General features: G+C 42.1%; 1 protein-coding gene across 5 annotated transcripts; it reads right to left on the bottom strand.

Annotated features, from left to right (window-relative positions):
- Window positions 1-11,968: 11,968 nt before the first annotated feature.
- Ptp69D (Protein tyrosine phosphatase 69D) lies at window positions 11,969-119,745 on the bottom strand. 5 transcript variants are annotated; one of them, XR_011229127.1, is made up of 29 exons: window positions 119,255-119,745; window positions 99,220-99,321; window positions 95,009-95,135; window positions 93,967-94,136; window positions 93,167-93,305; window positions 91,489-91,643; window positions 90,889-90,998; window positions 88,620-88,794; window positions 77,622-77,842; window positions 76,732-77,082; window positions 75,566-75,744; window positions 74,410-74,547; window positions 69,196-69,455; window positions 68,550-68,802; window positions 65,909-66,061; window positions 57,618-57,762; window positions 57,072-57,276; window positions 56,455-56,643; window positions 54,151-54,343; window positions 51,772-51,907; window positions 46,716-46,865; window positions 43,753-43,923; window positions 42,120-42,236; window positions 28,354-28,491; window positions 27,389-27,552; window positions 22,808-22,943; window positions 16,104-19,754; window positions 15,989-16,012; window positions 11,969-15,898 (listed from the first exon to the last, which is right to left on the bottom strand). XR_011229127.1 is itself a non-coding variant. In XM_045741117.2 (27 exons), exons 2-27 carry the CDS (start codon window positions 99,305-99,307, stop codon window positions 19,686-19,688), a joined length of 4,332 nt encoding a protein of 1,443 aa, XP_045597073.1. In that variant the 5' UTR covers window positions 99,308-99,321; window positions 119,255-119,745; the 3' UTR covers window positions 11,969-19,685. The 5 variants fall into 5 exon arrangements, 2 of the variants coding, with proteins under 2 accessions (XP_045597073.1, XP_045597074.1); XR_011229126.1 differs by having other exon boundaries at window positions 11,969-16,012; XR_011229125.1 differs by having other exon boundaries at window positions 15,989-19,754.
- Between the last annotated feature and the right edge of the window lie 6,924 nt (window positions 119,746-126,669).

A 126,669-nucleotide genomic window follows, 5' to 3' on the forward strand; every position in this document is an offset into this window, starting at 1 on the left:
TCCAAGTGGAGGAGACAAACACCAACACCCTATCAAAATATGTGGTTATAACCAACAACATGTGATTAAAACCAACAACATGTGATTAAAACCAACAACATGGGGTTATAGCCAACAACATGTGGTTAAAACCTACAACATGGGGTTATAACCAACAACATGTGGTTAAAACCAACAACATGTGGTTATAACCAACATGGGGTTATAACCAACAACATGTGATTAAAACCTACAACATGGGGTTATAACCAACAACATGTGATTAAAACCTACAACATGGGGTTATAACCAACAACATGTGGTTAAAACCTACAACATGGGGTTATAACCAACAACATGGGGTTATAACCAACAACATGGGGTTATAACCAACAACATGTGGTTAAAACCTACAACATGGGGTTATAACCATGTGGTTATAACCAACATGATGTTATAACCAACAACATGGTGTTATAACCAACATGTGGTTATAACTAACATGGTGTTATAACCAACAACATGTGGTTATAACCAACATGGGGTTATAACCAACAACATGGGGTTATAACCAACATGTGGTTATAACCAACATGGGGTTATAACGATCAACATGTGGTTATAACCAACATGATGTTATAACCAACAACATGTGGTTATAACCAACATGATGTTATAACCAACAACATGTGGTTATAACCAACATGATGTTATAACCAACAACATGGTGTTATAACCAACATGTGGTTATAACTAACATGGTGTTATAACCAACAACATGTGGTTATAACCAACATGATGTTATAACCAACAACATGTGGTTATAACCAACAACATGGGGTTATAACCAACAACATGGGGTTATAACCAACAACATGAGGTTATAACCAATAACATGTGGTTATAACCAACAACATGGTGTTATAACCAACAACATGGGGTTATAACCAACAACATGGTGTTATAACCAACAACATGGTGTTATAACCAACAACATGGGGTTATAACCAACAACATGGGGTTATAACCAACAACATGGGGTTATAACCAACAACATGGGGTTATAACCAACAACATATGCTTATAACCAACAACATGTGGTTATAACCAACAACATGTGGTTATAACCAACATGTGGTTATAGCCAACATGGTGTTATAACCAACAACATGGGGTTATAACCAACATGGGGTTATAACCAACCACATGTGATTATAACCAACATGGTGTTATAACCAACAACATGGGGTTATAACCAACATGGGGTTATAACCAACATGGTGTTATAACCAACAACATGGGGTTATAACCAACATGGGGTTATAATCAACAACATGTGGTTATAACCAACATGGTGTTATAACCAACAACATGGGGTTATAACCAACATGGGGTTATAACCAACATGGTGCTATAACCAACAACATGTGGTTATAACCAACATGTGGTTATAGCCAACATGGTGTTATAACCAACAACATGGGGTTATAACCAACATGGGGTTATAACTAACCACATGTGGTTATAACCAACATGGTGTTATAACCAACAACATGGGGTTATAACCAACATGGTGTTATAACCAACAACATGTGGTTATAACCAACAACATGGGGTTATAACCAACAACATGTGGTTATAACCAACATGGTGCTATAACCAACAACATGGGGTTATAACCAACTATGTGGTTAAAACCAATAATGTGGATAAAATCTGCAATATGTTGTTAAAAGGAACAATGTGGTTAAACCTAATAATATTTAGTTGAAACTAACAACATGTGGTTGAAACCAACAATATGTGGTTGAAACCGACAATGTTTGATTAAAACGAACAGTGTTGAAACAAACAATACGCGAGCCAATACGCCCTCTGTACTTTTCGACATTCTTATATACGGTTATCATCAAATGTATTTGCCCCATAACAGGGGCTGGATCTGAAGCATGACAAAACATGCTTTGTATATTTGTATATATTTAGTAAAGTCTTCAATAACCACAGTACAAACTCAATTGTCATAGGTAAATTGAAGGAGAAGTATAAATGACTGCTGCTCTTAAGTACTGTACACAAATTAATACTGCAGATGCAATTGCGGTTTGAAGATAATCAAGTAAGGCCCTGACGAATTGCCTAGAAATAAATTCAGTATAGATGCATAATCCTGGCTCGTGAAAAAGCTATTTGCTCAATGAACGATAGAAGCTTTATATTTAAATTTAAACCAAATAAGCCTTTATCTACAATATTTACCTTAAACAAGAGTACCCAAAACAGTGCATAAAAAACCAGCGTTGAATGTAATGAAACGCCATTTTCTGGGTGAGTCCCGGAGGCTCCCCGGAGCTATCCCAGGCTGATATGCTAATGTCAGACTTTGGCATCAGTCATGTGTATGGAGTTCTTAGGCCTACCGGGGACCACGGCCAGAACCGGGCCCCCTCAGAGAGGCAAGGGGAGCAATGGCCTATAGAAGCCCCCGTGTAGTTGGAAGCATTCTATGTCTGCCATCGACCGGAACAGGCACCCAGAAAGGTAAGCGCCCCAAAACAAACCCCTATTCTGGTTAAAATTGCTACCTAATACCGAACTAGTGGATAGAACTCCCCAACCGAAAACAAGCAAATTAGTGTGACGTCACACACTGCCGCGCCGCTGTCTGCGCAGCTCCCCCCTCCCCGGGAGGGGGAAGGGGGAGCCCCAGACCCCCCGCGCCGGCTACCCACACCTCAGTTCTTGAGGCTGGATGTCAAAAACGCGAAAAACCGCCGACCGGAGGGAGGGAGGGATGCCGGGGAGCCTCCGGGACTCACCCAGAAAATGCCGTTTCATTACATTCAACGCTGGTTTTCTGGGGGGAGCCCCGTCGGCTCCCCGGAGCTAACTACCCACAGACAGAAAAAGAGGGACTTACCCGGGAGGCGGTCGTCGCTCACCCCTCAACTCGAAGCCGAGACAACTGGCCGCAACCGCCGACCCAAAGCAACACAGGCCCGACGAGGGCCAGGGACATTCACAAGGTAGCGAGCAGCCAGGACCCTGTTCGACCGCCAAAATCCCCGCGCCCGAATATCAGACCAAGACATATTCCCAAAGACGGCAGCAAGAGCCGCGAACTTACGAACGTCATGGGCACGGGGATAGACCGCAGGCTGGCTAGACCTAATAACCCTGCGGACGACCTGAGAGACCCGAACCCGCGAACAGGGAAGAAGGGAAACCGGATCAACCCACAGCGCGTCCCCGGACACAGAAGCTGTGGCGCGCAAATAACGGCGAAGCGCCGCAACCGGACACAAAACATGATGCACCCCCGGCCTGACCAACCAAGCATCAACCACCCATGGACCCCTCCGGAACGCAGCAGTCTCATTCTTCGCCAGAAAAGAAGGAGACGGCTGCAAACGAACAAAACTATCACCACGACCAAAAGAGCAGAAACCCCTGCGCCGGAGGAGAGCATGAAGCTCCCCTACCCGACCCCCAGAGGCCAAAGCCAACAAGAAAAGTGCCTTGGAAAAACAATCCTGGACCGAAGGGGCCACAACGAAACGAGGAGATGAAAGGAAAGCGAGCACTCTGTCCAAAGACCAGGACGGCTCAGGCGACGCATGAGCAGGCCGGAGGTGAAACAATGCACGAGACAGCTTGCGAAACGGCGCAGACGTAACATCGATACCGAAAGCAAGCTGAAGCGGCTCCGCCAGCGCCGCACGATACGAAGCGACAGTGTTAGGCATAAGATGACGGTCCTGAAACAACCACGAGAGGAAGGACAAGACCACCCGAACAGACAAGGAGCTAACACGACGAAGACGCAAAAAGAAACGGAAGGACCGCCAGGAAACTTCATACTGCCGCCGAGAAGAAGCCCTCAGGTGGGACACCAACAAGGAGGCCACCTGATCACCATAGAGATGATGATAGACTCGAGTCAAAAAAACCATACGCGAAGACTCGAGGAGAAGATCGAACCAGCTACGTGACGTACCGGCCCGATCTGCTGAAAGAGGCGGAGCCGCGGGAAAACCCTCGGGTTCGGACACCGAGCAACCAGCGCCTGAAACCAAGGCTGGGCCGGCCACCAAGGGGCCAGAAGGACAACTCTCCCCTGGTAAGTCTCTAAGCGAGTCAGGACCTGGAGCAACAGCCGAACTGGGGGAAAGAGGTACAGGAACCCCCACCTCGACCAGTCGAGCCGAAAGGCATCGACCCCGACGGCCTCGCAATCGGGGAAGGGCGCCGCATAAACGGGAAGACGCCGCGACCACGCCGACGCGAAGAGGTCCACCTCGGGGCGCCCGAACGTCTGGCAAAGCCAACGGAAGGACTCGTCGTCGACCGTCCACTCCGTGGAGAGGGGAACGAAGCGAGACAGGGCGTCGGCCAAGACGTTGGACACGCCCCGTACGTGAACCGCCAGGAGAGCCAAACCCCGAGAACTCAGCAGACGAGTCACCCGAAGCGACCAACCCCAAAGAGACAAGGACCGCATCGAACCCCCGCGGTTCAGGCAATGAACCACCGGAGAGCAGTCCGAATGGAGCCGAATCGTCGATCCGCGGGCCACCCGAATCCTCCCCAGAGCAAACCACACTGCCGCGAACTCCCGCACCGTACTGTGAGCTCGACGGAAGGACGGATCCCAACGCCCCTGGCCGGCCTGGTGAGCACTGGTCACAAAAACCCCAGCCGAGAGACGACGCATCCGTGTACACATCGAGCGAGGGCTCGGGTAGGCGCCAAGGCACTGAACCCCGAAAAACCCGAAGAGGAAGCCGGTGACGCAGCAACCGACGCAAGTCCCCCGGGGGTCGAACTCTGCGATCGCGAGAGAGGCGGAAGGGGGAACCCCGAAGGAACCAGAACAGCCGTCGAAGCCAAACCCGACCCGGCGGGTAGACCACCATCGCGAAGTTCAGGCTCCCGCACAGCCCCTCGAGCAACCGCCGGGTGACCCGAGGGCCCTCCAGAAACAGACGAAGGCGGGACCGCAGCCGCAGGAGAGACTCCGGAGGGAGAGACAAGGAGGCGGTCCGAGAGTCCCACACGAGACCCAGCCAAGTCCGAACCTGAGATGGAACCAGATGGGATTTCCTCCAGTTCACCAAGAACCCGAACCCGGCGAGCTGGGAAAGAACCAAATCCCTGGCTAGCAAGCAAGCTGACTGGCTGGGAGCCCAAACCAGCCAGTCGTCGAGGTAGGCCAACACCCGAACACCTAGGAGACGCAAACGAGCCACCACAACCCGTGTAAGGCGTGTGAACACGCGAGGTGCCAGGTTCAAACCGAACGGGAGACAACGAAAGCGGTAACTCAGACGCCCCACTACAAAACCGAGCCAGTCCCTGAACCGCGGATGAATCGGGACATGCCAATAAGCGTCCCGGAGGTCCAGGGACACCATCCAAGCACCCGGCTCCAAGAGGAGCCGAACCTGAGACAGCGTAGTCATCCGAAAGGAGGGGCAATGAACCCAGGGGTTCAGACGGGACAAGTCCAGAATGAACCGCAGGTCCGCGCAGTCCCGTTTCGGAACCGGAAACAGACGGGAAACCCATCTGAGGGACGACGTCGTTGCGACGACGCCCAAGCGTACCCACTCCAAGACGACTCGACAGAGCGCAGGGGAAGAAGCCTGCCCCGCCAGCCCCGACCCCCCAAAGGGGGGAGGGGCCACCCAACGCCACCGCAGGCCGTGAGACACGACCCGAAAGGCCCACGAATCGTGGGACCAGGCGCGGGCGAACAGCGCAAGCCGCCCCCCCATCGCCCCGTCAAAGGGGCAAACCGCGAAAGGGCCGGCGACCCTTACGAGACCCAGAACCCCGCACAGCGCGAACACCGCGCCGACCAGACGAGGGAGGGTCCGCAGGAGGAGCCAACCCCAAACCTGACACCAGAGGCCTACCACGACGAGAGGAACCCCGAGCCCTGGCACGACCTTTCCGGGAAGACCCACCCCGGGACCCCCGGAAAACCAACAAGTCCGACATCGGACGACAAGCCGCCGACGCAGCCTGAATAAACTGCGCCACGGCCGACTCCCCAAACAGGAGAGGACAAAAAGGTGAAGAACGCCTAAGAGCCAGAGCCCAAGCAGATTCCACGGAGGAACCCAGCACCGCCTGCCGACACGCGAGACGGGAAGCATAGAACAGGGAAACCGCATCCCGCAAAATCGGCGTGAACAGCTTCAACAAGGCAGCCGACGAACGCGCAGCCGAGGACAAGGTGCCGGACCCCGGGACGGACCCAAGCGTCCCCACATCCTCCACGAGCCAATCCGAAGACAGCTCCAGGAGGGAAAAGAACCGCAAGGCCGAACACAAAAAGCCCCGAGCGCGCAAGTCCTCCGCCACGAGCGCCGCCGAAAGGGAGGGAACCTGCACATGGAGCTGAATAACGCCCACATCGCGGGGAAGGGCAGGGGCAAACAAGCACTCATTCAGGTACTCAAGTTCACCCCCCAGGAAAACCTGAAGCACCGTGGAAGCTTCCCGCCACTCCAGCGTGCGGGAACGACAGAAGGAATGCCAGGAATCCAGACCAAACAAGGGGCAGTCTGCTAGCCAGGATGACTCCGGAACCTCGTAACGGAGCCAGAAAGGGAACGAAGTCCCAAACCTGAACGTGGACGGATCCATTTCCGAGGCATAATCCGGGTCACGCAGGAGGTAAGCTGCAAAGGCCGCGCGCACCACACCAGGTTGGATGCGATAAGCCGAAAACCTCCTGAAGGACGGAACCGACGTACCCGGGGGAACACGGAACCGTACCCGGGGAGGGGCCGACACCAAATCCAACTCGTACGCAGAGGGGGGGAAAGAAAACCCCACTCCTTGTAACAATAAGCCCCGCTCAGTGGGAAGAAAAACCCAGGCGGGGTCCAGCGGGGCCCAAGGCCCCCAAGTCAGCCCCTCCCCAGCCTCGAGGTCCGTCACCACAGGACCCGAGGCCGAGTCCTCTCCCCAAGCCCCGACCCCACAAGACAAGGACGGAGCAGCCGGAAAAGCTGGAGGAAGGGGGGCCCACTGGTCAGACCCTGAAGCTTCGGCCGGGAGACAAGACTCGAATGCCTCTGCCGCCCCCCCGGAAGGGGCAACCCCCGAAGCTGCCCGAGTCTCGAGATCAAGTAACCCCTGCTCCGACCCCGAAACCCTCAGACGCTTCGGGGCCGGAAGCAGGGGCGGGGGACCAGAACGAACAGAAGGGGAAGGACGAGGAGGTGCGGACTGAACCAGGATCGAAGCGACCCCCACCCCCAAGTCCGGGTCTCGAAAAGCAAAGCGGGGCAGCCCCGGGGCATCCGGGGAAGCAACCAACCGAGCGCGTTGCAACAGACGAAACCTAGACTGCAACGCACGTGCCGCCTGTACCCGAATAGAATCATCAGAGGATTGGGTAAATTGAGTCACAAGCAAGCAGCAACACTCACAGGACTCAGGGTCGAAAGTATCACCGACCCAACAGGCAGCGTGGCAGAGGCAAAAACAATGAGGGTCACCCTGAGACAAGGGGACCGAGCAACCCTCAAACTCGCACACAGCGAGTGGGGACTCCGGGGTCACATCCATCGGACCCACGCGCCCCCTAGGGGATTCCCAGGGTCCTGAGCGTTTACTTTAAGAGGACTCGCGCTCAGGTAGTCCCAGGCAGGGTGCTGCAAACCGGCGCCCAAAACTACCAAGCAAACTTCTAAAGCTGAACCCCAGGGACGTGTACACTCACGGGGACCTAGCAGGGGGCGCCACCGAGGAGAACAGTGGAAGGGCAAAAACAAACTGAATAAAATGACAGAACCCCCCACCAGGCAAAAAACAAAAAGAAAAACAAAACCCCGCAAGAGGACAGCGAACCCCAAGGAACAGAGCCGGCCGCGATGTCGGGAATTACAAGCTGAGCAGCACCCTGCGCCCCTACCAGTGCAAACTGCCTCTTACCTGCCGGTAACAAGGGAGAACAGAACACCCAAGAGCCCAACAGGCGGCCGAAAAACCGAAAGGTAAAACGGACCAGCAGAGGCAGACCCCGAGGAGCCTGTGGAAGGTGGCCCCAAGCCCCAAGGGCAGTACTTACAGGGCACCTAGGGAAGGCAGCCCTAGGCGCATGCAGCCCGAGTACTGAAGATAACTCCTGGCTCTCGCACCCACAAAACTAACACCACACTCAAAGCACAGTGCAGTAGCGACACCGGAGCCAGAGCACACGACCACCGCCAATAGCATCAGCCTCAAGAACTGAGGTGTGGGTAGCCGGCGCGGGGGGTCTGGGGCTCCCCCTTCCCCCTCCCGGGGAGGGGGGAGCTGCGCAGACAGCGGCGCGGCAGTGTGTGACGTCACACTAATTTGCTTGTTTTCGGTTGGGGAGTTCTATCCACTAGTTCGGTATTAGGTAGCAATTTTAACCAGAATAGGGGTTTGTTTTGGGGCGCTTACCTTTCTGGGTGCCTGTTCCGGTCGATGGCAGACATAGAATGCTTCCAACTACACGGGGGCTTCTATAGGCCATTGCTCCCCTTGCCTCTCTGAGGGGGCCCGGTTCTGGCCGTGGTCCCCGGTAGGCCTAAGAACTCCATACACATGACTGATGCCAAAGTCTGACATTAGCATATCAGCCTGGGATAGCTCCGGGGAGCCGACGGGGCTCCCCCCAGAAATCATTACTTATACAGCTTAATCTTATACCTCAAATTAGAAGCAAATTTGTTAATAAGAATTTACTCATCTACTGTATTATACAATGCATTCATCCATACTGAAACAATAATAAAACATTTATCCTAACAATTTAATGTTGTCCTTGTACAGAGATACAAAACCGAGTGCCACAGTGTTATAGACAAACGATGCATAACATGTTTCCCAGTAAACCTATTAGCACAGGTTTTGCTGGTCGAAAATTAGAAACCACAATTTTAAAAGACTAAGAAGAGAGGGGCTCCTGTGCATGTGAGAGAAATTATCATCATTAAAACAAATGATGAAATCATCAACATAGAGCATGGAAAAATCTCTGATAGGAAGAGGAAATAATGGCATTCTGGCTATCTATAGCCTTGATGTTATATGCCACCCCAAGAGATGGGGTATGTTGTGCCATTACGAGATGGCACAACATAAGTGTCTCTAGAAAACATTCACTATTTCAAACTATCTAGCTCATTCCTATTTCTTTTGTATATTGTTCCACTCTATCCTTCCAAGATAATTGTCATCTGCCTCTACTATACAATCCCCTTATTTCACCCCTTCTCACTGAATGGTTCTCAGGCATTGTATTAACATGTCCATACCATCTATGTCAACTGTGCTTCACCCACCCCATTTTTCATTCTCTCTTACCACATCTCTTATATTTCCTCACTGATATACCCATCCTACATACTTACACCTGCTACTGTCTTCAAGAAACTCACTTCCATAATTAGTACTCTTTATGCATACCCAAGGTTAACTTCTGTGTATCAGAATTTGGAATAGTATAGTACAGTATAGTATACTCACTCACTCACTCTCTCATTTCTTTTTATTATACTACTCACCTCTTCTGCAATGTCTCCCCCATTCATTATCTTCTCTTGTTTCACCTTCCATACTCTCATTTTTATCTACACTCCTAAGTGTTTAAAGCTTGCCTCTTCCAGTACTCCTTTCCCTAGTTTTATACCACAGTTCTTAATCACGATCTTGCCACAATAATGGTTGACAAACTCCCTGACATCCCATTCCTTGCAGACGAAGTGCCACAATAACGTGGCTGAAGATATGATGACCAAACCCCCATAACAGAAGATGAAGAAACAATGACATTTTGGTCCATCCTGGACCATTATCAAGCCATATGTGTTTGATAATGATCCAGGATGGACCGAAACGTCGTCTTTTCTCCATCTTCTGTTGTGTGGTTTGGTCACCATCCCATTCCTTCTTCTCAAACATTATGAGCTTACTTTTTCCTACCTTCACCTTGACTTTGTCCTCTTGTACATGCTATCAAATTCATACACAATTCCACCTCACTCTTGGTTAAGAACACAGCATTATCTGCCTAAAAAGTATCAAAAGCAACACTCACAGTTCACTTCCACTCCAGGTGTTCTTACCATCCATAAATGAGAACATTTTGGAGAAATGTAGTGGATTTCAACTCTTGTCTCTCATCACTTTCGCCTGGTGTGACTAGATGTGCGAATTCAATTCCACCGCAGTGCTCCAAAATGTTCTCGGAAATTCCATGCTCTTATGATTTCATTATCTATAAATAAATACGTTAAAAGACCAGGGAGACATTACACAATTACACTCACTCTGACATTAATTAAATGCCTAGACACCCAGTCCACAAGTGAAAAACATTATGACATTTCAAAACACCACTGGAATGGGTGTCTAATTTTCAGCATATTATTGTGACTTATTCTATGTTGAAAACCCTCTCCCAATTTCCTTCTTTATTCTCACACATCTTCTTATTCACATAAAAGAATTTCAATATACAGTAGTTAATAAACTCCATCCTACCCTATAGACATCTAAAAACATCCCACAATGCTTAATGATAAATTCAGTCACATACACATTCCTTAAACTAGCAGGAATGTTCTTCAAGAACAAGAAGACACAAATTTCACCCAAGGAAATAAAGGTGCCAAAAAAATATTAGAAAGTTTTCTTTTGCAAACAGAGTGATAGACGGTTGGAACAAGCTGAGTGAGAAGGTGGTGGAGGCCAAAACCGTCAGTAGTTTCAAAGTGTTATATGACAAAGTACAGAAAAGATGGGACACCACAAGCGTAGCTCTCACCCTGTAACTACACTTAGGTAATTACAGTACTTATTCTAAATCCATACAGGGACCATACAATTTTCTATTCATTGTTAAGACACTTCACAACAACCATTCTCACAGTAAAAATCTAACCTGTAGTCCTTTTACCATTTTAAACCTACCTTCCTCCTCCTACAATATTATTTTCTCTTACTCTCAACTTGTACCCTTGCATACACATTTTGTGGGATGGTAAGTAAACAACTGTATTTTCTGCTGGATACGACACATTGTTATAACAATAAGTTTAAGCTCAATGTTGTAGCTTATGCAAAAGAGCTTGTTAACAGGGAAGCTGCATTTTAAAATCCCTTTCAGTAATTGTACGATGAAACATACTAAAACATTTTTTTCCATAATATATCCTTTTAAATTTGGCAAGTCTTATACGCTGGAAAATATGGTAATGTCCCTACAGGTTTTGCAAACCTTTAATAAATCCTTTCTGACATATACAAATTTGAGCCACTTAATGTTAATTTGTTAATGGAAGTAACACTCACCAAATTAGCTGATAATCAAGGCTTCAAAACTTGAGACGTCAACCGCAGTAATGAAGGGCACATGGCTAACCTGGAAACATTGGTCACCTTCAGCACATTTACCTTCAGTGAATTGTCTTGATGCACATGTTAAGTTATTTTCAATTAATTTACTCTGCATTTTCTTTAAAGATTAGCTTGGTGAGGGAAGCTCAATTGTTTCATTAGTTTTCTGTTCAAATCACCAGTCATGCTCCTTCTCCTCCCATTGTGGATTCTTCACTGTGCTTAAACCTTATTTACCACCAATTCTGTACACACACACATATTGCCTTTTTTACGAGACTTTACTAAAGCTTAAATTAAAACTCATCTCACATGTTATTTTAGCAGCAGTTTTACAACTCATCAAAGCTTGCAACTTTCTCAAGTTCCTGAGGGATTATCTTATCGGCAGCAACTATTTCAAGTTAAAATATTTTATTAAGCTTCCACAATTATGGATTCATGAAATCAAATAGTATTAAAATAAAAGGTTAAAAAACAAACTGGAGTAGGAGGCCACACATCCATATACACCAAGACCTGGTAGGTGATACAACAGCTTAGCAGCCACATGCCACAGCAGCCGTGTATGTACATGAACTGTATGGGTATTAAAACAAACAAATTTACATTTCAAAGTGATTCTTGTATTAAAAACAATAGTATTACTTCATTAATTGTAAATAAGGCAGCTCTATGTAAAGATCATGAAGCCAATACCAGCAACAAAACCATCCCCCCCACCCCCAAAAAATACATAGTAAACAGTGGCAAGGTGTGTGTGTGTGTTGGTGAAATTTCAAGCAAACCTGTTTAGGCATTACTGAAATATTTTCAAACACATACATTCCCAGCACAATGGAATCACACAAACATGATCTAGCTTTGAAAAAATATTGCAATCCATACAATAGATCCCTTAGGAGTTCGGGGATGCAGGTTCGAACCCATTGTATGACTATTATTTTCTCACAAACACTCCCTCCTCTGAAAACTAATTTGTAATAACTGTTACTATGAGCAATCAACATTAAAACATACTACAAGTCATGCATCCCTAAACGCACATGTTTAAACATTTAAGGTTAGTGTTAAAACAATTTTAAGAAACATATTCTGTACTGTACTGTAATAGTTCAAATATTGGCAGCAAAGAAAAGCATCACTAATAGAGACATGTGTGTTTCAAAGCTTAAGGTAAACACTAACTACAATACAGACGATGAGTGACATTAATGTGGTTGATGATATGATGACCATACCAAACACCAGAAGATGAAGAAACGATGACGTTTCGGTCCTTCGTTTCTTCATCTTCTGGTGTGTGGTCTGGTAAACACTAACTACAATGTCAATGGACAGCCAGGAAACAAAAGTTTCATCATCTCTCAAAAACAAGATACACAATAGAGAGCCCAAACATGTCACAGTCGGACACCATACAATAATTTATTTCAAAACAATAGTCACGTTACCAAAGAATTTGTATATCTAACAGAACAATAGAAAAAAAAAGAGATGCAGGAAAACTCCGAGCACAATCTGGTACACAGTACGATATAGTAATGTTTATTGTATTCAAATTTTACGAAAACTGTCTCACAAACTCTTTAACTATACTTCAGATACAGTGTAATTCCCCCTCAACCTACTAAATATAAATTATAATTAGCTTCCAAAATTGCAAATAAAAAAAAAGAAATGCCACTACAGAGTACAAAAATATAAGCATTTCAGATCTGAAAAAGTTGAGTCAGGCATATAAAATATTCTTGAAATACCTCCATTAAAAAATTACTTCTAAAACTGTTATGAGGAGGCAACAAATTACAAAAAAAAATATTTTTTATAATACACAAAATCAAACACATAAGCATATTAACTGAGGACTCCACCTAGCAGGCCAGCCAGAGGCCTAGAGTCTGGACAGGAAAAATCCCTGGGAGAGAAAAAAAAATACTGAGGAATCGTTCATATATTTAAGGACGATGACCAGTCTTCAGAGATGAACACCACACAAATTATCATTCCAAAATGATACATCACAATGCATAATTTCCAAACTAAATGCATTTCAAAAGTGAGGAGGCAAGGTAATTATCTGGAGAAAGCACTAAGCCAAAGCAATCATGTTATACCCTTCATTAAAATAAACAAATACTGCTTCCAAAACTTTTACCAACATTTAATTTTACCTAACAATACAATATATTACAAAATGATAAGGAATACATATGAATTTAAAACCAAATGAAGGACTCATGATCAAAATTTCCATTAGCATAATTTTTGGGTGAAATTTATGAATATTGGTTTGCATCAGAATAAAACAGACTGCACCTTTGCAGTCGTCCTCTTAAATAATAGTTTATGTCCCTCCTGAGAACCAGTTTATGCCCGTCCTGAGAAACAACACGATGCATCTTACTACGGCATATGGGTACCAGATCAAAGTATAATACATATGCCCTTGAAAAGACATTGGGGGGTGATACTCTCCCACCAAATATTATGAAAAACAATTTTAGCATCAAACGAATACTCGTAACACACTGGTGCCAAACCAAGCATAAGAAACAAACTCAAGCTGCTTCAGAAGATATCAAACATACTTTATTGTGTTAAAATACTCCAAGGGTTAAAACCATATAAATTAAACTCCTCCTCACTCAAAATATAAATGAAATAACATACAACTTATCATATGGTAATTATGTATATGTATCTAACCTGGTACACAATTCGTCAAGCATTTACACATCCACTTAGGAAACCTGTTCATCTTTCAACAATCATGTTGACTTTAGTGACATTTAATTTATGGGCTTGGAAACTTCACAACGCAAGGTTATTATTATTATAAACAACCTAATAGAGCACAAAACATTGGGTATAATTTGGATAAGTTTAGATTTAGGAAAGACCTGGGTAAATACTGGTTCGGTAACAGGGTTGTTGATCTGTGGAACCAATTACCGCTTAACATAATAGAAATAGGATCCCTTGGCTGCTTCAAGAGCAGGTTAGACATATATATATATATATGAATGAGATTGGGTGGATATAAATAGCTGCTGCCTCTTATGGGCCAATAGGAGCTGCATCGTATGGGCTAATAGAAGCTGCCTCATATAGGCCATTAGGAGCTGCCTCATATGGGTCAATTAGAACTGCCTCGTATGGGCCAATAGGAGCTGCCTCGTATGAGCCAATAGGAGTTGCCTCGTTTGAGCCAATAGGAGATGCTTTGTATGGACCAATAGGAGATGCTTTGTTAGGGCCAATAGGAGATGCTTTGTAGGGCCAATAGGCCTCTGCAGTTACCTTCATTCTTATGTTCTTAACCTCACAGCACTTTGGAAGTCATAAACGGCTTAATACACGTAAACAAATCTGCCATAATTATTGAAAAAATGTACAGGTTTCCTAAGTTGATGACTCCCAGGCCAGGTCACTGGCTTGGAAATATCATCTAGAATGACAATCCACATAAAATGGAGTTCTGAAAACAGTTATTGAAATAGTATGTACTATGTTCATTGTGAAATGTTGATGCATATTGTTTCAAACTTTAAATGCTTTTAGAATATCATCAAAGGACATATATCAAAATAATGATTAACAAAAATATAAATTAATATATGATAATCCGTTGGAACATGAACCAAGGAGATAAAGGTGCTCACTCAATTTTACATCCGTGCTGCCCTACCCTTAATACACCCCCTTGATGCCTTACTGTTAATACACCCCTTGCTGCCCTACCCTTAATATGCCCCATGCTGCCCTACCTTTAATACACCCCTTGCTGTCTTACCTTTAATACACCCCCTTGCTGCCCTACCCTTAATACACCCCTTGCTGCCCTACCCTTAATACACCCCTTGCTGCCTTACCCTTAATACATACCTGTTTGCCCTTTCCTTAATATATCCCTGGCTGCTGCACCCTTTATACATGTATTGTTGCCCTATCCAAAGACATTTCCCTCTGCTGCCTTACCCTAAACATATCCAATGACTGCCTTACCTTAAACAAATCGCTGGTGGCCTTATGCTTAATTTATAGCCGGCTGCCTTACCCTAAACATATCATTGGCTACCTTATCCTAAACAAATTGCTGGCTGCATTACCCTTAACAAATTGCTGACTGCCCTATCCTAAACATTATCTTTGGCTATAGAAGAGTTTTCTCTCTCATCATTCTCCAAAGTGTACAAGCTTTAAGAGAACTACTAAAAAATTTCCTAATGCTTGAAAAGCAAGATAGCTTAAAATGTAAGCAAAATAGTTAATAGGCAGGTCAGTTTATTTGTTCTAATATGTTTAGAAAAATACCAAGCCATGAACAGGTTTTGCTCGCCAGTCATCACCTGCACTTCTGACTCCTCAACACACTTTTCACTTGCCGGACATCACTTTCCCTAATGTCCTGTGACACACCTATGGCTTGCCAGTCATCACCTGCACTTCTGATTCCTCAACACACTTCTCACTTGCCAGACATCACTTTCCCTAATGTCCCGAGACACACCTATAGCTTGCCAGTCATCACCTGCACTAATGTCCTGTGACACACCTGTGGCTTGCCAGTCATCACCTGCACTAATGTCCTGTGACACACCTGTGGCTTGCCAGTCATCACCTGCACTAATGTCCTATGACACACCTGTGGCTTGCCAGTCATCACCTGCACTACTGACCCCTCAACACACCTCTTACTTGCCGGACATCACTTTCCCTAATGTCCCATGACACACCTGTGGCTTATTAGCCATCACCTGCACTACCTTCTCCCGACACACCGGGCTTCTCGGACATCATCTCCACTACCATTTCCGGCTTGTCAATTCTTATTTACACTTCAACTACGCATACTGCATTTGGCTTTTGTGACATTTTACAGCTAAAATGTGTAATCCTCTCATAAGAGCATTATAGGTTTCACCACATTTTTACATTTCAATTGGCCATGAATTAAAAAAAAAAAAAAAAAATTGAAACATACACACTAACGTACATCATGTAATTTTGCAGTGTGGAATCTGAACTTTGTACAGCTCGTGCCTAACATCTGTGATGAACTATACCACTTATTTTTATCATAAAAAAAAATAATGGACTTGTTAAAAATAGCACCTGAATTATTCTTGTGAAATAAAAAATATTTTTACCAGAAAATTTAAACATTAAATTTAGCTTTCCATCTGAGTTTTATATCTTACACACTAAGCAACGCTGTATAAAAAGTCTTATCCTGAATTATCAGTATTGAAGCTAGCTAAAACTAAAACTTGTTATTTTCTTAAGCTGGTGTTTATAAAATTTCAATGTTTACAAGAATATCTTCCATGTAAAATCCTAACTGCATGTAAATGTAACCAACAACCCAAACTCACATACTGCGTCTAATTAACACATTTCAATTTCTACATAGGCTATGAATTGTTATTTATAGCAAAATTATACAAGTGCTGCAACTTATTTGGAAATCTTTAATGTTTAACATTTCAAAACATGGGGCTAGACAAGGAAAAAAACCAGAAACTGTTATTGGAACATATTAAGACTAAACATTTCAAAGCATGTTGACGGAGTGCGAGGACTACAAATACATAATGAGAAACAGAACCCGATAAAAGAACGTATTCTGAGTCAAGTTCTACATTTTTTCCCATCACGATCATCATCAAGACCAGAAGATGTCTTTCCCTAACGATTCACAAAACACTCACGACTAAAATCTCACTACTAAAATAATACCAATACTCTGCTGTAAATTCCTGGTACTGTAGAGAGTAAATAGGTATACTTCCATAACACTGAAAGTGCTACTTGCTTGCAATGACATTTTGAAGAATTATTAAAGGTTATTAAAATTATTCAACTGACAAGCACTTCAGGACACAAGCAAAATCCCTTGCATGTACATGACAAGTAATTATCAAAAGCGCTAGGTTCAGTCAGCTGTATAGCACAGTCTGTATTACAAAAAATTCAGGAGTTGCTACGTATCATTTAGGATGTCAATACAAAAGCAGAAAGACGTGAAATGAGCAATGTCAAAGGAGTCAGATTTACCAAGGATTTTATGGAAGGATTTAAGACTTAAAGGAACAGCAATGAATGACTGCTAGCATGTAGGCAAAAATAATAGTTGAAAAGATATAAAAGCCATACTGCATGCACATTTAGGTATATGCAATGTTTATTGTTCTGTCTTCAGGTTCAGCTTAACTACTCAGGTGACTAATTCATAAAGTACATTCCACCATAACAGCCTGTATAGCACAGTGTGATGTGCTGCACAATGTAGTACATACAGTATCATACTTTATGCCTGGGCTTACTACTGACCTCTGGTCACCTCTGTCACCATCCTACCAAAGCATGTGTTGAGATGTGGTGCGCCCCCTTGAGCTTAAACCCATCTTGTGCTACTATTGCTCATCATAATCATATCCCCCCCAAGAGTAGATAGCATAAAGCTACATTAATCTCAGAATTATCTCTTGAGTTTCTTTTCTTATGACACTAGCAACACCAAGTTGGGTTTACCTCATGTCAGTGTTAAACAACTGTACATAAATCACGTTAAATAGATCAACAAGCCACATTTTTAAGAGGCGTTAACAACCGAGGGTAGCCTGGTTGTGCGTAGACTGCACACACACACACACACACACACACACACACACACACATATTAGGTTGGTATATACAGTACAATATTAAAATACCATATTGTATATACATTACTGCATTATTCTGCTAAAATGTAATGTATTATACATATATTATCACATCCTGAAATTACTTTCACTTTTCCCTTAATTTTGCTTCCTTATTTGTTTGTCCTGTCTAATTTTTACAAAAATTTACAGTTTGTGCATTTGCCAAAATATGATCCTAACATTTGTTTCACAAGGTACAGTATTAATGATACACGTATTTTACCGATACATATTACTGGGATTTGACTATAATGCAATTAAATCTTCATTCATTATGATACAACAAATTAAAGAAACCAAATGAAAATTTTAGGTAGGAATCTGCCCCAAGAAGTGATATGGTTAGAATAAATTGCTCCCATACATGGAATAAGTATCATAATTAAATGCAAGAGTGTAGAAATCGCATGGTCCCAGGGTGTACAGTACTTCCACGTGGTCTGCTCGACCAACCATTAACCCTTACACTGCTATAGTCGCTATCTGTGAGTTCCTCCTGTGTGCAAATCCTTACATGTGACTGATCCTTATATATATCCTTTCAATACCTTTCAACATGTGCACCTTAAATGCAGGACTTAGCTTAGCAGTTTAAGGGTTAATATAAATTCAATCAGGAAAAATGAAAAAGCAGTACTGGCTTCACTAGCTTCTAAATAAGCAAATAGTAAACTAAGCCATGACATGTATAAAATGAATGACAGAAGCTCTGTCATATATGACAAGAAATTCACAATTTTTAACATTTCACTTTCTTCTGACAAAGCTGCCAAAATAAATTTTGAACTTAACTGAAAGTAAGTAAAGAATATAATATTTGACTAAAGAAAAATAATATTTAAAAGTAAAAAAAAAATTAATTTAATTGAGAAAATATATTACAGGAAAACATTTGAGCACAAACGGTCATCTCTATCATTACAGACGACCTTAATGGTCACTAGAATCTATAAGTAACAGCATTCAAACCAAGCATATACAACCTGAAGGCTAAACAGCACTCAGTTAGCATTAGCAGCATCAGCACATGTCACAATTACATTTCATTGGGATGGAATTCTTTAAAACATACTAAATCTTCTTGAATTTCTAAAACCCAAGTTCTTGTGTGTGTCTATTAATGCATTTGGGAGTTACATGCAACCAAATAATGCAATGCTTTGCATTATAATGTTCGTTTGGGTACAACAGTCTTCAGGTAACCTTATAAATATTCAAATATTTTTATTAGGAATTTAAGTAGTAGTACGATGGCTGACCATCACAGCTGACCTACTTATTTTGTGACATTATAGAATTGCTGGGAGATTCTTTACAGTTTCTCCACTACAAGAATTACATTAATAAGATTCACCACATTGTAGCCAAGTCCAATTTCTTTAAATGCTACAAATGAAGATAATTTTATTTAGCCACTTAAAAGTGTCTGGGCACATATCTTTGCACTATTGTTCAGAGAGAGTACAATTTATACTGGTATCAGAATGTTCAAGATATTTGTGATTTCTGTAACTCGTAAAGTCTCTAGTTGAATTTCATTCCAATCACAAAGGTCTCATATCCAAACATCCAATATTTTGTACATCTTTAATGATGTGCAGATAATTCCTCAAAGGTTTTCCAAACCTTTGTTGTCAATGAATTCCACAAGAGCTTTGTAGGTGAACTCATATTGTGCCTGAAAGATAAAATAATATTTGAGACAAATGAGGTAAAGTAAGTACAGTAATTATCACAAGAAGGCACCAAGCCAGGAAGACTGTCTGTGTTGAAGGCTATTCAAAAGGTACTAAGTATAATGCAGGATCCCAATACAAAAGAAAAAAGGCATAAGCTGAGTGATATTGGAGTCACTGAGAATTTTATCAATGAACATAAAGAAACATCACGAAAACAAAATTTTGAATCATCCTGAAAATCAAAGCTTAAGGGGCCAGGAATCGAAAAAATATTCGAGTACAGTACAGTAATATGAAAATTACTTGAAAATGTTAAACAAATCTCATCAGCGTCATGAAAATTTCAACCCAATATGTTAAGAAATGTATTTTACATGAATTTAAAAAAAGAAAGCAGTGTTGAATGTAATGAAACGCCATTTTCTGGGTGAGCCCCAGACGCTCCCTGGAGCTTATTGGGCTATTGTATGTTATATTAGACCGGGACATTAGCTATGGAGTTCAGACCTACCAGGGACCAGTGCCAGAACCTGGCCCCTTCCGAGAGGTTTCAAGGAGCAATAGCCGTGGAAAATTCCTTTGTGACTGGGGTTTTTCCTTATCTGCCATCGACTGGGGTTAGGCACCCAGAAAGGTAGGCATAACAAAACAATGCCCAAATGTAAGACCAAATTACAAGACAACCCGATGCGAACAAGAAGACAACCTACGAAGAGCAAGAAAATGGGGAATAGAATCGCCAGGAAACTTCATACTGTCACCGAGACGAAGCTCGCAGGTGGGACACCATCAACGAAGCCACCTGATCACCAGAGAGATGGTGATACACCCACGTCAAAAGACCAGACACAAAGAGCCGAGGAGAAGGCCGAACCAGCCACGTAGCGGACTGGTCCGACCTACCGAAACAGGCGGAGCCGCGGGAAATGCCCCGGGTTCGAACACCGATCAAGCAGCGTCTAAAAACAAAGCTGGACCAGCCACCAAGGGGCCACAAGGACTACTCTCCTTGAGAAGGACACCAACTGAGCCCGAATTCGAAGCAACAGCTGGACCGAAGGAGAGGAACAAGTAACTCCACCTCGACTAGTCCTGCCGAAAAGCATCCACTGCAAACGCCTTGCAGGCAGGAAAGAGCGCCACATAGAATGGAAGAAGTAGCGGACTGGTCCGACCTACCGAAACAGGCGGAGCCGCGGGAAATGCCCCGGGTTCGAACACCGATCAAGCAGCGTCTAAAAACAAAGCTGGACCAGCCACCAAGGGGCCACAAGGAATACTCTCCTTGAGAAGGACACCAACTGAGCCCGAATTCGAAGCAACAGGGGGGGGGGGGGAAGGGGATGGAAGGGGGGGGGGGGGGGCTGAAAAATTTAGATTTCAAACTCTATTCTCTTAGTGTCTTTAGGTTGTGTTGATGAATGGGGACCAGATCCAGGCCTTATCACTTATATAAAGTATACTTATAATACTTATTTACCCATTATCCTTATCCCTATATTTTTTTTATTGGGGGGGGGATTTTACCGGACTGCCTTTCAACACATATTGACCTACAACTTTCACATATTTGAGTACGAATGCCAAGCAATGTTTATTAAAACTTACAAGGAAATCGATAATGCAGAACAACCATATTCATTGTCGCGAACTTTTAAGTTAATTTTCTGTATGAACAGGATTTTTGGCTTTGAGACTAGATATCAAATTCTAGTTCTAAGGTGTCCACAATAGCATTTAAAACTCATAACTTTGGGAGTTATGCATTTTTCTGTCTAAATTTTGCGCATATTTTGAAGGCTACTTTTGAAGGGCGCCTGACAGCTAAGTGGATAGTGCTTCGGATTCGTAGTCCTGAGGTTTCGGGTTCAATTCCCGGTGGGGGCAGAGACAAATGGGCAAAATGTTTCTTTTACCCCTGATGCCCCTGTTACCTAGCAGTAAATAGGTACCTGGAAGTTAAACAGCTGCTACTTGCTGCTACCTGGGGGTGTGTAACAGAAAGGAGGCCTGGTTGAGGACCGGGCCGTGGGGACGCTAAGCCCCGAAATCATCGCAAGATTACCTCAAGATACATTGAATATTTTTTTACAGTAAACTATACTCTCAAACAAAATTTTTATATTGAGGAAAATGAACATTATATTCCATTCTGAGGCCATAATGAATCAAATAAAAATTGGTGAAATATTAAATTTGTTATCTAAATTTGAAATTATGAAATTTTTCAATTTTTTTAAATAAAGATTCTTGTTAGTTTTTCTGTTTATGTTATGATATTGATCCATTAGGAAAAGTTGAGAAAGTTTACACCCATCCCCTTAAATGAATTCAGTTATACAGTATATACTGTATAACTATATTTATACAGTATATACTGTATAAATATAGGAATTTCTTCATATTTAAAGTGGCTTGCACCTGACAACAGGATACAGATACAGAATACTTGGCCACAAAACAAATTATTTCCAGACAAATGTATTCATGCCACAGCCACTTATATATCATTCCTTTCTTTTAACTATTTATTCACTTAAATTTGCTAATTCTCTGGTTCATTATGTGTAATTTTAGAATACTAGTAGGAAGAACTATAAATGCTGGAAATTATTCTCTTGTATCTTGTTATATATAATTTATATTGCATAATATAATTACATGTAGGTAATTATTAGTGATGGCACGATTAATCGGAATTGGTATCGAGAACTGGAAGAATCGAGCAGTTTTTTAGGAATCAGAATTGTTATTGAAAATGAGAGAAATTTATCATGATAACCAATTCTTAAAGCAATTATTTACCATTTACTTACAAAATGAATTTTTCGTTTCAAGTAATAATTAAAAACTTTAAATACGATCATTGTTATTCTCTAAGGTTTCATTTTACGACCTGACAACTTACTTTATGTACACAAAATAAGTATTTGAATTAGTTATTAATAATCTAGTAAATAAACACTAACAATTAAACATTCCAAGGAATTCCTTAGAACATTATATAAAACATTTCTATAGTTAACAATCATTACCACAAGTGGTGACTTACAAATTCCTGAAGAAGAAATTGTCTAAGAGCTCTTATTCTTCTGGCAGTCTGGAACACATCTACACGACCTTCTCGTCGTAGCTGACGCAGGCAGTTGTTGAGACACACGTAAACACTGCTGCGGTCACCACCCCCACTGAAATACATCACAAGTTAGTCTCTAAACTAATGGACAATAAATTCAAAAGACAAAGATATATAAAAGATATTAACAAATTAACACTTTCGCCCGGGCATGACGCACCATTGCGTCATCCGTTTACTGTCGGTAATACCGGGGATGACGCAGCATTGCGTTATCCACTTTAAATAATCGCCAAAAATCAGGTTTTTATCTGATTTTTTTGGGACTGGTTTTAAAATGTGCACCGATGTCTTCCCATTTTCTTTGTTGAGCCTCGTGGCCCTCAGGCGGCTTGGCACACGCCGTGGGCCCATTGTTTTCGCTCCACTGTTGTGACCAATGTCGCCTCCCCTCGCATCTCAAACGTGTGAACATTTCGGCTATTTTCCGTGGCTATATTTCTTACTGCGGCTTTAGAAACTATCTACGCTTACTCCACGATGGATAGTGATCATGAACAAGGCCATTCCAGGAAGAAAATTGCGAAAGAAAGGCTTGAAAAGGGTGGGAATTGGGAGTGTAGCTGGAAGGCGTCTGAGCGCTCACACGCGGCTAACGCGTGGCCCGTCTTCAACTCGTTGGCGGTTGGAGCGTGACCAAGTTTTTTATTTTATATGCTAATGTTCCTCTAGAGAATTCTATTGCGAACCCATTGAGACCAAAATGAAAGACCTAGGACGAAAATTGAGATGACCAGAGTGAAAATAGTGAAAACATTTTATCGCATCTGCGCGCTCCTGGGTAACTCGTTCGCACTTTCTCTGTTTGCTGCGGGTAATTAGCTGGGCTTTTGGAGTTTATATGCATTTAGTGCTGTAGAGAATTCTATTGCGAACACAATGATACCAAATTTATTCTCGTAGGACGAGAATTAAGGTGACAAAGTTGAAGAGAGTATACACTTTTCAGAATTTACGCACGCTCCCGTGACACCCAGGGACCCAAATCGCACAGTTGAGGGGTGGCGTGCGGGGTACGCCAAAGTGTTAAGAGAATCTTTATTGTCTGTATAAGGTTATCACTAAATACTGATACTTATCACTGATTCGGGAAGAGTACAACCCAATTGTGTAACTAGGTTCACAAGATTATCTCTTGCTTAGCTAAACGACCAATGGGGTTCAGTTCGTAAACCCATTGTGTACCTCTGTAACCCTTTCCACCACCACCCACGGGAAGGGAATGGGGTGGGATCCATAATAAAGAACGAACTTGAATTGGAATTCAATTCAAATAAGTTCAAAGTGAAGACAACTGGTAAAGGAGAGAAGACCTGTACAGTATTTAACTATGCCATAAGGGGAAGGCAATTACAAGAAACAATAAAAGGAAAAGACCTGAGAGTAGACATAGTCCCAACACCAGAAGCTCATGTGAACAGGATAACATCACCAGCATATGGAAGGTTGGTAAACATAAGAATATAATTTCAGACTTTAAACACAGAGGCTTTCAAGTTCATACACACTGGCCATGTCCACTATCAAACACAGTGCAGGCTAGTAACTCTGCACTGTTAGATAATAGACAGTCCACTGGAACATTATTTAACACAGTGCTGGGTTACAAAAAAAAAAAATTTAAACTAGAATTCAACAGCACAGAAGAAGTTGTTAAAACACAATGAGTATAATATTACTGAAGCATAAATAATAAAAACTGCCACGTGAGACCATTATTTGAGTATGTAGTTCCAGCATGGAAGCGACACACTGTAAAGCACAAACAAACTTGAGAAAGTTCACAGGTTTACAACTACAGACTAGTACCAGAATTAAGAGGCCTCAGCTATGAGGACAAAGCACTCAGAACTTTGAGAGAAAAAACAAAGGGGGATATGATAACTATATACAAGGTCTTGAGGGGAATAGATAAAATGGATAGAGGAAGCCTACTTAAATGAAAAAGAGGTAGGATAAGTGGACATGGGTGGAACCTGGATGTACAATTCTAATTCCCTGTACTGTTGGTATGCAAGTTGAATGTACTGAAAGAAGAGGTTGTTGGAGCCATATACACCCACAACTTAAAAAGGAGACATGATTAAAACGTTAATGTTTGAGAGGGGTAATTAGCATGGCAGGTATGAATGGCTTGGAGGAAAGGCATAAAGACCTACATCTTACCCTCAACCCTCCCTGCCGGTACTCACTGATAGGTAAGCACTGTGTCTTTGGGTGATCGAGGGTGGTATTACCTCCCACCACCGTGTCTAGGATGGCTGTGGGTGATATTCCTCAGCTACCACCGTCAAGGTGGCAGCTTGATGGCCAAGGTGGTAGAGGGGGTATTGTCACCTGCCACTGTATCCAAGGTGCTCAAGGGGGTATTCTCACCTGCCACTGTATCCAAGGTGCTCGAGGGGGTATTCTCACCTGCCACTGTGACCAGGGTGCTCGAGGGGGTATTCTCACCTGCCACTGTGACCAGGGTGGTCGAGGGGGTATTCTCACCTGTCACTGTGACCAGGGTGGTCGAGGGGGTATTCTCACCTGCCACTGTGACCAGGGTGGTCGAGGGGGTATTCTCACCTGCCACTGTGACCAGGGTGGTCGAGGGGGTATTCTCACCTGTCACTGTGACCAGGGTGGTCGAGGGGGTATTCTCACCTGTCACTGTGACCAGGGTGGTCGAGGGGGTATTCTCACCTGTCACTGTGACCAGGGTGGTCAAGGGGGTATTCTCACCTGCCACTGTGACCAGGGTGGTCGAGGGGGTATTCTCACCTGTCACTGTGACCAGGGTGGTCGAGGGGGTATTCTCACCTGCCACTGTGACCAGGGTGGTTGAGGGGGTATTCTCACCTGTCACTGTGTCCAGGGTGGTCGAGGGGGTATTCCCTCCTGCCACTGTGTTTAACCCTTGTGTTGCTAAGGGCTATTTGGCCGTTGTCACCCACAGGTGCATAACAAAAAAATAACAAACAAAAATTCTTCTAAACCTGTTGATTTGTGTTCCCTGATCATGGGAAAAATAATAAAAAAAAATTTAAGTAGCAAATTTTGGCCGCTATAAGGCGGGGAAGTCCGGTAAAAAAGAGGCGCTGACTCAGCATGCATCGGAGGTGGTCTGCTCAGCCCCAGCTGTCAGGCAAGAGTGGCCACAAAGAGATAATTACCTAATTATTTCAATGTCTCTGATTGATTTTTCTTTGTTTTTTTTCTGTAATATTATTCAATAGTGTGTAGTGATATATTTATATAATAAAATGTGTGAATCATTGCTGTACTCAAAATTATGGTGTTCATATTATTGATTCAATTATTGTGTTCATCAAACAGTGAACAAATACTTTGTCGGTTACACCATATACACAGGTTATATATATACATATCTGCATGTTTTGTTCACCATTACGAACCACTAAGTTGATATTACGAGTCAAAAAGCAGCGAGGTGTGGCCACCACATCTGCCAGTCAGCCTCTCACTCCCTCAATGACTCCTCACTCGCCCACCTCCTCCTCCCACCATACTGTTTTTGCTTTTATTCACTATATACAGATGTTATATACAAGTATCTGCGTGTTTTGTTCACCATAGCGAACAACTAAGCTGGTATAGTGAGTCCAGACAGTAAAAAGTGGTCACACAGTCAGCAGACAACATTACCTCCCTCCCCACCAAGATTACTCCTCCCACTACAGCACTAATTATCACAACAATCTTGCTATTATCAGAATCCTGGTCATTTTTATCACAGTCAGGGGTCTTCTGTAATACTATTATCGCTAAATAATAGCATGAACATATATAGTATGGCATTTTTAGGCGATGCTGTGGTCACAAGCTGAACAACAGTGCTGTGAGCTCATGCTGCGTTCGCCAGCCTTGGTGGCTCACTCAATACTGAGGACCTCACACCCGAGAATGTGGCCCATGATTTAAAAAAAAAATACCGTCTGTTTACAAGAGCCCTGATGAAGGTGAGGTGAACCCCATGCATCCGCGGGCCATTTAAATCTTGCGCAGTACTCCAACACATTATATGACGTGATGCGCACTTTTGGGTAAGTTACTCAACACGTCATATGACGTGTTGCGCAGTTTAAGGGTAAAGGTGGTTGAGGGGGTATCCTCTCCTGCCACTGTGTTTAAGGGTGGTCTCACCACATCCTGCCACTTGGCCTGCAACCATCTACTCCAAACATTGTATTCATGCATGGGGACTTTATACTGCATGCAGTGCCTAAAAATCCTATTTTGCTGTATTGTACATTTACAAATTTACTATTTTACTGATAAATATTACAAGGTATGTACTGTAACCTATCATGAAACTTGTTCAGGACACATAAATAATAGTATATGTCACATATACAATGGTATCACAGTGGTAGTGCATGTGCATGAATTCAGGAATGCAGGTTTCGATCCCATCGTACAGCTTCAACATTTTTTCATACGACACTAAACCTGCAACCCAAAATGTTCTCCAGCACGATAAAGAAAACTTACGAGCAGTGGACGAGTGTAGGAGTTGCAGTAGACAAACTGACGTCAACGTGAGACTGTACCCTGGTGATAATCTCCATGATTCCATGAGTTACTAAGGGAACCTCTCCTAATAGTCCTGACCATCCGATATAATGGAAGTGAGTTACTGTTAACGCATCACCATTCTGTACAAAAATAAAAAAACATTAATAATAATAATGGAGAAACTTACTACAATATTGAAATGTTTGAATAAACACGAAGAAAAGATCAAATAAATGTTTAAGTGAATTATTAAACCTAATTTTAATAATACACAATTCTGAACTCGTAGTCTACTCAAGATGGTGAAGGGCTCAAAAAAGGGTTTCCAAATCATAATAACTTTTTTTTTACTAAAAAGATCCTTTTTTATTACCAATAAATTTGGTTTAAGCATGCAAATATAAACTACATTCCTCTAAGTAATATGGTGATCGAGAACTGCCACTCCATCAATACAGGAGACTAGTTACAAGAAGGTGGCACCTTAGTGCCTTTGTCAATTATGTGTACATAAATCAACTTCTTCAACATACCCATTACATCATGTAAACTAATAAATGAAACACCATCCATGTAGATGGTATGTGTACCATCCACTGCCTGAAATGCTGTGTGTATTAGTGGCTTTAGGCATAGTATTCACTAGCTCGATCTAGAAATCCAACATTCTGTTTGTAATTCATTTTGTATATATGTACTTTTACCTGAATAAACTATTATTATTATTATTATTAATTATTAATAATAATAATAATAATTATTATTATTATTATTATTATTATTATTATGTTGGATATTTGAGTCCTCTCCCCTAGCACCACTCTGTAAACAAATACAAATACTGTAGTTTATACAGTTAATCAAATGGGAAAATATAGTTTATGGCCCTTGGAGGACAGGAGGAAATCATCAATAACAACTGCGGTGAAAAGGTTAAATACCTTAGTATTAGTTAGCAAGAAGGACCTGCTGGAGTACTTGGGGTAGCTCTCGCTCGACACCAGCTTTACCGAGATGTGCTCGTACGTCTCCTCATCATCGGGCCAGTACTTGTTACAGCACTGCTCACCACTACCAAGCTGCGCGCACAAGGTAACACCCTCATTAACATTCAATTAATATATGCCAAAATATAACACAAAGAATACACTGTTTTCCATTAAATATGCAAATAAGGATAAATTTCTAAAATCTGACAGTGACATTTTTTAACTTTCTGGTCCGGGATAAAAGCTGAAATGGAAAGAAAACACTTTACAATTACTCTCGACCTCCTCCTTATTAGCCAGTATTATTACAGACCAGAAATATATCACATCTCTGCATGCATTTCACTATATTCATCATTAAGCAGGAGAACATCAGAGAAACGTGGCAGTAGCTGCACGTATCAGGGAAAAGTATACCTAAGAAGCTGCATACTCAAACACATGTATTCTTTTTTATTTTTGGCAAAGGAGAACAGGGAAATATAATGCATCTGTGTACATTGCTTCCAAAGATTTATCAACAGAAAAACTCATCTAGGCAAATTACAGACCATGATTTAATACTACATGCAACAATAACAAGTTGTTGTCCCAAGCAACTGCAAGAGAATATAAACAGTAAACAGTGACATTTTACGTTGTGCTCTAGAGGGAACGAGTCAATTAAATAGGGTGTCGGAAAGTCAAGGAAACAACAGGAGCAGTGAAACAAACACCAGATTCAACACGGACATTACGAAAGATCACGAGGTTGATGAGAAAATGGGAATGGTAAGTGAGAGTGGAGTGACAAGAGTGACTACAGACTCTAACTGGGGATAAAGACTTAGCAACAAGGCAATACAAACATAAGTTAGAGAGCAGGCAGATGGACACAGTATGAATTAGGAAGCAAGGACTTTAGAAAACAATTACAAACTGGTGATTTAGGTGATACAAGTCATGTAATACAATGTCTCAAAAGTATGGTCACCTCACAAATCAAAATAATACTCAAATACCCAACATTCATCAGCATTCATTCCATTAAATTCAAGACTGAAGTTTTATGCACCTATAAACATTGAACTAACTTGTATACACACACCACATTAATATTCATTACAATATGATGCTATATCTGGTAGGTCAAACTGACCCAGAATTCTATCTTTACCAGCTAAGCCTTCTTATGAATTTTTGTAGCGACTGGTCTCTCTAACCATCTTCCAACTTCCTTAAAACACAAGATTGTATGCACATCTACTGAGCATACACGACTTGATAATGGTCCAGGACGGCCCAAAACGTCGTAGCTTCTTCATCTTCTGATGTGTGGTTAGGCCATCATTTCTTATGAGAACTCTATTAAACTAGTACCATAGCAATTACTTTTCATAGATTTATCATATTAAAGAAATTACATTTGAACCAGCTTTCCTGAGTGTAAATATGGTCCAAAATATTTACCTCTTGCACCAGCTTTTTCTAGCCCTGGCCTGCACCAGTGACTAATATAAATTCAAAGTTAACATAAAGCTAACTCTCAAAAAAATGCAACTGATTGGAACTGTGCACAACAATGAACAAAGTTATGTGACAGGTCAACAGATGGCAGTGCTGTAGCAAATTTAATTTCAATTCAATATAGGAGGAGCCAAGCACCCCAAGACCAGGCCTAAGAAACCTTTTCCCAGGAGGGGAAATTTTAGCTACATGGTGGTAAGAGGGAGGGGAGGGGGTAAAGATAGGCTCCCTTTCCTCCTGAAACGGTTGGAAGCTGACCATCACCCCCTCACCTCACCCCTCAGACGCAGTGTCGCCTCCTAGTGAGACGCTGTGGAACTAAATGTGACGTCACGGGGCACCCACGTGCTGCTACCTATCAGGAAGAGTTTCCACAAAATGCGAGAAGCCCCATGCATGTGATTGGTCAAAAGGTAATGATGTCATGGGAGTCCTGTAAGGCACTTGAGATGACTGGGGCAAGCATTCGGTCTAGAACGCTCAAGGGAGGAAGAGGCAGCCTTACGAGCTCCAAGGCAGGTCTCTCTGTCTTAAGTCCTAAGAGTTTAGTTTACCTAAATGCCAGTACTATCCCAGATCTGAATCACTGGGTAATAGTTGTCAAGGGATTTATCTACATCGTAGTGTAAGATTAATTACGATGCCAACAACGGTTCGAGGACAAGCCTAAAACCACCAGTATCATACGTAAAATACTAGCAGTGTGAAATACCTGTAGAGAGAGACACGTGTGATTTCATAGAAAGCAGAGATAGTGGTGAAATCTCGAGTAACCAGCAAAGGTGAGCAGTGTAATTCACGTGTGCTCGTATCTTGATTCATTGTGGTAAGACTCAGTGTCACGTGGAGTCTCAGAGGAAGTGATTGTCCATTCAGCAGTTTATCATCTTTAGTGACAATCAACTGTGAAATATCTCGAGAAGAAGTGTGGAAAAGCTTTGAGGATAGTGAACGCGTGATGGTTCGAAATATTGGGGTCGAGAAGATGTGAGAAGGTACCTCACCCGGGAGACAGTGTGTGTGGGATACGTGTTTGGCGCGCTCCCACCTAGTGAGTGAAAACTGGGAAGTGGGTGTGTGTGGGCGAGCCACTTCTCTTCTCACTGAGTGGGGTTAATGTGCCAGCATTCTACAGTGTTGAGTGGGTGTGATTACTCTAGAGCTATTGCTGGTCGTGTCAAGGTGATTGACCAGCTCGCGTGGTGCAACCAAGTTACTCCTGGATTTACCTTGTCATCTGGAAAGCTGGAGGTGTGAGCCTGATTCAACATTTTGGATAAAGTGTTGGGCTCCCTCACTTATATTCAGTCATACTAAAGTATGGAGATGCCTGGAACATCATCGAGGATTATGAGTGGTGTAGTTGAATGTAAGTACAAGACCGGGCTTAAATTGTTGTTGTGGACATATTACTTTTGGTGATCAATAATCATCCAATCTCGATTCAGAGTATATCTCGCAACAAGAGTTCTCTGTGTTTAGATTCAAGGAGATTGTGAAGTGTTAAACTGTCAACTCAGTAGGAGTGACAGGTTTACCTTCGAGTGTCGCGTCGCTAGTGAGTGACCGATGAACGTATGTGTGGACGTTAATATAAACACATTTGAGACAAGATTTTTTATCATCTGTTACAGGAAGTGTGGGGATTGATTAATTACTACGGTCATCTCAAGCAACGAATATAAATTCAGTGTGAGGACTCATCCATTACCTGCTTATTTGCTTGCAAGTAAATTGCAGAGCGAACGACCTACATGTGAAAGGATCTTGGTATTGCAGGCGACATTAGAAGACCGTCCTGGCCTTCATCTCCATCAGGAATACCTAGGGCCAGATTCACGAAGCAGTTACGCAAACACTTACGAACCTGTACATCTTTTCTCAATCTTTGGCGGCTTTGTTTACAATTATTAAATAGTTAATGAACTCTGAAGCACCAGGAGGCTGTTTATAACAATAACAACAGTTGATTGGGAAGTTTTCATGCTAGTAAACTGTTTAATAAATGTAACCAAAGCCGCCAAAGATTGAAGAAAGATGTACACGTTCGTAAGTACTTACGTAACTGCTTCATGAATCTGGCCCCTGGATCTTGGCAATTTCCTCACACCTCCGAGGTGTATTCATTTGTTTGTCGCTCGGCTGTTGTGACTACTGCAAAGTGATCTCTTGCAGCGTGGCCCTCACTGGTGTTGGTGCTGCTGCATGCAATTGCAGGTTGTTGCGGGTGGCAACAATAGGCAAGGCAAACATTCGAATCCATGCCCACATAAAGTAAACCCACACATTCTGGCTCGGTAACGTGGGGCGTTACTGTGAGTGTCGTGTAGAGAGGTCAATCACATTCTTGATGCCCAGCGTGGGGCTAATAGATTGTTGATGTGATTGTTGGGTTCACTACACTACCCTAACACTCCTTATTGCAGTTAATGAAGCAAACAGTGGTTATGAAGAGGTTAACCATGTCACTGCAACAACTTATTTTACATCTACTGTATAGTAAGAAGATTATCTTCTCTTTTCATTGGCATCTTCTCCAGGCATCCCGAGCCTCCTCAGACATCCCCAGGCCTTCCTGGCCTCCACCAGGCATTCCTGGCCTTCCCAAGTATCCCCCAGCCTCCCCAGGCATTGCTGGTCTTTCCAAGCATCCTAGTCTCCTTCAGATATCTCCAGCCTCCCTGGGCCTTCACAGGCATCCACGGGCATGCCTGGCTTACTCCAGCATCCTCGGCATTCCCAGATGACAGCCCAAAGATGCCTTGTCTCCTCAGGCATTGCAAGGCTTCAACATTTTCTTTTACATACATCACATTCTTGTAATTTCAATCAAGTTTGTGATCATAAATGGATATTTCCTAAAATAACATTGAATGCTATCCACAGTCACTATTCTTTTTTTTTGTAAATAGTTGTAGTATAGTATATGGTAAATAACCAATGGCTTCTCTTTTCAAGTCATCTCTCCAATGTAAAATATTATACTCCTAAACAATCAAAATTAATTTTGTGTCACGGAGGAGCTGGCTGCCAGGCCAGAGAGTGGGAAGCCAGCCAGCCAGCCATAACAGTGTTATACACACTATCTCTCTGTTGTAAATATTACTACATCAGTGGAAGAATTGATCGAAGCAATCATACGCCGATTCATTCTGAATCACATACCACAACGCAAAATAATCTCGCATTGACACACAAAGGAAAAAGTATATGTAAATAATTCAGAAAAGCTAAAATATTAGCAGACAAGCATCTAAAAACTTGGCAACATAATTGCTTTCAACAAAGGCAGCCAAGAGTGCAACACGCAGCGCACATACTACCACAAGCTTGTAGTAAGACAGTCAACGCAAACACAGCTCTTAATGTAACAGTCATTCTCATTCAATAATATAAAAGGGGTAAACTTTACAAAAATCAATAAATTTATCATTGTAAAACAGGAAAACTGGGCGAGCTGCCAAGGTCCATCTAAAATCAACAGGTTTGAGTACACATAACTGATATTCCATTATTTACCTGACCATGTAGTACCTAATGGGAGCATTAATAGTAATTTGGATCAACACACATGAAGTCATTTTTCCATTCAAATTACACAAAAGTGATTTCAGCATGCTTTAAATGTTAGATTTAGAATAAGGAATGATTCTCAATTTGGTTTATTTCTTTAACAATACCTGTTTCCATCCAGAACTGTCTAAGGTCAGAAAGAGAAAGAAACAAAAGAATCAGAAAGAAAGAATGAAAAACAAAAATAAGACACAGGAAATAAGAAACAAATAATCTGAGATGATAACTAGTTACCAAATAAGTCTTAAGAAAATAGCATGCAACAAGCCATTGTTAAATATAGTAGAATAAATGGATAGTACTGGTATGTCGCTTGCTTTTCAGCTCGTATGGGCCAATAGCGTCCTTGTATGGGCTAATACCTGCCTTACATGGGCCATTAGCATCCTTGTATGGGCTAATACCTGCCTCACATGGGCCATGAGCATACTTGTATGGGCTAATACCTGCCTCACATGGGCCATTAGCATCCGTGTATGGGCTAATACCTGCCTCACATGGGCCATTAGCATCCTTGTATGGGCTAATACTTGCCTCACATGGGCCATTAGCATCCGTGTATGGGCTAATACCTGCCTCACATGGGCCATTAGCATCGTTGTATGTGCTAATACCTGCCTCACATGGGCCATGAGCATACTTGTATGGGCTAATAACTGCCTCACATGGGCCAATAGGCCTTCTGCAATTTTCTTTTTTATTATGTACATATGAACAAACAATGACTGAAGATCAAGTAAGGGAAGCTACTGTCAAAAAGGTTATCGCAAGTTGCAATAGCTAGTTGAATACGCTCCACCAGATGAAGTCATTATTGTAAGGTTCTCTCAAGTTGGAGTACACTGTTCTGCAGAGGAAGCTTTATAAAAGGAGACATGAAAGGACATGAGAATTATGTCTACTGCAGGAGGCTTACTGGCCCATACCAAGCCAGCCCATCCTAAGGTTTCCCAACGTCAAGAAACTGTTGTATTAAAGTGCCCTTATCCTAACCTACCAGAGGACCCAAAACAGAAAACGGAACATTATGTCAATTTTGTGAACCACTGCCATTTTCTAGCACAACAATTTTTGGCCTTAGCGAGAGTATAAGTCAAAATGTGATGCTCTATTAGGAGGACGGGTTGACCAGGCAGCTATTGGCCATACGAGGCAGATCTTATTGCCGCCCAACAGGCATCCTAAGCCCCCTTGTTGTCTCGGTGCCCATTCAGTCAAGAAAAGATATGAACACCACACAACCTCTTACAAGTTATCACACCCGCAAACGATCAGATATGGAGTCCATGCAAAATACATTCAACTTTATTCCCAGATGATAACAGTAATATTGATGAAAATATAGCATCAGAAATGAATCACGAAAGTGTAAATTAACTTTCCCCGTACATTACTGTTGAATTTGTGAGTAACAATGACACTAGCGAAGACGGTGGGTATACACAGAAAGATGTCTCCCTCACACCACTGCCTGGGTGCTTCCAAGTAAACACTCAAAATCAAGGGCACAAACACTTAACATGTGGAGTATAGCATGCCAGGGTAAAGACTTGTGGAAGTTAAAGATTGAGAGAAAAGTTCTCAAGGGCTCAAATTTATACAAGCCTGACTAGGTATGGAACAAATCCCTGTAGTTAGAATTATAGAAGTGCACTGTGTAGTAAACTGTAATCACCTAAGTGTAGTTACAGGATGAGAGCCATGCTTGTGCTGACTCCTCTTTCCTATAATCTGTCATGTGAAGTTTTGAAACCACAGGACTGAGGTAATGTTTATAGACAGTACACTACACCATTTTCTTTAAATGTAACACTGTATGTGTGGTTTTTTACTGTCAACTCTCTAAAATATGAAATACAGTTATGACAGAAATGCAGAAACATGATTATAAGTCATTTTTTAGTCGTGTCAGCAGTTCGGCCTTGTATTCTTGTATTCTGTTTTTTCCAACACCTTTGCATAAGGATGTATTTCCTAGTGTTGGAATTTTGTATATTTTGTGTTTTCTGGAGGAATAGCAGGGGTTGGGGTAATAGAGAGGGGGTGGGGGTGTCTACCTATTATTGGTTCCGAGGATCAATGTCAGCACAGCCCAGTCTCTGACCAGGCCTCCTGGTCGGCAGTCTGGTCAACCAGACTGTTCCTCTGTTTGGCACTGCTTGCAGCCTGCCATGAATCACAGCCTGGTTGATCTGGTATCTTTTGGAGGCATTTATCAAGTTCTCTTTTGAACACCATGAGAGGTCAGCTAGTTATGCCCCCTTATGTTTAGAGGGAGTGTGTTGAACAGTCTTGGGCCCTTGATGTTGACAGTTCTCTCTCAGCGAACCAACTGTATTGCACCTCTGCTTTGCAATAGGTGGGGAGGGTTTGGTGGAGAGGGTGGAAATGGGGGAATAGAGGAGGGGAGGGGGGATGGGATGGGGAAGGGGGTATGGAGAGTAGTTTGGGGGGGAAGGGGTATGGAAAGTGGTTGTGGGGGAAATAGGGTGGTTGGGGCGGGAAGTAGGGTGGTTGGAGGGGAAAGGAGGGTCGGTGTAGGGGGTGGCACATAGGAGGAACATTACTCTTGTCTAAAGGAATTCTGAACTTTGTTCCATTGCATGCCTTTGAATTTTTTATACACCAAGTACAATAGTTGTCAACATGTTTCTTTAGAAATGGGCGCCATACTACAACTGCATACTCCAATTTAGGTCTGGCATACATTATAAATATTTTCTGAGTTGAAGCAACCGAGGGAAACGGAATACAGTAGTACTGTATTGTAATATAATGGGGACTCATAATACAGTTGGTTTCATTCTTGATTCACAATCGAGGATCCCAGGGTTGATTCCTGGATGGGATTGAAACGATTGGGCAAGTTTCATTCACCGGATGCCACTGTTCAACTAGGCCCCTGACAGGCAGAGACAGGACTGTGTACAATGTTCAAATATCAGTGAATCAATGCTGTTAACGATGTTCACAGCGCTAGCCACAGCACCACAGCATTATTTCGTCCATCTAGAAATCTTCAAACGACTTCTTATGTTACTTTACAAAATAAACTTGTGGTCAATTATTCATTTACAGGATTTAGTGACCAGGATTGTGATAATAGCAGGATTGTGGTGATAATTAGTGCTGTGCGTAGTATCGTGGGAGGAGGAATTTTGGTGAGGGAGGGAGGGAGGGAGGGAGAAGATCGAGGTAGCTGCACTCTGTGTGGCAACCACTCTTCTTTTGCTCACCATACTAGCTCCCTCACCAACATGGGAGGAGCCATGTTGGTGAGGGAGGTGGCATCGTACTTGTAGCGTCGTCTGCTGGCTACTGTGTGATTTCTCATACAGTGTATGAGAAATTGTACTGTTTGGACACAATACCAGCTTACTTGAATAGTTATGGTGAATAAAACGTGTAGATATGTATACATAACGTGTGTAAATAGTGTAATAAAAATAATAACAGTATGGAGGGAGGAACAATGTTGGCAAGTAAGGTGCAAGGGGAAAGCTAGGTGTTGGAGGAGTGAGGGAGAGCTGGCTGGATGTGGCAGTTCACACTCGTGGAGTTCTGAGTGAGTTGATGGTGAATGTATATAGTGTGTGATAGTGTATAGAGTGTAAATATGTTGTAAATATACATAAATGAACATGAAACATTGGATATATGAGCAATACATGTGGACACATTTGAAACACACATAACACAGTGTCTTGGGACAGTACAGATGTTCTACTGCCATGATATTGTGTACGTGTTCATTATACATAGGATTGGCAAGAAAAAACAAAACAAATGTATTTGGAAATGTACTCAATAAATTAACAAAAAAAATATTTGTGGCAACTCGCGCTTGTTGAAGCTGGCGGACAACTGGCTCCGGGAGTCTACGTCACGGGAGACCACCAAATCGTGACGTCACACACCATTTTCCGAACCCCATTGCAGCCAAAGTAAGTACAGTACAATTTCGATTTTCTTTTTTTTTTTTTTGCATATTTGTGATCAGGGAAGGGTATTTAACATTTTCAAAAACAAAAAGAATTTTTTCCAGAGAATTGATTTCCTGCACACGGGGGGAGGGGGGGCGTATTTGTTGGAAGACGAGCAGCACAGTGGTTAAGAAAATTACCAACTATTTTCCCCTCATTCTTTGTTTATATTATAAAACACTTAAAATTTTCAAATCTGTTTCTGGTCACACTAAAAATTCTTTATAGTCCTTTATGTAATTTAAGAAAGTTTCATATTGATATTCCACTATCTTGTGATGTTATGCATTAATGTCTCATCATGATTCATGTTGCTGAAAGGGAATAACATTTTGATTTTCTTTGGGGTTTGGGGTGTTTAAACACTCCTCCATGCTACTGTGCTAACGTGGAGTCAATGTTGACCGTCTTCGTAATGATGAGCTCATTAAGGAAATTGCCAACTTAAGAAATATTCAAGTAATGTGGATGGTAAGTAGAAGGTATTCTTTTGCAAAATAGTGAACATTCAAGCAAAAACACAACACTGCCAAGCAGGAGACGTGATATATTGATATATTCAGAACAAACGTAATTACATATTAACCCTTAAATGGCGCATGGGTATATACCATTTGACACCCACAGGCGCATAAAAAAAAAAAAAAATCTTTTTTCTTCCTAACCTGTTATGCAGGCGATGAGTCACAATAACGTGGCTAAAGTATGTTGACCAGAACACACACTAGAAGGTGAAGGGACGACGACATTTCGGTCCGTCCTAGACCATTCTCAAGTCTCTCATTCTCAAATCGACTTGAGAATGGTCCAGGACGGACCGAAACGTCGTCGTCCCTTCACCTTCTAGTGTGTGTTCTGGTCAACTAACCTGTTAATTTGTGTTCACTGATCATGGGAAAAATAATAAAAAAATCGTAAGTGGCATATATTGCCCGCTATAGGGTGGGGAAGTCTGGTAAAAAACAGGCGCTGACTCAGCGTGCGTCCCAGGCGGTCTGTTGCTCGCAAGCTGTCAGGCCGGAGTTGCCACAAAGAGATAATTACCTAATTATTTCAATGTCTCTGATTGATTTTTCGTAGTTTTTTGCTATATTATTATTCAATAGTGTGTAGTGTGATATATTTATATAATAAAATGAGTGAATCATCGCTGTACTCAAAAATATGGTGTGCATATTGTTGATTCAATTATATTCATCAAACAGTGAACAAATACTTTGTCGGTTATTACACTATATACACAGGTTATATATAAGTATCTGCATGTTTTGTTCACCATAACGAACCACTAAGTTGCTATTATGAGTCAAAAAGTAACAAGGAGTGACCGCCACATTCCAGCCAGCCACTCACTCACTCCCTCAACACCTCACTCGCCCACATTCTTCTCCCACCATACTGTTTTTGCTTTTATTCACTATATACAGACGTTATATATAAGTATCTACATTCGTGTTCACCATAACAAACCACTAAGTTGGCATGCTGAGTGGCAGTGCCAGTGGCAGCCTGCCACTGGCTGCTACTTCCTCCTTCCCTCAAGTTACCTGACTCACCACATTCTCCTCCCACAATACTGTTTTTGCTTTTATTCACTATATACAGACACTATATATAAGTATCTACAATCGTGTTCACCATAACGAATCACTAAGTTGGTGTGCTGAGTGGCAGTGGCAGTGGCAGCCAGTGGCAGCCCGCCACTGGCTGCCACTCCCTCCCTCCCTCGCCTCACCTGACTTGCCACCATTCTCCTCCCACCATACTGTTTTTGCTTTTATATACAGACGTTATATATAAGTATTTACATGTTTTGTTCACCATAACTGTACATCTAAGCTTGTATGGTGAATAAAGGCACAAAGACGTAGGACCTCACACAGTCAGCTGGTGGCTGCTGCCCTCAAGGCCAGACACACTAATATTTCTCCTCCAACAATACTGTGTGGTGTTATTACGCTATATACACACATTATATATAAATATCTACCTGTTTTATTCACCATACTTGTACAAGTAAACTGGTATGGTGCCCAAAGACATCGTGGTCACCAGTAAACAACATGATAAGTCGTGCAGACGACACCACCGCCCTCACCAAAATGGCGGCTCCCAACCTACTCTTCTTGCTGTTTATGCCCTCTATACACACGTTATATATAAGTATCTACATTTATGTTCACCATAGCGAACCACTAAGCTGGTATGGTGAGTGCAGTCAATAAAAGGTGGCCACACACAGTCAGAAGACAACGCCACTACCCTTCCCTCCCACAGCATTACTCCTCCCAACATGGAGCACAGTGATATATATCACCACAATCCTGCTATTATCAGAACCCTGGTCAGTTTTATCACAGTCAGGGGGGTCTTCTGCAATAATATCATCGCTACATAATAGCATAAACAAGTATATTATGGCATTTTTAGGTGATGCTGTGGTCACAAGCTGAACAACAGTGTTGTGAGCTCATGCTGCGTGCGTCAGGCTTGGTAGCTCACTCAATACTGAAGCCCCTAACACCCGGGAATTTGGCCCACGATTTTTTTTTAAAATGGTGTCTGTTTACAAGAGCCCTGATGAAGGTGTGGTGAACCCCGTGTATCTGCGGGCCATTTAAATCTGGCATAGTACTCCAAAGCATCATATGATGCGATGCGCAATTTACTGCAAGTCGGTCAAAGCATCATATGATGCGATGCGCAATTTAAGGGTTAAACTGTTGAGGTTCAACATAAAAATAAATACAACATAAAAATACATTTTATACCGAATAACACTCATTTTGTATTAGCTACAATACAGTACTGTATGTATATCTTACCTTGAATGAGGACTCTTGTTGGCATATGGAAGATGGTGAGGAGGAGGGAAGGAGATGTGCTAGTGTTTGCAAGGGGAATCCCCTTCCATTATAACATCAGGCAGCGATGACTTTTCTGGGGTACTCTCTCTCTCTCTCTCTCTCTCCTATGTATTGCCTGCATACCACTAGGACCTGTTTATTTTTATCACTAAAAACCTGTCTAGCAACACCTGTTTATCAACTACCTCATGAATACAACGATACATAAGAGTCCAACCAAAATACAATACTGTATTGCACAAAAGCAGCGACTCGACTGAAATATAAAACAGTGGAACCTCGGTTGATGACCGCCCTAGAGTATGCTTTTTTTGGTAGATGATGTCAAATTCATTGTAAAATTTGAATTGGTGTACGACGGTTCACTTGGAAGACAACGTCTGTTCGTACACATATGGGTCGAACGAGCGTGTGGTGCTGGGGGCGTGGGGTGAGGCACTCTCAGTTTGTTTACAAATCTATCCCGCTTAGTGATGACTGCAGTCACGCTTGAATTCTTTGTGAAGAATTTCATTGTTTGCCTGCTTTTTTGCTTTTTTAACATAAAAGTTCTAATTATATATCCTGCCATGGGTCCCAAGAAAGTCTATGGCAACGTTCAACCTAAACTTTTGTTGAAAAGGCTCACCTAAATCAAGCTGCAGCAGGCTGTTGTGTTAACCTTTTTAATGACAATGAGATCTTTCACTTCAGACAAGTGTTACAACATAGGGAAAAACAAGTGTTGCTAGATAGGTTTTTAGTGAGAAAAATAAACAGGTCCTAGCGGTACGCAGGCAATACATAGGAGAGAGAGAGAGAGAGTACCCCAGAAAAGTCATCGCTGCCTGATGTTATAATGGAAGGGGATTCCCCTTCCAAACACTAGCACATCTCCTTCCCTCCTCCTCACCATCTTCCATATGCCAACAAGAGTCCTCATTCAAGGTAAGATATACATACAGTACTGTATTGTAGCTAATACAAAATGAGTGTTATTCGGTATAAAATGTATTTTTAAGTTAATATTTTTGGGGGTATGGAACGGATTAAATGAGTTTACATTATTTCGTATGGGAAAATTTGTTTTGGTTGATGCATGTTTGGTTGACGACGTGTGTCTGGTGACGGATTACGATCGTAAACAAAGGTACAGTACCACTGTATATATGAATTTAAAGAATTAATTCGTAGACCTTAAATTAGAATTGAATTCAGATTAATAAATAGATAGTAAGACAGATATACAAAGTGACAGAAAGGGAGAGACACAGACAGACAGACAGACAGACAGGTACAAATACAATTTTTGAGAATTTCATTACTGTACTAGTAAGGTAGTGACCGGTTTACATGGACCTAAAGAACAATACATAATATGAGGAGTATCAGCAATTGCTACATCATTTATACAAAAAGGAATAGATATGCAAGAGTAGTAAAGAAACACAAATTATATTAATATTAGTCTAATTCTTCATGAAAAACTTCAATCCTAAGCCACAAAATGTCTGAGATATTACACCTCAAGATTTGTATTAACTAGCATCAAACTATTTCCTTAGGAGGTAAAAATTATTTGCTAAATGCTTAAGAGAAACTGTAATAAACATCTAACCATTAGGGTCATGATCAGACTTTTATATACATTTGAAGCAGTGTCTATATAAAAATAAACACAAATTGTTACAAATTATTTGAAAATATTTAATGCCATATGATATTCAAATTTTATCTCGGTTTAAATCAACTACAGGAGGCACAGTTATTACAAATGTTGTGATACTCAAAATATGTGAAAAATTCCAACCTCTGAGAGCATGACGATGGTCGTCACTTCCTGGTCGAACACCATTCTCCAAAAGTCTGCTATGGTGTTTTCCATGGGATCTTGAGTGACAATAAATGACTCTGCTAAATCATATCCCTGGAATCAAAAAACATTAAACGTAAGACATTTCTCTCGTCTTTTATAATCTCACGAGTCTCCAAAGAAATCTCTATGCTTGAAGAGAGAAGAAAAACATCAAAATGTGAAAATATTAATCAAAGAAGAATTAATTATTACTACAAAATGCAGAACAATGTACTTTACTTAAAGAATATTGAAAAATACGATTCAGGATTTTGCTTAAATTACACGCCAGCCGTATGTGTGTTTTGTTTATGTTATGTTCTCCGTGTAGACGTGCCCGAATGGCCAGACAATAAACGTTACTCTCGTACAGGTCTCACTCTTTTGTCATTAATACAGTGAGTATTATTATTATTATTATTATTATTATTATTTCTGTAGGTGGATATAAATAGCATTTGACTCATATAGGCCAATAGGCTTTCTGCAATTTCACTTATTCTACTGTACATATTTATATTTTACCATTCATGTATTTTACCATTCCATTATTTACACATATTTACCAATCGTGTATTTTAGCCCTAAACAGGATCACTGCTATTTTAATGCACTGCAGTACAACCCAAAGTGCAAGTGTTATTTTTTCACCAACACCCTGTCTATTGAAGTGGTAATTGTCAAAATCGAGCCCTAAACCTGATGGCTATATACTACCATCTATGGCACACAATATTTAAGAGGTCTTAAAGATCATTCAAGATGCCAACATGAGATCAGAATGACATAAGATGAACAGTGTCAAAAGAGGCAGATTCCCTGAGGATTTCCATTAACACCAAAAGCTCTGAGTGAATACAAGTTCATAAGAATAAGAGCTTTGAGTGAATACAAGTACATAATAATTAAGTTAACTGCCCATAGCAACTACAGTATGTCAAAGTTTTGAACTTTAATAGCTGACATCACCATTACCATTCAAAAATATGCCAGTGATTCTCGGGGGAACAAAGTCAAAGGTCAAGGTCATCAAAGGGGCTAGTTAAATTGACTAAGGTATCTTCCATGCATTATGATTTGTGTTCTAATTGCAATATCCAAAAATAAACGATAAATGAAATAAAATTTAGAAAGAAAATGAAAGACATGCAAGAATTAAATATTGAAATAATGTCACCCCTCAACATAATGAGATTACTGCTTCAATATGGGGCATCTGGATGTTGCTAATGACAGAACAATACTTTACACAAGAGCAGCTCCAATGTCTACTGAAGACATACGCATAGCTACATTATATGAATCTGAACTGTTATGTTCCTCGTGCACAGAGATGCCTTGTGTAACTTCACAAACAGAAAAACCACATAGAAAACAATACATATATATGTAAGGTGCACTTAGCTAGTGATTATAGGGAGGCGAGCTCTAGTATTGTATATCGCACCTACTAGTTATTTCTAGCTATCATGCTAATTACATCTCTTGACGTTCAAGCTATTTATTGGTAAAGTTAACACCGAAACACAAATATTTTAATACACTGGTAGAGATATTTGACTACTTTCGGTGACGACATAATACTTACAGTGACAAATGAGGCATTAATGTACGTAGAAGATGGTCTGGTAGACAGTGGTGCCAGAATAACTCGATTGGAGTCATACGGTAAAACAAAATCATAGCGATTCTTAGGCTTATTTTCTTCACTTGTGGCAATGGCGAAGGCTTTTCTGTCCTCGACCACTTTGCTTAAACGCTGCAAGAAAAGACTACATTACAACACAAAATATCACGGGCTTTTAATGTAGAGTACAGTACATTGAGGTAAGACAAAGATTTAAAACTAGTGATGGAGGTTCTATACCTCTTGTCCAATGCAATCAGAGAGCGTATTGAGGTAATTAGCACTATTTCTCATATATGCACACAATTCTCTGTTGGCTAGAGTAAGATTAATCACTGCACTGCGCACCACAATCTGGGTTGTTTCATTAATGGTTCACACCACATCCACAATTGTTTTAGGCCTATCATAAAATTTCAGACATCCATGCATATAAGGGGCTCTTATTTACTTTATCAGGCTTCTAGTAACCATATCTACCCCTCCCCCCCTCCATCTTGAAAAAACACAAAATCATGAGACCCCCTCACTTTCCTTTTAGGGCCTTAGTAGGAAGGTGAGGACCATGTCTGGCACATCATACCTGCTTGATGGGGTTCCGGGAGTTCTTCTACTCCCCAAGCCTGGCCCAAGACCAGACTTGACTTGAGAGTTTGGTCCACCAGGCTGTTGCTTGGAGCGGCCCGCAGACCCACATATCAGCCACAACCCTGTTGGTCCGGCACTCCTTGGAGAAAATGATCTAGTTTTCTCTTGAAGATGTCTACGGTTGTTTCGGCAATATTTCTTATGCTCGCTGGGAAGATGTTGAACAACCGTGGGCCTTTGATGTTTATACAGTGTTCTCTGATTGTGCCTATGGTACCCCTGCTTTTCACTACCCAGTGTGTGAATCACTAGCACTACCCAGTGTCTGAACGCTCAGGGTGACCATACATGTGTGCGTACATACATACCATACAATCACAATCATTAACCGGTGGTAATGTATATTATATGGTGGTATGGCCACAGTACCAGTGGCCATACAATCACCATCATTCTCAGTGTCTGAACACTCAGGGTGGCCATACATGTGTGTGGTGCAGGGATTAAGCTACAGTACTGTATTTACATAAAAGTATAGCCATGATATCAGGAATACAAACAAATAATAACAATGCTTTATATATAACCTAAACTTATATACTGTATTTAAGTATTTAATGTAAAGACTTTAATTACACCTAGTCTTTCATACTATCCTGAGTGCATTATCAGGGGTCTGAGTACTATATGGTTAGGACAAGACCTACATCTCAATGACTAATACCTACTAATAAAGGTATCAGTCATTAAAATGTAGGTCTTGTTCTAACCATATACAGTACTCGGATCTCAACCCGTTCTCGCACTTGCGTATAGTCAATATTGGCTTATTTAATAAGTGCATATGTGATATACTAATTGATTGTGAATATTTTAGTTTACCTTGAAAAGCTTCATAGAAAACACCGACCTCACCTAACCTTCTTAGTATGTTAAGATAAGCATCTTATTGCTTCTTAATTACAATTATTACTTAACCTATACCGTTGATAGGTTAAGTAATAATTGTAAATAAGAAGCAATAAGATGCTTATCTTAACACTTTGGCGTACCCCGCGCGCCACCCCTCAACTGTGCGATTTGGGTCCCAGGGTGTCACGGGAGCGCGCGTAAATTCTGAAAAGTGTATACTCTCTTCAACTTTGTCACCTTAATTCTCGTCCTACGAGATTAAATTTTGTATCATTGTGTTCGCAATAGAATTCTCTACAGCACTAAATGCATATAAACTCCAAAAGCCTGGCTAATTACCCGCAGCAAACAGAGAAAGTGCGAACGAGTTACCCAGGAGCGCGCAAACGCTATAAAATGTTTTCACTATTTTCACTCTGGTCACCTCAATTTTCGTCCTAGGTCTTTCATTTTGGTCTCAATGGGTTCGCAATAGAATTCTCTAGAGGAACATTAGGATATAAAATAAAAAACCTGGTCACGCTCCAACCGCCGACGAGTTGAAGACGGGCCACGCGTTAGCCGCAAGTTGAGCGCTCAGACGCCTTCCAGCTACACTCACAATTCCCGCCCTTTTCAAGCCTTTCTTTCGCAATTTTCTAACTGGAAGGGCCTTGTTCATGATCACTATCCATTGTGGAGTAAGCGTAGATAGTTTCTAAAGCCGCAGTAAGAAATATAGCCACGGAAAATAGCCGAAATGTTCACACGTTTGAGATGCAAGGGGAGGCGACATTGGTCACAACAGTGGAGCGAAAACAATGGGCCCACGGCGTGTGCCAAGCCGCCTGAGGGCCATGAGGCTCAACAAAGAAAATGGGAAGACATCAGCGCGCATTTTAAAACCAGTCCCCAAAAAATCGGATAAAAACCTGATTTTTGGCGATTATTTAAAGTGGATGACGCAATGCTGCATCGTCCCCGGTATTACCGACAGTAAACAGATGACGCAATGCTGCGTCATGCCCGGGCGAAAGTGTTAACATACTAAGAAGGTTAGGTGAGGTCGGTGTTTTCTATGAAGCTTTTCAAGGTAAAATAAAATATTCACAATCAATTAGTATGTCACATATGCACTTATTAAATAAGCCAATATTGACAGTAAGCAAGTGCGAGAACGGGTTGCAGATCTTGATAATACACTCAATAGTGTGAAAGACTAGGTGTAGTTCAAATCTCGCCATAAAATACAAAATACACACATGTAGGTTCTTTATCCTCTGTTATTATGTCTGTGATAAGACATTTATATTATTTAATAACAATATTACAGGAGACAGGCAACTCTTGCACTAGCAGCCTGCAATTACCACAAATGTTGTAAAACCTTCCCCTCCCCTCCCCCCCTCCCACACCCAAACAATAACAATCAATAATGTACATACCTCAAACTCTTTCTCCAATGGGGAGGAGTCATCCAAACTGTCATGATGAGTATGATTGCTATAAGCTTCCTTAAGCTGAGGAATGCTCAGCTCTGTGTTTCCAAACTGAACATATTCCATTAATGCTCGGTGGATGAACACATACTGTTTCTGCAAGATAATAGCTTTCATGTAATCATTTTCAGCAATCAACAAATTGAAGAGAAATCTATCGTAAAACATAAAAACTAGATATTTATCAACTGCCGCCAATCACGGTGCCCCCAGTCTCTTATGCCTGAATTTCTCACAATGCAAACAGTATTATGAAATGTTATTAAACACACATAAGCCCCCCCCCCACCTTGCATGCCTCACTTCCTTTCTTTCTCAGTCTTATAAAACATACAAGGATGCAGACATAATGTACTGTAGATGTGAAGGTACAGAAATGTGGAGCCTCCTCACTTGCTTGCTGGCAATAAAGATAGTAATAGATTCATCCTACGACCTCCATCAACAACTGATCTTCTGTGTGACATGGAGGACACGGGAGATGTGATATGCATTTGAGAACATAAATAAGAATAAATTAGCCACAGGGATGTGAGTATAATTACACAACCTGCAATTTCCCAGCTTTTAGAGCAACCTGTCCTCTTACAAAGAATGTCGCATTTCGATCGTACGCTGGATAGTTTTCTCCTAGAAGTTCTAGACCAATCAAGCTGTAGTGGATGTGTGGATCTGCAGGCCGCTCCAAGCAACAGCCTGTTGGGCCAAGCTCTCACTAGTCACGCCTAGCCCCAGGCTGGCCTTGGGGAATAGGAGAACTCTCAGAACCCTATCCAGGTACAACCCATTGGTATATATGTAGCCTAAAGGGGAGCACCCAAAAGTGGTAAGAGGTGTGACTCACCCAAAACCTAAGCCAATGCCTGAATCTTAGATGGATACAAATACCAATAAGCATATTGAATATTCCAGAAACTGAGCCACAACAAACTCATTAGCACATGAACCCCTGACTCATGCCTGGATCACCACTCCTGGTCATCCAAGAGTCTGGACAAGTGATGCATTAATGTTTCTCCAACAAGTCAATGATCATTCACCTCCCAGGAGAATCCCTCATGACCACAGATCAACACTTCACAAATGTAGGTGTGCATTAGAGGAGAAGATGCATGCCTGCTAAGTAAGGAGGACCTCAGGATATAAAGGGACCAACTGCCAAGCCATGACCAAAACAAGACTACAGACAAGGAAACATTTACTCGAGGAATAGGTACAAAAGAGTGCCCTGCTAGGCGTCCAAACAAAATCACTCATGAAAATGGAGGTGGCAGGAAGTCACTTCTTAAGATAAAATAGGAATGTACTCCTATTATATCACTTCTACTATTAAAAAATTTTCCCAATCAATGGCACATTAAAGTGAGGAGTGAATCTTCCATGCAGGCACAGGGGTCCTGCAGTATAACTGCTGCCTACCAACAAAGAATAAGGAATTTCCTGCCAGCCAAGGAAAAGGAACCTAGATCACAGCTAGAAAGTAGAAGGGACACCAAACCCACAGTGAATAGGGTCCAGTTCCAATTCATATTTTCCAATCCTCGTCAGGAAAAAATAAACCCTGTCAAGTCTGTACCACAGAAAGGTAAGACTGAGGGAACCTATAAAGCAATGGAACATAACCACCTTCAATAGCCTACACATGAACTGAATGTAATGTGGAGAAGAGAGGTATCATCTTCAAACTGGGCAGGAACATACAGAATAACTCCAGTTATGGCTTTTTTTAAACCATCTTGAAAAAAATTCCCAATTTCCCTAGGGTTGCTGGCAGGATCAGTTTTGAATGAGCAACCAAGGGTGGCACATGCACTTCTGGCTCCCAATCCCGTCGGATGCGATGTTGAAAGATCGCTCTCCTTCAGTGAAATTCAGACCTTATTGTTTGAAGAACATAAGGATCATAACATTGATGAAGCTAGGCACAATAAGGACCTAACACAAGGGGGTCGGATGCAAGTGATACAGCACCGATGAGGAAGATACAGCGGGTGTATCCAGCTGTAGCCGAGTGCCTCCTATGCTCACCCGTGTTATCTCCAATTTTTATAGATGATACATAGATGAATCGTTTTCTGGATTCAATGATGATGCATCTGATACAGGTAGCATAGATGAACAGTGTTAGCGGCTTCAATGGTGATGTTTTCCGTAGATCTTTTCAAGAATAGCTGAATCTCTTCCAGAGTGGCTGAATCTCTTCCAGAATACCTTACAAAGCGATCTTTTCAAGACCACCTTACAAATTGATCTTTTCCTATAATCTTTTCAAGACTACCTTACACTTCACAAGCTTGGCTACATACCACTTACAGGTACTAAAGCCAAGGGTGTACGTGAGTGTGTTATTTGCAGGCACACAGAATGAAGACGCAGGAAGTGAAAATCTATCTCTGTACCTAGAACATCGAGAGCGAAGTCGCGCTGTGTACCATGGACTGCTTCGTTGATTATCACTCACTTCAGAAGAACTGAGTGTGTAATAGTGTGTTACTGTGTAAATAGTGTGTGAAACTATACATATTGTAATTTTAGTGAATTTTGAACAAGTGATACTGTGACAAACATTTATTGTGGACACATTACTGGCACATGTATCACAGTGCCATAGAACATTATGAACATTCTACTGTATACATCTTGTAAAGGACACAATTATACATCATATACAATAAAAAAACCAGCGTTGAATGTAATGAAACACCATTTTCTGGGTGAGACCCGGAGGCTCCACGGAGCTTACTAGGCTGATATGCTAATATCAGACTTTGGCATCATATCCAAAACCAAATGAAATAAGTACTAGTAATTATGTAATAACAAATAAATAAGTTTCCTAAAAGCAATGTGCACAGGCTGAAGTTTCCTTAAAAAATATTGTGAGTTTTTTCCTCCTGGCGGCCTACGTAACGTGCTATAGCTGCCCCACCCCAAGTGGACCTGTCCAACACTGGTCAACCCATGTGCGTCCATCCCTCGTGTTATACACAGTGCTACGCCATTAGTGAAATATTTTTTTAAATAACTTTTTTATTTTCATAGTAACTTTGAACATTTTTGGCCAAGACTATGTCTGGTAGCAGCATCAATCGTTCTGGAGGTGTTAAGAGGAAGAAAGTTTGTCCTAACAATTAAAAACAAGTTACTGTTATACACCTCAACCAGTGCGGAGTCACAGTGCTGTGCAATTAGTGAAATATTTTTTTAAATAACTTTTTTATTTTCATAGTAACTTTAAACATTTTTGGCCAAGACTATGTCTGGTAGCAGCATCAATCGTTCTGGAGGTGATAAGAGGAAGAAGGTTGTCCTAGCAATTAAAGACAAGTTACGTGTTGTTCAACCAGTGAGGTGTCACAGGCAGCCAAATGCCTTCAACAAGTGAGGCGCCACAGGCAAGCCAAGCATCTTCAACAAGTGAGGCGCAAGCAAGCGTCTTCAACAAGTGAGGCGCAAGCAAGCGTCTTCAACAAGTGAGGCGCCACAGGCAAGCCAAGCACCTTAAACAAGTGAGGCGCAAGCAAGCGTCTTCAACAAGTGAGGCGTTACAGGCAAGCCAAGCACTTTCAACAAGTGAGGTGCCACAGGCAAGCCAAGTGCCTTCAGCAAGTGAGGTGCCACAGGCAAGCCAAGTGCCTTCAGCAAGTGAGGCGCCACAGGCAAGCCCAGCACCTTCAACAAGTGAGGCGCCACAGGCAAGCCAAGTGCCTTCAGCAAGTGAGGTGCCACAGGCAAGCCAAGTGCCTTCAACAAGTGAGGCGTTACAGGCAAGCCAAGCGCCTTCAACAAGTAAGGTGCCACAGGCAATCCAAGTGCCTTCAGCAAGTGAGGCGCCACAGGCAAGCCAAGTGCCTTCAGCAAGTGAGGCGCCACAGGCAAGCCAAGTGCCTTCAACAAGTGAGGCGTTACAGGCAAGCCAAGCGCCTTCAACAAGTGAGGTGCCACAGGCAAGCCAAGTGCCTTCAGCAAGTGAGGTGCCACAGGCAAGCCAAGTGCCTTCAGCAAGTGAGGTGCCACAGGCAAGCCAAGTGCCTTCAGCAAGTGAGGTGCCACAGGCAAGCCAAGTGCCTTCAGCAAGTGAGGTGCCACAGGCAAGCCAAGTGCCTTCAGCAAGTGAGGTGCCACAGGCAAGCCAAGTGCCTTCAGCAAGTGAGGTGCCACAGGCAAGCCAAGTGCCTTCAGCAAGTGAGGCGCCACAGGCAAGCCAAGCGCCTTCAACGAGTGAGGCGCCACAGGCAAACCAAGCACCTTCAACAAGTGAGGCGCAAGCAAGCGCCTTCAACAAGAGAGACGTCACAGGCAAGCCAAATGCCTTCAACAAGTAAGACTTCACAGGCAAGCCAAGCGCTTTCAACAAGTGAGGTGCAAGCAAGCGCCTTTAACAAATGAGGCGTCACAGGCAAGCCAAGCGCCTTCAACAAGTGAGGGCATGCAAGCGCTTCAACAAGTGAGGCACAAGCCAAGCACCTTCAACAAGTGAGGCCTCACAGGCAGCCCAAATGCCTTCAACCAGTGAGGCTTCAGCAGCTGGCAGTCAAAACTAACTTAGCTTAATGAACTGTACAGTAATTTTAAGTGCTAATTTTAGTGTTGTGTTAGTATAGGTTACGTAAATTGTTAAGAATTCTTAACTTCAAGGTGTGTGGCATCAATCAAGAAGACGAACACCAACAAGGTAAGTTGAGGTTTCTAGTTGAATATTTAATAATTATATGTGGCAAGGCAATTAAAATTATGTTGTTTGTAGTATAAAAATAGTTGGAAATGGTCACTTTTGGACACGTAAGTGAAAAAGTACCATTATCCGAAAAATGTGATAATCCGACTGGGGGGTCCTTTCCCATATAGTCCAGATGATCGAGTGGAGACAGTACTTGACTTTTGGCGCACAGGGAGAATGTCCCAATAAACAAGGGGTATCACAGTGGTTAAAGGGTTAATATGAAGATACGTGCAAAAATTGTTTAATTTTTAAAAATATTAAAAAAGCTTTCAAACTTACTAAAGACTGTACAAGGAAGTTTCTTTGGTGTCGAAGGTCACAGATAAGGTTAAAGATGGATGCCTGGCCTTCTTCGTCCAGCTCCATCACCAGAGAATCAAGGGCAACTAAGGTTCCTGTCCGTCCGACACCAGCACTGAAGGTATGTAATGGTTAAAAATTGCAGAGTATACCCCTGTACTTGACACATAATTCTCTTTACTGAAAAAGTAATGCACAACAATGACAAATATAGTAAAAATATCCTTGCCATCCTATGAATAAAACATATTATCTGTGCAAATTAATATTACATTACTCCAGAAAAGTACAGCACATAATTCTATGACATTACTATATTATATATACATTACTGTATGTGAGGTATAGAGTAAATGTTTGTAATTAACCTTATACCATTATCCTGAAACAATAAATAAAAGAATGTACGGCAAATAATAACAAACAATAAATGACAAATAATATATGAATCACAGTAAGAAATATCTAAAGGCCTAGGTACAAGTTATTAATTTAAAAAGTAAAAGTGTGAGAAAGGTGCTCCATCCACGTAACAAGTCAGCGATTTGGCAGACTTACCCAAGACCAGCACCTTAATGTTCTTTTTCATACAATAGATGCCATTCAACTTTCTAGCCAGCAGCAACAGGAACCTTAACTAGCCTATAGTGCTAGGTGTCTACTTGCAAATTAGTAAGCACTTTGTAGACCATGACCAGAGGTTGACTCAGTCAACACAGAGGGTCAATAACAAAGACACTGCACACACAAGGGTTAAAGAAAAAACATCAAGTAGGGTGCTGGAGGTAATATGGGTGTTCACCAGTGTCAAAAATAAACTGCAAGACACCCAGAAAAGTGCAAGCAGCAGCAACAAGCTGCTGCTTGCACTTTTGGTATTCATTGCAACCCAGCTAGCAACAATAAATGAGGTAAACAACCTCATGTAGCATATACACTGACCCACCACACCAAACAAATCTTCAGATGGAAAACCGAGGTTTGAGAAACTGCGTATATGACTATCAAACACTGAATCCTGTACAATTTACATACATACACAAATTATTTACCAAACATTGTTTGGCAACCAAGTAAATAATCTCCAGACTTGAAAGGGTCACTTGAAAAAAAAATTTCCCATGGGAGGATTGGAAACCTCAATGAAGAGGATTCAGGTGGGGCACTGTCTAAGCTGACAGCTGCAATCAGGGGCACCCTGAATAAAAGTGATGGCAACAGGAGGTAACAAGGGGACACACAAAGTAAACAGTATTCTTGCTCATGAAACAGAATAAGCATAGGCCATAATGCTGGACAAGTTCAAGGAATCTGTTATAGTTTCTATGAAACAATTGGTCACTGCAGGAACACTTTGCAACAGTACTATGAGTGTCTCGGCAGCCTTGTGTGTGAGGTGGACTCTTCACTTGGATGGTTGTGGTTGATACCTGGTTGATGGGGTTTTGGGAGTTCTTCTACTCCCCAAGCCCGGCCTGAGGCCAGGCTTGACTTGAGAGTGTTTGGTCCACCAGGCTGTTGCTTGGAGAGGCTCACAGGCCCACATACCCACCACAGCCAGATTGGTCCAGCACTCCTTGGAGGAAACAATCTAGTTTCTTCTTGAAGATGTCCACGGTTTTATTCTGGACAGTATTCTGTCCAGAATTCTGTATTTTTCTTTATTTCCTGAATTGCTTTCTGTTCTAACTGCCTTTGTTCAGTCTGATATGAGTGTTTCAATTTCTGCTCGATTTCTTCAATCTCATTTTTTAAATTATTCCTTCTTTGTAGGGAAAGTCGTGTCTGCTTAAGCATTTCCGTTATTTTTTTCCTTCTTTTATAGTGTCGTCTGCGACACTAAAACTTAACACACTTAACTACACTTAAACCCCCACCAGGCGGTGGACCGTGCTCCTCTTTGCCACCACCTGGTGGCAAAGAGGAGGGGGGAAAGGGGGGGAAATTTGATGTATTAATAAGTGTATTGTCAGAGTTTTGTTTTGATAATTTGAGAGTTTGCCTCATTATTGGCTTCATCTTTGATTCCCATAATGCATTCCATCCCAGAGAGAAAGGGAATTGGAGAGATTTGCAAGGGTCCTTGTTCCCAGGGGTAGAGCATCTCAAAGGAGCCTGTCCTGCTACTGAGGATGGTGGCCAGATATATTCATAGGCAGCACACCACAGATGCAATGAGGTCTAGATCACTCCAAGATGTAATGATCAGCAGATCCAGGAACACCAGTGTTACAAAGCCACACTGCTACAATGTATACTTGCCTTTTTCTGAAGACATTCATTTAATATAAATCCAAGTATTTGCTCTTAAACTATAAAGATTATTCTGCTTTGATTGCCATATATATATATACCAACCTGCAGTGTATGAGGAGTGGTCCCTGGTCGTGAGAATATGCCTCGTTGATGCGGCGGAGGAAAGAGAGCACACCTGTGGGGTGTTCAGGAGCAACAAAGTCTTTCCACAATAAATAGTGGTACTGACGAACTTCGTGGGTGTGCTGATCCTCCCCTTCACCCCATTCTGCTCTCAAAGTCCGAACCATGAAATCTGCAAATATCAAAATACAAATCTACTGTATTTGTTAAAAACAAATGCAGCACTTCTTACACAAAACAAACATTTAATATTCAGTAGCTAGGGCATTTCCGATACTTAAATTCTATTAATTAAAGATGCAAAAGATGCAAAAAATTAGTTAGTTAGTAACAGTTGATTGATTGACAGTTGAGAGGCGGGCCAAAAGAGCAGAGCTACACCCTCGCAAGCACAACGAGGTGAATACCATCCTATATTTCAATACATTAACATTGTTTACATCACCACCACTGCCTTGTATCCCACTTTCAGGATACGGAGGTGGTATCAGCCCAAAGGAAAAAGCTTGTCTACTCACCATTCACACTATGTAACCTCAAGGAAAGACTATCACCATCACACTGTATGATTTCTACAGTGCATTTCATGAATTGCTTACCCATCACTGATTATGGGGAATATAATCGAGGTATTCATATACAGTGTGCTTATTACACCTCTTTGTAGTTCAAAGTTCCATTCCAGATTTGTAATTAAAGTTGTGGATGTTAAGTGGCTTCGACAACTTTTCTTTCCATGTGTTCTACTTTCCAACTATCCAAATATATTACCCTGAGTACTTATAAATGTCATCCAGCCTTATCCTCGACAATATTACACATGCTGTTCATACTCACTCCCTGCTGCCTGACACACTCACACTTTTGCTTCCTCACACACACACACACTCACCTTTGCTTCCTCATACACTCATTCCCTGCTTCCTCACACATTCACTCCCTGCTTCCTCACAACACTCACTGCTCCCTTCCTCACAACATTCAGTTCCCCTTTCACTGTAGCCAAATTTTTCAGTATCTTCAAAGGTTTACTTTTCATATATTCCTTCCAGGGAAATAGATATGGTGGAAGCTGGATATGCAAATGAGTGGAAGAAATGCAAGGCTTGACTGGACCAGCCCTTAGCTTGAGGAACTACTAACAACTTATTTAGTACGCATTATTCATTTTGTCTGTCACATACGATAAGAATGATTACTGGCAAACTATGAGGTGCCCAAATGATTTTCATTCCTTTGAATTTTGTGGCAGCACGCTAAAACACCCATGCGGCAACCACATGGTTGAGTATTGTACAAAAGGGTGGTTGGGTATTGTCGAGTCGAACACAAGACTTTTCGACAGCTTATGTTCCAATTGTCAAAACTGTATATATATCGTGTGGTTAGGATGTATTAACTTTTGATTATGCAGTGTTAGCCTCATTTGGGTTAAATTAGGGTTGTATGGGTAAAATTAGGTTTGAGTTAGATTAGGTAGGCTTTAAAATATGCTGGTGAACCGTTGTGTGTATGACGTGACGTGTTCAATACGCTAGTGCTCTCTAGAGTGGAATACTGCACAATGACAGCCCCTTTCAAAGCTGGAGAAATTGCTGACATGAAGAGCGTGCAGAGATCCTTTACTGCTAGAATGTACTCAGTAAAACATCTAAACTATTGGGACCAACTAAAGAGCCTAAATCTGTATTCTCTTGAGCGCAGGCGGGAGAGATACATAATTTACACGTGGAAAATAGTAGAGGAGCTGGTCCCAAATCTGCACACAGAAATAACATCACACAAGACCAGAAGGCATGGCAAGATGTGCAGAATACCCCCGTTGAAAAGCAGAGGTGCAACAGGTACTCTTGAGAGAGAACTCTACCAACATCAGAGGCCCGAGACTGTTCAACACGCTTCCCACTACACATAAGGGGCATAATTGGCCTACCCCTTATAGTGTTCAAGAGAGAGCTCAATAAGCACCTCAAAAGGATACCTGATCAATCAGGCTATGATTCATACATCAGGCTGTGAGCAGCCACGTCCAACAGCCTGGTTCGACCAGTCCAACAACGAGGAGGCCTAGTCGACGACCAGGCCGCGGGGACGCTAAGCCCCGAAAATACCTCAAAGTAACCTCAAGGTAACCTCAAGGTAAGGTACCCTATGGAGACCCCCGCTGCCTCAGTCAACATGTTTTCACACTTAGACTAGCCAGTGCTGGGCTTTCTTTGACTTTATCGAGGAAATTACCATTAACAATGGATGACAGGAGGGGGGGGGCCCATTATGACTTACCTGAGTAAGCCTTTTCCTTGACAAGATAAACAGTGATGTTACCGAATGTCTTGGGCTGGCCCGCTTCAGGCCAATACTTTACACACTTTATCTTGCCCGTTTCTTCTAAGTTTGTGAGCATAACGCACACACCGCACCCTTGCTCAACTATCATCCTCCAGAAGTCATCCACTGTTGTGTCCATTGGTCCTAAAAAAAAAAAAAAAAATTAGAATTTATATGAAGAAAATGTTAAAATGCTGTGGAGTTATTTTAAGACTGTAATACCATAGGAAAGCTACTGTAGCAGTTTAACAACAAAAAAGGAAAATTGAATACAATATGCATTACATTTTCTGGATGCATCTGTGTGTCATCCAGTACAGTTAAGTAATTATTATGATGATACAGCTCTGTGTTATCTGCTGCATTTAGTTAATTGTAATTATGACACACTTGTGTGTCATCCACCACATTTAGCAAATTGTTTTGTTGATGTATGGATGAGTCATCCTTTACACATAGCTCAATAATAAACATGACAGATTAATTCACTTCTAAGACCAAAAATACCAGGCTATTCATAAGGTTATAATAAATACTTCACCATATTTCATACACACAGATATCCTACTTACCCTGAGCACAGACAAACTTCTTGCGTTCCTTGTAACCCAAAACATAGTTGGCGTTGATGTAATCTGACCCAACAGCTCCATTCAGTTGCGTTAACTTTACTCTCGTTTGGTCGTAAGCTTTGATATCCGGATAGCGATTCTTGGGAGCATTTTCTATGAGGTCTGAGGCCCGGCTTGTTCGATCATAAAACTTCTCAGGGAGTGCCTACAAAAATTAAATTACATGATATACTAACCATTAACATTACAAAATGGTAAGAGGAACATTATGCACATAAAATATCCCCTTAGTATAAACAAATTTATGTTTGAATAAATGGTTTTTGAGTGTGTATTTCTTTAGCTTCGTGGAGCTCACTCTAGCTGGATGATATCCTCCAGTGCTCCCCAGTACCAATACCATGCAGCAGGAACATTTAAAAGGTTCCCTGTGGTATCTTTACCTGTTGTCCTGCCTCAATGCATCATTTATTTCCTCAATGCCAGCAAAATCATATCTTATGGATTAACCAAGTGGGATAGCTCAGAAAGCTAATTATAACCTACCTCGTATTCACGTCTGAATCCAAGTTCTGAATCTTTGAGTTTATCGATATATTGTGGAACAAGCTCATCTCGAGGAACTGGTTTCACATCTACTGCTGGCTGGGACATAAGCGTGTGAGATCGTCGCAGCGAACGAAAGATCCTTCTGAAAATAAATTTTTTATGACGGATTTTTTCATAAATGTACTACAAAACATACCGCGGAAATTATACCTTTAATCTATTCACAAACTAATATGATATTTCTAACTGCAAGAGTTGTAGCGAGTAAATTTGTTCTCGGGGTTTCTTAATCATAATTCCATACATTTGAGCAAATTAACAACATTCATTACATGCAGATGAAGAGTCACAATAACATGGCTGAAGATATGAAGACTTTATCACACACCAGAAGATGAGGAGACGACGACGTTTAGATCCATCCAGGACCATTGTCAACATGATAATGGTCCAGGACGGACTCAAATGTCCGTCATTGTCTGATGTGTGGTTTAGTCTTCATTCATTACATGTATACTGTACTTCCTTACTCCTCTCACTCCATACCTCACTCCTCTAAGCCTCTCCTTCACTTGTCTCATGCAATCCCTTTGTTAAACATTCTATATTATATTATATATATATATATATATCAACAAGTAACTAACTCCAAAAACACATGAACTGAAATGAAAGTGACAATGTTTCAATTCATCCTGGATTCTTGTTGCGACTTGGTAAGGGTCCAGGATGGGCTGAAATGTTGTCACTTTTGTTTGATTTCATTTCAAGTGTGGGTTGGATTATGTATTCTATACCTAAACATCAATGGCCATAACAATGGGGTGAACAAAGCACCGACGAGCCCCCCTAACATGTACTCCCAATAAACATTGACCTGGGCTGAAAAGCATCTTCTACATAGCAAGAACAATTACCAGTAATTCTTGTTGTCTGAGACAGGAAGCCTGTACAGTACTTAGGCCTATGGCAGTCCCACCCTTTATGCCAATTACTGACCTTGCCCAGGATGCAACCCACGCCCGTTGTCTAATTTCCAGGTATGGATATATTTACTGCTGGGTGAACAGAGGCATTAGGTGAAAGGAAACATGCCCAACGAGTGATCCCAGGTCCTTCAATTGTTATCCAAGGATGCAAACTACTGTGCTACAGGACCCGGTGTTCACTGCGCTACAGGACCTGGTGTTCACTGCACTACAGGACCTGGTGTTCACTGCATTACAGGACCTGGTGTTCACTGCACTACATGACCTGGTGTTCACTGCACTACAGGACCTGGTGTTCACTGCACTACAGGACCTGGTGTTCACTGCACTACAGGACCTGGTGTTCACTGCATTACAGGACCTGGTGTTCACTGCACTACAGGACCTGGTGTTCACTGCACTACAGGACCTGATGTTCACTGCACTACAGGACCTGGTGTTCACTGCACTACAGGAGTCAAGTGAGGGTCAACATCTCCATTTCCTCTTAATATTATTTACCACACACCCCAACTTAAGACACTCCACACTTACTCTCTGAGCACTATCATCTACGATGCCTCAATAACATCATCACATCCAGACAATCTCTCTGGTGTACCCACATCAAATTCTTTTCACTGTTTCCCATCTCATTCACAATTATCCTCAACATAGGCAAAGAGAAACACTGGGAACAATTACTCTCAGATCACTCACTCAACCTTACACAAAAGGTAAAAATGCAAGAAATTAGTAGTTAGGAGAGATTTATTAAAAGAGGACATAGACCAGAGCTAAGTTGAATAAAGCCAAAACATTAAATAATGCAAGGAGCCCCCCAAAAAATCTTTGACATAATAGTAATATTGCAAATACCAAAGAAGTTGTGCAAAAAAAGATTATTGCAAAAAAGTAATAAGCCTATTTAATGTAAGTAAATGCTGCATACAAGTTAATAAATACTTTATACATAGATGGAGTAACCTTCAAAATTGCTAGAATCAGGGTACTGGCAGCCAAAATTAAACTAGAGAAAAAATACTAAATGAGGCAATATTTATAAGGCAGGAAGGAACTATGAGGAGAAAGTACTATGCCATTACAACTATACAGCACTTAGAAGGGGTTTTTATAAGGATCTGGGATGGGACGAGAAAAAGGAATGGACCCCAATCACTTGGACGGTCGGGAATTAAACGCCGACTTGCATTGGCAATACTTATAAACGGCCACACAGTGTGGAGAAGGCAAGGCCTAGGCCTGGCTACAAAAGAACCATCAAAATAAACAACAAGTAATCAATAGGTAAACAATGTTGGATGGAATAGTAATTTTTAACAAAAGGTCATTCAAGAGCCAGAGATGTAGTACTCCAAAACCCACATATTACAAGAAAAGTTATAACAGTGAAGTCTAACAAAGAAAATAAATAGTATTACTAGCAAAATGGAGAAATTGCAGGTAGAGTTGATGAGTTTACTCACTAATATAATGGGTTTACTAAAGAAAATAAACCCAGAGAAAAATATAACTCTAATAGTAGATTTTAACTTTGAAACTATAAAATGCCAGGTATATGAAGCAAGGTTAAAATAGGCTCTTCAGCTTTTAAATCTGATGACCAGGAGCACTTCAGTCCCAATCTGCAAGACAACCACAACGTGGAAAGGAAACGCACCAATTATTTTAAAAGTAGAATGCATTAGAAAAGTTTTCAGAATCTACTATTTGACTCTTTATGAAAGAGGAATCGTGTGCTACTGGAAGCCCTCAACTGCGCAGCTATTGAGAAGTTCAACATCGAGAGCCATGTTATGGGACCTGGTGTCTATTAATTAAAGAGAGAGAGAGAAAAGTAGTGTGAGAAACTGATTTGTCCACTGTATTATTTCCAGTGGTGACGGCGCTGCCGGCGCCTCGATTATTTGTGAATACCTGTTTGTAAACTTCCAGCTATGTTTTAACTTTTGTAGTCACTAAGTTACTTTATAATACATAGCCAGTAGGATTATTAAGTTATGTGATATTTAAGTTATAAGTGGCAAATGCTGACTGGAAGTACAGGACGGCTGCAGTGCGATAGTTTTTTTTTGGGTAAATACTGTCAGGGGGCAAGAGAGAGGGGTTTAATTGGTGCCAAGTCTGGCTAGGGGAAGGTGCTGCACTTTGAGCTGCACCTTGAATTATCAGTAAGTCCTGATCATTCACTGTTGCCACCGTTTCAAATTATTATTTGTATTACTATTTAACATGCTACTCACAGATCACTCTAGTTCATATAGAGTGCTCTGTGAGAGGATCTGGAGGGAGTGATGACCAGACCACACACTAGAAGGTGAAGGGACGACGACATTTCGGTCCGTCCTGGACCATTCTCAAGTCGATTGTCGACTTGAGAATGGTCCAGGACGTACCGAAACGTCGTCGTTCCTTCGCCTTCTAGTGTGTGGTCTGGTCATCTGGAGGGAGTGTTGTATCGGTGTTTTTGATTCGGCTATAACGGTTTGGTTTCCATTGGGCTTGATTGCTTGTCTAGTATTTGCTTATGTGAGTGCATGCTCTTATTACATGAGGGGAGTATAGGAGAGTAGAGTAACTTCTGTCAATCAGAACTTCTGTTATGAGTGTGGGTGTGTGGAGGAAGTGAAATAAATTGTTAACGGTTAAAACCTTTTCACTTATCCAGTGGGGCCTGACTAGATTGTCATTATATCCGTATACAACAGGTTTTCTGTTTTTATTGTGATCGATCACTGGGGGGCCAGGCTGGCAACGGCCAGGTTGTGGACTCATTTCCAGTAAGTTACCCTGGGAGAGCCCAGCCCACGAGTTTAGGGTGAGCATACATGTGACAAATTCATGGCATTTAACCCTAAATATTTATATTGAACCACCTCCCCACTGTAACAGGGCACCTGATTTTAAGAACTTAGTGGCAACAAATTCACATGTGGAGATTTGAGCAGTGTGAGGGTAAATGTACTTCAGTACGACACTGATGATTTTTACTCTAGTGCTCGTGAGTTCGAGGCTCTAGTGGTGTAAGTGAATGAAATAACAAAGGATGTAAAATGGGAGAATTACATAGAACTTGTTTGCAATGGAGAAGAATGAATTATATCAGTACCTTAAACATACCACTCTCAATCTTACTGAGATATTACCTGCTATTAAATTACTATGTGGAAGACAGGGGGGAAACAAAGGATCTTTAAAAATGCTATTGCAAAATAATTTTGGAATAGAATCTAATTAGATTTTGAAGCTCATATACGGCAAACTAAATGAAAATGATAAAAACAAAGAATAAACAATGATAGCAAAAATGTTGGTGACAAGAAGAAATGTATGAAACGATAAATGAAAAGCTTAAAGATATATTTATTTTGGGTGAGAAACTTATGCACCGAACTTGGAATTAAAACAAACAAGATGGGATCAGCAGTTTTAACAAGATTGGAAGAGAAGAAACTACTCTTAAGAGATGCACAGGAATAAAACTGAAGGATCAGATGGAATAGCACCATCGAACATTTACAGCATACCGCATATAGTGTTAATAATACAGAATGATGCAGAAGACTGATGGAGAATACATTAACTTTTTAATTAGTCTTCCTAAAAAACCAGCGTTGACTGTAATGAAACGCCATTTTCCGGGTGAGTCCCGGAGGCTCCCCCGGAGCTATCCAGGCTGGTATGTATTATATTAGCTTTCTGGCATCAATGTGAATGGAGTTCTTGCCTACCAGGGACCATGAGCCAGAACCTGGCCCCCTCAGAGAGGCGTGAGGAGCAATTACCTATAGAAACCCCCATATGTGTTTCGGAGCATTCTATGCCTGCCATCGACCGGGTCTGGCACCCAGAAAGGTAGGTGCCCCAAAACAAGCCTCTATTCTGGTGAAACCATTGCTAGTGAAAGCCGAACAAGTGGACAGAACTCCCCAAATGAAAATTAGCAAACGAGCATGACGTCATCACTTTGCTGGATCGCTGTCTGTGCAACCCCCCCCCCCCACTCCTCGGGTTCGGGAAAGGGGAGCACCAGATCCTCGCACCGGCGATCCAACTGGCAGTTCTTAGGCTGGATGTCAAAAACATGTGAAAACACTGCCCACCGGAGGGACGGAGGGATGCTAGAGAGCCTCCGGGGTTCACCCAGAAAATGGCATTTCATTACATTCATAGCTGGTTTTCTGGGGGTAGCCCCGTCGGCTACCCGGAGCTAACTACCCAAAGACAAGGAAAAATACAGGGACTTACCTGGAAGGTGGTCAGTCCTCACTCCTCAACACAAAGTTGAGACAACTGGGCGCAACCACCAGCCCAATGCAACGCAGACCTTACTAGGTCCAGGGACACTGACAAGGTAGCGAGTGACCAGGACCCTGTTTGACCTCCAAAAACCCCATGCCCGAATGTCAACCCAAGACATGTTACCAAAGACGGCAGCCAAGGCAGCAAACTTACGAACATCGTGGGCACAAGGATAGACTGCAGGCTGGCTAGACTTAATAACCCTGCGGACGACCTAGTAGACCCTAGCCCACGAACAGAGAAGGAGGGAAACCGGGTCAACCCAAAGAGCATCCCCGGCCACCGAAGCTGTGGCGCACAAATAAAGGCGGAGAGCAGCAACCGGACACAACACATGATGCACCCCCGACCTGACCAACCAAGCATCAACAACCCAAGGACCCCTCCAGAAAGCAGCAGTTCTTTGCCAGAATAGAAGGAGACGGCTGCAACTGAACAAACCAACCACCAGGACTGGAAGAGCAGAAACCCCTGCGCCGGAGGAGAGCATGAAGCTCTCCAACCCGACCCCCACAGGCCAATGCCAACAGGAAAAAAGGGCCTTAGAAAAACAATCCCGAACTGAATGGACCACTACAAACCGAGGAGAGAGAAAAGAGAGAACCCGGCCCAAAGACCAAGATGGCTGGGACATACCATAGTCCATAGGAACCAAGACGGGACATACCATAGTCCCTGTGTGGACTTCCAACCATACGGGTGTTTCTATAGGCCATTGCTCCTCGTGCCTCTCTGAGGTGGGGGGGGCAGATTCTGGCTCGTGGTTCCCGATAGGCAAGAACTCCATGCACATTGACTGATGCCAGAAAGCTAATATATCCATATCAGCCTGGATAGCTCCAGGGAGTCGACAGAGCTCGCCCCCAGAAACACTACAAATACAGTCACAAGAGGAGATCTATCATCGCTAAGTCACTAATGTGGTCCGGCAAAGATAAGTACTTACTTTAATTATGTTGTGGACTTCAATTATTTGCCAAAAGGGCAAGGGTGATTCAGGTAGTGTGGACATGTTCACATGTGATGCAAAAGGTTAAGAAAATGCCCAAACTACAAGAAACATGAAAATGGAGATATAAAAATCACAAATCAAATTGAAAAATGATACAATAAAACAGACAATAAAGTTTTAAAATCAGAATTAACCAAAACGAGACAAAACAGTTGTAAACTTCTTTAAAAGATAAACAGAAAGCTAACAAGAAGAATATATTTACTAAGAGAATGATAGATGGCAGGAATTTTTTTTGGCGCTAAAATCACCAGAAGGTTGAAAGTCATTTATGGTAAAATATATGAAGACAGGTCATCACAAGCAGGAATTCTGAAAGAAGAAATGTTAAGAGTGCAGAGAAGTGGCAAGAGGGGTTCCACAGGGGGGCTCCTGCCTTGGGCACCTACTGTTCTCGATGTACGTAAACAATGTACACAAGATGCTAAGCTCCTATATGTCAATATTTACAAATTATGTCAAGCTAATGAGAAAAGCAAATACAGTACTGATGAGGATTGTAGACTGCCGCAGGAAGACCCAAACACCCTGCAGGAGTGGGTAGATAAGTCTTAGCAAACATAAATCAATAAGAATAGGAATAAGGAACAGGAGACCAGAGAAGCGTTAGAGAACAGAAGGGAAGAAGTTACATGAATCGGAATAATAAGTGCCTGACTCTGGATGTAATACAAACTTTAATGTCAGGGGCACAGAAATAAAATAAAATTAACAGCTTATGTGAAACAGCCAAACATACTAGACCAGTCCCGGTACATGTGGCCCAGGCAAGGAGCCCCAACTGTGTCAAACACAAGATACCTTACACAAGAAATAAAACAAAAGTGCTCAGTCTGACACAATGACACAGTGGACAGGAACACTATCCCAGGTGGAGAGATAAAATGAAGAGGCACAGGTACAACGTGAACAAAAATCAATAGTATTTATTTTGTAAGTGTAAATTTTATTTGCCCTAAGGCCACCTCCATACACAACTTTAAGAGCAGGTATGAATGAACACTTGAGAATTAAAGAAGAATTAACTAATTAATAATCCAATATTCAAAACATTACACACAGCCAACATTAAGACAAGTATCCAGCACTTGTAAGGAACTCTCATCTTGAAGAGGTACAAAGTTCAAGGTGGTCCAAAGATTTGTCATAAGGTTAATTCCAGAGACAAGGAACCTGGGACATAAGAACTGGCTAATGAAACTTAACCTAATATAGCTGAAGAAGAGCCAGAGAAAACATGACATAGTACAAGATTCTGAGAGACAGAGTGAACAATAACAATCTGTAACCCAAACTACACACAAGATATGAAATAAAAATGACAAAGTTTTGGCCCATTCTGGACCCTTATCTAGTCCTGACATAGGAGGAGTGGGATGGTAGAGAATCCAGGCCAGACCAAAAGTTGTCACTTTCATTTCATTTCATGTGTGGGTTGGGTTGCTTGTTTCAGCCATGTTATTGTATCTTATTCTCTGCAATAAAACTCTGTTTTGCCCAAAAACAGAATGACAGGGTGCCAAAGGAACCTGGATGCAGAGATGAACCATAAGTAAAAACTCTCTTAATATATGTATAGTAAACAAATGGATTAATCAAGAAGAGGCAGTAGTACAGACCAGCACCAAACCCATCTTTAAAAGCAGATACTGTATTACTAAGCAATGGAAGGTCAGCTGTAATTGACCCACACTACAGATAGCTAAGAGGCACGATCCAGGACCTAGATCTCTCCTCCCAGCAAAACAAGCACGAACTGGTAAGTGTAAACTCACAGCAACTGTGTGAGAAAATTTGCAAGAATTAGATCAAGAAATGATCTTAATTAAGAGTGATTATACAGCAGATGAAAACCCATCACCGGAAAAAAATATACAAATGCCACAGTCAGAGAATCCTATGCGATACTGGCGAATATTAGGATAGCTGCTACGTATATGGATGGAGCAAAGCTACAAATAGTATTCACAACATATATATTCGACCTAAATTGGAATATGCAGCTGGAGTACGGCGTTCCATAGGGATGTGGCGACCCCACCATCTTCTGTAGCTCCTCCCCACCAACAGCATAATCGGCCTCGGATCTGGGGCCCGTGCTTGCCCCGGCCACAGAAAGCAAAGGCAGGCTCGTATGGCTGTGTGGAATGTGAGAGGAACACATAAGGGATGAAAGAAGCTAGAAGTGAAAAGTTTTAAAGACAATAAAGTTTCATGTGTCAGGTTTATGTAACAAGCTGAGAGGAAGTGAGAATGAAGAGAGGACGTGAGAATGAAGAGCGGAAGTAAGAACAGAGAGTAAGAATGGAGATAGAAAGTGAGAATGAAGAGTGATAAATATTATGAAACAAAAATAAAAGAGTAATGAGGGAAACTATCTATTAATAACAGACGAGTAATAGTGAGTGACGAATGACTTCCCGAGGCACACTTCTCGAACACGTACTGCACTTCATAGTACGTGTCGGGTCATGGGAGGCTGTTGGATCTATATACTCTGTCACGACAAAAGTTAAATTAAAAACAAAAAGAAAGGATGCTTTAGTGGGTGTTTTAGTGAGACTGTTTGGTACCAATCAATTGGAAGATATGCATACTAATGACGGACGATTTGAATATTAAGTCTGGGTAGTCCTAAGAATGATGAAATGGGTCTGTATGATATCCAAAATATAAACTAAATTATGTGTAATAAAGATGAATTATGATTTTTCTAGGACAAATTTTCTGCACAATGATATATACATAATTACAGCACTGTATACTGTACCTGGTATAGCACGAAAGAGGTAGGTCAAAATTAGGTTTTGATGGAACGTGAAAAGTTCCTTTCTGACTAAGATATTCAGATGCTTCCTAAGCCAAGATCCCTGAAGGTCCCAGGGGAGGGAGTCATGATGGGGTACAGTGGCACTCTGCACTGGAGCAATAACGATCTTATCAAATGACTTATTGTGACTTACTCTCTGCATATATATGAGTGAGTCTGGGAGGATATAAATAGGAACTGCCCCATATGAGCCAATAGCAGATGCCTCGTACAGATCAATAGGAGCTGCCTCGCATGGACCAATAGGAGCTGCCTCGTATGGACCAATAGGAGCTGCCTCATATGGACCAATAGGAGCTGCCTCGTATAGACCAATAGGAGCTGCCTCGTATGGACCAATAGGAGCTGCTTCGTATGGACCAATAGAAGCTGCCTTATAAGGGATAATAGGCGCTACCCCGTATGGGATAATAAGAGCTGCCTCGTATGAGCCAACAGGCCATTCATGCAGATCAGCAAATGATTGTACAAGAGTATCTAGCAAAGTGGAGAAAGTTATATAAGACAAAATGAATAAGAGGCAGTCTTTTACAGGTGAGGGACTAAACAATGAGGGAACATTGGTGGAAGTAAGAGAGACAGATGAGCTGGAGAAATATAAGGAAATACTCATTTGTAGTACGAGTTTTAAACAAGCAGAGTAAAACCGACTCTGAGGTGATGGAAACAATCACCATTTACCATTTCAGAAGCAAGTATGACTTACTACTTGTACATCGAAAAGAATAAATGCACCAGGTACATTAACTATGAGGCAGGACTATAGAGCTAGATATTGCTTTTAATACACACCAAGGTAAACCCAAATGAGCAGAGCTGTAGCCAGGACCTCTGCTCCAGACCACAAAATGATGAAGAAATCGGGGTGCTAAAGCTCGAGTTCTCAACATATCTTAACCAAAACATATCTACCCCTAAGAGATGCAAGGACAAGAATAATCTGTGATTGAAACAAACTAGAAAAGACAAAGCTACAAACCACTCAGCCAAGACGTGACACAAGTGTAACAAAAGGAATTGTGCTCTACACTTGAGTGATGAAGAGACTAAATATACGTAAACACTTGAGCCCAGCACATATGTCCTCGTCCCACAACTAAGTAACAAACAGCTGTGACTGTAAAGCTGCTCTTAAGTTGGGAATATCACAACAGGTCCATAATCCAGCCAGAACAGAGAATATTATTTAGTGAGTAAGTTGGGACCTGCAAAAAACTGTGTATACCGTACCATACGTGTGAACAAGAAGTGTCCACTTAAAGCATAAGCTTGCAGGACAACAAAAACATGAGTTTCTAAGAATAAACAAATCACAGAATTGATGTTTTTTGGTGTTTGCCTGACCTGTATGGAGGAACCAGTTGGGAAGAACATTATGTGCCCCAGTCAGGGTGCTCTATTTACATGTCAGTGCTGCCAACTAGTGATTAATGAGCGCGACTTCGGAGTCCTAGTAATGACAAAAAAAAATTAAAATGATTTTGAGTTCGTATGAGACCCATCTAGAGGTTATTCCAATATAGACTGGGTTTCTGGTGTCTTCCTTGAACAGGTATGACCCATTAGGGATGCTTGAATAGATTCCTCCTGTGCCAGTGTGGTATGTCAATGTGTCTTGTCTATGTGCTGATCCTGTCCAAGGCACAAGCTGGACCTTGCCTAGGGAACCAAGTGGTATATAACTTTGAAAAAGAAAACGGCAACAGTGAATAATAAAAACCTTGATTACTCAACGCCTACTAAATAGTGATACCATATACTCTAAACAAATCAACCTGAAAAATCCAGTATCTTACCCAAGAGAACCAGACAGACTCTCTGCAACCTCTTCCTCTTCCAGATGCTTATTTCGTCTTCGGTAAAAACATAGAAGGGTGCACAGTCCAATACTGAGCAGGAGGAGAAATGTGAAGAGTCCCGTAGCGACATAAATAATTTGCATCTCGGATATACGAGTGGGGGGCCCCGTGTCCACCACATCCTCAATAGGCTGAACCACAGGGAAGTATTCACTAAATGCCGTCAGCAATTTTCCATCCTCCGATTGTACTAAAATGAACAAACAAAATTACAGTAAAATTTTAGAGGTGCATTTCTGTAGTTGAAAACTTAGTTAAAGCTACTGTGCCACCCTAGTTTTAAATCCTTAAACAAAAACATTTTGCCATTTTTTAGTGAAAAGGCGGGTGGATTGTTTGGGTGGAGTCTTCTTTTATTTGTATGTTTTGACAAATTTACTTTTCCATGTTATTTGGGTTCAAATCTGCTAAATTACATGTTTTATAATTTGCCCTAATAAAATGCAGTAATTATTACAACTATAAGTGAAAATAATGGAAACTGGACGTACCGCGAGGGTTGGAAACCAATCATCTCATGCGAGTATTAAAACACTATTTCTAGTATCAAATTACTAGACTTGGAGCAGAATACATGTCTCACCTGACATTACTATGAAGCCCGTGTAATTGGATTCCATTGATAGGAGACCATCTACTACAGGTGGCGCAACTTGAAGAGACAGCAGAGAACGCCTGTTTCCTCGGGTGGCGGGAACGACGGCAGTCTGTCCCGGAGTGCCACGAAATGCTGCCATTTCGCCTCCTGGGTTTATTTCCCCCAAGCACGAAGAACAGCCTCCAGACCAGTTACCCACAACTTTTCCATCGCCCAGGAGTAGGTACTTATCCTTTATGTTCCACCTGAAAGATTAATACCAATATATTTATAAATTGTTTTGGCTTACAGTCATCTTTTAAAATATACTGCACCTTCTCCCTTTAATCTTTATAGAATCTGCCACAAATTGTCTACACTTACACAATTTTAAAACTTTCAGGATATAAAAGGTAACCCAAAGAACTTTTGTGTATATATATATATATATGAAATGATAACCATTGGTCAATTAATTTTCTAGTGTTGTAGAGTGCAATATCTTTATTTAACTACAGTAGCTTTGGAGAGCTACTGAGGAGGCCTTTCCAGAAATATACCATTGAATGTAATACAATATGTATTTCTGGTGGGGCTCTCAGTGGCTCCCCATCACTGTTGTGTTCCTCCTTCCCCATGCATTGTGGGGTTCTCCTCCTTCCCCATGCATTGTGAGGTTCTTCTCCTTCCCCATGCATTGTGGGGTTCTTCTCCTTCCCCATGCATTGTGAGGTTCTCCTCCTTCCCCATGCATTGTGGGGTTCTCCTCCTTCCCCATGCATTGTGGGGTTCTCCTCCTTCCCCATGCATTGTGGGGTTCTCCTCCTTCCCCATGCATTGTGGGGTTCTCCTCCTTCCCCATGCATTGTGGGGTTCTCCTCCTTCCCCATGCATTGTGGGGTTCTCCTCCTTCCCCATGCATTGTGGGGTTCTCCTCCTTCCCCGTGCATTGTGGGGTTCTCCTCCTTCCCCATGCATTGTGGGGTTCTCCTCCTTCCCCATGCATTGTGGGGTTCTCCTCCTTCCCCATGCATTGTGAGGTTCTCCTCCTTCCCCATGCATTGTGAGGTTCTCTTCCTTCCCCATGCATTGTGAGGTTCTCTTCCTTCCCCATGCATTGTGAGGTTCTCCTCCTTCCCCATGCATTGTGAGGTTCTCTTCCTTCCCCATGCATTGTGAGGTTCTCCTTCCCCATGCATTGTGAGGTTCTCTTCCTTCCCCATGCATTGTGGGGTTCTCTTCCTTCACCATGCATTGTGGGGTTCTCTTCCTTCCCCATGCATTGTGGGGTTCTTCTCCTTCCCCCATGCATTGTGGGGTTCTTCTCCTTCCCCATGCATTGTGGGGTTATTCTCCTTCCCCATACATTGTGAGGTTATTCTCCTTCCCCATGCATTGTGGGGTTATTCTCCTTCACCATGCATTGTGGGGTTCTCTTCCTTCCCCATGCATTGTGGGGTTCTCTTCCTTCCCCATGCATTGTGGGGTTCTCCTCCTTCCCCATGCATTGTGGGGTTCTTCTCCTTCCCCATGCATTGTGGGGTTCTTCTCCTTCCCCATGCATTGTGGGGTTCTCTTCCTTCCCCATGCATTGTGGGGTTCTCCTCCTTCCCCATGCATTGTGGGGTTCTTCTCCTTCCCCATTCATTGTGGGGTTCTCCACTGGACAGTTCAAGACTGAGTGTGCCTTGAGCTGTGGGTGCTGTCATCTAGGTTATCTTCTTGAGGTTATCTTGAGATGATTTCGGGGCTTTAGTGTCCCCACGGCCCGGTCCTCGACCAGGCTTCCCCCCCCAGAAAGCAGCCCGTGACAGCTGACTAACACCCAGGCACCTATTTCACTGCTAGGTAACAGGGGCATGGGGTGAAAGAAACTCTACCCATTGTTTCTTGCCGGCGCCCAGGATTGAACCTGGGACCACAGGATCACAAGTCCAGCATGCTGTCCGCTCGGCTGACCGGCTCCCTAGGGGCCGAGTCGGCCGTCTAGGGACGAGTTGCTGTAGCTAAGAAATCTTCTCAATCCGGTAATGGTTTTGGAATTGATCTCCACTTCCCAGGTTCCTGTCACCCGATAGAGAGCATCAGATTCTGGTCCAGGCTCCCTGTATGCACAGGTAGGCCCAGTGCATCCCCTGTAAGCCAGGCCAGATCAGCACTCAACTCGAGGAGCTCTTGAGGAAGTCTCTCCAAAAACACCTATATACACTATGCAGTACAGTAGTAGTAGTAGTGCTCAAAATAATGGAAAAACTAAACAAAACACAAAACCTGGGCATGGAGAGGGTGAGGGGGGGGGGGGAGGTTGAAAGGGAACACAGTCCATACTAAAACAAATCAGGGCCACCAAATATATTTTGTTGGAGAACAGTTGCACTCTACTACAGATGTATGCTGTGCAAATTGTCGTCTAAGTGTCGGTGTTTAGGGATTTTAAATACTGTTATAATGTTTTTCTGCTTCTGACATTTTGCCAATTTTATCCTGTTTGTGTGTGTTTCGGTGTTAGCCTTGGAATTATATTCCCAAGTCTATTTCCTCTTTCTGACTCCTGCAGTTGCCTTCACCTTATGGTGTCGATTTATAATAATAATAATAATAATAATAATAATAATAATAATAATAATAATAATAATAATAATAATAATAATAATACTCCTTCCAATAGCTTCAATCATTTGCAAATCCTGTACTGACATAAGTAAACACAATCCTCTGGCACATACGTTAGGTACCCAACAAACATAACATGCTCAAGTAACATTTAATCAAAGCTCGATCAACACCGACTCATTGACTCACTATTACATCAATGTCATTTTGACAAAATTTGCCTGGGAGGGGATGGGGGGGGGGGAGGGTGAAGGTTGGAAGAGGGTTCATTAATGGTCTCAGGACAGCCTTGAGAGATCCCACTCGCAACATCTTTACAGTGTGAATCCATTTACTCTAATGTGCCTCTCCATCTTATGGTCAAGCCTTCTGTGAAGAGCAGTATTAAATGATTTTTGAGTCTAGGGAAATTCAGTTTACTATGTCTTCTTTCTCTTGTTGTATTCTGGTGTGTTTGCATACATTTAAGATTATTTCTAGGTTGCATTTTTTGATACTGTACTTTCAAACCGAAGTATTACAGGACACAAGTGGATTTCCTAAATATCTGTATACCAAATACAACAGAATTCTGATGAGAAATTGTTGAGGGTTTGATAAAAATGAATTACCCTTCACTTTAATATGATCAATTTAAAACCTCTCAAAACAACCACAAGCAATAAGACATTTCAAAATTTTTAACTACTATCTTAATAAAAAAATAAATTGTAATTGTAATACTGCTATTAATCACTCTAAGCTATTTTGCATGATGACCAAACCACACAAGAAAAATTTTGAAAATGATATAGCAAACAAAGCCAAGATCGAACCAAAGCTACTCCACAGTCACATCAGAAGGAAAACAACAGTGAAAGAACAGGTATTGAAACTTAGAACAGGCGAGGACAGGTATACAGAGAATGACAGAGAGGTGTGTGAGGAACTCAACAAGAGGTTCCAGGAGGTCTTCACAATAGAACAGGGTGAGGTCACTGTGCTAGGAGAAAGGGAGGTAAACCAGGCGGCCTTGGAGGAGTTCGAAATTACGAGAGAGGAGGTCAAGAGACACCTGCTGGATCTGGATGTTAGAAAGGCGGTTGGTCCAGATGGGATCTCACCATGGGTACTGAAAGAGTGTGCAGAGGCACTTTGCTTGCCACTCTCCATAGTGTATAGTAAATCACTAGAGACGGGAGACCTACCAGAAATATGGAAGACGGCGAATGTGGTCCCAATATACAAAAAGGGCGACAGACAAGAGGCACTGAACTACAGGCCAGTGTCCTTGACTTGTATACCATGCAAGGTGATGGAGAAGATCGTGAGAAAAAACCTGGTAATACATCTGGAGAGAAGGGACTTCGTGACAAATCGCCAACATGGATTCAGGGAGGGTAAATCTTGCCTTACAGGCTTGATAGAATTCTACGATCAGGTGACACAGATTAAGCAAGAAAGAGAGGGCTGGGCGGACTGCATTTTCTTGGATTGTCGGAAAGCCTTTGACACAGTACCGCATAAGAGGCTGGTACATAAGCTGGAGAGACAGGCAGGTGTAGCTGGTAAGGTGCTCCAGTGGATAAGGGAGTATCTAAGCAATAGGAAGCAGAGAGTTACGGTGAGGGGTGAGACCTCCGATTGGCGTGAAGTCACCAGTGGAGTCCCACAGGGCTCTGTACTCGGTCCTATCTTGTTTCTGATATATGTAAATGATCTCCCGGAGGGTATCGATTCATTTCTCTCAATGTTTGCGGACGATGCTAAAATTATGAGAAGGATTAAAACAGAAGAGGACTGTTTGAGGCTTCAAGAAGACCTAGACAAGCTGAAGGAATGGTCGAACAAATGGTTGTTAGAGTTTAACCCAACCAAATGTAATGTAATGAAGATAGGTGTAGGGAGCAGGAGGCCAGATACAAGGTATCATCTGGGAGAGGAAATTCTTCAGGAGTCAGAGAAGGAAAAAGACTTGGGGGTTGATATCACGCCAGACCTGTCTCCTGCAGCACATATCAAGCGGATAACATCAGCGGCATATGCCAGGCTGGCCAACATACGAACGGCATTCAGAAACTTGTGTAAAGAATCATTCAGAACTTTGTATACCACATATGTCAGGCCAATCCTGGAGTATGCAGCCCCAGCATGGAGTCCATATCTAGTCAAGGATAAGACTAAACTGGAAAAGGTTCAAAGGTTTGCCACCAGACTAGTACCCGAGCTGAGAGGTATGAGCTACGAGGAGAGACTACGGGAATTAAACCTCACTTCGCTGGAAGACAGAAGAGTTAGGGGGGACATGATCACCACATTCAAGATTCTGAAGGGGATTGATAGGGTAGATAAAGACAGTCTATTTAACACAAGGGGAACACGCACAAGGGGACACAGGTGGAAACTGAGTGCCCAAATGAGCCACAGAGAAAGGTGAGAAAAGGTGTTTTCTCACATTAAGGTGAGAAAACTGAAAAGAGTTTACACATTTCAGTGTCGCCGCGTTCTCACTCGCACCACCAGGAGTAGTTCATGCATGCAAACAGAGTGCACACCCTAGGCACGAGTGTTTGCTTACTGACTCTGCTTACATTGGTATAGATTTGGAGTACATTATATATGACTTACCCAGAGAATGCCTCGGCAACATAAGCACCAGTGGAGGAAGGAGAGCGGTGAACCTCTTCGTACGTACTGAGTGGCAGCTTACTGGGCTCGGGCAGATTCTGAAGTGGTGAACCTCCTTCCAGCTTAACCACCACAACCCTACAATTAATTATACCAGATTATATAGGGATGCAAGAATCAACAGTAAAATGTATAAACAATAGCTATCGTGGTGTTACAAAAGTCATCAAATCATTTTTACAGCATTATTACAAATGATGATCCAGCACAATCAACTCATCATTTAATATTTTATGAAATTCCTCTGGAAATGCTTCAGTTCCTTCCAATATTTACTTAACTTACTTATTATTTCTGGAAATTTTAAGACTTCCTTTCACTCTCTACAACCCCCTGAACACATGCTTCATTCTATCTCAGGAGGGAGCATTCACCTGCATGAACATCTAACCTCACAAACATTTTACCCCACCCTCGGCATTCACATTCCCACCCTCGGCATTCACATTTCCACCCTCGACATTCACATTCCCACCCTCGGCATTCATATCCCCACCCTCGGCATTCATATCCCTACCCCAGCATTCATATCCCTACCTCAACATTCATATCCCCACCCTCAGCATTCATATCCCCACCCTCAGCATTCATATCCCCACCCTCAGCATTCATATCCCCACCCTCAGCATTCATCTCTTACCAAAAACTGCTTATCCTTACACTAACGACCATTTTCATTCCTTTCCATCATACTGCTGCTGCTCGCACTCAAAACACCCTTTTAAATGTTGTGTATATCTTCACTACATTAGGAAGAAACTATTGCTAAAATAATGCTAAAATTTTAGCATAAGCCTTAAATTAAAAATGTAAGTAAAAAAGTAAAATTAAGCTTTACATTTTCATCCTATTTTAATACCATAGTTGCTGCACTTAGGACTCACGATTTTGGTGCACAACCAACTGAATATATGTTGAACTTACAAGCACAAAATCATATGTTTTACCCTACAAAACCACTTGAAAATTGGTTTCAACTCATGTTTAATTGAAATACTAAAATTTAATATTTATACAGAATGTAATTATAAAATAGGTGCATCCAAAATGCCTAAAAAAATGTATTCAAAGGTAAATAATTGTAATATTATCAAACCTGTGACAGCAAATGGTTCCGTTACGTTCAGACACTCGTGGAACTGGAAGCTTGAGTACAATCTGACCTTCGTGCACATATTTCCACCAAGTTACTCGCTCAGAAACTGGCACCCAAACAGGCATGCGGCACACTGCGTTCATGGGAGAGCTGTACTGGCGTTTTATGCCTGCATAAACCTATAAAACAAAATCTTTGAGCATATAAACACGTAATTATGAAAATAAAATGCTAAGCCAGTATGGTTACATAGTAAGCACATAAATGCTTCTTATTAATTCACAGAGAACACACACACACACACAGTAAGGTCTATCACAATTATGCAGATAATGTGATTGAGTGATGATGGATTAGAAAATGGAACTTTGAGCTGATCACACAAAGTGTAGTTGAGGAATGAAACAAGAAAAGGATTTGCAGAGGAGCACTTGAAGCAGATTGGTCAGATGAAACACCTCATTTAATATCAAGTCGTATAAATTATTCGAGCGAATATTAGAAATCGTCACTAGAAATAGCACTTAAAAAACACACAAGGAAATCACAATACCATGAAATATCTAGGAGAAAATCTCTGGAGCAAGGCAAGGCATGCATCTGAGGTGACTTAGGATGCTGCTTGAATTCCACTGCCCTGCTCCAAAGATAGTCTCACTTGAAACAACATAACAACCCCCGTCTCTACAGATGCATGCATTATCCACCCAAGATGCGAGTTTAATCCCACCTCAGTGCTCCAAATGATTTCCTTATAGACATACCATGCTACTGTGATTCCAGTGTGCATCAAAAATATCTAAAAAGACAGAGAAACAATCAATTGATTACAGGATGAGAGATAAGAGCCAAGATATATAACTCAAACCCTGCAAGTACAAATGAGCACAATTAAATGAGTAACTAATAATACTTATTGCATAACAAGAAACTAAAAAGATGTTACACAAGAAATAACTCAACCCCCCACATATGAGAAGAAAGGAGAAGCGACAAGATGGTCCACCCTGGACCCAGGACTGACCAAAACATCCTCACTTTCATTCCTTTTATGAATTTTATGTATGTGCTGGGTTATTAATTTTAAGCCACATTACTGTGCATTATTATTTACATGCCACACAATGGACGAACCTCCAATACACCGAAGGAAGAAACATACGAACCTTAACCGTATAATTTGTGTTGGGCAAGGCATTATAAAAGGTGTAGTTTCTGAGAGACGCAGCCACATTTTGCTTATGTTCATTATTGTAGTACTGCCTCTGTCCTTCCTCATTAATGAACGATGCAGTTTCTTTCAGTTCAATTTTGTAATGGTCAACTAAACTATTTGGGTTGGTTGGAGGCTTCCAATGAATGTGGACAGTATTGGCCATGTGTGGGTTCTGCTTGCACTCAACCAACAAATCAGAAATTACTCCCGGTAATCCATTCAGAGTCCTTCCAACTACCGGAGGAGAATATTCCCCACAATCTCGTTCTCGGTCGGGGAAAACATTCAGACACGCGGCAACCTGCGGATTAAAAAATAATATTAACATATGGGTATATTTTCTGATTATTCATTGTGGTCACATCCCACAGAAATCAAAGACCCACAACCAAATAAAAAGTTCTCAAACATACCAATCAGTGGGCAATACAGCAAGAACCTAAGTACTGTATTATCAATTTATAGTCTATGGGAAGAACCACTCTATGATCATTACACATCAATGAAGGACAAAATAAACCATACTTGGCATTCTTCTCTCAACCAGGATCATCTAATTAACAAATAGAATATTTATTTAATAACATGACACCACATTTTCATTATCGTGTAGAGGGGTGGATGATGCCCAGACGTGACAAACTATTTTATTAGCAGGATTAAACTACTGTACTAATATAATTATATATTTTTAAAAGAGAAAAATTTAAGTTCAAGCAACTATCAAATGAACATTATTCCTTAAATAATTTGAGTTCACCTATCTTAAAACACTAGTTAAAATAATTTCATCTTAAGACTTTTAATTTCAAAATTATACAAAACACATTTATTAGAGACCTTAAATTTGTACTCTGTGGATGGCTTGAGATCAGTGAATAAATGATCGACAGCTGGAGAAGCCACAAACAACTCTTGAACATCTCCTGTCGTTGGATCACTGAGAGACAGATGGTAACGTCCAACAAATTCCTTGCTATTTTCACTCGGCTGGCTCCAACCTACAGTAAAGGAGTCGAGGCCACTGCCCTTTGGAGATGCTTCTGGAATGAATCTTGGTTCTGAAATATATAAATACAAAATGTAATACAGTACAGGACTGAAAACTAACCGGCTGTTAATTTGGTATTTACTATAGTTTATTTAAACTAATCCACTACCTTGCAGGACCTAATCATTCTCAGGATAAGTGTATAATATCAAATACCACATTAACCATATCAAATACCATATATTTACTTTACACAGGTTGGTACAGAAGCAGATGAATCTGACTCCTGTTAGCAGGCTGAGAGCTTTCCCTTCCCATAGTTCAGGGTAAGCCTTATCCTATTATTTTGACAATATAATGGGTTCAAGAACTGAGGTGTGAGTAATGAAAGATGTTTTCCCCACACATTTAGAGTGAGTACCTGGCATTGCAAGCAAACAAGCATTAGATCGGTGCTATATTTTAAAAGGAGTGTTTACAGCACTATAAGAACAGTTTGCAATGCAATTTTGAAGATCAATGATATTACTGTAGTTTTCTGGAAGAGCAGAATGATGGAACAATGCATCTATCTTCTTTAAGTTACAAACCTGTGGGATTCGACAAGCTTAACAAGTTGTTGACTTCCAAGCCTTCAGTATTTCAAGAAAAGCAAAGAAGTTGAGTCACAAGGTAGCTGCTGCAGTAGTACGAGTCCATGGTCGGTGGTCACATGGCTATGGGTAAATAAGCAATGACACTGTCCAAGAGGACTAATAATGTATGAGACTACAACAGAGTCTGACGTCTGACAATCACCAGTTGATCAACAGTTGAGAGGCGGGACCAAAGAGTCAGAGCTCAACCCCTGCAAGCACAACTAGGTGAGTGCTTGATTGGTCTTGCCATTTGGAAGGGACAAGTTCCTCAAGAGGGAGCCCAATGCAATGATTCTTGCTCAAGATATCGCTTGGAAACAACAACAAATTTAGTAATGACTAAGGAGCTGCATTGCTAAACTTCCTCAGGAGCCATACAGTTTGTCTCAAAAACTTTAAACAGTTAAATCTAAAGACATTATAATGAGGCAATCTCAAGATATCCAACAAAAGCTTACTTGAAAAATATCAAGTTGAAAAAAATTAATGACAAAACCATAAGGAAACTAAAAAATATATATTTCAAATCTACATGTAGAGATCAAAGTAGACATAGATAATTATGCAAACAAGAAGTCACAATAATGTGGCTGTAGATCAGACCCCAACACACACATCTGACACCCAACACACACATCAGACCCCCCAACCCACACATCTGATACCCAACACACACATCAGACCCCCAACCCACACATCTGACACCCAACACACACATCAGACCCCCAACCCACACATCTGACACCCAACACACACATCAGACCCCCAACCTACACATCTGATACCCAACACACACATCAGACCCCCAACCCACACATCAGACCCCCAACCCACACATCTGACACCCAACACACACATCAGACCCCCAACCCACACATCTGACACCCAACACACACATCTGACCCCCAACCCACACATGTGACACCCAACACACACATCAGACCCCCAACACACACATCTGACACCCAACCCACACATCTGACACCCAACACACACATCAGACCCCCAACACACACATCTGACACCCAACACACACATCTGACCCCCAACCCACACATGTGACACCCAACACACACATCAGACCCCCAACACACACATCTGACACCCAACCCACACATCAGACCCCCAACCCACACATCTGACACCCAACACACACATCAGACCCCCAACCCACACATCTGACACCCAACACACACATCTGACCCCCAACCCACACATCTGACACCCAACACACACATCTGACCCCCAACCCACACATCTGACACCCAACACACACATCTGACCCCCAACCCACACATCTGACCCCCAACCCACACATCTGACACCCAACATACACATCAGACCCCCAACCCACACATCTGACACCCAACACACACATCTGACCCCCAACCCACACATCTGACACCCAACACACACATCAGACCCCCAACCCACACATCTGACACCCAACACACACATCAGACCCCCAACCCACACATCTGACACCCAACATACACATCAGGCCCCCAACCCACACATCTGACACCCAACACACACATCAGACCCCCAACCCACACATCTGACACCCAACACACACATCAGACCCCCAACCCACACATCTGACACCCAACACACACATCAGACCCCCAACCCACACATCTGACACCCAACATACACATCAGACCCCCAACCCACACATCTGAAAATGTAGGAACTCAGACATTTTGGTCAGTCCTGGACCATCATCAAATTGTTGTTTCTATTCACTAATATTTCAAACTAATTTTCTATCCACAATGCAACCATTTATGTTTACTGATTATTTTGTTATATTTCTTTATAATTCAGCTAATGTTTAAACACGTTTACAAGCAACTCTGTCAGACTTGAAACAAGAGTGTTCCCTAAATGCTAAGAAAAATATCCACAGTTGCAACTACAGTATATAAACATCAACAACTTCAATAAAATCATTTTTATTTGTTTTAATGAGAAATCTACTACCTGTATACTGTATATACAGTATATATGCACATGCATTTTGAGCTGGCTTCTTTCCAAAATAGAGCCATAACGGCACATTAAAATTAACATTGCCTGACAAAAATTTTACTTTCATTACAAAAGTCCTCTTTCCACATCAAGATTCTAACTGCACTACAAATTCTTGTATCCACAATGGTTCAAAACTTCCATTTCCCATTTCAAAAAATTATTTCCACTATAAAAACAGTACAATTGAAGAGATGTGCATGTGTGCATTGCGCACACTAACATGTTTGGGCATTCCTACATGTGACTGTATGCATACATGTGTTTGTGTTGCATTCGTGTGCAAGTAATTACTTAAATGTAGTTACAGGATGAGACCTATGCTCGTGATGTCTCGTCTTCCCAGTACTCTTTGTTGTATAATACTTTGAAACTACCGACGGCTTTGGCCTCCACCACCTTCTCACTCAGCCTGTTCCAACCGTCTACCACTCTGTTTGTAAAAGAAAACTTTCCAATATTTTTTTGCACCTTCGTTTCCTCAGCTTAAATCTGTTCTTACCTAGTAGTAGGTGCCCCTCTAAAAAGACTAGGTGTCTGTATCCTCTTGTTCGTGAAGTTGCTGGTTTCAGGAATTCCTCTTTGTCAATATGGTCGATTCATGTTAGTATTTTATAAGTGATGATCATATCACCCCTTTTTCTACTATTTTCTAGTTTTGGAATACTGTACTTAACACATCTAGTCTCTCCTCATAACTCATGTTTCTCAGTTCCAGAAGCCCTTTTGTAGCATGCCGTTGCACCTTTTCCAGTTCCTTTAGGTGCTTCTTGAGATTGGGGCACCATACAACTGCTGCATATTCCAGTTTTGGTCTCACAAAAGTCATGAACAGTTTCTTCAGTATTTCACCATCCATATAATTAAAAGCAAGTCAGAAGATGAAAAGCGCCGCATATATTCCTCTCACAATGTTCTTTATGTGTTCCTCTGGCGACAGCTTACTATCCAAAACCACCCCTAGGTCTCGTTCTTTATTAGAGTTCTGTAATTCCTGACCACATAATTTGTAAGTTGTGTGTGGTCTATTTTCTGATTCAACATTCCATAACATGGCATTTATTCATATTGAATTCCATTTGCCAATTGACACTAAGCACCTATTTTATCTAGATCGATTCGAAGAGCATTACAATAGTCTGTGTCTCCTATCTTCCCCGGTATCTTAGTCTCATCCACAACCATGTTCATATAATTCTGTATACCTTCTGGTAGATCGTTTATGTAGACGATAAACATTACTGGTGCAAGAACTGAACCCTCTGGTACTCTACTAGTAACACTCCTCCAGTCAGATACATTGTCTCTGATTACCACCCTCATCTGTCTGTGTTAGAATAGTTTTCATCCATGTCAGAAGTCTCCCTGTCTCCAGAAGTCCCCAGCATGTTCCAGTTTCCAGAACAACCTCTTGTGTGGGACTCTGCCCTTTTTTTAGGCTCCAGATAGACACAGTCAATCCAACCACCTCTTTCCTCTAGTATCTATGTGGCTCTATCATAAAAACTAAGTAGATTTGTTACACAGGATCTTCTTGTTCGAAAACCATACTGTTTGTCTGTTATTATGTCATTACTCTCTAGGTGTTCAACCCATTTGGTTCTAACTATTGCTTCTAGTGTTTTGACTACCACGATTGTTAATGACATGGATCTATAATTTAGAGTGTCTTCTTGGCTACCATTTTTATAGAATGGTACTATGTTTGCCCTTTTCCCATATATCTGCTACGATTCCTGTACACAGGATGTCTGCAATATTATTTGGAGTGGAATACTCAGCTCAGTTGCACATTCTCGCAGCACCCAAGGTGAAGAAACTTCATCAGGTCCAACTGCTTTATTTCTTCCTAGCCCCTTGGGTAATTTTTCAACTTCATCTTGGGAAACCTTTATGTACTCTATGGTGTACTCTGCAATTGGCACTGGGTCCAGCTCTCTGAAATCCTCATTTTGTACAAACACACTTTAGAACTGTTCATTTAGCATTTCACACATTTCTTTTTCATTCTCAGTAGTCCTGCTCCCCATTCACAATCTCTGGATTTTATCTTTTACATGCAGCTTGCTTATAATGAACTTAGAGAAAAGGCCTGGATCTGTTTTACATTTGTCCGCTATACCTTTCTCAAAGTTCCTTTCTGCCTCTCTCCTCACTGCTGTGTAATTGTTTCTTGCTTGCTTGTAGTGCTGGTATGTTTGTAGGTTAGGCATCTTCCTATGTTGGACCCATTTTTTTGTCTTATCCTCTCTTGCCCTTATCCTCACAATTGCTGTTGAACCAATCTTGTTTTCTGGCCCTGCATCTCCGTTTTGATCTGAATGTTTGTGTGCCTTCATCGTATATTTTGCAAAATTTACTTCCTTGCCTAGCAACAAGTCTGTCCAATTAAAACTCATTAAAGAATTTTCTAAGTTCCCCATAGTGTCCTCTCTTGAAATCGAGTTTATCAACAGTTTCAATGTCCCCATTCTCTTCTAGATTATGTCGCATATTTAATTTCCAACCGGACACAATCACACTTTCCCAAGGAAGGGAAGTACTGGATGTCAAATATCTCTTCTTCTTTCCTGGTGAATATTAGATCCAGTATTGAGGAACATCCCCTTCCTTTATTCTTGTGGCCTGCTTAACGTGTTGATACATGAATGTCTCCAGAATGAAGTTTTCAAATCTGCCTGTCCAATTGTTCTTCGTTCTTGCTTCGTGTGTTGCCTGGTTGATGGGGTTCTGAGAGTTCTACTCCCCAAGCCCGGCCCAAGGCCAAGCTCGACTTGTGAGAGTTTGGTCCACCAGGCTGTTGCTTGGAGCGGCCCGCAGGGCCACGTACCCACCACAGCCCGGATGATCCGGAACTTCTCTTAGAAAACCGTCCAGTTTTCTCTTGAAGATGTCCACGGTTGTTCCGGCAATATTTCTTATAGTCGCTGGGAAGACGTTGAACAACCGCGGACCTCTGATGTTTATACAGTGCTCTCTGATTGTGCCTATGGCACCTCTGCTCTTCACTGGTTCAATCTTGCATTTTCTTCCATATCGTTTACTCTAGTACGTTGTTATTTTACTGTGTAGATTTGGGTCCTGACCCTCCAGTATTTTCCATGTGTATATTATTTGGTATCTCTCTCGTCTCCTTTCTAGAGAGTACATTTGGAGAGCTTTGAGATGATCCCAATAATTTAGGTGTTTTATCTTGTCTATATGTGCCGTATATGTTCTCTGTATTCCCTCTATTTCAGCAATCTCTCCTGCTCTAAAGGGGGAAGCGAGTACTGAGTAGTACTCGAGATGGGACAACACAAGTGACTTGAAGAGTACCTGTACAACCATTGTGATGGGATCCCTGGATTTGAAAGTTCTCGTAATCCAGCCGATCATTTTTCTGGCTGACGCGATATTTGCTTGGTTATGCTCCCTAAACGTTAGATCGTCAGACATTATTATTCCCAAATTCTTGACATGCTGTTTTTCTACTATGGGAAGATTCGATTGTGTTTTGTACCCTGTATTGTGTTTCAGATCCTCATTTTTGTCGTACCTGAGTACTGTACCTGAAATTTATCACTGTTAAACATCATGTTATTTTCTGCTGCCCAATCGAAAACTTTGTTGACATCTGCTTGTAGTTTTTCAATGTCTTCAGCAGAGGTAATTTTCATGCTGATTTTTGTGTCATCTGCAAAGGACGACACGAAGCTGTGACGTGTATTTTTGCCTATATCAGATATGAGAATAAGGAACAGTAGCGGTGCAAGGACTGTACCTCGAGGTACAGAGCTTTTAACATCGCTTGGACTCGATTTTATCTGATTGACTGTTACTCTTTGTGTTCTGTTCGACAGGAAATTGAGTATCCAGAGTCCTACTTTTCCAGTTATTCCCATTGACCTCATTTTGTGAGCTATCACCCCCCCAAATGTGACCCCATGGTCACATTTGTCAAACGCCTTTGCAAAGTCTGTGTATACAACATCTGCATTTTGCTTTTCTTCTAGGACTTCTGTGATTTTGTCATAGTGGTTGAGTAACTGTGACAGACAGGATCTTCCTGCTCTAAATCCATGTTGTCCTGGATTGTGCAATTCACTGTTTTCCATAAAACTAGAAATTTGATTCCTAATCACTCTTTCAAACACTTTTATTATGTGTGATGTTAGTGCAACTGGCCTATAATTTTTTGCCAAGGCTTTACTCCCCCCCCCCTTGTGCAACGGAGCTATATCTGCAGATTTATGGGCTGCTGGTATCTCCCCTGTATCCAGGCTCTTTCTCCATATTACGCTGAGTGCTCTCGCTACTGGTACTTTACATTTCTCTATGAATATTGAATTCCATGAGTCAGGCCCAGGAGCTGAGTGCATAGGCATATTGTCAATTTCTCTTTCAAAGTCTTCCGAGTTTGTGGTAATATCCGTTATATTATCTGCAGCTTGAATGTCATTCATAAAGAAGCTGTCTGGGTCATCAACTTTCATGTTGTTTATTGGTGTGCTAAACATAGCCTCATACTGGCTTCTTAGAATTTCACTAATCTCTTTGTTGTCCTCTGTGTACGTACCTTCATTTTTAATTAACGGTCCAATACTGGTCGAGGTTTTGGATTTTGATTTTGCGTATGTGAAAAAATATTTCGGATTTTTCCTTATCTCTTGTATAGCTTTCTGTTCCAATTCCATTTCCTCAGACTCATATGATCGCTTCAACGTTTATTCTATTTCTTCGATCTCCCTGCTTAGGCTTTTTTTCCTTGCTTGTGATAGTTGTGTCTGCCGAAGCATTTCCGTTATTTTTTCCTTTTCCTGTACAGTCGTCTGCGTTCTCTTTCTAGAGTGGTCCTCTTTCTGCCCCTCCTCACAGGTACGTGCTTCAAGCAGACCTTGTAAGCTTCAGCTGTCAATTGAGCTATTCCCTGTGTGGGAGTTTTGTCGCTTAAAGACCGCCTCCCATTGAATGGTTGCAAGGTCTACTTTTATTTTTTCCCAGTCAATCCTCTTATTGTTGAAATTGAATTGATTGAATATTCCTTCTCGCATGTTGGGTCTCTTAGACCTACTACCGTTATTTATGCTAGTTCACACTTCAATGAGCTTATGGTCTGAGTATGAAGTATCTGAGATTGTGATGTCTCTGATTAGTTCATCATTGTTTGTGAATAACAAGTCTAGTGTGTTTTCGTTCCTAGTTGGTTCTGTAATCTGTTGATTGAGCGAGAATTTGTCACAGAATCTCAAAAGTTCTCTGACCTGTGGTTGGTTATTTCCCGGGTCATCCCCTGCTATGATATTTGTGTTTGCCATTCTCCATCTTAGACTCGGTAAATTGAAATCTCCAAGGAAGATAATATCTGGAGCTGGGTTTACTAGGTTGTCAAGTATGTTCTCTATTTTGTGCATCTGCTCTGTGAATTCCTCAATCGTTGTATCTGGCGGTTTATATATTAGAATAATAATTAGGTTTAGTTTCTCTACCTTAATTCCAAGTACCTCTACCACCTCATTAGTTGAGTTTAGTAGTTCTGTGCATACCAGGTCTTCTTTAATATACAGACCTACTCCTCCATTTGACCTAGTTTTTCTATCACATCTATATAAATTATAATTTGGAATCCAGATTTCACCATCCATGTAATCTTTTGTATGAGTTTCCGTGAATGCCCCAAATATTGAGTTTGACTCTAATAGGAGGCCATTTATGAACTTAACTTTATTTCTTGACTTTGGCTTTAAACCTTGAATGTTTCCAAATATGAATGATTGTCCATATTGTGTGTAACTTCTGGAAGGTTTTGGTAGTTCTCCCTCCTCTCTACCCTGACCCAGGGTGTGTTGTTGTGGCAATGGTTTGTCCAGCTTTGGAAGTGATACTGGGGAGTGTGATAGTCTCTCTGTAGTTGGGGGGTGTAGTATGTGTGGGCTTGATGACGAACCGTAGTCCAGTCTTGGGCATTTCCCCTTCTCCATCCGTACTCCTGCCACGTTTCTGCCTGTCTGTTTCTCCCTCTGTTTGTACCTGCCTCTAAAAAATTTTGTGTGTGTGTATATGTTCATATGAGAACAAGTACTGATGTGTATGCATGCCTGCATGTGTTTAGAAGTGCATGTGAGCAAACACATGTACACACAGAGCTCACAATAGCGTGATGCATCAAATGAACAAATCCAAAACATGTGCTTATATGTACACACACCTGCATGTGTGTACATGTTTGTGTATGTCTATGCATATGTTCCTGTATATATGAATGCTATGCATACATGCTGCATGAAGGAAAGGCAATGAAAGACAAGGGTGTATCTACGAGAGAGACTGTGAGATTGAGAGGTGCGTATTGGGAATACGCTTGTGTTACTGAAAACTGACACATAATCTCTACTTTTCTCCATTCTAAGTGAAATACTGGTACTGTCATTGAAGAACAAAAAAGACAACACATGCAGGTATTAAAGTGCACACTTCAAAGTAACTTACTATTGTGCAAGACACAAGACCGCAGGAGAGAGAATGCACAAGTTGTGTCTTTGTCCTTGTACCTACACCAAGTAAGATCACAGGCTTGCTATTATATCTCAGCTGGTAACTACAAACCGCAATGCATCTTACCTTTACCATCAGATGCAGTGTCTATCCAAACAGCCGCAGAGTGAATCCAAGGTAATATTTATGCACAACTCAATGTAAATATGAATTTTAGATTAATATATAACTAATGTAAACTGATTAAGTATTGAATGAAATGGAATGCCCCTTTCTGGTGGGCCGCCAGTAGTTCCCCGAGCCGAACTATACACGTACTGTAGTACCAATTTAACATAACAGGTAAGGCCTCCATGACCCATCTGTCACCTACCAGGCTGTTATGACTAGGCCTTAGGCCTCAGCATAACTTTATTGAAATAGCTTGAGTTTAATTGATGAACCATTGTGAGCATATGTAATTAGCTAGAAAAGTGCATATTGCCTAGTTTAAAATGTTGCAGTAGGACTGTATATGCCAATATAGTGTTTTCATGAGATCAAAAAATGTATTCCAATTTACCAGTAAGCTTTCTACTTAATTTAAAGGTCCCCTTTTATACAATTGTGTAGAATTCTTATTTGCATATATTGTGAAATTGTGTGAAACTGCTTTGCCAATCAATGTAGGCCTAGGTAGATCATTTTATTTATTAGATTGGGTAACGGATGAGCTCTAACATATAATTATTACTATTACATTTGTTAAGAATTTCCATGAGATTCTGGTGATTAATCTTAATTCAATTAAGATTTCCAGAAGATTCTGGTGATTAATCTTAATTCAATTAAGATTTCCAGAAGATTTTGGTGATTAATCTTAATTCAATTAAGATTTCCAGAAGATTCTGGTAAATAATCTTAATTCAATTATAAATTTAATTGATGTAATTTATAAGGAATGGATACAATATTATAAAGTTAAAATCTTTTGTCAGACCAGTGGTCGTTAGCTGATACAAATTAACAATGCTCGAATGAACATGGTGATGTTGCCATCTGTGTGTCCTGTACTTTTATCAAGGTGTGTCAATCTTATCTGTAAGGTATTAATTAATATGTATTAGTGAATGTGTTTACAGTAGGTTATTGATAATGAAATACAGGGGAAGTGTGGAGTAGAAGTTCGTGGATCCTGTAATTATTAAGACCACTCGTCTACGTTAATGGTATACTGGCCACTGGGGAAGTAGTGAAGCCAGCTCCTTGTTCCTGCTTGCTCAGTGGCATGAGGTACACCACAGCATTTTGACATTTACAGTACCTGCTTCTATGCCTTTTCTTGTAGGCCTCAAGTACTACGGGTCATGTTGCTCTATTGAGCCAGCTGTAAGGTGTCAAGAGCTCACTGCTATTAAAACTCCCTGGGCTTCTCTCTCACAAGTTAAACAATTATCTCTTAGAACAGTTAAACATAAAATAATATCCACAGCTGGCACTGGACTAGAGATAATGGGAAGCTAGTTTATGATTATACATCAGTGTCGTAGGTTTAAAATCACTATGATAAGGCATTCTTAAGTTAGATAAACACATTACAAAACCATACTAGAGAATACCTAATAACCAAGTGTGTAGTGTATCAAAACAAATCATTTCACTATTTTCTGTACACTTCTTAAGACTTAAACCATAAAACTCTTATACGGTGCTACAATAACTTACCTTCACTAAGCAAGGTGACTGTTTCAGGATCACTCTCACTCACTCCAACTTCGTTGGTAACTTCAAGCTTTACACGAACTTCCTCACCAGGCGAGCCAACGTCGTCCAATATGATATTCTTTTGATCCTCGGGAAGCAGTGAAGATTCACCAAAGTCATTATCACCCGTAGCAATCTAAAAACAATATGGAGTGTGTAAAACTATATAAAATTAGATTCAATAAATATCTCTACAGCTTTCTATATCCAGTTTGTTTTGTTCTGAAACATGCCATAATATGAAATAAAATTCATAGTGTTCTATGTATGAAGGTAAACACAATGAATACAGTTTCCAGCAAGGTGAAGACTTGTAAGCATCTGAATGTGCTGGTGACAGTTATTAATTTAACATTAAAAAATAATGGATTCAGTGTAACCAAGTGCCCCTTTCTGGGATCAGCTGGATCTGTAGCACAGTGGTCTATGTCCTTGACACACTATCATGGATCACAGAAAAGAAATGTTTGGGCATGTTTCCTTTTACCTGATGCCTCTGTTCACCTACCAGTAAATAGGTACCTGGGAGTTAGGCAAGCGACGTGGGCTGAATCCAGCGGCAGATCAGTAGTTGGCACAGGAGGATCTCAATAAGCATAAACAAGCTTCCTATCCCTGACATCCAGAATTATAAGTAAGGTACATACTTGATATGCCAGGCTTCTTTAACATTAACAATCTTTACAACTAAGGACAAGACTTATTTTTCAACTCCATATTGCCTCCCTCAACTGGATGCAGGGCACGTGGTGATTACTCAACTGACTACAGAGACGAACCTCCCACAAAAAGATCACAAATCACTTAACCTTCATCCAAGATATGTTTCGCAATCACTGAAATACTACACAAAAGTCTGGGGTTCACACTACACACAGCAGAGTGACAAGTGCAGAAAATGGCAATGTACAAGACTTTCCGTTATATCCAAATTAAAGGGTAAACTGCACCGGCTAAATGTAGGCATTCCAACATGTGCCAAGGCTGCCTTGTAAGGTCATGGCTAGGATCAGTGAGGACTCAGTAATGTGGTGTGCTGATCCCTGATTGGCTGTATGCAAATGCCATGTTTTCTGTTTGTTTGCCAGATGTTAACTTCAGTGTGCAGATTTGATATGATCCTAGCAGTGGATAACAATGACAAGTTGCACGCCCTGTGCTCTTACTAGGAGATTGGTTGTGATGTCTAGAGGTATACACTACACTGGTATTCCAAACCAACCCCAAACGAGAAAGATGCTGGGCTGGCACCAACTGCAACTTCCTCAGATTCTCCAAGAAGCCGAAGTAACCCAGTTTGCAAAGAATATGATCCCTCACTAGCAAACAGGACCGATGACTGCTATTCCCAAAACAGCTAGTCGTCGAGGTAGACCAGAAGGCCAGAACACTAACTTCTTCATGATGTAATTTGCAGAGAATCACTCAAGTCAGTCTGCAAGTAGTGAACCAGAAAGGTAAACCCCAATAGTGGTAATCAAAGTGTTCAACTCAGAACCCCAACCAATCCCTGAACCACAGATAGATCGGTAAAATATAGATTTTATATATTTAATATTATATTTGGATCGATAGATCCAGAAGGAGTTCTGAAGGTTCAGAAAAAAGAAAGACTCAACAGCATCTGGTTGACCAAGAAAACAGTGGTAATCTGAAATATTGGATAGGGAATGTGCCTGTTGCACATTTTGATTATTCAACAACATATAAAAATGTTTTGTTTATAAAATAAATTTATTAGAGGCCCTTGTTATGATGTTTACTTAATATGTATTTACATTTTTTATAAAGCCACCAATCTCACCTGGTTAAAAATTTCTGGGGACATGTTAACAAAGGTTTATTAATTGTTAAATTAAAAATGACCTGTGCATTAAACTATCAGATAACACTAGAGGTTAGCCATCAAAAATACAAATGTGTAAGGATTACAAAGAGCGCTGTGATAACTGCATACAGTATTACTAAGGAATTAACGTCAAGAAAAAAATGCGCGAGTGCCCCCCAAGGGGTGCCCATAAAAAAATCTTACAAAAGTCAACTCACTGGTGTGTGAGCTCAGTGTTCCAAGAGAGGGAGTGAATAACAGTTTAACATAGAATGAACATTTTAGTCTAGGCCCATGTATACATATTTATGAATAGAGTTGTCTGTGTCAGTTAAAATAAAGGCTTCTTCTTACAAAATTAAAATGTCAAGTGATTTGAGGCTAGAACAGAGGAAAACTTACATAGATCTTTGTCTGCTGTACTGGGGAGTTGTTGTCATGAACGGTCCACTCTAACTGTATCTCACTTGTGCCTATAGCACGTACCTTAGTTAAATTCACTTCTGGTAAATCTGTAAACAAAGATAACAACACATTTAATTATCACCAGCACAATAATTAATGGACATAATGAAATCACAATTATCCAATATATATATATATATATCTATGGGATACTTTTAGCCCATCATGGTCCAGTTGGTAGTGCGTGCGCCTGAGGAGTTCAGGGATGCTGGGTTCGATCCCATCGTATACAGCCTGAATATTTTCTCATAACTGATTCATCAATTATATATTTGTAGCCAAATTCAAGAGTTCTTGTATTTTTGAGGCATAATTAATTAGTCACTGACAGTGTGACTGCTTGACCAGCCATGTCCTTGCTGTTTGTGACAGCACGACTGTTATTGCAGCTTGTGACCTGCAAACTGAAGCAATTCATTCAAGCAATTAATATTACAGTATAGAAAAAAACTATAATAGTATCAAAACAATATAGTAACTGCCAAATACATACCCAACTAGCACAGTAACTTTCCAGTGAAAAGAATGCAAGCTTACCCTGGACGAGGAGATACGGGTCACCCTCTTGGTCGCCTGCACCAACCTCATTTGAGGCTATACATTTGTAAGTTCCATTGTCTTTGAGAGTGACATTGTCAATAAACAAATCAGACAGGTGAAGTTCTGATTCCTGGCGAGTCTCAATACTGAACCTGAAAAGATTTATGCCAATCTATATTATTGCTACGGGTGTTCAAAATTTGTTCTATTGTTACAATAATTAGTTTGTTTACAAACACCAAACATGAATGGGTCTATTGGTTTTCTCATGCCCACCTTGCTAGCCCTGAAAGTGTACTGAACCAACGGAAAATAGGTCCTCTGTACTACTGTACTATTGTGCTTTATCATTTGACATACAACACTAATGTATCAGATGACATGTTTCCATCATTTCTTCTCCTATAACAACAAAATGTTCCAACTTTTCAAAACCAATACCAAAACACCTTAAAATGCAAAACCCCTCTAATGCAATACCATCATACTTGCTTTACTAACAGAATAATGATCTTCCATCAAGTAAATGGTAAAGGAAAGTATCCTAAGCATTATTTTGGGCCTAAATATTGTGCATGCTCTGCAATCTTCAGTCACAATACCATGACTGGAACCGATAGCATCCAAAATCAACACATCAGACACATCACAAGGTGACGATGTGTTAGTCGTGGTACACTATCAAATTTATATGTTCAAGATCAAAATTGTCATTACTTCTCTAATGTGTAGGTATAGTGTTGATAAACTTATCAATTTCACTTACTTTTAGCACACTTGCTTTGTATACATTTTCTGCTAATTTACATTCTAGTGATAGAGTAATGATACAGTAGCACCCCCTGGTGTAACAAACTCAGCTAGAGCAGGTCAACATGTTCGGGTAAATAATGGTGCCCAATTGCCACATCTTATAGCACTGATGTGTAGAATGCTTGGGAGATGCCATGATACAAGAATGTAGTCCAAAAATGTGCAAAACACAATTGTGAGGTTCCTCGGTGAAAATAACGCAGTGGTTGTGCAAATGTCAGGCATCAACTCTTGTAGAGGCAAACCCACAATCACACCATTTAATGCAAATCCGAATTAACATTTTTTGCTTTCTCAAGCATTACCTCATCCTAAAATATTTCAACCCGTTCTCGCACTGGCTTATAGTCAATAATGGCTTATTTAATAAGTGCATATGTGACATACTAATTGATTGTGAATATTTTAGTTTACCGTAAAAAGCTTCATAGAAAACACCGACCTCGCCTAACCTTCTTAGTATGTTAAAATAAGCATCTTATTGCTTCTTAATTACAATTATTACTTAACCTATACCGTTGATAGGTTAAGTAATAATTGTAAATAAGAAGCAATAAGATGCTTATCTTAACATACTAAGAAGGTTAGGTGAGGTTGGTGTTTTCTATGAAGCTTTTCAAGGTAAACTAAAATATTCACAATCAATTAGTATGTCACATATGCACTTATTAAATAAGCCAATATTGACTGTAAGCAAGTGCGAGAACGGGTTGAATATTTGCACTTGCCCCCTTGCTTTATCAAGCCTTAGCTCATCCTAGAATATCTGTACTTGCCCCTTTGTATTAGCTCATCCTAAAATATTTGCACCTACCCCTTTGCTTTATGAAACATTAGCTCATTCTAAAATATTTGCACTTACCCCTTTGCTTTATCAAGCATTAGCTTATCCTTGAGCCAGTGGACCTCAGGGGCAGGGACGGCAGCAAAAGTACATGAAAGCTTGGCCTTGTGTCCGACTCTCACAGTAGCATTCCGTGCCTCCATTAAAACAGGTCCAGCTGCAAATTTAAAGGTATTCTTTATAATTAGGAAAATTATATATTAATTATAATACAAGCTTAAATTGAAGAGCCGATTTAAACTGCAAGAGACTGTTAAATAGGTCCCAGCATACATACACGAAACCAATTAGTATTACTGGAATTACTGTACATGTATTTGTAAAATTAATAATAAGTATAATACATGATGCAGCTCTTATTTCTATGCCATACTGGATATTAAAACCATGTAAATAGAGCACCCACTGTAATGAAATGCCCGGTTTTAGAGCTCAGCCTCGGTAACTTTTCTCACAACAACTCGTATATGTAAGATTCACACTGTTTATAGAGAACAAAGACCCTTGCAGTTTCCCTTTGTCTCTTAACAAATCGAAGAGCAGGTGGGGTATCAGAGATCAACCCAATACTGAGGCCAACTCCCCTAAAATGTAATAAAAAGAGGGAACAAGATACCCAAACTCTCTCTAAGATATGCTGTGGAAAAGTGCACACTGCCGAAACAAAACTGACAACTACTCAGCAAGTGATCTCAACAACTACTGTACTCCCATCTGCCATCAGGTGAGAGTCAGACCAGTGCTTGTTCAAGCAGTTCCACCCACCCTCACTCCTCAGCCCCGAAAGCAATGTACATCATTTTATAATCAAAACTTACCCCGTACATGAATGGTGACATTTTTGTCAATAATTTTGTCTTTGTTGGATTTGCTAATATGGCAGTGGTAGTGCCCTGAATCATGCAAGCCAACACGGATGATGGTCAGGTGACTGCGGATATTCTGTTCTTTTCTCTCAGTTTCCACATGCCATCGTTCATCATCTGGCCTGAAAACAAATAATAAAAAGCTATGCAGATAATGAATCACAATAACTTGGCTGAAAAAATATTGACCAAACCACACACTAGATGACAACAATCAACTTGACTGTTGTTGACGACGACAACAATCAACTTGATAATGGTCCAGAACGGACTGAAACGTCGTCATCTCTTCAATTTCTAGCGTGTGGTTTGGTCAACAATAAAAAGCTATGAACTACAATACAGGACTGTACTGATGCTATTATTTTTTTTTTACATAAGCTAAAAGCTTGTGATTAAGACCACTTACTATCCTACCATTCCTGTCCCATAATACACATTTTTTACTGTATCAACCCAACTGTTGAAAATGGCACTTATTAACATAAATTAAAGCACTGTAATATGATGTTTTCTATGCATCTAGACAAAACACCTTAATTATTCACTGAGTGGCAAATCAAGAGAAAGGTCGATCTTTACTTGTACAATCAAGATAGACCATTATGTTTTTGTATGGTCTATCTTTACTTGATAGTATATTGTACACCCAACTTTGCAAAATTTTTGCCCAAAAAATTAATATGATAAGCAGAGAGTAAATCACATTAATGTGGCTGAAAATTTGACTCAGAACCCACACCTCTCAAAATAAAGAAAGTGATGACATTTTGGTCCATCCTGGGCCATTATCAAGTCATGTAAAGAGAATGGTAGAGAAAGTCAATATACAAGTCTTAATCTGATAAGTTAATCTCATGTTACTATCTGGAAAGAAAATACAGAAAATAAAATGCAAAGTAAGTACTGTAATTATCAAAAGAAGGCACCATGCCAGAAAGACTTTGTAGCACATACGAAGGTCAAGAAAATGTTGAGAATAATGCGCACTTACGTAATATTATGGTGGCCATGAAGCCACTGTAGGTAGTCACCCCGACCCTTGCAGCTAATGGTGACATTTGTTCCAGCAACTGGTTCATTCTCACCAACTATGGTCATTTCTCTTATCATTTGACTCCCTGTGAAGTACAAAAAAAAAAAAAAGTAGCAATTATTACCTTACTTTAAGCAAAGTACACAAAAGAAACATACTAATAAAATGGAACCTCAAATCAACAAACCTCGATTCAGTGATTCTCCAGTTGGAACACACACTTTCCGTGCCAGATTTATTCACCTAATTCAATGAATAAAGGTTTGCTGAAGTAGGCGATGTGTAGATTTGCTAAGAATGTTGGGACTAAGGTCATAGATGGAAGCAACATTACAAGAAATAGTTAGGGCCTTGGGAAAACCATTCAGCATATTTAACAATTTCGTTCGGCGACAACTCAGTATCGAGTCCTCCATTAAATAGATGGAAGTCCAGTAAGGACTCAGCATTGAGTCCTCCATTAAAATATTTGCCAAAAAAAACGTTTTTTATCTGATTTTGGGGGGACTGATTTTAAACTGAGCGCCGCTTTTGGTAGGCCATTTGGCACCCAGGCGGCTCGGCCCACGCCGTAGGCCCACTGTTTACGCTCCACTGTTGTGACCGGTGTCACCTCCCCTCGCGTCTCGAACGTGTGAACATTTCGGCTACTTTCCTCAAGGGTTAACTCTTCAGGAAACATTTTCCTGCTGCAGGTGAAGTGGATAAAACTAATATTCAACCCATGTCATGCTCTACAAACAAAACTGAATTGGTAAGTACAAAAAGTTTTAGTATTTATAGTTTATATTGTTGTTTATACTTTATTGTACATATTGTATTTGCAATATTGTTCTTCAATTTGCCCTAATATGCATGTATCCATCTAAAGCATTCTATTAGAAAAAATTTCACACCAAAATGAGCGCTGTAACACGAAAATTGATGTTAGCAACCGGAAAATATACTAAACATTTGTGGGTGGGAATTGGGGGTGTAGCAAGTGGGCTTCTGGGCGCTCCCTCGCGGGTAACACTTGGTCCATCTTCAAGTGGAAGCATCTTCAACTTGTCGGCGGGTGGAGCGTGACCAGGTTTTTTATTTTATATGCATATACTCCTCTAGAGAATTCTATTGCGAACCCACTGATACCAAAATGAAAGACCTAGGACGAAAATTGAGGTGACCAAAGTGAAAAGAGTGTATACATTTTATCACTCTTGCGTGCTCCCGGGTCACTCGCTCGCACTTTCTCTGTTTGCTGCGGGCGATAAGCCAGGCTTTTGGAGTTTATATGCATTTACTCCTCTAGAGAATTCTATTGCGAACACATTGATACCAAATTCAATATCTTAGGATGAGAATTGAGGTGACAAAGTTGAAAAAGAGTATACACTTTTCAGAATTACCGCGCACTCCTGTGGAATGCCCAAACCCACCCAGGGTAGTGGGGAGGTCGTGCGCCCAGAGCACGAAAGTGTTAATACCGAATTATATGGATCTTTTTTAGTCAGCAGAGGTTTTTTCTTCAGTAAAATATGGTCTTGTTTCTCTTTGAAAATGAGATTTCATGGCTAGGGCATCAGTGAAATCTATTATATTTAAATAAATCTCTTTACATACAAGTTCTCTTGGTAGTTGTTTTTCATATAACAGGTTGAAATTAAAATTCCCCCTCGGTGAAATCAGCCCATAGAGCATGAGAAATATTAGGGTATGAATGGCAACACATAATATGGCTCCAATCACATTTTTTATTACAGTACTGTTGTAGATGGACTCAATATTATATGAAACAGTTGGAACCTTGAGAAAGCTATCGAGGATATTTAAAACCAAATCCTATGGTTTGTTTTGAGTTTGAGCTGACAAGGCTTTTGTTCACTCAGGTATACCTGCTTACCTGCTTGATGGGGTTCTGGGAGTTCTTCTACTCCCTAGGCCCAGCCCGAGGCCAGGCTTAACTTGTGAGAGCTTGGTCCACTAGGCTGTTACTTTTAGCGGCCCACAGGTCCACATATCCACCACAGCCCGGTTGGTCCAGCACTCTTTGAAGAAAATTATCTAGTTTTCTCTTGAAGATGTCCACAGTTGTTCTGGCAATATTTCTTATACTCGCTTGGAGGATGTTGAACAACCGTGGACCTCTAATGTTTATACAGTGTTCTCTGATTGTGCCTATGTTGTTGCAACCTTTGCAACCCAGGTATGGCCTTGCTACCTTTCAGAAATGAGTTTTGAGGCTGGGGATGTGAAATAAGCTACACCTGATAAAACAAAATTTGCAGACATGCTCATTTGGTAGTAGTCTATTACATTAAAGGTTGAAATTAAAATTTTACTTAGTGAAATTATAGCCCATAGGGCATGGGAAATGTATCCTGAAGGCATCTACGGTTGCAACAATTACTCACCGCAACGAACTGGGGTTAGTCCCCATACAGTTTGTTGAATCAAGGTTGTATCTACTTGCATCCATCTGTATTGAATTACTGTACCAAAAACAGAATGTGTCCACCCTGTATTATATTACTGTACCAGCAACAGGATGTGTCCACCCTGTATTATATTCCTGTACCAACAACAGAATGTGTCCATCTTGTATTATGTTCCTGTACCAACAACAGGATGTGTCCATCCTGTATTATGTTACTGCTCCAGTTTACCTAGAGTTTACTAGGAGAGGGTTCTGGGAATTCTTCTACTCCTCGAGCCTGACCCCAGGCCAGGCTTGACTTGTGATAACTTGGTTCAGCAGGCTGTTGCTTGGAGAGAAACATATTCACTACAGCCTGGTTGGTCCGGCACTTCTTGCAGGAATTTATGTACTGTATGTAATTGCTTCTTGAAGAACTCCACTTTGTTTTTGCAATATTTCTTATGCCTGCTGGGAGAGTACAGAACTGTGGACTGCTATGTTCATACAGTGCTCTCTGTTTTTTTTTTTTTTTTGTATACACAATATACAAGAGTTCTAACATTCTTTTAAAACCACTAACATGCATAGCATTTCGGGCAGGTCCTTAATCTTAACTTTCCTTGGAATACAACCTGCCATATCGTTTAACAACCAGGTACCCATTCACTGCTGGGTGACCAGATGCGTACAGTTAAGGCGTTACACGTAGTTAATCCTCCTTGGCCATGATAGAAACCCAGCCCAAATCGCACGAAGCATGGGGCGAGTGAGTTACCACTGTACCACGGGGACTGTAAACTGCACCAGGCAGGACAAGAGAAGGTGCTTTTGTACGGATTGTGCCTATGACACCTCTACTCTTCACTGGTTCTATTATGCATTACCTCTTATATCTTTAGCTCCACTATCTTGAGGTTATCTTGAGGTGATCTCGGGGCTTAGCGTTTCCATGACCAGGTCCTTGACCAGGCCTCCTTTTTGTTACACATCCCCAGGAAGCAGCCCGAAGCAGCTGTCTAACTCCCAGGTACCTATTTACTGCTAGGTGAACAGGTGCATCAGGGTGAAAGAAACTGCCCATTTGTTTCCGCCTCTCCCGGGGATCGAACCCGGAACCTCAGGACAATGCATCCGAAGCGCTGTCCACTGAGCTGTCAGACCCTCTATGTTGCTATTCCAGTGTGCAAATTTGGGACTTGGGCTTCCAGTACCTTCCATGTATACAGTATATTATTTGATAAGAACAGAATGTGTCTACGTCACCTTAACTATCACTCACTAAATTTATTCTTACTTAAGTATCAATTCTGTTAATTATTGTTTTACTTCTTAAAACCTGAAGATGAAGCCTTAAATGTAAACTTAAATTCTAAAGGAAAACATAGCGAGAACAGAACAGGCAAGGTTAACACAGAGTTAAGGAGGAAACGATTAATGCTTCCAGCTCAGTATTTTCATATAAAACACATTTATGTGGCGCAGATCTCAATTCACCACAGCTATATTCAGCACCACATTTGCTGGTGGATAGGATGTACCTTTTTGCCCCACCACCAACTGACTATGTATTGCATTTACATTCATAGTTATGTTGTCACCTACAAAACCACTTGAAAAATCACTTTAAATACCAGTAAAATACAACACATTCAGCGCCTTGTGCTTCACTCTTGCCAATTTTCCTTACTGTTCAAGCATCCTCTCCATGTATGCAAATGTAAAGAAAGCACATATAAATAGAATTACATAATTTGACCAGTATGGAGCTTACCTGTAGGCTGTGTGAGGGGTGCAAAGATGAATATAAGTGGTATCAGGTGAATGGCCATTGTGGCACCCATGCTGGCTCTCTCTATCATCAATGATACAGAGCCTGAAACAAAAATACTGAATTAAGTTTGTTTGATTTATCAAGCTTTCATCAAATGCTGCCCACCTTTAAAACCCCTGAAATGTGCATATCATGAGAAGATCGACCCATAGTACACATATGAGGTTACCTTGAGGTTACCTTGAGGTGCTTCCGGGGCTTAGCGTCCCTGCGGCCCGGTCGTCAACCAGGCCTCCTGGTTGTTGGACTGATCAACCAGGCTGTTGGACACGGCTGCTCGCAGCCTGATGTACGAATCACAGCCTGGTTGATCAGGTATCCTTTGGAGGTGCTTATCCAGTTCTCTCTTGAACACTGTGATAGGTCGGCCAGTTATGCCCCTTATGTATATTGGAAGCGTGTTGAACAGTCTCGGGCCTCTGATGTTGCAACATTTAACATGATGAAGCAACATTTAAAACTCATGCTGATACATACACAAGGTTCCCAACTGGTAATCGAGGCCTCCAGTAAACATCTACCATCTCCAAGAGAGAGAGAAAAAAAAGAGAACAATTTCTTGACATTTTTTCCTACACTTAGGGCATGATTTTTAACAATACAGGTATAGATAATGTAGATAATGCTAGATTTATCCAAAATGCATTTCAAGGGTTAATAGTGAAGTATTTTATAACATTTAAGTTACCCACAGATGCTAACCAGCTTTTCTTTTTTTGTTTTACCAGTTTTCTATTTTTGTTCTCTAGTTCTTGACCCCCATTAACCAAAGCATGCCCAGGTAATGGAAGTTAACTCCCATTATTCATCAAGTCTGTAATTTGATAGCAATAAAATCCAGCGTTAAATGTAATAAAACACCTGGTAGGGCCTCCACCAGGTCACCAGGATCCACCAAAGCCTCTTTCTGGTAGGGCCTTGGTGGATCCTTGCTGCTTCTCACTCCGATGGCTTCCCCCCTACTGAGCTGCATCAGTTATATGAGTCCTGTATGGCTTATCAGGGAACAGAGCTAGAATCTTACCCCTACCCCCCCACCTCATTGAAGCAAAAGGAGCTGGGAATTGTTACGATCATCCTAACCAAAACATCTAGAAAGTAAGCGAAGCAATACAGGCAACCAAACGATGACTTAAAAACAAGCTCGAACTCTCTTAGTTATGACTGAACACCTACAGTTTTTTTTTTTTGATAGGGATATTCCCATATGGGCCCTAAGCCTCTAACCGGCCCACTAAATGTTAATTGTTTCTCATTTCTGTCTTTCTTAGATGAAGGATGAGTATTTAAGACTCGTATGTTGGCGATTGTAACAATCCTGTGTTCCCTGTCTCTCTATGTGAGGAGAGGCCTGGTTTTGGTCCCCAGTACAGTACCTTACCTTGAGGTTACCTCGAGATGGTTTCGGGGCTTAGCGTCCCCACGGCCCAGTCCTCGACCAGGCCTCTTCATTGATGGACTGGTCAACCAGGCCGTTGGTTATACATAATTCCTACGGCTGTCAATGTGAATCGGTGGTAATCAACCAACCAGTCCTCTTACAAATTACGTCTGAATTTGGTCGTTTGCCCGTATGGCCATAAATGAACGTAATTTGAATGTAAAGAAAATTTAAAATAAATTTTGGATTTTTTTTTTCTAAAACAGTAAGGTAAGGGTCCTCTGGTAGGTTAGGAGGTTATAGGTTATCTTGAGATGATTTCGGGGCTTTTTTTTAATGGCCCTGCAGCCCAGTCCTCGACCAGGCCTCCACCCCCAGGAAGCATTCTGTGACAGCTGACTAACACCCCAGGTACCTATTTTACTGCTAGGTAACAGGGGCATAGGGTGAAAGGAACTCTGCCCATTGTTTCTCGCTGGCACCTGGGATCGAACCCAGGACCACAGGATCACAAGTCCAGCGTGCTGTCCGCTCAGCCGACCGGCTCCCTAGGAGGGTAGGAAATTCTCCTAAAGTTTCAAAACGTCATAAAAAACATTAATTGAATGTTTCCTCTCCTAACCTTACCGAGAAAGCCAGAGGACTCAAACAGAAAACGGGATAGTCCATCACTTTCATGAGCTGATTTCATTTCAAATTACTGTATGTCCATTTTTGGCATTTTGGAGCAAATAAACCACGATTTCACAGAAATCTCAAGAACGGTGAAGAAGGTTAGGTAGAGAAATAGAAACAATTGAACTAAAGCTACAAGAATCATACAAAACCCAGGAAAGGCAAAAAGAGCAAAAGGCCATCAGTGAAATAGAGAGAACTCTGAAATATTTTTTCCTGCTATGCAAAATCAAGATAAAGAACCACATCTAGTATCGAGCCCCTGCGAAAGGGAGATGGAACTTTCACAGATGACAACAAAGCAATGAGCGAAATACAGGGGTACCTCAGTTTAAGAGTTTAATCTGTTCCTGGAGACGACTCGTATTCCGAAAACTCGCATTCCGAAGCTAATTTCTCCATAAGAAACAATAGGAAATGAATTAATCTGTTCCTGACTACCCCAAAAACCCCACATCAAACAATTTTTATACCTAATTCATCTAAATAAACCTACAAAACTATGTTCAAGCTATTACTTACCTTGCTGTTGAATGCTGTAGGCGTATGGAAGATGGTGAGGAGGGGGGAGGAGAGGAGTTACTGATTGGAAGGGGAGTCCCCTTCCATTATCTCATCAGGCAGTGAGGACTTCACTGGTGAGCACACTCTGGCACATTTTGCCTGCATACCACTAGGACTTGTTTGTCTTACTAAGAATCTGTCTAAAGACACTTGTTTTTCCCTACATTTTAACACTTGTCTGTAGTAAGACATCACATTGTCATTTAAAAGGTCAATGCAACGGCCTGCTACAGCTTTATCTGGGTGAGTTTTTTCAACAGAACTTTGCAGTTCTTCCCATACTTCACACATTTTCTTAATCAAGAAGGGACATCCTCTACTGTCTCTACTCACAGCTATTTTCTTAGGTTGAACCTTACCAATGGCTTTCTTGAGACCCATGGCGAGATATATAATAACAACTTTTATGCTCAAATGACCAAAAAAACGACATAAAACTGTAAATCCTTGTGAAGAATTCAGGAGGGATAGTCACTGGGCGGGAGACAATGGTAAACTGAGGGGCGGAGGGGCGACAATTGCCGTACCACCATGCGCTAGTCGGCCTGAACGCGTATCAACAAACTCGCGTTCAGAGGTAACCCTCACCTTCCGAGACACATTTTCCGAGGAAATCCGGCTCGTATTCCGAAAAACTTGCATACAGGGACACTCGTGTTCCGAGGTACCACTGTACTGATGAATCAATACAACTGTTTTCAGTGAGCCACTAAACACACTGAAGACTGATAACCCAAATGAATTTTTCATGGATATGATACCAACATCAAATCATACACCAGATGTCACCCTATCCCTACTGAATTTTGAAGAAGCCATAGACAGTATGCCTATGCACTTGGCACCAGGCCCTGAATCTTGGAACACTATATTCATCAAGAACTGTAAAAACCACTGTCGCAGGCCCTTCACATTCTTTGGAGACAAAGCCTAGATACTGCCATTATCCCTGACCTATTAAAAACAGCAAAGATAGTGCCACTCCATAAAGGAGGAAATATGGCAGACGCAAAAAATTACAGACTGATAACACTAACATCGCACATCATAAAATCTTTGAGTGCGCGCTAAGACGTAAGATCACAAAATGCATGGAATCACAGCATCTCCATAACCGCGGACAACATGGCTTCAGAACAGGGCGCTCTTGCCTATCACAGTTGCTGGACCACTATGACATGGCATTAGATGCCATGGAAGACAAACAAAACGCTGATGTAATTTACACAGATTTTGCAAAAGCTTTCGACAAATGTGACCATGGTGTTATTGCACATAAGATGCGTTCAAAAGAAATTATCGGAAAAATAGGCAGATGGATCTACAATTTCCTGACTAACAGAACCCAGTATGTAATAGTCAACAAAATAAAATCTGGACCATCAGCTCAGAGATGGTCCCCCATCTAAAGAGCTCAGTCCCCCAGGGTACTGTCCTTGCTCCAGTACTTTTTCTCATCCTCATATCAGACATAGACAAGGACACAACCTGGTTGATACCTGGTTGATGGGGTTCTGGGGTTCTGGGAGTTCTTCTACTCCCCAAGCCCGGCCTGAGGCCAGGCTTGACTTATGAGAGTTTGGTCCACTAGGCTGTTGCTTGGAGCGGCCCGCAGGCCCACATACCCACCACAGCCTGGTTGGTCCGGCACTCCTTGGAGGAATAAATCTAGTTTCCTCTTGAAGATGTCCACGGTTGTTCCGGCAATATTTCTTATGCTTGCTGGGAGGACGTTGAACAACCGCGGACCTCTGATGTTTATACAGTGTTCTCTGATTGTGCCTATGGCACCTCTGCTCTTCACTGGTTCTATTCTGCATTTTCTTCCATATCTTCTGATCTTTTCTTCCATATCTTTCTTCCATTTCTTCTGACGACTATCTCCTTGTTCTCACGAAGGCTCTTAGCTGCCGCTTTGAGCTCGGGGGACAGTATGGTGCTTCTGTAATTGCCTCGATTCTTTCCTCCTTCCGCAATAAGTTCTGCTTGTAAGATGATACAGTACCTATAGTACTGTATCATCCTTTGCAGATGACACTAGGATTTTTATGAGATTAGACAACAGAGGACATGGCAAACCTCCTATCAGATGTAAATCAGGTCTTTCTATGGGCTACAGAAAATAATATGGTGTTTAACGAAGATAAGTTTCAGCCCATGCACTACAGAAAAAATAAAAATATAAAAACGGAAACCACGTACCACAAAACGGAAACCACGCAGTCAAATCATAACATAGAAAGGAAAGGCAATGTAAAGGATTTGGGTGTACTGATGTCGGAAGACCTTACCTTTAAAGAACACAATAAAGTAGTCGTCACAACTGCAAGAAAAATGACAGGTTGGATAACAAGAACACTAGAGATGCTATACCAATGATGATACTTTTCAAGACGCTAGTGCTCTCTAGGGTGGAATACTGCTGCACAATGACAGCCCCTTTCAAAGCTGGCAAAATTGCTAACCTGGAGAGCGTGCAGAGATCCTTTACGGCTAGAATCCACTCAGTAAAATATCTAAACTATTGGGACCGACTAAAGAGCCTAACTCTGCTCGATACCTGCTTGATTCCGTTCTGGGAGTTTTTCTACTCCCCAAGCCCGGCCCGAGGCCAGGCTTGACTTGTGAGAGCTTGGTCCAACAGGCTGTTGCTTGTAGTGAATCTGAATTCTCTTGAGTGCAGGCAGGAGATACATAACAATTTACACATGGAAAATAGTAGAGGGGCTGATCCCAAACCTGCACACACAAATAACACTACATGCGACCAGAAGGCATGGCAGGATGTGCAAAATACCCCTGTTGAAGAGCAGAGGCGCAACAGGTACTCTGAGAGAGAACTCTATCAACATCAGAGGCCCGAGACTGTTCAACACTCTTCCACTACACATAAGGGGCATAACTGGCCAACCCCTCACAGTGTTCAAGAGAGAACTTGACAAACACTTCCAAAGGATACCTAATCAACCAGGCTGTGACTCGTACGTCAGGCTGCGAGCAGCTGTGTCCAACAGCCTGGTTGACCAGGCCAGCAACGAAGAGGCTTGGTCGACGACAGGGCCTCAGGGTCGCTGAACCCGAAAATCACCTCAAGGTGACTATATCCATATTTTCTCTAGATTAATTCTAACACTTTCATGAACTTGACCTGTACTTACCTGTAGTAAGGTTTGGGAGTAGTTCTGTACCACCCAAGCAAAGAGCAATAATAGGCTAAACTAAAATGGATACTTTCCTTACCATTTCAACATTAATTTTCAACTTCCCTCAACCTTGGACCAGGGCATTGTCTTTTCTGCCTATTCACATACACGACCATTACCTCATTACATTAGCTCTTTTGAAATAATGTACTCTCACCATTGTTCCAATACCTCACTTAACTTGAACAAAAGTAAATATGTAATCATCAAAAGAAGGCACCAAGCCTTGAATAAGACTTGAGAAGACTTCCCTAGACTACCAACCAGAAGGCCTGATCAGAGACCGGGCCACAGGGATGTTAATCCTCAGAATCACCAAAAGGAAAGGAAAGGTAGATGTTTTATTTTCTCAACACTTTTCTCTCCAGTTGATATTTACATAGATTTTCACTTAACTATTTTTCCAATTTCTTATCAGCTTCTTCCCCTACTAGATTTAACCACAATCAATATTTTTATTTCAATTGATATTCCCACTATACTACTGAAGAGACTTGTGGTGGTTATAGGAGTGGTAGCTGTAGTGGTGGCTATAGTGGTTGTAGTTGTAGTAGTTATGATAGCTATTTGTAGTAGTAGTGCTAGGTGTCTGGGAAATGGTGGAAGGAATATGCCTATCGGATAAATGTCTTCAAGATAATACAACACAGAATATAAACATTATTATTTCTGCACAATCTACAAGGTAGGCCTATCTGTACAGAGGATACCTAATACTACTAATACTATAACATGTTACCCTTATCAATCACATACTCCTAGTTCTAGATAATACCGCTTTCAAAATAGCTCAATGCTTATCCTACAATTTAACTTATTTTTCAATTTTGGCTTCCTCGTCTCTCTCTGTGCCCCCTCCAGAGCCTCCTTACCACATGGGCCCGATGAGCACCACGAGCATAGGACGAGTTCATCATGGAAGCAGAATGCTTAAATATTTAGGTCTTGTTACAAGCACATTTATATAATAAGTGATCTGGGATTTTTACAAATCCCAGATTTAGAAAAATTCACAATTTAGTGAATATGAATTCAAAGCCAGGGGAATGTGTCAAGATACAGATTACAGTTATGGGGAAAAACAGGAACGAAAACGAATTGTACGTCTTAGTAGATATGATGGATCAGCAGATGAGGTACTTCTCATTAAAACCGAAAAATTCAAAGTGGAAACTTTCCTCCCTATTCTGAACGCACTAATCTTTAAACTGACAAAATGAGCAGAGGCTTATTCACAGATTGGAAATCTGTTTTCTTTTTTCAGTGAATTGAAAACCATTGCTTCTGATGCACTAAAGGAAAAGTGTAAACATCCGGCTAATATGTATTACAAAGACCTGAATTATGATGACCTTTTAAATGAATGTGAGCATCTCAAACACTACACAGCTCTTAATGAAAACTGTGACTCTCTCCCTGCACATACAAAAAAATAATTTTGGACAAATTTGAAATCTGTATTCCCGAATGTTGAAATTGCACTAAGAGTGTTCATGTGCATGATGGAGACCAACTGTACAGGAGAACATTCTCTTTCAAGACTGAAACTTATAAAAAAAAAAAAAAGACTGCTTCGTAGCACAATGGGGCAGCATCGTTTGAACTGGCTTTCACTCATGTACATGGAAAACCATTGACTTCAAGCCAATGACAAAACCATTCTCTGAAAAGAAATGTCACAAATGCTTGTTATAATAAAAAGTTTGTAGTACCTGTAATTTCATACTGTGTCATCTAATCTGTGTAGCGTACTGAGTATTATTGTGTTTTTCAAGCCTTGTGTATTGTTTAAATATTTATCATGTTGATTAATTGTTGTTTAACACCATGTTTTTAATGTTTTAACACCAGTTTTGTTGAAGTACATAAAATAAATATATGTTTAATATCACTGACCATTTACTTTTTATTCCTGTGAGTGGTTGTCGTAGGGGCCCCAGCACACTAGTTTGCCCAGGGGCCCATAATGCTGTTACAATGGCCCTGGACCTCCCTGCCCCCCCCCCCCCACCTCTCCTTTGCTTCTGCAACATTTTTATTCCCACTGACATTCACTACTGTCATTATTCCTCCACTGTAACATAATTGATCAATAATCCTTCTCCAGGCTTATTTATAGATTAATAGACATTCAAAGGAGATATTTGCCAAAAAACTAAACACATTGAAGAAAATTCCACAACAAACAGCGTAGTGTTTGAACGTGTCACTTCCCTTCCGCCCACATCACCTGCCACGATCTCATTTCCCACTCTTGCATTGATTTTCCCTCATACAATGGCCTTTCTATATTTATTTTCTCAGCTACAATGACCTATCTTCATTTGCTTTCTCTGCTACCATAACTTTTCTATATTTTCTCTGATATAATAACTTTTATTGTCCCTGGTATATTGACATTTGTTTATATGCCTTGGTACAATGATCTGTCTATTTCAACTCTATTATCCTCTAATACAATGTTATTTCTATATTTTTCCCAGTGCAATAACCTTCCTTTCATCCTTGTACAGTATAACAAAATTGCCCCATTTCCACTTTACCAAGCATGCCTTCCTGATGGCCTGTATAGAACTCCTATTATTAATTAATTAGGTAAAAAAAACCAATCACCTTACACCAGTCATAACCTGGTGTAGTGGCCCTAACCTAACCTAGCACAGTAAGCCTAAGTGGAGGCAGCAGGCATAGGATTACCTAGGTTGGGAAGCTTAAACTTAGTTGGGCTGCCTAGACCAACCAAACCTAGTGTGGTAGGCATAACCTATTGGGGCCTCGTTTAGGCCTGGGCCTAACCTAGGCTATCATAGCAATATTATCCTAATCAAAATTAGTAGCGAGAGAGCTAACCTAGAATGGCAAGCTTAGGGACACATTTGCCATTTTGGGAAGTTTGCCAGTTTAAAATATAAAACAGCAACAATGTTTCCTGCATCGTTCAATAAAACATGTCCAACGAATCACGGGAACATGTCCATATACACCACAATGATATGCTAATATAGTAGAAACAAATAACCATTAACAAATAATTGTAGATACGCACGATACTTAGGAGAATCATATGGAAAACAAATTGTTATATGTCAACATAAAGATGCTTTAATTAATAAATAATAAATTCTTTCCGGCAGATCTCAGATCCCCCAAGGTTTAGGTTGACAAGCTGGAAGACATCTTGGAAGAATAATGTGTCTGACGATGAGTCACAAAGGAGCTCAGGAATCTGTACTGTTGATTGACGGTCGAGAGGTGGGACCAAAGAGCCAGAGCTCAACCCCTACAAGCACAACTAGGTGAATACAACAACGTGAATGAAAAGATATGACACTTGATAATGGTCCAGGTCGGACCGAAACGTATTGTTGTTGTTTTAGATTCAGCTACTCAGAACATAAGTTCCAAGTAGCACGGGCTATGGTGAGCCCGTAGTGGACTTACCTGGCACAGGAGCGGGATGAGTAGCACGGGCTATGGTTAGCCGCGTCTCTGTGTGGTCGTTTCTTTATTTTGTAATGAGAGTTTCAGTTGTCAATAAGGTTTCCAATTACCGGCGCGACAAACGCCGTATCGTCGGGACCTCAACGGACACATTAACTGTTAAGGCTCACTGGTTCCCATGATATATGGAGCTCAACGTGAAGATTTCGATCTTCGGAAATGGTTGGAGACCCCAAAGATGATTGATGACTTACATTACACAGTCGTCAATAATGTTCCTTCCCAGCCATTAACCTAACTATAATGACCAACATGATAACATACTCTAGTCCTGAAGTAGACATATATACTCCTTAAAGAGTATATTTTTCTTAAGATATATACTCTCGGTGCATGTACTGAGCCACGAGTGATACCAGACAAGGAATGTGGAACTAAAACTATAATAATAATTGAGTAATATTGACCTGGGAGTTGCCGGTAGACGATAGACTGGTGGAGTAAATAATTCTGTGATGATGATGATTGATGAAGATTAAGCCACCCCAAGAGGTGGCACGAGCATAAATAGCCACTAAAATAATTATATCCCTTTTGTTGTTTAAGATTCGCTACTTGGAACAAAAAGTTCCAAGAAGCACGGGCTATGGTGAGCCCGTAATTCTATCCCGCCGACCTTGTATTAGTCAGGTTGCAAGAGAGGTAAGGTAAGGTGGCAGGGGATAGAAATGGCCTAAGCTACTCTATCCCTTTGAGATGTATTTTATACTCAATAAACGTACTTGAACTTGAGGTAAGGTGTTGCTGCTCGGTAAGGCATGGCCGTTACCTTCCTAATCCATTGTCCAATCGCCTGCTAGTCCAGTTATCTTATGTCAAGACCAACGCACTTAATTCTTATATTCAAGCCTGCCTTCCCAGGGTAGGCCTATCTCCTCATAATCTATTAGGCCGTGTATGAATTGTGTTTGCTTGTGGGATCCCCTCCCGTCCTCTCTATAATCTGTCATATGACATTTTGACCTATTTATTTCCGGCCAAACTCATTTACGGAACCAACAACGGATAGGTAAGTGAGCCGCCGGTTAATATTCCTGCTGCTGTTGTTCTTTAAGATTCAGCTACCAGGAACAAACAGTTCCAAGTAGCACGGGCTATGGTGAGCCCGTAGTGGACTTAACTGGCACAGGAGCGGGGCTGTAATATTCCTGTGGAAACCTCTGTAAATAGTGGCCGTTCAGAGGAGTACAGGTTTATGGTGTGCTCTATGATTTAGATTTAACCAAGCGATTAACAGTTAACAACATCGTCACTATGAGCACTATCTAAACAGGCCGATGGCTTGGGTAGGCATAATCTAGTGTGATAGGTTTAACCTATTGTGGTATGCCTAACCTACTGAGGCATAACCAATTGTGGTTTCAACCTAACCTACTGTGGCAAACCTCACTTAGTATAACAGGGCTAACCTAATCATTTGTGGGAAAAAATAGAATATAACCTGGAGTGGAAGGTCGAACCAAGTCTAATGGAATAGGCCTAACCTATTGAGGGAGAGGCTTAACCTACTGTGGGAGAGGCTTAACCTACTGTGGGAGAGGCTGAACCTACTGTGGGAGAGGCTTAACCTATTGTGGGAGAGGCTTAACCTATTGTGGGAGAGGCTAAACTTACTGTGGGAGAGGCTGAACCTACTATGGGAGAGGCTAAACCTACTGTGGGAGAGGCTTAACCTACTGCGGGAGGCTTAACCTACTGTGGGAGAGGCTTAACCTACTGTGGGAGAGGCTAAACCTACTGTGGGAGAGGCTAAACCTACTGTGGGAGAGGCTAAACCTACTGTGGGAGAGGCTAAACCTACTGTGGGAGAGGCTAAACCTACTGTGGGAGAGGCTAAACCTACTGTGGGAGAAGCTAAACCTACTGTGGGAGAGGCTAAACCTACTGTGGGAGAGGCTAAACCTACTGTGGGAGAGGCTAAACCTACTGGAACTGGATAAGCACCTCCAAAGGATACCTGATCAACCAGGCTGTGACTCATACGTCAGGCTGCGAGCAGCCGCGTCTAACAGCCTGGTTGATCAGTCCAGCAACCAGGAGGCCTGGTCGACGACCGGGCCGCGGGGACACTAAGCCCCGGAAGCACCTCAAGGTAGGTAGGTAGGTAGCTACTGTGGGAGAGGCTTACCCTACTGTGGGAGACTGAACCTACTGTGGGAGAGGCTGAACCTACTGTGGGAGAGGCTTAACCTACTGTGGGAGAGGCTTAACCTACTGTGGGAGAGGCTTAACCTACTGTGGGAGAGGCTTACCCTACTGTGGGAGAGGCTAAACCTACTGTGGGAGAGGCTTAACCTATTGTGGGAGAGGCTTACCCTACTGTGGGAGAGGCTAAACCTATTATGGGAGAGGCTTAACCTACTGTGGGAGAGGCTTAACCTACTGTGGGAGAGGCTTAACCTATTGTGGGAGGCTAAACCTACTGTGGGAGAGGCTTACCCTACTGTGGGAGAGGCTAAACCTACTGTGGGAGAGGCTTAACCCACTGTGGGAGAGGCTTAACCTACTGTGGGAGAGGCTGAACCTACTGTGGGAGAGGCTGAACCTACTGTGGGAGAGGCTTAACCTACTGTGGGAGAGGCTTAACCTACTGTGGGAGAGGCTTACCCTACTGTGGGAGAGGCTAAACCTACTGTGGGAGAGGCTAAACCTACTGTGGGAGAGGCTTAACCTACTGTGGGAGAGGCTTAACCTATTGTGGGAGGCTAAACCTACTGTGGGAGAGGCTTAACCTACTGTGGGAGAAGCTTAACCTACTGTGGGAGAGGCTTAACCAACTGTGGGAGAGGCTTAACCTATTGTGGGAGAGGCTAAACCTACTGTGGGAGAGGCTGAACCTACTGTGGGAGAGGCTTAACTTACTGTGGGAGAGGCTAAACCTACTGTGGGAGAGGCTTAACTTACTGTGGGAGAGGCTTAACCTACTGTGGGAGAGGCTTAACCTACTGTGGGAGAGGCTTAACCTACTGTGGGAGAGGCTTAACCTACTGTGGGAGAGGCTTAACCTACTGTGGGAGAGGCTTAACCTACTGTGGGAGAGGCTTAACCTACTGTGGGAGAGGCTTATCCTACTGTGGGAGAGGCTTAACCTACTGTGGGAGAGGCTTAACCTACTGTGGGAGAGGCTTAACCTATTGTACTCACCTAGTTGTGCTTGCGGGGATTGAGCTTCGGCTCTTTGGTCCCGTCTGTCAATTGTCAATCTACTGGTATACAGGTTCCTGAGCCTACTGAGCTTTATAGGATACTATATAGATATTATATTGTGGGATACCTATCATGGGAGAGGCCTAACCACACCTAACGTGGGATAGGCCTAACCACACCCAATGTGAGATAGGCCTAACCACACCTAACGTGGGATAGGCCTAACCACACCCAATGTGAGATAGGCCTAACCACACCTAACGTGGGATAGGCCTAGCCACACCCAATGTGAGATAGGCCTAGCCACACCCAATGTGAGATAGGCCTAACCACACCCATCGTGTGATAGGGCTAACCACACCCATTGTAAGATAGGCCTAACAACACCCAATGTAAGGTAGGCCTAACCTAGTCAGAAGGAATAACCTGCTTTGGGAGACCTGATCTAGTCTAGCAAGCCTAACATAACCAAGTGGGCAATCCTAACAGAACCTTAGTATGGCAGGACAAATTGTGGTTGGCCTAACCAAACAGAGTGCGGCAGGCCTATGTATATCTGGTTTGCAAGACCTACCTTAGTGAGAGACTTTACCAATGTGGTAGGCCGAGCCAAACCAAGCATGGCCGGCATAACCAAACCTACACAACCCCTCCACGCTCCCACCCTTCACCGTACCAAGAACGACACTCACCATCTACACCACTTGGACTGGACGGTAAGACGACGGTCTCGCTTCATGCAGGTCGGCGTTCAATCCCCGACCGTCCAAGTGGTTGGGCACCATTCCTTCCCTCCGTTCCAGCCCAAATCCTTATCCCTTCCAAGTGCTATATAGCGGTAATGGCTTGGCAATTTCCCCTGATAATTCCCTTCCCTCTCTCATCACGAAAACGAAACCTAGTGTGACAGACCTAACCAAACCAAGTGTGGCAGGCCTATCCTAGTGGCAGTCATAACCAAAAATAGTTTGGTAGGTCTAACCAAAGTTAGTGTGACAAGCCTAACCAAACCTTATGTGGCCAACAATCAAATTTGGTGGTGCTGGTCTAACCTGGTGTGACATGTCTAACCTAACTTAGTTTGGCAGACATAACCTAGTGTGGTAGGCCTAAAGTATTGTAGCAAACTAAACCCTATTGTGAGAGGCTTAACCTAATATGGCAGGCAAAACCAAATCCAGTGCAACAGGCCTAACCAAACATAACTCAATAAGGGGGTAATCAAACATACTACAACTGGCCTAACCATAGTATAAGGCCTAATAAAAATATAACATACCTGACCAAACCTTCTGCAACAGACCCAACATATTGTGACACTGGCAAAACCAAACAGTACGACATGCCTAGCCAAGCCTAAAGTGTCTGGTCTATCCAAAACCCTAGTGTTTCAGGCCTAAACAAGCCTGGTGTGACAGACCAAACTAGACCTATTAGTGCTTACCTATTAGTGACTATTGGGAACTTGCAAATAGTCACTTCCAAACCTATTGGAAGTGACCCCCCCCCCCCACACCCCCACTCACCCCCCCCCCCCCCCCGTCTCTTCGACTCCATTGCTCACCAAGTCCCCTTTGTCCTAATTCTGTTTAATTTAAATGCGCTTCCTTTATCCACTTTCTCTATTTCCCCTCAAGAACTTGTATGGAGTTATCATGTCCCCTCTCTATGTCTTCTCTTCAGAATGTGAGGCTGGGTTATCTCAACCTGTCCTCAAAGCTGAGGCCTCTCAGTGTGGCAGGCGTAACCAAACCTAATGTGGTAGGCATAACCAAACCCACTGTGGCAAGTCAAACCAAACCTAATGTGATAGGTTTAAACCTAGAGTGGGTCTAACCAAACCTAGTGTGGCAGGTCTAACCAAACCTAGTGTGGCAGGCATAACCAACCCTAATGTGACAGGTCTAACCAACCCTAATGTGACAGGTCTAACCAAACCTAGTGTGGCAGGTCTAACCAAACCTAGTGGCAGGTCTAACCAAACCTAGTGTGGCAGGTCTAACCAAACCTAGTGTGGTGGGTCTAACCAAACCTAGTGTGGTGGGCCTAACCAAACCTAGTGTGGTGGGCCTAACCAAACCTAGTGTGGTGCGCCTAACCAAACCTAATGTGACAGGTCTAACCAAACCTAATGTGGCAGGTCTAACCAAACCTAATGTGGCAGGTCTAACCAAACCTAGTGTGGCAGATCTAACTAAACCTAATGTGGCAGGTCTAACCAAACCTAATGTGGCAGATCTAACCAAACCTAGTGTGGCAGGTCTAACCAAACTTAATTTAAATTAAATTAATGTGGCAAGTCTAACCAAACCTAGTGTGGTGGGTCTAACCAAACCTAATGTGGTGGGTCTAACCAAACCTAATGTGACAGGTCTATACAAACCTAATGTGGCAGGGGTAACCAAACCTAGTATGACAGATCTAAACAAACCTAATGTGGGAGGTCTAACCAAACCTAATGTGGCAGGTCTAACCAAACCTAATGTGGCAGGTCTAACCAAACCTAATGTGGCAGGTCTAACCAAACCTAGTGTGGCAGGTCTAACCAAACCTAATGTGGCAGGTCTAACCAAACCTAATGTGGCAGGTCTAACCAAACCTAATGTGGCAGGTCTAACCAAACCTAGTGTGGCAGGTCTAACCAAACCTAATGTGGCAGGTCTAACCAAACCTAATGTGGCAGGTCTAACCAAACCTAATGTGGCAGGTCTAATCAAACCTAGTGGCAGGTCTAACCAAACCTAATGAGGAAGGTATAACCAAACCTAATGAGGTAGGTCTAACCAAACCTAATGTGGCAGGTCTTATCAAACCTAGTGGGGCAGGTCTAACCAAACCTAGTGGGGCAGGTCTAACCAAACCTAGTGGGGCAGGTCTAACCAAACCTAGTGGGGCAGGTCTAACCAAACCTAGTGGGGCAGGTTTAACCAAACCTAATGTGGTAGGTCTTATCAAACCTAGTGTGGCAGGTATAACCAAACCTAATGTGGCAGGTCTAACCAAACCTAATGTGGCAAGTCTAACCAAACCTAGTGTGGCAGGTCTAACCAAACCTAGTGTGGCAGGTCTAACCAAACCTAGTGTGGCAGGTCTATCCAAACCTAGTGTGGCAGGTCTAACCAAACCTAGTGTGGCAGGTCTAACCAAACCTAGTGTGGCAGGTCTAACCAAACCTAGTGTGGCAGGTCTAACCAAACCTAGTGTGGCAGGTCTAAGCAAACCTAATGTGGCAGGTCTAAGCAAACCTAATGTGGCAGGTCTTATCAAACCTTGTGTGGCAGGTCTAACCAAACCTAATGTGGCAGGTCTAAAAACCTAATGTGGCAAGTCTTATCAAACCTAAGGTCTAACCAAACCTAGCGTGGGAGGCCTAACCTAACTAAATGTGGCAAGCCTAATCTATATTGGCAGTCCTAACCTAATATGGCAGGCCTAATCTATATTGGTGGGCCTAACCTAGTGTGGAACGTCCATCTAGTTGCTCCCTAGAGTGGACTATTATTGTACAATAACAACCTGGAGACCTGGTGGACCAAACTCTCACAAGTCAAGTCTGGCCTCGGGCCGGGCTTGGGGAGTAGAAGATCTCCCAGAACCCCATCAACCAGGTATCAACCAGGGGTATCATTCAAAACTGGATAAATTGCTGACCTGGAGAGCATGCAAAGATCCTTTACTGCTAGAATTCACTCTATAAAACATCTAAATTACTGAGAGTTTTTAAGTGTGAGGCCTAACCTACAGTGGGAGATCTAACACAGGGTGGGAGGCCTAACCTAGTGTGGGGGTCTAACTATGAGTGAGAGGCCTAACCTAGTGTGGAGGTCTAAGAGTGAGAGGCCTAACCTAGTGTGGAGGTCTAACTAAGAGTGAGAGGCCTAACCTAGTGTGGAGGTCTAACTAAGAGTGAGAGGCCTAACCTAGTGTGGAGGTCTAACTAAGAGTGAGAGGCCTAACCTAGTGTGGAGGTCTAACTAAGAGTGAGAGACCTAGCCTAGGCTGGGAGACCAAACACAAGGTGGAAGCTAAACACAAGGTGGGAGGCCTAATCTAGTGCTGGAAACCTAACCTAGAGTAGAAGACTTCACCTAGTGAGAGAGACCTAACCAAGTCCAGAACTAGCCTAACATGGGAGCCTTAGTGAAGGACTTAACCTAGTATGGAAGACTTTGCGCAGGAGACCTAACCATGTGCAGGAGACCTAAGCATCTGCAGGAGACCTAACACAGACCTGAGCTAGTGTGGGGAGACCTAGTACAGACCTGAGCTAGTGTGGGAGACCTAGCACAGACCTGAGCTAGTGTGGGAGACCTAGTACAGACCTGAGCTAGTGTGGGAGACCTAGCACAGACCTGAGCTAGTGTGGGAGACCTAGCACAGACCTGAGCTAGTGTGGGAGACCTAGCACAGACCTGAGCTAGTGTGGGAGACCTAGCACAGACCTGAGCTAGTGTGGGAGACCTAGCACAGACCTGAGCTAGTGTGGGAGACCTAGCACAGACCTGAGCTAGTGTGGGAGACCTAGCACAGACCTGAGCTAGTGTGGGAGACCTAGCACAGACCTGAGCTAGTGTGAGAGACCTAGCACAGACCTGAGCTAGTGTGAGAGACCTCGTACAGGCCTGAGCTAGTGTGAGAGACCTAGTACAGACCTGAGCTAGTGTGGGAGACCTAGTACAGACCTGAGCTAGTGTGGGGAGACCTAATACAGACCTGAGCTAGTGCGGGGAGACCTAGCACAGACCTGAGCTAGTGTGGGAGACCTAGCACAGACCTGAGCTAGTGTGGGAGACCTAGCACAGACCTGAGCTAGTGTTGGAGACCTAGCACAGACCTGAGCTAGTGTTGGAGACCTAGCACAGACCTGAGCTAGTGTGAGAGACCTAGCACAAACCTGAGCTAGTGTGGGAGACCTAGCACAGACCTGAGCTAGTGTGGGAGACCTAGCACAGACCTGAGCTAGTGTGAGAGACCTAGCACAAACCTGAGCTAGTGTGAGAGACCTAGCACAGACCTGAGCTAGTGTGAGAGACCTAGCACAGACCTGAGCTAGTGTGGGAGACCTAGCACAGACCTGAGCTAGTGTGAGAGACCTAGCACAGACCTGAGCTAGTGTGGGAGACCTAGCACAGACCTGAGCTAGTGCGGGGAGACCTAGCACAGACCTGAGCTAGTGTGGGAGACCTAGCACAGACCTGAGCTAGTGCGGGGAGATCTAGCACAGACCTGAGCTAGTGTGGGGAGACCTAGCACAGACCTGAGCTAGCGTGGGAGACCTAGCACAGACCTGAGCTAGTGTGGGAGACCTAGCACAGACCTGAGCTAGTGTGAGAGATCTAGTACAGACCTGAGCTAGTGTGGGAGACCTAGCACAGACCTGAGCTAGTGAGAGAGACCTAGCACAGACCTGAGCTAGTGTGGGAGACCTAGCACAGACCTGAGCTAGTGTGGGAGACCTAGCACAGCCCTGAGCTAGTGCGGGGAGACCTAGCACAGACCTGAGCTAGTGCGGGGATACCTAGCACAGACCTGAGCTAGTGCGGGGAGACCTAGCACAGACCTGAGCTTGTGTGGGAGACCTAGCACAGACCTGAGCTAGTGCGGGGAGACCTAGCACAGCCCTGAGCTAGTGTGGGAGACCTAGCACAGACCTGAGCTAGTGCGGGGAGACCTAGCACAGACCTGAGCTAGTGAGAGACCTAGCACAGACCTGAGCTAGTGTGAGAGACCTAGCACAAACCTGAGCTAGTGTGAGAGACCTAGCACAGACCTGAGCTAGTGTGAGAGACCTAGCACAGACCTGAGCTAGTGTGGGAGACCTAGCACAGACCTGAGCTAGTGTGAGAGACCTAGCACAGACCTGAGCTAGTGTGGGAGACCTAGCACAGACCTGAGCTAGTGCGGGGAGACCTAGCACAGACCTGAGCTAGTGTGGGAGACCTAGCACAGACCTGAGCTAGTGCGGGGAGATCTAGCACAGACCTGAGCTAGTGTGGGGAGACCTAGCACAGACCTGAGCTAGCGTGGGAGACCTAGCACAGACCTGAGCTAGTGTGGGAGACCTAGCACAGACCTGAGCTAGTGTGAGAGATCTAGTACAGACCTGAGCTAGTGTGGGAGACCTAGCACAGACCTGAGCTAGTGAGAGAGACCTAGCACAGACCTGAGCTAGTGTGGGAGACCTAGCACAGACCTGAGCTAGTGTGGGAGACCTAGCACAGCCCTGAGCTAGTGCGGGGAGACCTAGCACAGACCTGAGCTAGTGCGGGGATACCTAGCACAGACCTGAGCTAGTGCGGGGAGACCTAGCACAGACCTGAGCTTGTGTGGGAGACCTAGCACAGACCTGAGCTAGTGCGGGGAGACCTAGCACAGCCCTGAGCTAGTGTGGGAGACCTAGCACAGACCTGAGCTAGTGCGGGGAGACCTAGCACAGACCTGAGCTAGTGAGAGACCTAGCACAGACCTGAGCTAGTGTGGGAGACCTAGCACAGACCTGAGCTAGTGTGGGAGACCTAGCACAGCCCTGAGCTAGTGTGGGAGACCTAGCACAGCCCCGAGCTAGTGTGGGAGACCTAGCACAGACCTGAGCTAGTGCGGGGAGACCTAGCACAGACCTGAGCTAGTGCGGGGAGACCTAGCACAGACCTGAGCTAGTGCGGGGAGACCTAGCACAGCCCTGAGCTAGTGCGGGGAGACCTAGCACAGCCCTGAGCTAGTGCGGGGAGACCTAGCACAGACCTGAGCTTGTGCGGGGAGACCTAGCACAGACCTGAGCTAGTGCGGGGAGACCTAGCACAGCCCTGAGCTAGTGCGGGGAGACCTAGCACAGCCCTGAGCTAGTGCGGGGAGACCTAGCACAGACCTGAGCTTGTGTGGGAGACCTAGCACAGACCTGAGCTAGTGCGGGGAGACCTAGCACAGACCTGAGCTTGTGCGGGGAGACCTAGCACAGACCTGAGCTAGTGTGGGAGACCTAGGACAGACCTGAGCTAGTGCGGGGAGACCTAGCACAGACCTGAGCTAGTGTGGGGAGACCTAGCACAGACCTGAGCTAGTGCGGGGAGACCTAGCACAGACCTGAGCTAGTGTGGGAGACCTAGCACAGACCTGAGCTAGTGTGGGAGACCTAGGACAGACCTGAGCTAGTGTGGGAGACCTAGGACAGACCTGAGCTAGTGTGGGAGACCTAGGACAGACCTGAGCTAGTGCGGGGAGACCTAGCACAGACCTGAGCTAGTGTGGGAGACCTAGCACAGACCTGAGCTAGTGTGGGAGACCTAGGACAGACCTGAGCTAGTGCGGGGAGACCTAGCACAGACCTGAGCTTGTGCGGGGAGACCTAGCACAGACCTGAGCTAGTGCGGGGAGACCTAGCACAGACCTGAGCTAGTGCGGGGAGACCTAGCACAGACCTGAGCTAGTGCGGGGAGACCTAGCACAGACCTGAGCTAGTGCGGGGAGAGGTAACTAGTGCAGGCGTCGTGGGAGACGGTGATCTCACCTGGATGAAGCCTCAAGACGCTCCGGGGACCGAAGGCTGGCAGTAGAGAGGAGTGCCATTCACAGCCAGGCAGCCAGGGCACACCACGATGCCTGGCGGGTGGCCGCGGGTGGCAGGAGGGCCATGGGTGCCTGCGAGGCCATGGGTGGCAGCAGGAGGGCCATGGGTCACAATTAGTGCCTCGCTGAGGGGGGGGGATAATCTTTTGACTCACTGTCACTCACTCCAGGAGGCGTCTCACACACGCGTACGCATTAATCCATTCTTCCTCGCTTCAGGTTTATCTTACGCCCTTAATTTGTGGTCGGTGGGGCGGTGTTGACCGTCAGTGCGGGTCTCGGAGGCTCGCGGCGGGGTTTTAAAGCCGCCAAATGGGTTAAAATGGGTGAAAATGGTGTTTGTTTACTGTGGCAGGGAAGGACAACAACACGGGTTAGAGAGCACTGGAGCCCCCTGGCGGCCGCCCGGCCAAGGTGCGGGGCGGCGGCTCCTCCACCACTCTCTCCAACACTCCTCCACTCTCTCTTCCCCCCCCCCCTCCCTCTCTCTCTCTCTCTCTCTACACTCACTCTACAAGCATCTCATTATTTAATAATAGCCCTTTTAATTCATTAACTCCACCATCAGCTTATATCCTGGACCAATCCGCCAGCAATTTTCTCCAACACTTCCTGGCGAGCCTCTGCCTCTCTCTCTCTCTCCACCACCCCCAGCAATGGCAGTCTCCACCCCTTATACAATCATTTCATTGTTTGGTACATCTCCCTGTTATTTCCTCCCTCCACAACCTTCACCCCCGTGAAGAATATAGTCAGTGTCTCCCAAGTCGATACATTGAGCGGTATATAGATGGGGGGAGGGGACGGAATTGAGGGATTTACATTCTTCATTTTATACAAACTATAGCCTTATACAATATATATATATACTTATACAAGCTAATGTTTCTAGTTATAAGTTCTACTTCCAGCGTCTTAAACGATTTAATTGTGCAATATTATGATCCTAACACAGATGATATATAAATTAAATCTTACAAAGCCCAAAATGTGGCGGTAATGATATAGTTTCATATATTAAGTATATGCAGTTGTATATAAATTACACCTAAACTGTATATGAATGGTTGCCACATGCATGGTGAATATTAGAGTTTATTGGTGGCACCATATATGCACAGCGCATGTTATATATACTTATATTAGCAGTTTTTGCACCCAATATACCCTATCCTGTGAGCGGTAGTTTATTGGCCACCTCATATTCATCCTGTGAGTGATAGTTTATTGTCCCCCTCATATTCATCCTGTGAGTGATAGTTTATTGTCCCCCTCATATTCATCTTGAGTGATAGTTTATTGTCCACCTCATATTCATCCTGTGAGCGGTAGCTTATTACCCACCTCATACTCATCATATGAGCGTACACAGTTTAGTGTGCACCCCATACTCATCCTGTGAGCGCTAATTTTCCGTCTCATACTCATCCTGTGATGGTATAGTGAGCGCTTGTTTATTGTGCAATTCGTACTCATCCTGTGTGATTGTTTATTGTATTTATTGTACGGTTTCAAGCTCAACAAGCCACAATTCAGGACTGAGAACGTGAGATGCTTTTTCACCAACAGGGTTATAAACCCGTGGAACCGCCTACCCGCCGGAGCCGTAAATGCCAAAATTCTGTTAACTTTTAAAGTACAACTGGAAAAGATCATCAAGGCAAATGGGGGGAACCTTCGACATGCCGCCGGCTTCCTGTCCTCGTCGAGGTTACCAGTGTTAATGGCTGAATGACCCCATTCTCATCTTGGGACGGTAGTAGTTTATTGTGTACCTCTCATTCATCCTAGTGGTGGTATTCACTGTGCTCGTCATACTCATAGTAGCTTATTGTACACCTCATACTCATGCTGTGAGCCATAGTTTATTGTTCACCTCATACTCATGCTGTGAGCCATAGTTTATTGTTCACCTCATACTCACGCTGTGCGCCATAGTTTATTGTTCACCTCATACTCATGCTATGGGCCATAGTTTATTGTTCACCTCATACTCATGATATGGGCCATAGTTTATTGTTCACCTCATACTCATGCTATGGGCCATAGTTTATTGTTCACCTCATACTCATATGGACCATAATTTATTGTTCACCTCATACTCATGCTGTGAGCCATAGTTTACACTGTATCCTATACTCATCCTGTGGGTGATTTTTACTGTGTATGCCATACTCATCCTGTGATGGTAGTTTATTACATTACCCCATACTCATCCTGAGTGATAGTTATGCACCCCATACTCATTCTGTGAACAGTATATTGTGCACCCCATACTCATTCTGTGAACAGTATATTGTGCACCCCATACTCATTCTGTGAGCAGTATATTGTGCACCCCATACTCATCCAGTGCATCATGTATGAGTAAATTTTGAGATCTTTGTGATGGTCCCAATAATTTAAATGCTTTATCTGGTCTATACATGCATTTCTTGGAACAGAGGGCATATTGATTACATATATGGCATGCATCAACGCAAAAAAAAGTCAGAGAAATTGAAGGGTGTACAAAGACAAATTATTTAGAAAGGGGTGGAACACGAACAAGGGGACACAGGTGGAAGCTTAGTACTCAATGAGGTGAAGAGATATTAGAAGGAATTTTTTCAGTGTCAGAGTAGTTAACAAATGGAATGCATTAGGCAGTGATGTGGTGGAGGCAGGCTTTATACACAGTTTTAAATGTAGATATGATAGAGCCTAATAGGCTCAGGAACTTGTACACCAGTTGATTGATAGTTGAGGCGGGACCAAAGAGTCAAAGCTCAACCCCAGCAAGCACAACTAGGTGAGTACAATAAGGCACCTAAACTATTGAGATCATCTCAAAGTTCTCAAAATGTACTCGCTAGAAAGAAGACAAGAGAAGTACTGTATGACATAATATACATATATATACTATACATGTAAGATTCCAGAAGGCCAGGTCTCAAATTTGCGCGATAAAATAACATACTGGAGTGAAAGATATGGTACACATGATAAAGAACTGAGGTGTCAGGGTGTAGTGAATATGTCCAATAGACACAATGAAGAGTAAAGGTGCCATAGATACAACCAGAAAACACTGTATAAACATTGGAGGTCAACAGCTATTCAAAATTCTCCCTCCATATATAAGAAATAATGCTGGTACAAAAGTGGCAGTGTTGAAGAGAAAATTAGACCACGTTTCTGCAAGAAGTGTTGGGGGCCAACAGGGTTGTAGCTGATGTGTTGGCCTGTGGGCCACTCCAAGCAACAACCTGCTGGACCAAGTCTTCACACAAGTCGAGCCTGACTCCAGGCTGGTCTTGGGAAGTAGAACTCCCAGAACCCACTCTAGCCATAGGAGTGGTATTTTATTGTACGAGTACACCCATACTCATTCTGAGCATGTTCACTGTGCATCCACTATAGTCATTCTGTGTTTTGAAGTCTATTAGATTCAGTGGAGGAAGAAAGCAGATACACTGTTTCATTATAATGAGCACAGACCGTGAGAATGCTGGGTGTGGTTACCACTGCAATTAATGCAGTGAGCCAATAGACTTACACAAAGTGGGCAAAAACATATCACATCTCGGCAAGCTGAAGCAACATGGCCAAACTTCAAAACATGTACAGCACTGACAGGGGACATAATCTTGGAAAGAACATTTGAATATCTCCCTAGGATAACCGAGGTGGGGAGGGTTTGACTATCATATGTAATTTTAATGATATGGAGGGGAAAAGTATCTTTACCATGAGGAGAACTTGTCCACCTGGATAGTAAGAGTTTGAAGATGGTTCTATTATCATAATGGAAGTCCTGAAGATCTCTGCCTCCAATGGAAATATGTAGGTGGGAATACGAAACTCTCACTAACATCTAGCCAGACAATTTTGATGACTTGTCAAATCCTCACCATGAAGCAAAATGGTTGTGTTCCTGAAACTGGCCCTCAAAAATATGCGTGTCAAACATTTGAGACAACAGACTGAAGTGAATAAGCAGCGCGAGATACTCAACAATTGCATGATCTTCTGCATAATTAGGATATATATTTAGTTTATATGGGCACGTCAAACTTATTGAACTACATTTACTATTGGGCCCCAGTGCAAAGGAGATGGAATTTTCACAGATGACAACAAAGACATAATTCAGTAAGTCAAGCCTGGCCCCGGGCTGGGCTTTGGGAGTGGAACTCCCAGAATGCCATCCAGATACAGTATGATTACATTTTCAGTGAACCCCTAAACACATTGAACATTAATAGTCCCCGTAGCACAGTGGTAAAACACTTGCCTGGCGCTTAGCAAGTGCCTGGCCTGCATTTGTACCTGGCCAGGGAGGACGGACTGGGCACCAATCCTTAACTGTAGCCTCTGTTCACCCAGCAGTGAATATGGTTGTTAAACGATTCAGCGGGTCGTATTCTGGGAAAAATTAGGATTAACAACGTGCCTGAAATGCTCTGAGTGCTAGTGGCTTTACAAGAATGTAAGAACTCTTGTACATATAAATAAAAAATTAATAAATTAAAAAATAATAAAATAATAAAAAATAACCCAAACATATTCTTCTTGAATGTGATACATCAAATCATATATCAGATGTCATCCTAACCCCACTAGATTCTGAAGTACATGCGATAAACAGTATACCCTTGCACTCTGCACCAAGCTCCTGGAACTCCATATTCATCAAGAAATGTAAAAAAAACTATTACAGGCCCTTAACATATATTGGAGAGGGAGCCTAGATACTGGTATTATCCTGACAAACCAGTACGTAAAACAATGGAGATGATACTACCCCATAATGCAGGGAATAAAGCAAAGGCAAAAAATTATAGACCGACAGCACTTACATCACACATCATAAAACTCCTATGAGTGTTAAGCAGTAAGATCACAAAACAAGTGGAATTACAGCATCTACATAACCCCGAACAGCATGGGTTCAGAACAGGGTGCTCCTGCCTCACATAATTGCTAGACCACTATGACATGGCCTTAGATGCCATGGAAAATAAGCAAAATGCTGATTTAATATACACATTTGGCAAAAGCTTTCAACAAATGTGACTTGGTGTTATTACACACAACAGAGGAGTTTTGAGAGCCATTGTCTACCATATTTAATAAATCACTAGTCCAGTGTCATGGAAGATTGCTAATGTGGTACCAATTTTTATGAAAGGAGATAGATCACTTGCGTCAAACTATCGGCCAATTAGCCTAATGTCTGTTGTGGGAAAGTTACTCGAATCGATAATTACAAATACCATTCATCTTCATCTTGAAAAACATATTAATAAATGACTCACAACATGGTTTTACAAATGGTCGTTCATGTTTAATGAATTTGCTATCATTTTACTCCAGCATAGTTGAGGCAGTTGATAGTGGTAAGGTTTGTAATGTTATGTACCTCGACTTTAGTAAAGCTTTTGATACAGTGCCACATGAAAGACTGATTAAAAGATAGAGGCTCATGATATTGGGGGTACTGTACTATATTTAGTTGAATTAGGGCATGACTATACCAAAAGAAATAGTTAGTATAAATGGAGTTAAGTCAGAGTGAGAAAATGATGTAAGTAAAATGTCTCAAGGTTCTGTCCTGGGAACTATGTTAGTCATAATATATTTAAATGATTTAGATTCAGGTTTGAGCAGAAATATTTGCAAATTTGCCGATGATACAAAAATCGTGAGCAAAATAAACATGAAAAAAACTCGCTATCACTTCAAGATGATCTAAATAGGGTTTTGAAATGGTCAAAAGACTGGCAGATGCAGTTTAATGCTGACAAATGTAAGGTTTTGAGGCTAGGTAATGATGAGAGTTACAAGATATGAGCTAGATGGTGTTGAGTTTGCAAAATCTAATTGCGAAAGGGATCTGGGAGTTATGATTAGTAAGAATTTAAAACCAAACAATTAATGCATAAATGTTCGTAATAAGGCAAATAGGACACTGGGATTTATTAATCAAAATGTTAGTAATAAGACACCTGATGTTGTTCTTCAGCTATATCTTGCTCTAGTTAGGCCCCATTTAGATTATGCAGTTCAGTTTGGTCACTGTACTACAGAATAGATATAAATTCACTAGAACACGTCCAGCGTTGGTTGAGAAAGTTAATCTCCCAAATTAGAAACCCGTCATATGAAGAAAGATTGACAAAGCTTAAAATTCATTCTCTAGAAGGCCGAAGAATTAGGGGTGACATGATAGAGGTGTACAAGTGGATGAATGGACAACAAAGGGAATATCAATAGGGTATTAAAAGTAGCAACTCAAGACAACACGAAACAATAGGTATAAATTGGATAAGTTTAGATTTAGGAAAGACCTAGGAAATACTGGTTCGGTAACAGGGTTGTTGATTTGTGGAACCAATTACCGTGTAACATAGAAGTAGGATCCCTTGATTGTTTCAAGCGTAGGTTAAACATATATATGAATGAGATTGGGTGGATATAAATAGGAGCTGCCTCGTATGGCCCAATAGACATTCTGCAGTTACTTCCATTCTTATGTTCTTAAAAGTAATTACGGGGAAAATAGGAACACTGGTATTCAATTTTCTAATAAACAGAACCCAGGGTGTAATAGTCAAGAAAGTAAAATCCAGATCATCCATTGTGCAGAGCTGTCCCCCAGGGTACTGTGCTTGCTCCAGAACTTTCTCTCATACTTATATCGAACACAGACAAAAACACGAACTATAGTACTGTATCAGTCTTTGCAGATGACACTAGGATTTTCATGAGAATAAGACAATATAGAGGACACAGCAAATCTCCAATCTCATACAGTATAACTCAGGTCTTTCAATGGGCCACAGAAAATAATATGATGCACAAAGAAATCACATTAACATGATGTATCAATGAGATAATCAGTAAGAACCATGAGGAGGATTCAAACCTACAGTATGCTCTGGGTACTCCCAGAAACGCTCTATACTGTACCACTACACCACGACATGGTCAAAAGCATTGCAACCTGGGATTCAACTGCATCCTCTAGGATTCCCGAGACTTCCACTGAAGCCTAACCAGGGTTTCACACAATGCACTCTGGTTCATGGTCCGGTAGTTTTACCTCCCAATGCTTCTCGTCAAATGCATAAGAAATCACATTAACGGGATGTATCAATGAGAAAATCAGAAGGAGCCATGAGGAGGATTCAAACCTATGAGCATATTGTGGTATAGTGGTCAAGTGTGCCTGGAAGTACCCAGCACATAGATTCAAATACTCTTCATGGCTACTTCTGATTTTCTCCTAAAATAATATGATGCTAAATGAGGACAAGTTCCAGTTCCTGTGCTGTGGCAAAAACGAAAATATAAAAATAGAAACTACAAAAT

This window comes from Procambarus clarkii, chromosome 19 (assembly GCF_040958095.1).
Source record: "Procambarus clarkii isolate CNS0578487 chromosome 19, FALCON_Pclarkii_2.0, whole genome shotgun sequence".
NCBI lineage: Eukaryota > Metazoa > Arthropoda > Malacostraca > Decapoda > Cambaridae > Procambarus > Procambarus clarkii.

Bases quoted from the DNA above. Each gene is read 5' to 3' on its own strand.
- Ptp69D (XM_045741117.2), bottom strand. From the start codon at position 99,307: ATGATAGAGAGAGCCAGCATGGGTGCCACAATGGCCATTCACCTGATA. The intron at 69,456-74,409 runs GTAAGTCATATA...TTAATCTTTCAG, and splicing joins GTTGCCGAGGCATTCTCTGG to GTGGAACATAAAGGATAAGT. The intron at 66,062-68,549 runs GTAAGATACTGG...CATTCCACACAG, and splicing joins AGTCTGTCTGGTTCTCTTGG to CCATACGAGCCTGCCTTTGC.